Here is a 107,483-nt window from a genome sequence, read left to right as displayed (position 1 = left end):
GTTTGGTATAATAGACTGATTAGGCAGTGGGCCTTTTAACTTCTGAAGAAGTAATTTGGAAGACAGCCTACCTTTGACAAGGCAAAGAAAGGTTTCCTTTATTCAAGCCATATCTGGCTATTGTACTAACAGACATGTTATAATGGAATTACTAGCGACTGCGGCGGACTGATAAAATCAATGGCGAACGAATCATTTTGTATGATTAACAGGTACTGGAGATGAAAAGAGATCTTGGCTAGTGAGAGGGCACTTCAAACAGGATGAATAGGGTGTGGTATATGCATTACACAACCTATATTTAATGTAATTTACTGCATATGGGGAATGGTGGCAGGAGATTTCACTCCCTCAATGTTTATTCAAGGTGACTTCAACACATTTTGACTCGCAGAGTTTTAAGGTAGTTTCTTGGAGCCAATTCTCGCCTCAAAATGTTACATCTTGGCCTGTCTGAGGGTGACCTGTGTTTGGCCTCGGAGAAATTGGAAGCATGGCCTCCTCTGTACAGGTAGCAATGGTCCTTTGTCAAAGATGTTGACAAAAACCTCCATCCACATCCTGAGTCTGAGTTTTCCAAGGACACCCCCTTGTTGTCAAACATATCCCTGCCTGAAACCTTTTCATAATAAAGAACAATGGCAGCTCTTGTGGTCACCGTGCTTGGACTACTTCTGTTTTCGTCTGTCTTTCTCTTCCCTCCTCCATTATCTTTAACCCAAGGAGATACTTGGGAATCTTTGCCACTGTATGAACCAAGCTGCTTGCACACATTTATCTGCATGGCAAATGAAAAGCACATTCAAAAATTACAGAAGTTCTGTGAGGGTAAACCTGACATAGGGTGCCATAGGCTTGAGCTTTCTAATGGGTATCAGAGTGACAACATTGCGTTCGTCCCTGAACATAGCATGGCCAGTCTCTTCTGTTAAAGGCTGTGTTGTGCCACACAGATGAACAGACGAGGTTCTTCCATACCTCTCCACCCGTCAGTCACTGGCTCGAGTTGTGCTTCATGCCTCCTCATTCACCAGCGGCCGCAGATGGAGCACTGGATTGACACTGGGCCAAATAGCCGGGAACAATATCATCTGTCTATTGGTGGCAGACAAGACAAGTGTATTGCTTTCTTTCCTACCCACTTGTCTCCTCTCCTTATACCTCTGCTTCTTCCTCACCTGTTGTTTATTCTAATGCGGCCCCGAATGGAGCAGCTGGTGGTGACATGGGGTTGATTATGCTGTTCCCACAGTGACATATTCAAAGGCGGCCGAGGACGGCACCATTGTTGCCTCTGATCTGTGGATGACAGCCCTGCCTGTTGCACCAGCTCCACACTGGCGAGCTCGTGGTGAGAGGGGAGCAGGGCGTGTGTGCAGGGACGTGTACAGTACATGCCAGGGTTTGACCGATTACCACTGTTTTTGTGCCAATATGTTTCCCCCCATTTACTACCAGTATCAATATAACATAGCACAAAAAGTAAGGAAATTTGTGTTTGGTAGATTATTTCTTTGTTGTAACAATGCTTCTTGGCAATACATCTTCCCTTTTAAATGGTGCCACATTTGTAAGGAACATGCATTTGTGGGATGAGCAGCAGAGCCGAGTATGTGGGTTGCGCCCATGACAAATTTGCCAAATCTTCTCTGCCAATGCCAAACAGCTTATTCTGCTGTTGCTATTGACTCTTGTTTGGTGGATTGGATGATTGAAGTCTGAAGAAACAAGACATATTGGCAATTTAACAATTTATTCATTTAACAAACAGGAGCCTCAGTAGCGTGTGGAAGAACCATACACAGCCACAACAGCCTGGCACCTCCTCCTCATGCTGGTCACCAGCCTGCTCACACTGCTGTGGGATGGCATCCCATTCTTCAAAAAGCATTTGTCGCAAGTCAGCCAATGTGGTTGTGTTGGTCACTCTGGCACGAACAGCACGCCCAAGCTGATCCCACAAGTGTTCAATGGGGTTGAGGTCAGGACTGCTGGCAGGCCATTCCATCCTCTCCTCTCCCAAATTCTGGAGGTAGTCTCTGATAAACCCCCGCTCTGTTAGCATTGGCAGAGAAGATTTGGCAAATTTTTCATGGGCGCAACCCACATATATTTTGTGCTATGTTTATATAGTAGTGAGTCTCGCAGGAGACAGGAGTTCACGTTCTGTTGCAGACTTTCAGTTAATGTTTGCCATTTTATTAATCTTAACCACAATATTCCTTAACTTTTTGAGTTTTAGTTGCCCGACCCTGTTCTTCGTTTGACCTCTCTGGTCGCTCTCCTCCACATGTTCTCAAATAAACTCCCGTCCCCTTGTGTTATCAGACTATTCCTGCTCCATGCAAAGTATTCACACACACACACACACACACACACACACACACACACACACACACACACACACACACACACACACACACACACACACACACACACATATACTCACTCGGCAGCTCTACTCTGTTTAAAAGCATACAGGACAATGCACACAAGCTCAGAAGAATAGTGCAGCTAGTCACTAAGTCAGTCCGGCTACTTCATCGCAAGGCCCAGTTTGGATCATTCGGTCGGTAATTGCTGCCCACAAGTGAGCCACTCCACATGAATGGAAGTGCAGTAAAGCGTCAGCGGCCATGATCAGTGTCTGCTCCCATGTAATAGCCCCCCACCCCCCCTCACCACCCTCGCCCCCCTCCCGCTCCATCCCTGCTTCTCCTGTTGTGTGAGAGGATAAAAGTGGTGAGGGTAAGGCAGAGGGCTTTTGCAGAAAGGGAAGGAGGGGTGGGGGGGATATAGGCAGTCCATAATTACCTGTAATGAGACTTTTGTCTTGGAGCATTATAGGGATGTTCTTGAAGTCATCCCGGAGGTGGTTTTCAGATGGAGGAAGAGCGGCGCACGCCTCAAGTCCTCTCATCGGCCATCTCATCCATATGTGCAGTAATAAGTAATTACTGAAGTCTCATTGAAGTCCATGTAGAGTATTCTCCCTCTCTCTTTTTTTGAGGTGGATGAATACCCGCCACTCGCCTATTACACAAAGTGACACTCCTGGAGATCCAACATGTCATCTCAATCTTCCTCTTCAGCCCTACTCGTTCCTCTCCTCCAAGCCCCCCCTCCCCTCAGTTTGAGAAAACAGCTGGCACCCTTTGATGTCTGACTGGCCTCGCACTAGGTCACCTCCACTGCTGCATCTGACAGGGTATCTATTCATGCTATTCTCAGGACGCTGAAATCATTTTATATGGCACCATACTGTAAATAACCATCGTGGGCTCCCCGCAACACTTCCTGACACCTAAAATTGATAGCCCTCAACTAGAGACCAAAATTACAGCAATACTTTGACTGTTTTGGGCCATTGAACGCCATCTTTCTACAGCCGCGAAAAGGATCCACAGATTACTTTTAGGGATAAAAGAATCCACCAAGATCATCTCTGCGTCTCCAGGTTAATCCTGTATTTGTTTTGCATCTTCTGAAGGACAATTCCTGTTGATGACAACATGAGTTTTATATTTGTAGCTGTGATCATTAATAATATTACTTTTGATACTGGAGATGGCAAGAAACGGGTGGTTACACACAAGGTCACAAACTGGCACCATGCCTCGCTGGCTAACATGCTGCCAGTATATTAATGCTGAATATTAATCCTATTACTTCTTCTGTCCTCATCACCCACATAGCCCTTTGATCTGCGTGTGCTGTGACCCTGTTACTGTAGCAAGCTGGCTACCATTAGTTCAGAACAAAAACACAATGTTGCCTGAGAGAGTTTTGAAGAGGTACAGAAGATGAAAGGTCTAAGATAATTTCTAAACGTTCATCTTAGGGCCTAACCGTTATATCAATATTACAAAGGTCAACGGTAGTTTTTGATCCAACTTTCCTGAGACCTTATGTTGAGAACTTCTCTGAAGGTCAGCGGTGTGAAAAAGGTTACGGACCTCTTTTTCACTTAATCTGGAGGTGACAACAAATGTTAGTTCACCTGAAATGTTCCAGAAAACTGTGTGCAAGCACAAACTACAGGAAGCACAGCGGGTCAGAGTTGAATTGGGAAGTCAGTCTGTAATCTGGGATCAATGTGTACGATAATCTTATCGCTTGACAAATGAGTTTGGCTAGCGTGGAGGTACGCTTGAAGCCTGTCTGATCTTCCCACTGCTTGTGTTTATTGCGCCGTCCGACATATTTTTGCAGTGTCGCTATATGTTTCCAGATTTCACTATTCTCAACTGTTCCTGTTGGCCTTTTGGTGTCTGACAGGTAGTGTGAAGTGGGTTCATCACAGCTTTTTAGAGCTTGCTTCCTTCAATAAAACCAAAACAATGAGCTGAAAATTGTTAAAATTCTCCGTAGATTTCAGGGGAACTGCAGAGTTGGTGATAATTCTCTGTGGGTATAGTAGTTTATTTCATTATTGAGATAAAAAAAAGAAGTGATAAGTGCAGTTTACAGTACTATGAAGAACATCTCAGCTACATTGAGTGTTTCTTTTCTGTCATGGATGGATATTAAATTTCAATATTGCAAATGAAATATCTCTTGAATGGATATCAGAATGTAAATGTGCACAATGAGCCCTGAAGTGCACACGCAAACATAAATGCAGTATGTTTTGGTGTATTTTCAAGAGCTCCTTTCCTCTCCATGTGAACACATGTCCATGCTTTCTCCCTCAGCCCATCAACTTGTTTTCAAGGTCTCCACTTCTTGAACACCGTTAATAAATGAATGCAGCGGAAAAATCTGATAACGTTATGAATGCCATACGAAGAGTGGCATAATTTGACCAGCTTGATAAAGTCACACACTTGATATTTATATGAACTCAACAATGGAGCTGAAAGACTAAATCTTGAGTATTATTTTTTTTATGTATAAAAGATATTTATCTGCCATCTTGAGAGGCATTTGATTTAAAAAAAAATACAAAAGCAATGATCAGTTCACCAGTGGGTACTCCAAACTTAGCTCTTAGGTGGGGTTTTAAAAGGAGGTGTTTTTATTATGTTTCTGTGTGTGTGTGTGTGTGTGTGTGTGTGTGTGTGTGTGTGTGTGGTTTGAGTTCTTGAGACCTCCACAAGACTTTCTGTTGTCATAGTGAAAAAATAACCCTTGGTGGCGGCACGTGCTTAGACTCTCACAAACGCGCGCGCACACATACACACACACACACATGCACACACACACACACACACACACCCACAAACAAAAACAGCTGTGCGGGTGGGCCTTGTCATTTGTCCTGCTTGTTTTTCTTTTGCGGGAAGTTGCGGTGCAAATCTCAATGCACGTTTTGCGAGTGAGTGTGTGTGCCATGTGGATCCGTTCTCAGTGTCCACTCGGCACTGGGACTAATTTGCATTCCTTTGTGAATGAATAAAGGACACCTATTCTGAGGACAGAGTTTACCAGCTGCCATCCAGGACTAGTCCTTATTAGAGCCCTGCTGTTCCTCTGAGAACGCCAGCACATGTTCAACACACGCTGCCGCTCACACACGGGCACACACACTCAAGGACACGTGCACCCCCACAGTCATAATCTATTCATACACAAATGAAAACACACAAACACAGATGCGGAAGGAGAAACAAACACACTTCACATCGAGACACTTGCAGAGGGTTTCGAGCTGTGATTACCAGCACCAGTGGTAATATTCTGGAGATATGAAAGGGCAAAGGTCACTGTCTCACACACACACGTCACAGATTTTTTTCCTCCTTTTTTAGATAAATCATATGCAAAACAACGGCCTTTTGTGCTTACATAAAGGTCATAATGGTCACATAAGTAATACAGGTTTAGATCAGAATAGCCTGTAGATCTTGCAGACTTGTTTTAGTGTTCACTGCCTGCACAAACTCAAACTTAACTCCTTCTCAGGCTGTTTCATGTCCCTTCATTATCTGCCCTAGTCAATGATTTTTAATCTTTGAAATTTGATGATTCTCAGACAAGCTGTGAAGCGTCTTTTTTCCATTCGATTCAATTTGACATTTATTTGCAAACATTGAACATCAATCATAACCTCAGAAAGTGTAAGCTACACTGAATTATATCAATATGTGTTTCATGATGTCTTTCTAACTCTTACCCTAATAAGTCTGCGGTGTCTGTCCAGTCTAAATGACTACCGCCCTGTGGCACTCATCTCGGTTGTGATGAAGTGCTTTGAGAAACCCTCCCCCACATGAAACTAATTGGTAAACATCGTGCTAGGCTTGAGTACCTCACTCTGCAACTGGTTGTTAGACTTCCTCACAAACAGAGCCAAGGAAGTTCTGATTGGCAGCAAAACCTCCTCCCCTCTAGTGTTGAACACCAGAGCCCCCCAGGGCCATGTGCTCAGCCCCCTCATGTCCACGCTGTTCACCCACTACAAAAAGGAGGGGGACACACACACCCATGTCTACATCAATGGAGCTGAGGTGGAGCCATGCTTTTCTTATGTAGCAACGTTGAACAGTTTAAAGTTCCTGGGACTCTCACAGAGATCCTTACATGCTCATCACCAGAGTTTGAAATAGTAGCCTACTAGAATATTGAAATAAAGTAAAAGTGCTGTGTAAAAAATGTACTTAAGTAAAAGCAAGTCAGTTAAAATGTACATTTAAAAAATATATTGATATATTCTACTGTTAAATTTAGAATATCTTTAGGCCTTCTATCCAAACCAACAGATGGGCACTCTGCAGTCTGTTCTGATTATAAATAGAAATATACAACTGCCTTCCTCAGTGTAGCCTCACTAGAATTAACCCGAAAAGATAGAGACAAAACTCTACTTAAATACTTAAACAAATATGATCGACAATAAATAAAACGAGGACACTACGGCCCCTTAAACTTATTTTACAATGAAATGAATAAAACATCACCAAAGCAGACAACGTGGAGATATAAACAATATAAACGCCACAGGGTTGCAGACACTAACACACACATTACAGCAAAGGAGAGGCAGCTCACATTTTACACACAGCGTAGTGCGCACACGCATACTATACGTAGGCAATGAAGTGGTTGTTGTTATACTCACCTGTCTAAACAGCACCGCAAAGTTCTCCACAATCTGCTCCAGGTTCAACGTCTCGACTCGCTCATTTGCAAAGTACAGCTATTAGATCCGGTCCACTAGGCGTCTCTGTCCCGGTACAGCCAGTCCACTCTCTGGTCCCACTGCTCATATTCAAAACACTTTGAGCTGAATGAGGCTCTACTGTCACGTCAGGGATTAAAGTTAGCATCAAAATACAGAAAGTCCTCAGACAGCTCACTGAAGGTACCTTGATGGAGAGGAATCATGTTATCATTTAGCATGTTAGCCAGACCCAGCGTTGCCCCTACTGGAACATTACAGGTCACAAACATGGTGGGTGTGTCACTTAGCTTGTTAATTAAGATGCAACATTTTTTAACTATGCCAGTGTATAATAATGTTAATCAAAAGCACACTTATGTGATCCTTAATTTGATTTATCTTCAAGTACAGGCTTCAATGGCCCCAGCCGGTGAACCTTGGGCATGAACACAAACATTTCTAAAGTATCATTTCTGGGGTGCAGACACACCTGAAGCTTCTTCTCTGCTGCAGCTGCTGATTAATCTACTAAGGGCACTTAGAGTTACTGTGAGGAACTTTTAGCTGATTATGAAACAGTCACAATTAAGTACTGATGCCTCTATATGACCTGCATAAGTAAATGAGACCATCAGCGAGAAGATTGGATATTTCTACTTAGTAATTCTTAATGCTGGTCATCGACAGGGTCGGAAACCGCGTGAAATCAGATGAAATCATGATGCAGTAAGAAGCTTCACATGAGGAAGAGAGCGCAGCGCCAGTCAGCAACATCTCCTTCTTGAACCAGGAGCTGAGTATATCGCCTCAGTGCTCCGCAAACACCGACACTATGCTGGTGGAGGCCCAGTCCGTACAGCTGGGTCCATTTAGAGGGAAGGGAGACATGGGGAGAGCCAGAACCTAGACTGAGCGGGGCACACTGTCAGACCCCTGCTGCAGTAAAATGAAAGGTTTTCTGAAGTGAAGTCAATACCACTTTCATCCACAGGGACTGCCTGCCTCTAAACAAAATGAAAGTTCCGTGTAGTATCTTTAAGTACAAAATAAAATTACAGACTTTTAGAAATTCTCAAAAAAGTAGCCTACATAAAAAAAATGACTTACTAACAGTAAAGAGATTAAATGTTCGTTACTTCCCCAACACATGTACATTCGAGTGAAAAAAGCTACGAAAAAACATCTGTATTTCTTATGGGAAGGAAGCAGGGGTCGTTATTACTTTTACAATTTTCCGTATTAGAAGTAATCTGTTGTTGACCCAAAAGAGAGAAGGATATTCTGATACCTCCTCAGATCGACAAGACGGAATAAAGGCAGCAGCAAAGGTTAGTCTGTCTCTGTAGCTGTTGACAGCAATCCACTAGATTGCCTCCGACTGATACTGTCGCCGTGAAAAGCACCAGAATCTAAAATGAAATACTGAGATGGTAAAGGTAAATAATTCCAACTGGGTTTAATTTCAACCACCATTATAGCTTCACTTCTCACTGAGAACACCTTGACTCTTCCAAAGGGCAGACAAGAGTCACTTTTCTACCATTCAGAATGCAGAGACTTGAAACTTGAATTAAAGTATGATGGAAAAGACAGCTTCCAATGAAGTACAACTATGACAATAACATGTACATCTTGTGCAAGCATTCTTCTTCAGTTCAGAATGGTTTAAATGCTGCGAGGATTTGTGGAGAAATTGTTAAATTGCAAAACTAATTCTTAGCTTTCTGCACATTGTTTCCTTCTGCGTCTGAGCTCACCTTAATCGTCTGTCCTTGGTAGTAAAAGTCGGATACCTCAGTAGTCACACTTCATCAACATCAAAATACTTAAAAAAGTATTGTAAAGATCAGGGACTTGTTGTCAAAACATGATGTAGAGAAACATGTACATGCCTTTATCTGTAGCAGACCGAGCTACTGCAACAGACTGTTTACAGGCCTGTCTAAGACAGCAAACAGACAGCTTCAGCTGAGCCACAATGCTGCTGCCGGGGCTGTAACGAGGGACAAAAGGCTCCGTATATAACTACCAGTTTCTCACAGATCGACTTCAAAATGCTATTGCTTGTCCCTAACCACTGAGAGGTGCTGACCCATTTTGAACATTTTTGAACGCTCAAATGTGGGACAATTGCCAGAGGAGCTAAAACTTGAGACAATGCTGACTACTCTCATATCCAAGCTAAAGAACTACCATTGCTTTTCATTATTGTTTTACTCCGTGTGCTTTTTCCTCTTTGCTTTTGTTGCTTTCATCATTTTGTTTATTGTGCTTTTAAAGCACGTTGGGTAGCTTTTGGGTATGAAATGTGCCATATATATATATAAATGTGCCTGGTCTTGCCTTATATCTTGATGTCTACTAAAACGAGCTATTGCAAACAAAGTGAAAATGTTAAAACATGGATTTATTAAATAAGAATATCCATGGAAGACATTTCGCTTTTTCATTAGGTTTCTGAATATAGAATTGAAAGCAGCATTTCAGATTTGACCGTATGTTGGCACACACCGTGTGTCTTGTCAGCACAATAGTATAATGTAAGTATCTCGCATGCTAAGGATTAGGATTAGTACATAGTGTTTGCTTTATAGTGTTTGTATGAAGAGGAAACAAATTGCAACATACGGCAACAGTTTTTATGGGAAATTTGTCCATAGAAAGCAAACTGCTGCACACGGCACCTTTAACTTTTAATTGTCAGTGGTGATTGTCAGCGGCACAATTCTGATGTGCTTGTGTTATGAAGAGCTGCAGTAGAAGGTCTATCAGTGTCACTTGCGGCCACTCCTCTGAATGTAGATGACTGTTAGATTAGGGGCTGATTTGGGGTATGAAAGAAAAAACAAATTGTTCAATTTGGGCTAATTAGAACAGAAAAATGTAGACGCTGACCAGCTCGGCCTTGGCTTGAATACCTAATTACAGAGAGAAGAAATTATCCAGCTCGCTCTCCAAAATTACAGTCAGGTTTAACAAACAGACTCTGACCCTGACCATCTGAGGGGGCGGGCTCTCAATTTGTATATTTTATGCTGCTGATAAAAAGCATCCGCACTTCACGCCCTTCTGAGCTCATGCGTCTATGTGTGTGTGTGTGTGTGTGTGTGAAGGGGTTGCTGATATTCAGGTTCATATAATGTGTTTCTCAGCCAATATCATCCCACTATTGTTGGAGCTTTCTTTACGCCTTTCTTTTCACCAGTTCTCCTTTATCTATTTTGCATTAATTGCATCTCTCTTAATTGTTCGTCTGTTAAATAGAGAGTTAGTGTGGCGCGCGACAAGCGAGGAACCACAATGGCACTTCAGAAGATGTTGCACACAAGCTAACACTCTAGCACACTTCGGGGCGGTGACAAAGTGCAGCTTTTGGTGCTTCATCAAAAATAATTTGAGAAACAAAAGATAGGCTAAATATGTTTGCTAATACACGCTAAACTATTGATTCAGACATGCAGGTCAGTGAATAAGGGGAGATAGGGTGCGTTTCCACACACGTCATCTAAAGAAATTCAAATTTGAAGGATTTCTCTGATAACTTTGCACAATACTGAAAGCTTTTTTTCATACAATTGGCCTTCTCCGAGGAAAAAAAAAGAAGGGCTCACAGTTCACAGAACAAATGGATACTGGTCATTCAAGGAACATGTCCGGCTGCTTGAAGCGTCCCTTGCATTGTTAAATACAAACCATCACACGGAAGATTCAGAATTTTTCCTGCTACAATGCATCGAGAAAGAGATTATTACCTTGTGGCGACACCAAAGCTGCAAAAGATTAATTAGAATCCCTCAATCCAGATTCATGTAATTAAAGATGATCTATGAACCACCACTGAGAAGAATGCAAATGGGAGGTAGTCATTAGGCTGAACCTTTTCTTCTATTCACAAGCTAAAGGTGGTATGGGACCGCGTGGTAAATAGACTGTTTCCTCGGGCTCTGATTTTTTCTTGATTTTTTCTTTCACCATTACTCCGATTGTGGGATACTCCTAGCTGAGAGAGGGACTATGTGATGGAGTATGACCGCTGTCACAATACAGACAACAGAAAGGCTTGGTGAAAAATGTAATTTCCCCTCCTCTGTGGAGCTGCAGCAATGGGGGAGGAAAAAAATGAACCGGGCAGAATTATTTGCCTGCAACTACTAGAGCTTGTGGTAATTACTATAATGATGTCTCCAAGTCAAGGCACAGCCAGTGCTGCGATCACATAGAAGCTGATCAGAAAATACAAATTTCATGGGGCACATAAGGCAGCTATTGTCATCCCATTAATGCGTGCTAAATGAGGAGAAATGACAGCAGGGCCCTTATCGGCCTTTCTCAAATATGAAGTGTGGTAAACATCTTTGTTTTTATTGCATTCTTATAAATGATACTGAGGCTCGTAGGTCGAACATAATATATTTTTTATGCCCTCTACAAATAAAATCACTTGTATGACTGATATAATAATTACTGTATTTGTTCCATTTCTTATGGGAATTTTGGTGGTTTTAAAGACTTGAGTTTTCAATTGATAATGACACACCTAATCCACATTTCAGGCTTTTATTTCCTGTGGATTCTAACTGTTTTTTAACAGTGTTTTTAGTATTCTCTACCAATATCGCAAATAGGGCAGTGTGGGAAATGTTTTGACACAGCATTTGAGATCAGAAATTAGACTTGAAAAGTTAAATGAATAAATAAAACGTAAACAAATGTGTCTTTGTCTTTAGACTCACGAGACTCTGGAAGTATAGAGAATGTTTTAATGCGCCATTTAGACGATATGATGTTTTGTTTGTCAGGTATCACTGTTGTTTATATAGGCATTTCTCTTGCACTTTAACCTTCTCAGCATGAGCATTTATATAAATATATAACATTAAAAAAAACAGCATAAATGGATGCTCTAGTGTGTTCGTTAGATGGCGGTTAAATGACGGTTAATGGTAACTCTTAGCTAGCTTCAAACTAATTTTAACTGGCATGTGAAAATGTTAAGCAGCCTGCAACGTGAATGTAATTTAAATATATTCCCCAAGCAGCACATAGAATGTACAGAAATGTAGAAACAGCTTCATGAGTATTTCTTTTCTCAGTTTTTATGAAAGGTAACTTATTTCAAGAGTGTAGCCCGGCTAACGTTAATGCTAGCTAACATTAGCTAGAAGCTGGATGCTTTGTCGTTCATCCCTCATTTTACGAACGCTATATAGATATTGGTTGTATCATTCAATGATGTGCAAACAAAGACCTGGCCACATAGCTATTTGTCAGATGTTGTCTCAGTGTGTCTTAGCGCTTGTTTCTCAGATTGGCGGAAGAATAATGTCCTTCAACTACTTCCAATTTCCCAAACGTTTCCCAGCAAAACAATTCAATTACAAACATGCTGTATCTTTCAATCCCATGTACAGGACATCAGCACTACACCTACACTCATTTTTTCACAGCAGGCCAGTCAAGAAGCTGTGAAAAAAGCAGCAAATCTTCACATTGATGAATTATTGATTGATTTTTTTAAAGGTTTGCATTGAATTAGTTGGTTATTGTTATTCTATTCACCTGTGTCTGGGCCATTATTATTATTTCATCAAATTAAGACTTTGTCTGTGATATAAGAGAACCTTTAAATGCCAACCAGAGTTCTACATAAGCATCTATAACACATGCTCACAAAACCGGAGACGTTCTCGGAGTGTAGGAAAAGGGATTTTGGGAGAGCGTAGATATGGAGGACGTAACATGGAGAAACAAGGTTAGTTTTCAGCAAACAGCGCCTTGTGACCGTAAGCAATTTCTTTGTGACTCTGCGACTGGCCCGAGAAGACATGGTGGACATGCAGGGACATGCTGATGTGCACAGATGTTCCCCCTCATATCCACAAGCGTGTGACCACAGTCACTGGTTCGCCCTCGCCCGGCGCCCGCTTACGCAGCTTGCCTCTTGGTCCTTCCGCATTACACACTGCCCTGTTTGATTCTGATGGGCCCTGAAAGCCAGGAGACATACGTGGCTGTAACAACATCAATGCGCTTCGCCAGGTTTTCAAGTCAGGGACATGTCTTATTATAATTACTACCTATGTGTATTATTTATTTTGCTCCAGAGAGACAAAACGTCACGGTGTTCCCCGGACGGTTTTCGTGTTTGCCTCTCCTCCCTCCCATCCTCCATCCGTCCTGTCCTCCTTTCCAGTGCCGGGAGAGGAGGGAAGACCACAGTTTGGGAAGAAGGCGAGGGCGGTGGTGGTGGTGGTGGGGGGGGCAGCAGTGATCTGCAAATCATTTATTTACGTTTGGCATCTGCATAATGAGGCAGGGAGCCAATGGCGGCCCTGGCTGGCTGGAGACAGGGTGGCATGCCTTCAGTTTTAATGGGCACACTGAGGAAACTTCCAATCCTTCTTGACATTTCTCATAGCGAAATAAACGTGCTCTGGGTCAGAGTGTCTATTAGGAAGATAAGAGACGAACAAGTCAATTATACTTCAATGACTGCATAGCCAGGGGACCTCATTAACATGATCAGGGAGGTCCATGCTGCAGCAGCCCTCTCCTGTGCGTAGCTCCTGATTAAGTTGTGGAAGAATGACAGGGCCCTTTTTTTGCCTGCTGTATGTAGAAAAAGACATAAGAAAAACACAAAGACGTAAATATATTCAAACATAAGCAAGTACAAACACGCGCGCACACACACACACACACACACACACACACACACACACACACACACACACACAGGTCCACAGACACACAGTGTCTCACACGCGTGCGACAGACATCGCCAGGACGCCGTGTCTGGCCAGCCAGCCAGAAATTGTTGACACATTCAAAAAAAAAAGTGAGAGGCTTACTCCATCAAGGGGTTGTGGGGAGGTTTTATCTGCTGATGGGGTCACAGAAGTAGATGCTTTGGGGAAAAAAAACATTTGTGGCAGGGGATGTTGCGAGCTGTCATGCACAGCCTGGACGCATGGCCTAGGGTTGCAAGTGTAGGGTGGGTGGATGGGTTCAGGAGGAGGGGGGAGGTGGCAGGCGAGCAGGCAGATTCGGAGGTTTAAAAAAGCAGAGCCTGGGGTTTGGTGGGCGGAGTGGTGCATGTGCTTCACCCCCCCCACACAATCCCCTTTTCCTCTGCGCTGGCTTGTTTTCTCAGTGAAGACACTGCGATCTGTTGACGTTGATGGGATGAGTGGGGACAGGGTACAGGAAGCACTGGCTTGTCTTTTCTAGTGCTTGCATAGTGTGCATCATATCCAGCCACTGAGGCTAAGGCTCTAATTAATTAATTCAAGCGCTTATCTGGACCAGTGGGGATTGATCAGCAGTCGTCTTATCAGTGAGAAAAGTGTTGGCTAAACTACTTTAGGCTGGAAGAAACACATTGTCCCATCCAACAATCCCGGTCCGTGCCTTCTTTTTTCTGTTGTAAATGTATTTGAGGGAGGAAAAACAGTTTGGCCAGAATTTCAGGACAAACTGTTGTGAGTTTATTCATGAGGAACCTTTCTAAATCAGATGTCAATGCTTTACAATAAAAGATAAAAGCCATAAAATCAGGATGGAGAAATTTTTATCCTCCTGTACCACTGCACATACAGAAATTGTCCTCTGCTCAGCTGTACTTGGAAATGGATGTAACGTGGCTCTAAAATGTATCTGATTTACATCAATCGGCCAATTGGCATCCTCATCAGAATCAAGCTTGTCTAACGTCAGTTTTAGATGCTCGCTTGTTTGCATGTTTTTGCGTGTGGCCAACGAAAAAGAGAGGAGACGAGTAACGAGCCTTTGTCCACAGGCACACCAAGCACACAAACACACACACACAAAGGCATCCCAGCAGGAAAGGTCCGGGACATATACTGCTCACATACCTCCATTATTGCTCCCTGAAACATGAATGATTTGATTATTTGATGACAGCTTATTTCTTAAATCTGTTTCGGCACCATATGTGTCTAATATGCAGCTCGCCCGGCATACGAATGCCTTGCCCTGGGGTCTGAGGAAGGCCAGTGCAGTTTTTCAGACCTGGAGGGAGGATTGGCTTGTGAACTCAGACATGCATACTGCGCTGTGCAAAAGCGCATCGGACTGGATTCAAGTGCATGTTCAAGGAAACATCTTCCTATTGCAGGGCATCCCGTCTCTCTCTCTCTCTCTCTCTCTCTCTCTCTCTCTTTTATTATGAATTAATAATGCCGCTTAAGGCTGTTAGTGCTGTTTTTGAATATCTTGGCCTCAGCAAACTAGCCAAATCAAGCAGAATAAAGCTATGGAAAGCCTCTCTTTCATTACTTCCATTGCCCTCCTGAGGAAGTATTCTCGTTATCATAATTGGTTCCCCAGTCTTTGCCCTGGCAGGGATATTAAAACATAACGATGCTTCACGATTCAAACTAACTTTAACCAGCTTTGCAACCTGTGTCTCGTCATTCTTAATGGCTCTTAAGTTGATCTGACTGCATGACAGTGATGGTAAGCCATGGCAGACTGTGCATACTGTTGGCAAAGACATCAAATTAATTGAAATGATTCCTACTTCTTACAGAATGCTTTTTCTATCGGTCTTTGGTGATGAAAATATCATTATTATTATTGATTTTTTTCTACAAAGAAATATATCATTATTATGTTTTTGCGCATTTTAGTGAAACAATTTATATTTACATACAAATAATAATTTTCTTGAATAATTTTTCCGCCACAATGTAATGTATGTATGTGTGTGTATACACACACATACATACATTTATTTGTTTATTTATTTTTCAATTTTTACAAATACCTATAATGTGCACCACATGGAAACAGAATTGCTTTATTTCATCATTTACATTAGATTAGATTACCTTATATTATTATTCATACACCATTTCTGACTGTGAGTACCATCAAAAAGACAAACACTATTAGAATAATGTAATCCATCCATTAATGAATGGTGTTTTTGCGTTAGTGCAGTTTGTATACGGCCTCCGGGCCTTCGGTGCAGCTAGAGGTCACAAAGGTCAGGACATTGAGGCCGCACAGACTTGCTCACTCTAACGAGGTGAGGAGTGTCCGTCTCCGCGTCCCCACTCTCATTCACACCTCGTATGAGGAAGAACCTGGCAGCTCGCCATCAGAAACCACTTGACTGCAGGGCAGGGTTATTATCGCAAACTAGAACTGACACGGAAACAGAAACAAGCATTGAAAATAGTGTCGTAAAGTGAAAGTAAATAAAAAAAGATATCCTATAAGACAAACTGAAACTAAACTGAAACGATATTGCCTGATTAAAAAAACAAACAAAAACAAATACAAATATATCACCACCAAAAATAAGAGACAGGATGAATTTCCGTCAACTCTCATTGACATGAAACCACATTAACTAAACAGACTTGACATTACAGGAGATGTTGCGATTGCCTCACATGATTTAAATATTGTAGTTGATCAAGTGTTATTGAACCAAGCTTTTCCGCTCAGGTCTGATGTGATCCAGCTGGGGTTGGAATGTAATTGCAGGTGATGGTGAAAGAGTATTCTCAAGTTTATTCCCAGATCAAAAGATTTAAGCATTATTTCTACACAGTTCTCCAAACGATTTATTTTGTCTGTGTATGTAGCTACATTCTTCTGAGAGACTTTACCACGGCCCTAACAAAAAACAGACTAAAAATCAAAGCCGAAGACGTTTGCCAGTAACCTGGTAGCACTTGCAAGTTTAGAATGCAGGTGTCATGAAGGTGAGAGGTGCCAGAGATGGACTGCGAGACTGTGTAAACATGCATGTATAGCCAACAGGATTCTTTTCGGCCATTTAGCTCTAATGGCCTCTCTGCCATGCCAAAACCCCCATTCTCTCCAAATATTTAGACCACTAGTCCCAACAGAACAAGCCCTTTAATTGATATGCAGTTCATCCCCAAACCTTTGAATTTGCAGGAAGGAGGAAACTGGTGTAAATAGAAGAACAAAAGGCTACAGCACAGAGGGAAGGATTCGTCTTCCTCTCTGCGTTGCTGGTGTCATGCTGAATGTCCCCTGCTCCCTCAGAGATAACGCTGGCTGTGCCCTAACAAGACGTGCAGCTATGGGTGACTTCATTCCCCTCAGGTCTTCTCGTCAAGGTGGAAGAAGAAGACAGAATTCACACAAAAAAAAACAGCACTTTGTCTGTCCTGCGCGTTCGTTTGACATGTGAGAAATACACATGCAGGCAAAGAAAACTCAGATGTACGAAACACCAAAATCACCAGCAGGAATTAATGCGCAGCCTTTTTATTTATTGACATAGACTTTCCATTTGGATCAGCGGCTTGTCTGTGACTATTCAACGTTGCTTATTACTGCAGGGAACCGAAGCGTTTAACGTTCATCCCTTCAATAACCTCTGAGCCATACGAAGGCTGTTACATCTGGAACAGAGCACGAGTGCCACTGCGCTCTCTCACGGCAGGTTGTTACTCTGACTCCACAGATAACAGAAGAAGACTTTATTAGACTCAACAATGCTGCTAGTTTAGGAGGGCTACGCCTTTTATTTTGATATGAACAGTTAGCTTTTACTGCTCTGTAAAGACACAACTGCAGAACACATTAGCTGCACCTTAACCCTAATAGAACATGTTTCTAAAGATACCAAATGTGTGTAGCTACATTTTGGGAAAAATGTGTCGGACCTGGCTGCAGGATTATTGGGAGAGGGGGGTGTTGCATGGGCTGCTGTTGCATAAACGCTTGTCCATCCCATGAAACCTCCTGAGTAAAAAGTTTGAGCGTGGTCTGCGTACTTGGCATCACCTCCAGTAGCTAGGCACCACGCACTGCATCAACAGCACTGAAGCAAGGAGGGAGCAAAGGTTAACCGGCCCCTAAAATGCCCGCTCATAGCGCCGAATCACAAATTATACACATATTTTCATGATGTTGCAGCCACGATAAATATGTATATTTTTTTCCCAGTATGGCAAAGGCACAACCCTCCCTACTATGTCTCTGATTGGCTTACCCTGATATGCTTACCCTGAATCTAACTAATTGAACTCTTCATGCCTAAACCTCACCAACCCAACCAGCGAAGGCAGCGAGTGCTAGCTGTGTCTGTTATTAGCCATTTGATGAGACACTATTTTCACACTTTTTGGGTCGGCCTATGTTAACATGGACAGCAGCCATCGTCTCTCCAGAGAGCAGATACAATCAAACTGTTGTTTATATTATTGCTCGTCGAGTCAAGCTCGTTAAGTAACCTTGGTATGCTATCTTTGAAAATTATTTAAGGCCAAAAGTAAAAATAAGTTAAAATGCATAAAAATCTGTGTTTTGTAGCAAACACATTAAAGTGTTGGAGAGTCAAAAGTACTTTGAATTATTGCTCTGTGTATGTGTGTGTCTATTGTGAGATGATTTGATGCTCCGCTCCCAAAAATCCATTTGGCCCCTGAAGGCTAAAACAGGTCACAGTGTCAAAATGCTCATTTGAAGATCAGGGCCTGCTAGAATTTTCACACTTCCCCACGTGCTGGCTAATTGACCATAATTGCCTAATTAACTGGTCAGTGATTTCTCTTTAATTATTCAGGTTTTTATGTTTCCTCCCACTCCTTCACCTCCCTCCATATTGTTAGTTGTAAAGACAGGGCCTGTTTGGAGTGTCATGTTCAATAAAGTGGGCTGACATGGGACCCAATTAATATCATGAGCTGAACCCTCATGCAGACCTAAACGGGGACATTTCCCCAGGACATTATTAAATCTGATTACATCAGATTTCATTTGAGCAATGGTGCCTGCAGGGTATACATTTGTCCTAAAGGTATACATGTGAAATTATCAAGCCGCCTCTAATCCTAAATTTCTCACCTGTAAATGTTCTCGTGTGAGCTGGACTTTTTTTAAAAGCCAATTTTGATACAACATCCCATTCGTCTTTATCGTATTGGTGTGAAATCTGAAGTCTCACTATGGACATTTCAAAACCAAGGCAAATAAAATAAAAACTAGATACCACCAAAGATACCCGATAAAGAAAATAATATGAACCTATACTTACCTAAATACTGGTACTTTGCCGAGCATGTTTAAAAAAATCGGGACATAACGCGATTTGCAAAATTGATAAAAACATAAATAAAAAATATACGGTTGGAACTTATCCCATCATGCACTTGTTTGAAGGCTGGCAAACGCCATCAATGGATCTCTGTCACGTGACAAAAAACACATTGACAAATCCACACTCCGGAGTTGTTTATTACCGGGCACTAGTTATTTGAGCCATTCGTACTTCACTTGTAAATCTCCATGCCACTCTGCACTAACACGACAACTCAGAGGGAAACATTGTGCTCTTTACTCAGCAGCTATAGTTTCTACTTACTTTACAAATTATGATTCTATAGAAAAAAAACACATCTTCAAAAATGATACGCTGTTATAGATAAAGCTAACAGTATATATAAAACAGTTAAAATGACCTCCATGTCGTCTAAGTAGTAAACTGCAACTTAAACACTGATGCATCAGCAATTTGTTCTTAATGACTTGCCTGGTTAAATAAAAGTTTAACAAATAAAGGTAAATCAATAATAATCTAATGAGTTTATAAATGATAGTATAACACCAACAGAGTGGTGACATACTTTGGTATATTTAGCTGGAAATACACTACTTAAGTAACATTTTGAATGGAGGACTTTTACTTTGAACTCGTATTTTCACTGTGGTATTGCAACGTTTACTAAAGTAAAGGATTGCAACGCTTCTCTCACCACTGACAATCACAATGGAGAACATAAACCCCGCATACAATGGACAAAAGGCCAAGACTCAAACACAGGACCTTGTTAACATAATGCATTACCTAAAACCTTGCACATGCATAAGCATACACGCTGAAAGGTCTCTCTCTTAAACCCACAGCGTTTCAGTCAATGATCAGTCTAGAAGTGTGAGGTTTGTATCACTGCTTTATTGCTGTATTTCCAGGTCTGAAGAATCCTCTGATCTCTTCACCCCCCCACCTCTCTCTCTCTCTCTCTGTCTGTCACTCTGATAGTCTAATAGCTCTTCTCTTCCTTGGTAGTCCTACGAGAATCTCTGCGCCGTGGACCTTCGGATCATATTACCCGAGGCTAGTCCAGACTCTTGAAATTGTAACCTTATGGTCCTCCAGGCCAAACTTAATGGGACACCAGAGTCTCAACCCGCCCCAACCAGCCCAGTGGATTAGTGCTACTCGGATCCGATCACATCCTGGCCCGTCACAGAGGCACTTCAGACCAACTAACTGCAAATCTGAGGCGGCACCTCTGGGCCCAAGACCTGCCCGAGTTTACCCATAGCCCCAGGTCGCGTGGCCTCGCTGACCAGCCTCTGTGCCCTCGGGGAACTGAAACAGCAGCAACAGAGAGGGGGAGAGAGAGAGAGGCCGACCGACACAGAAAGACCAGCACGGTCAGACCAGCACGGTCAGACACATGATGGGCCCTCCCCGTTTTCTGCGGACAAAGATCTGAACTAAAGAACATCTGGAGGGCATCGCTGCAGGCAGCAAGAGGCTGAAGTGAGGCTGGTCCGCAGAGGAAGGGGAACGAATGACAGAGAATGAAAGAGAGAGAGAGAGAGAGAGAGAGGGGGGGGGGGGGGGGAGGCAGAAATAGACAGAGATGAAAAATGTAAAAAATTGATATCAAAGTACAAGTACTCACATTTGGAAACCTCTGATTTATTCAACAAACACTGCTGTTTACCTTTCAATTGACCATTTGACCAGCTCCATCCTCAGTTACTGTCGCAAGGCCTGTCAGGCTTTTGCACAGTTTACAATGATCAGGTGCCAGATAACGTTCCACACGAAGGCAGACATAAGCAGGGTTCTCAATTCTGGACAGGGACCGTTGCTTTTGACCGTCATATGGTTGAAAAGTCTGTCCAGCTGACTTATTTGAGATGAGAACCCAGTGAAATGACCTTTATATGTGTTTGATGGCTAGGCCTCGTACTATTCAGTATGACATGGACAGATTTAAGATCAGGCTGATTCCAGTTTGTAGTCCGAGTGGTATTGACCAATCGCGTCTGAGCGGGCTTCGGTTGCATGCAGGTATCAGACAGTGGACAGCAAAAGAGGCGGAACGTTTTATTTGTATGATTTTATTTTATCTTGTTTTGTTTTGTTTGTTTTCAGTCCAGTCAATGGTTTCAATGTGGGAGTAATTTGTTTGAGTGCATCCCAAACCATCAGTAACTATTCATGAATTCTTTGTGGGCTGAAAGAGTCAACAGCATTTCATTTAGTGTTGTTTTTCCCGTCCATCCAAAGACGCACTTTATATTTCCCTCTCTAGATCAGCCTTGACTAAATATCTTGTAAACAAGTTTAGTAATAGTGTTGATGTCAATTCAAACCAGATTGCCTTTTTAGTTTGGAGGGTATGATTACATTATTTTTTCATATTTATTCTTGTTATTATCTACCCAAGTTCTTCCTCGTTGCCAGTGTTTTGCTGGTCGTTATACGTCATCTCTCAACTCCAATCCAATCGGATTGTCGCATTTTTACGTCATCTAAAGGTAGGGATGCGTAACGAAACTCGGTATTAAACGGGCCCCGGAGTTAAATTATCAAAGATCGTGGTATTGATAAGCCCCAACGTTGCTAGTGTTTTCTATATTGTACCTTTTAATGTTTTGGTGTCATTTATCATCACACCTGCTCAACTGTCTCCGTCAGGAGAGGAGAAGTGTCTTCAGGCATATTTCATACTAACTTCTTCAGCAGAGTGACTCTTTAATGAGAACATGAAGCCTTTTTTTGTATTTAAAAATAAGGTGTGTTTCAGGTGTGTGCAATTTCTGTAGCCTAACTCCAGTTTTTCTTTACAATATAGCAAAAATATATGTATATATGGCATTCAGAATGTTAACAGTCATCTCACCGTGCGGAACCCACCACTGCCAGATACTCAACGCTACACGCTACACTAAGCGCTACAAAATGAGGGGGTAGATCGTTGCAGCTTTGACCTTGATTATTTTCACCTTTGTCTCACCCAACCGTCTGTTAATCCAGCTCGCTGACCTTCAAGACAACCTGTCTGTGAAGCTCAACAGCTGATCCAGGAGACACTACCGTGCTACAATAACCAGCCTATGGCTTTGAATACAGGCTCAGCGTACAAGCAAGGACAGATCGGAACGAGCATAGCAACCACTTGGTTGGAGAAAACAAAAGATACATTAACAGAGTGTGTGGGGACAGAGAGGGAGAGATATGGCTGAGGCTCTTTATTGCGCATAAGAGGAAACAGAGGCGGATATCTGAGCCTAATCGCAAAACCCACTTAAAGAACAGTGTCAAAAGAATTAGGTCCACAACGTCAGAGCTCAGCATAACGGAAGCCAACAAGTTGACAGGGAACTAGTGAATTTGTGGTGGGCATGCAGCGGCTGAGATATCCGGCAAAACTTGTATGTTGACTAGTCTTTTATCTGATTGGATTACTGTTACTTAGACCACATGCAGTCAAGCATGAGTAACACAAGGCTCTGTTTTTAGATTCTCTCTCTCTCTCTCTCTCTCTCGCTCTCTCTCTCTCTCTCTCTCTCTCTCTCTCTCTCTCTCTCTCTCTCTCTCTCTCTCTCTCTCTGTGTGTTTAAGATCCTGGTGGGTGGAGGTGATGGATGAATGTAGACTCACTGACCTACATGAACGACGTTTCCACACTCGTGTCTGTCATTTAAAGGACGTACAGGCCTCATTTGGAACATACAGGGCGATTATATCTCTGATTTCAGTGCCTTGAGGCTCATGGGAGGGACACATTCGTACTAATCAACATGAGGGTTAAATGCATTAGTGAGCCCATGCATAACATTTTAAAAGCTAGCAAATCAATGCTGTGCGTCATCTACTTCTGTGATTGATGTTAGCTAACGTGTCTAATCATGAAAGTACTTATCTAAAGTTAGTGGGGGTCAATATATATATATTTTTTTTTAATTTTTGTGCATCCAAACAACATCCAACTGTGAAAATAGTATTGATAAGAGCACCTGCAGTTTGAGAACCAGTCAAAAATAAAAAAATAAAAAAATACATTTTTTTGAGGTTACACTCAATACTTTCACTGCTGCGATCCTTTCATTTGGAATACACTCCCACCGTTCAACAGATTTTTTATTTTTTTTTGAAAGCCTATTCATCAGCTTTGTCATTGTGGGGGAAAAAGGTGATGCTACACTGTTTTCAATTAGGTTGCTCGCTGTTTACAGGTATTGTGCCAGCGTAGTGCCAGCGTAGCCTGGCCTCCAGGCCATTGTGCCCGCCGACAATAGATAATGAGCTATCCACCCATATGCAGCCAGCATAAGATGGACACACTTATACACACACAGGATTTTATTAAGACAGGGCCACAAACACTCAGCCAGTGTTTGTGGCCAGTTTGCATTGATTTATTCCGCTTGCATTTTTCTTTTTTTTTCATGAAATAATCTGACCTGAACTACTGAGCGTTTGCGGGGAGGTTTGGGTTTGTAGTGGAGGAAAGATCAGGGAGCATTCAACACAAGGTCAAGAGCCTGATCAGGTGCTCTTTACAGGCCTGTGAGACGTTCAATGACCAGCACAACAGATGACTATTTTAAAATAACCTTTGAGGTATAAAAGTGTTTACCTCAGGCTCTATGTTTGCAGAATATATTGTAGAGAAATGAAAGTTGCATCACAAATATCATAGCAATCCTGTAGGAGCCACTGGAGAGTTTGTCTTTGTGATTGTTTTGATCTGGTTTGTATTTCTGGTCTACGCGCCAAAGCAGTCTGAATTATAAAGTAAACCTATATTAACTTTTTTTGGGGCCACTTAGGAGCCGAACGTAGAACATGTTAGCAAACAATTGCTAACATACAGATCCAGCAGATATTTGTATTAGCGTTCATTTGGAGTCATGTTTCTCTCCATCATTTACTCTTTTAATCCTTTTAGCCCTGGTTTGGTTTCCACTAACTGCTGAGGGAAATGTCTGGTCTTTTTACAGCTAAATGCTCCACTTTGTTCACCAGCTAGTTGCTAACTTTGTCTCTCTGCCATTCGGTAAAGTAGCTTATGGTGGATATTTAAGGCTTTTTGTAACACCTGCCTGTTGCATCTGAAAATGACACAGGTGAGAACCAAAACAGTCAAATCATGGGCCATAAAACCAATACAATGAGCTAAAAGAGGCTAAAACGGCAGAGGGTGATAATTCTGTGGGTTTGTTGATACTAGCCACCCCTTTCACATTTTACACAGTCATCTTGCTGTTGATTATAGCAGCTTTAAAAGAAACAAACTAGTTTTTACTTGTCACTTATTTTAACACATTGAGTTCAGTTACTTGCCACAACGGTTGTACAATGTCTTCTGTGGCTCTGGAGGGGCCCAGTGTGTCATGGTAGCGCGGTACACTGCGACATATTGATCAAAAAGCAAAAATACAGGTTCTCTAATTCTTCTGTCGGGTGGGCAAACTCAGGTGGACCCTTGAGCAGGTAAGGAGATAACACAGCAGGCGGATTTACATGCCGCAACTGATGCAAAAAAGAAGAAAAAAAGGGGGGCCACTAGCTCGTCGTGGCCACATCAAAGGGAACCTGGTTATTAACAGGCAGGGAGAGCACCGAAGGCCGCATTACCATCACACACATCTCGCTGTCCTCATTTATAATCAGCAACACACACACACACACACACACACACACACACACTGAGCAAACGCACAGGCAGGACGCACCACAACCGACACAAGCTGAGAGGGACAAAATACTTTCCACGCGCACAACAACCAGACGCTGTTGTTGCCTCTCATAATTAATTAGGCAACTTATTGAGCTCAAGATGCAATATGCATGTTAACTTGATGGCTCATGTCTGGTTGCAGAAAAAAAGGGGAAAGGCTTTGATGTTTACAGAACTTGGCAGTAAATCACTGGCAGCAAACAATTACAGAATTAATGAAGATCCGGAAACAATGAGCATGGCTATTGTTGCAAACGCATGCATGGTAATATCTGAAAATGTATGCATGTTAAACGTGATTCCAGACAATGGTGCGCCTCAGAGTGTATGCTTATTACTGGTCTTGGGTGCCTCAAGTGTGACGGTGGGCTCACCTTTCTTCGTCAATCAATCAGTTCAATTTATTTTGGAGCATGGACTATACTTGTTGAAGATTAAATTCAAACTGTAAGAGCATCCATTCATCACGCACAATACGAATTATATAAAAGACACATACAAGCGTGTACGCACATTACATAAAACAATACGATTATAGAGTGCATTAATTATAGGCCTATTATTCTTCACCATGAGCAGTACCTCTTATTTCTCATGAACATATGAGTAGCAGTATACAACTTTTACACATACAACAACAAACATAATGTACCATGAGAGATTAAAAACTACACAGGTGGCTTTAACTACCAAATAATATATGTATTAATAAAGTGGGCAGATCATTTATACTTGTTTTGAGTGTACACACAACATGCCTTTTGCTAATTCTAATACCCAGTGTGGGAAAATATAGCGTGGTGTGCAAATGTCCCGGTCCAGGCTCATTAAATAATGTCTTTGGACTGACTTGTTTGCATGGTGGAGCAGAAGTGAGGGATTTAGGTCACATGCAAATGTCTTGCTTGTAATATTTTCAGCATGTGTTGATCCATCTGGAGCTCGCAGCAGAATAATAAGCACAAGCCTGGCTAGCATGTGCCGACATTCAAAAGGCGGCAAAAACATGCTCAACAGCTAAAGGCGACATGCTGTGTAGCTTCACTAAACTAAGCTAAAACATGTTAAATTCCCCTACTCTTGAATTATTAAATGGATGAACAGGATCCCTGTCCTAAACATCAAATATCTGGACCTGTCACTTGTTGAATTTTGCCTGATTCATCTCAACCTACTTGCTCAAAAATGCTACAAAATGGCCTATCTTAGCATAACGTTGTTCTTTTTTTTTTTTTTTCAGTGACGAGCGCTGCAGGGAATGATGTCTGCGCGCCTCCGTGCTGAAACAAAAATTAATTAAACACGACTTTGGGTTGTGATCACACATGTCAGGTTAGATTTCAGCGCAAGAACGGCTCCGCTGAGCGCAAGGCTCCGTCTAATCATGGAAAAGTTGTCATGGCGTTGGCGCCCCTGCTTGGTATCTGCGCGTGGTACCCGCCCAGGAAACAACAGGCTGTCTGAAACCTGCGCCCACCACTGCCTCTCGGGCTCAAACCTGTGCGACGCGCAGGCCTCACGAGCCTGTCTGCGAAACGGAGGCGTCTCTTTAAATTACTCACAGACTCATTCATGGGAACAGCAGAATGGAATGAAGCTGCCGAGCAGAGGTGGTTTCTTGATAATTGTCCCATATTCAGTCCAGCACCAGCCAGGCAGGGCGCTGAATTTGCTGAGAAAATAAAGGTCCCTTGGTGTAACAACTTGTCTCGCACCACAAATAGTTGAGTTATTTTATACACAGTACAGCCAGTGCTGTCCCTCTACAACAGACAAATATGCTGCATGACATAAAAAAAAATTAAAGAAAAAAAAGTAATTCAATTAGACATTAAATAAGTGTATATCATTTTGGTGTTACGGATCCTGCCTTTGGTCACAGACTGGTGTCCATGGAGAGGTCAGAGGTCAGGGTTGAAGCTCATAATATGCTGCTCAGGCACACTTCAACCCTTGCTATCCTAAATGAGCACTCGATCTTTGAGTTAAGCCTCTAGATGTTAAAAAAAAAAAACTGAACATGAAAGATTTATACATCGATTAACAAATGTCACTTTTAAAATAACAGTGTTATTATTATTATTTTCTTTAGAAGATTCAACTTTGTGTCAAAGACCTTGGATTTGGAACCTATATTTAAAGATAATAAAACATCACAAATCTACAATCCAGTGGGGGTCGGGGGGGCTTAGCAAATTGGAGGAAAGATGAGGGAAAATGTCAAAAAATGTGCATAAAAAACGAAAATAAAATGTAAATACTACGACTATTTCAGAATATGATTTATAATAATATACAACATAGAATCTCATTTGCCTGCCAGTCACAACAACATTCATCACGTCATAAGCTGTGAGTGTTGACCTGTAACGCTCTGCGCCTGCCACAAAGATGCTCTGCTCCTGACATTTAGCTAGCCAGCGCTAACTCACAAAAATGGACAGGTTTTTGAAAAGACAAAGACCTGACGAGCACACACACTCACACACACACACACACACACACACACACACACACACACACACACACACACACATACACACACACACACACACACACACACACACAAATGTTGTTTTTAAAGACATCTGGTAAAAGGCTGGGTGAGAAGTGATGACTGTAAACATGTTGCTGTTGTTAGTAACATCTTGGTTTAGTAAAAATGTCTGAATACATAAGTATATAATGACATGAAGTGTATCCTTCACTTGATCAGATCTTTGTTCTGAACATGAAGTCTGGATTTCTCTGTGACAGCCGCATACATTAATAAGAAATGGCCTTTTTAGCAGTGAACAGACCAGCAGTAAGTAATGTCACCTTATTAATGAAATTCATTTAATTTCGCAAATTATAGACGGTTATAATGTCCACATAGGTTTTGTCCAATTTACCCATCATGATCCTTCTCATCTCAGGCTATAATGTCCATTCACTGGCTGAGTCACACAAAGACCAGGAACAATACAGGAGTCTGAACTATTATATGTATATGAAGATGTAGCTGGTGAAAATAGCCGGCAGTGAATGCCGTGATTTAGTTTTGCCGCATTATTGCGTTTATAATAATTATCTTGTGTCGTTATATGAATTCATTAGCAACACAGGCTGCAGCAGACTCACAGGAGAAGGTGATGAGAGGAGAGAATGTGCTGGCGAGGACAGATGATGACAGACAAATGTGTGCATTCAAATCATTATTTTCACAAATGTTACATTGAAGTGCCTTTTTAAGGCCTTTTACTGACCTCTGCTCTAACAATATGTTAGAGTGCCCTCTGCTGGTGTTTTAGGGGAGGATGCTCTTCTTCTCTGAGCTGCACATTTAAGCCACTACAAGTTAAGAGTATCAAGCAAGATCTGCAATGTTCCTTCAAGGTCAAGTGGCAAATTAAAGTAAATCATGCATTGTGAAAGGATAAAACAAACAATGGGCCCTGAGAGGAAAATTAAATCATGCTGTCTGAGCTGTGGTTACACAAGAATCCAAGCAGGACATGCTGAGAGTGCGTTGGTGGCCGTGCAGATGGGAAAGGTTTTTTTTTCTTCTTTCGGGCTCAAAGCCAGACAGGCGACAGGGAGGATGGGTAGACAGGCGACACTCCCTCAGGGGCCGTACTGATTGGCACCGATCACAAGGTCTCCGCAAGGTGCCATTTCATGTGAGACTGTAAACAAGGTCAAAACGATGTCGGGTTACAGCTGCTAATCACCCGGCCTGTCTGTGACCAGCAAGGTGCCACAGAGGGCTGCAGGGTGAGGGGGTAAGCAGAGAGAGAGAGAGAGGGGAGGTAAGGTAGTCATATACAGAGGGGGGGGGGTGTTAATGGAAGTCAGCTTTAGATAAACAGTTCAGCTTAAAGCGAAGGAGAAATGGTCAAGTTAAGTTAACTAGTTGTAAAGGATAAGCAAAAAGTATTTGATAAACGGTGAAATATCTAAAAGGTAACAGATGGAAGCAGTTAGCTCAACAATGATAGAGATATATTGCTCAATCAGCAGTTCACATAGATGCCTAAAAGTAACAGTTAATGGTTGAAATAGTTAAACCAAGCTCAAAGTGATGGGGTTTGGTTAGAATGCAACTTTGACCAAAGATATGTTCAAACAGCATCATGACATACGAGCTGTTTATGTGTGTGTTGCTACACCATGTATGGTCGTGGGCAGCTGACCACTGGATGGTGTTGACATTGAGACATATCGATCACCGTGTCAGAGTGGTGGTCGCCCAGGGCTGAATTAAAAGGGAGGGCGAGGGCAAGGAGGGAAAGCTAATGTTTGTCTCTCCAAATTCATGCCCGGGGCCAGACGCTCAACGCTGAACGCTGACTGGTCCGGTTGCTTCTCTATTGATTTCAGACCGGGTTGGGCAGCAGGCCAGCCAAGGCCTCTGGTACTGACTGTCTGGCCAGTGATTGATTTGTTAATGTCAAATCATCTCCACTTTAAATCAGAGTGGACAGACACAAAATGCGCCGATGCACCATAAACCAGTTTGATTCCCCTGCCGCTTTTATTGGGTCTCGCATGTACACACCGATTGAGTGTGCGGCTCCGTTTGTGTCAATTAACGCATGTTCCCTTAGTAGTTGCATGAAAATGAATTGTATTACGGCACATCCTGATTAAGTCTCAATAAGGGTATTTAGTTTCCTGTCAAAATCAATCTAAAAAAACAAACATTTGCACATAAAGTTGATAATGGGGTCATACAAAGATACTCTGCCAATTGTATTGCAATGACAGAAATGGGCCTCTAGAGGGAGACGGAGCACCTTAAGACGCATTTCAGAAACACCTTGGAGCATTTTCAAGTTGGCGGTGATGTATGACGGTTATAAGGCTAAAGACTAAATGAACAGTTCGTACATTCTGTCTCGCCTGATGATAAAGCTACAGAAAGATACCGAAGTCAGCGTCAGAAGAGAATAACTTTTGTTTACAGCATTTCTCCATGAAGGCTATTTTAAAAAAAATTCTAATATCTTTACCAGAAGTCCCTTTTATATCCAAGTCTAACTCTCAAACACACTCGTCTTTTTCCAGTAAGAATGCATCAGTCAGACATTAATCAAAACCATTTTTATTTGACAAAGAGTTTTCGGATAACTGTGTTAACACAGTCATCAAGTAGCTGGCAATTACAGCTCAACTAAAAGTAACCTGCGAAGGACTTCCCTTGAATATATTATCATAAAATGTAATGTGATAACAACCATTAGTGCAATATTTCAGAACGTCTGTAAACTGCTTCCTGTTTCTCATTTCATCGGCGTCCTTCCCTCTTGGTGATCCATAAATTTGCATTTTCTTAAACTGGCATTTTAAACTACTGTGCTACAATAAATACACAAAGCCCAATACCTCTGCATGTGTTGCTACCACTGATTTCACAATCACAAATAAATGAGAAAACTCCTACACACAGCCACTTTCTTAACCCAACGTCACTGCCCGTCAGCTAGCGTACCCCTCCAGGGCTCGTTGGGTCTCTCTGTGCAGTGCATTACAGTTTGCATGTCTGCACAGTCATGCTGTCCTCTGGCCAGCAGTACGAGTCCACAGCAAACTCGTCATAGTCAGTGCTATAGGTGAGGGAGTGCAGGTAGGCTTCTTTGTCGGACGGCTCCGGGCGAAGTGTCGCCATGTTGTGCTCATAGGCATACTCCGTGATCTGTAATGCACAGGGTTTGAGAAGTTTTTTTTTAAGCTTCACAAGCGCTCATACAACTCGACTCAAAGAGACATGACAACAAAGGTAAAAGTGGGCTGGATATTTAGCAGGGGTCTGGGGGTCCTCCCCCGGGATATTTTCAGCGTCCAACAGTTCCCTGCATTATGCACCAACTTATGGGAATGTTGTTCTTTTTATGTTAAGGAAAACATAAAATTCAGGTGACTCACGGCTTCCGCTCAGCCCTTTTGTTCTGAGCATTTAGAAGCAACAGTTTTCATTATTTATCAATGCATTTTCATCATATTTAATGTTTATCATACTATAATGAATTTTCAACAAAGGCTCAGTTGGACAGGCATTGCCATGCTGCCAGCTCCAAAACCACAGATGAATGATACGTCTACAACGATGCACAGTGTCGACTGTAAAGCCCTTTAAGGTGCATCTGCCCTTCATTGTGTGCGCACTGAGCTCTGACCTTGACAGCCAGTTTGAGAGAGACGTCCCTGATGGAGCTGAGAGGAGGATACAGCCTTCCCTCTGCCAGGTCTTTCTCTGTCACCAGGCGAGCGAGAGCCTGTTGAAAGGTGACACACACAGCTCATGTTACTAGAGAAGGAAATCATCAAAACATACCTCCTTGTGTTGCACGAGTGTGATCACTCTCAGCAACAGTGGTCTGAAACGTTGAGAAATACGACATCAGGCATAAGTGCTCCAGTAAATTGAATCTGTCGCCTTCATAAACCCAAGAAAAATCACACATGAAGTATTAGTTTTATGGATGAATGTGTGAAGAGGTTAAATTAGACTATTGGGTAAATTCAGCAGTATAATTAGTATATAGTGTTGGTGGCATTACTTTTGATATTTGTGGATATTTCAGTATGCACCATAGTTTTTGTACAACCATTTTAAAGTTACAGTATGACATTGCTTCATTTTCCAACACCAAACCGTATATCAATAATGTAAAAGTTGTGAAAAGGGTGTGTGTACACTGTACATGTGGGTGTGCTACCTCTGCTGCAGTGAGGAAGATTTCCTCAGTGATATGTCGGATGGCGCAAGCGGTGACAGCCAGGCCCACTCCGGGGAAGATGTAGGCGTTGTTTCCCTGACCAGGGAAGAACGTCCTCCCGTCAGACAGGGTGACCGGGTCAAACGGGCTGCCACTGGCAAAGATGCCCCGCCCCTGCAGCACAATGAGGTATAACAATAGTCTCATTGTTACCTCCGCCAAGAAGGTTGTTTTCATTTCAATTCGTCGGTTGGTTTGTTTGTCTGTCAGCAGAATTACGATAAAAACTACCGGCCCAATTTTCATGAAACTTGTTGTGCAGGTGTTGACCTGACAGATGGTTTTGTTGCACAGAACTGTCGAAGAAGCCGTCATTGGAAGTGCCCTTCTAGTGACTATTATTACCAACTTTATTCACCCATTCATTAGAGATGACCAAGGAAATCATTCATAGCTATGTATGTGAGTATTATTGTGATGAATAAGGGCCCTCAGCGAGTACCCCTGTGAGTGTGTAGCACTGCTCGGCAGTGCATTCTGCTTTGCTGGTCGGGTTGCTGAGGGCAAAGATGATTGGCTGTTCATTGAAGGAAGCCATGTCTGTGATGATCTGCTGGGTGAAGGCCCCGGCAATGGCCGCCACACCTGAGACAGAAAGCAATCAATGTGCAACATGATATTTCATTTTCAGTCTTCCAACTTTAAACACATCTTCATTTTCCATATGACCCTAAACTCTCACTCAAGTCTACAATGTTAGGCTACTATCAGTCCTTTCTTTCTATGATCCCTTGCATCTAATCCATCAGCGTCACCTATCTGACACCACGCAGTCTGACAATCTGTTCAACACGTGGCGTCAAAATGGCTAACCGGCTGCCTCGTGAAAACATCAAGTGCTTGTTGTTTTACCAATGATAGCTGTAGGTTTCAGTTCCCGAACCACATCCTCCAGTTTCTTCATCTGTGGGTGCTGATGAGCAAACTTCTCCTTCTCGTGAGTCAGCTGGTCTCGACCCTGAGGATTTGGAGAAGAGGAGGACAATTAAAGACACAAAACCATCTGTGGAAAAATAGTACCAAAACACAGTTTGATACTTGGAGTCATTGACATTGCTCCCTAACACTTGAAGGAATGAGGGGTTTCTGGTAAGAGAGAGAAAAGCAGAGGTGAAGAGATGGGAGGTGGGATGGAGGAGAGTGGAAGAAGCAGTGAGAAAGCTGGGAGTTGAGGACAGTGAAGAGGAGGAGGAGGAATGAGGGATGAATCACATGGATATGGTGGACAAAACAGATGTGTAACAGATGTTGATGTTTTGCAGTGAATCCAAGGACAAACCTGTCACGTAAATTAACAAACCATAGGAAATGTTTATTCTTGATTGTGGAAGTAACTGCTTAGGAAAATCCACCCTTGTCATCTTTTCCAGGATTTATTTTTCTAACTGGACCGTTTATTCTGGTCAGATTTCATTGGATTATTGCACATGTGCATGTGCAGCACTTTATCAACACACTTTGACAACGAGACCCTTGGAATCGACCATCCAGATCTTTTTCAAGCACTCGTCCTTAGCGAGTCCCTCCTTCTCCATGGCCATGGCGACCAGCTCAGCAATCCCCATCGCTGCCTGGGAGCAAGACAAAAGAGGAGGGGGAGAGGAGCTGCATCATGACATCTCCATGATGCCAGCAATAGTCAGAAAAAATGTCCCATTAGACCGAACGACCCATTTTCCTGCAGTCCGTTCCCCCGAGCCCTGAGCAAACATGTATGTATCGATAGAAAAACACAGCAAAAGCAACAAAATGATCGTTCAAGACACAAGTGACTATCGCTTAGCTGTTGTTTCAGAGCAACCATGCTGTTTGTAATGTGTAGGTGCAAAGTGGTCTCATGGGAAGGTGAGTCATGAATGAGCATTCAAAGCTTAAAAGCATTTCAACAACAGTGACGCCAGGCAACAAAACTACTTAGTTAGGTTTAGGAAAAACATCAGGGTTAGGCCTAAAATAAGTACACAAACTAAATACATACCTAAACAAGTATAAGTACAGAAAACACGTCACAAACGTCACTTCAAGTCAACAAGACTTTTGTTTTCACACTGAACACGAACGCCGGTCTCCTGGGTATATTTTCTGATTTTTAACAACTGTATTATTAATGGGCTGATATTTAAATGAAAATATGGAATATATTGTGATTTATTGGAAGAAACCATCTGTGTAAAATGATGGAATGGAACAATGGAATGATCTTTTGTTTCATAGCCACATTTTCCTGCCACTGCGCAATTCACCTGTGAGACCGGCAGTCGAATCGGGCTCCTGAGATTGAATCGTCGTATAATCGACTATTCGGGGTCACTCCTACTACAGGTAGTTGGCTTCAATGAGCAAACTTTAGATAAATATTGCTGTTGTGTAACTGACATTACTTTTTTTAATGGTTTTATGTAAAAAATAAAATGAAATCAAACATGCTGTACTTCACTTTAAGATATTTATTTACAGTCTGTCTCGCTTCAAGTGTGCTGCACATACCTCTCCTGCACCTTGGAACACGATGGTATGGTCGCACATTTTGCTCTTGGTGACGCGGAGAGCGGCCAGGAGTCCGGCTACTGCCACTGCAGCGGTACCTACGGAGTTTTATAGTGCAACATCAACACTTTTTAGTTTAATATAGTCCTACTGATATTCTTCACAGAATGTGTGACATTCATGTTACTGCTGTACCTCCGAGAGTGACAAAGGAAACAAAACAGTTCAAATGAGGAATCAGATGTTTTCTTGCTTTATGGCAGATAATGAGCATAAATAAGAATATGGGGAAATCATTCATTCATTTATAACAACTGTGGAGTTAGAAAAGACTTAGAAAAGACTAAGAAAAGCAAATTGCAAATTGCTGAATCATTACTGCACGAGCACATGAGTGATTCCAACACATATTATTCATATTTTACACTGATCATAAGGTTTTATGAAAGAGAAATAAATGATTGGGTTAGCTGGACAGAGAAGGACGTCCATTTGTGTGTGTGTGTGTGTGTGTGTGTGTGTGTGTGTGTGTGTGTGTGTGTGTCGTTGAGTTACCTTGGATGTCATCGTTGAATGTGCAGTACTTGTTGCGGTACTTGCTCAGCAGCCTGAAAGCATTAACATTTGCAAAGTCCTCGAATTGAATCAGACAGTCCATTCCATACCTGAAGAAAAGGAGAAATAAAAGGAGATAACCTTTATTGAATGGTCATTTAATAGGCTTTTGCACACACACACGCACGCACGCACGCACACACGCACACACACACACACACACACACACACACACACACACACACACACACACGTATATAAAGAGAGCAGCCTCCACTTTCACAGACTTTGTTTCAGTCCTGAGGGGGGCGCTCTCCCACCACACTACACCACACAGGGCCAGAAACGAAGAGGGTTGATGTTAGCCTTTCAGAGCAGTATTTCAGTGGAGTGGAGTCTTTCAGTTTTCTGACTATGCACAGTTATATATAAAATATTTCAATAAATAGAGAGGAATACTTTTGTGTTATGTCTAAAGTCAAAATGAAAGATAGAACTTTGCACACTGTTTTGTTTCGTTGACGTTCGACAAGCTGACACCTGTTTTCCCCGACTTCACAATGAGAGGAGGTCAAACCTCCACAAAGGGGTAGAAGCACAAACCCACCCAATTTGGGGGGGAAATAACACAGAGCCCACCCAGTCTCCCAGTAAAGCAGCCGTGTTCAATTTTTACAAGAAGCTGCTCAGACATACAGTCAATACAGGAGCACAGGAGCCTCTGCGTGTGTGAGCTCCCACAGAAAACATCATACAATGAAAATAAGCCATAAGGCCGGCGTTATAAGTCTGTAAATTAGATTTAGCAGCGACAAAGAGGAATCCCGAGTCCTCGTGCCTTTCAACAGATGCAGCTTTTGTTCAGGGAATTTTACTGGATGTTTGCAGACATGCTGTTGCTGCTCTACAAGATGAAAGACAGGCCTTCAGCTGTAGGGGGGAAAAAAGGTGACCTGGTGATGGTGTGCAGGATAACATTAGGCCTATGTCTGAAAAGCTCATGGCAGATAGATGTAATACTATGCTCAATACTCTATATCAATAAAGATGTTCTGACATTGGCTATAACTGTAAAAAAAGTCAAGTCTTAATCATTTTATAATGTCCATGTATGAACTAAACTTTTGCCGCCTGAAATGATAACTGTCGCTAGCAGATTGGATCAGCTCGAGCTACCAAGCTAACTAAGCTAAGGTTAGCTTCATTAGTTGAGAAAAGGCTGTTAGGAGGAGGATTGATCAGCGTGTAGGCAAGTGTAACAACATCTTGGATAGCGAGTTTTGCTGCAGTGCTAACTTCCTCGAATCCAAAAAAGACCCAATTTAATAACCTGAAACTACTCTATGCTTTTTAGAAAATAATGCTAGGCTACTGCAGTAAGCTAGTTAGCCGGACAATCACGTCAGAGCAGATGGCTATATAGTTTCGTGAAGGCTAAAAGCTCTTGCAATACTTAGCAGGCTATCGCTCTCAATACAGCTTTCAAGCTGTGATTGGACAATCACTGTTTGGAAAATTCTCGCACAAAGTGAAACTGCAATTAAATGTAAGATTAAAAAAAAGACTCGGTGATGGACAAAACAAATGAGAACTGTTTGCAATTACAATTACAAAAGCAGGAGATATTTGGGATAACTAATGCTGTTTGAGTGACTGTCTGAAAGTATAGCCTGTAACTTTTATTACGTCTATTCCTCAGCTAGAAACAATGGGAGGAAAGGGTGAGGTTGTCTGAAACCTGTATTAAAAACACCAGGGATGTCTCAGTGAGTGGCGGAGGAAATTGGGGACAGGCCAAGCAAACAGGCCGAGCCGCCCCGGACCCCTCCCCCAAAGCCTGCAGGCCTGTCAGTCAACTGAACAACAGGGGGGAGGTGAAATCCTTCCTTGTCACATATGTTTTTCACAGTTAAGATACTGTTTTACTCCCTGTTCTCCGTTCGGTCTTTAAACTTTCTTTCTTTTCATGGAACCCCACCTCAGAAGGAAAGGAAGGTTATTGTCAAATTCACTCAAGCTGTTTCCCACTTGTTTCTGTGGCTGCTAAACGGCTTAAACTTTCAGCAGGAGGAGGATGAAGCTGAGCGGAAGCGAGGCAAGAAAGAAGTCCAACTGCAATAAAACCTAATGTCCCGATGAGAGAGAGCGCCATCGCCGGGTCACTCTTTATCCTCCCCGCTGCCACACTGCGAGACACCGATTCCTGATGCCGAGACTGACAGCCCGGCTGACTTACTGCCAACACGGCAGTAGCGCCGAGGAGAGAAATGTGTTTTCTATCAAGCAGAGAGCAGCACTAAAGCACGGAGAGCCTGTGAGAAGAGGAGGAGTAATGAGGCCAAGAAGGGAGCTGTAAACTTTTTCATTGTGTTGGGGCTTTTGGAAGACGGAGACAGGCGCCCTCTGGTATGGTTTGGTGCAACTCGCGCGCTGGAGAGGTCACACCAGTTCACGCAGAACCAACCTGTCTAAACAGAGAGCCCAAAGAGATGGACGTGTGAGTGTAGCGCTCTGCAGAAGCTGATACTCATGCTGCAACTATTCTCAGTAAAGACTGAGAGGATTAGAATCTAAGTTTACATATAAGAGTGAAAAACTATTTATTTCAAAATGCCAGTCAAGAAAGACCAGAGACTCCTGACAAAGACCTGACAACAACTGAGCTGTGAACACATGCATATGTATGGGCGTCCACTGACCATAAACTACAGAGTGACTATCTGTGGTTGTGGTACTGCGGAAAAGAAAGGAACATCTTCCCGATGCAGAAAGCTCTTTGGTCCTTGGCCTGAGCCATAAAGATAGAGGGAGTGTTTTTGACAACGTGTGTGTGTGTGTGTGCGTGTGTGTGCTTTGCCTACAACAGAACTCCTCTTTGGCCATTTGTGTTCGTCGTCCCTATTGTGCCTGAAAGTCTGTTGTCCGTCCTTGACGACCCTCCGAATGGAACGCCAACATCTGACAATGTACCTATTTGCCATCTGAATAGTGGGATTATTGTTGCTGGGTAACAACACAGGGAAACTGGAAATAAATGTGGTAAAGGTGCCCAAAGTGCCATAAAACGTTATGGTATCATTAATTATGCTGCAAAATTACAATTCTTACTTAAACATTACTTCAGGGAAATACACTGTAAAAGATTTTAGATATGAATTACTTATTAGTATAGTGTGCATGAATATTTTTAGCTTGGAAACTAAACATTGGGCCCCGGGAAAAGGGTTGATGTTAAAAAAATGTTATTTCTAGGTCGCTTCTCAAAGCAATTTTGGTCGCCCTTAGGCTTTTATCTCGTTTATCTTATCATTCATTTAATTGTTACTATTCAAATTCCTTTTGTATTTAAATGTATAAAATAACATTACATTTGGTGATGAGTGACTTTGAACTCAAAACAAAGTTCAGGACTTGTCTGCTGCCAAAGCAATGACTTTGTTCTCCCTCGAATGGCTGTTATGAAAAACAATAAAGAGAAGGTGTATCCCTGCTTTTGAGATTTGGCAGTGAGATCACTTTCCGTCTCTTCGTCTGGTGCTTTGACAACAACAGTGTCTGTTCAGTGACTTCTGAGACCAAAAAGGGCCTGCTGGGAAAGCACTCACATCCGTCACTATATGAGAAAACAGGCATGATCACCGGCTTCCCCTCCCATCTATAGGTTTATTCATGACAAATGGTTTTAATCAACAGTAACAGTGGATGATCACATGACTACTACGTGGGAAACAGGTTGTTCTTAGTGACTCCTGCAGCTCCCCTCAGCTTTACAGAGTATTTTAGCATCTTTCAGCTCATTGTTTTGGTTCCCTGGCTCACAACTTTACTGCATTGGTTCACTCTTGCTGCTCTCAGGGTATTTTTTTAGCTGCAGCAGGTAGCTGTTTTCAACAAGCTCTAAAAACCCCCGTAGACTACCTGCTCAGCACCAAACTGCTGATCGACAAAGTGAAGTGACTGAATCTAGCAGCTAAAGAACCACCATGTCAGTGGTGAGCAGCCAAACAGATGTAAAAATAGAGTAAATATTGGACTTTGGACATTCATCAGACGGACACCAACACATAATAATGCTCTGAATATGTAAAGAAGCAACTGTTTTCTACCCAATTTGGACATATAGTTTGTTTGAGATAGCCCAAAGTGGCCAACAAATCAGTTATTGCAGGTTGAAGCCCTGAGGTTAGAGCGTCTTGTGACGTATTCTTCAGTGAAACAGAATATTTCAGCGGTGTACAGTTACAAGAGGGATTTAAAACAAATCCTTTGGGTTTGATTGTACCGCTAAAAAAGTGGGCGGGCTTAGAATGTAGAGTAATAGGGAGCTACAGATTGATTGACGCATGGATGTCATTCTGTTACTGGTGGAAATTAGTCCGCACTAGCTTATGTAAGCACACTTCACATTTTGTTTTACAGGACAAAAAGATTATTGGATTTTGATATAATATATATAAAATACGAAATATGAATTATTATTTTTTGCATATATTGTTTAATAGGTGCACAGTATGACCTGGGATGTGATCTAAAAGGGATAAAAAGCCTTTATCATTTCATTCTGACTCTTGACATGAACTCTTAAATACTTCATACTTCATCAGCTCCATCAGGACCTTGTGGGCATGCCTCGATCAGATTTGATTGACAGTTGCCTGGTAAACAACCCCACACCTGTTATCAGATATTTTGACGGAGATACTGCCAAATCCTGATTGGTGCTCAGACATCACCTTCTTCCAACTAAGCCCCGCCCACTTCAAACCAGTCAAAACCTCACGTGTTTTTGCTTATTGCAAGAAGCCGAATGAGTAAAATGTAGGGCCTTTGAATTTACATTCGTCATTCTTTTGCATTGCACAAACTATATGAAGGCAGGTGTTTTGACTTATTGGATTTTCCCGCTGGAGACATCTGGAAACGGAAAAACAGCCAGACAGGCAGACAAGACACCTGCAGACGAGATGCTAAACCTTTCAAGCCACTGGGCCGCTTAAGCTATCTGCGAAATGCTAGCAGAACAACACAAAGCTCCTTTGTGCTTAAAACTTTTATACTGCAGCGATTTATGACGTGCCGCTATAATACGGGTCGAAGTATGAAAGAAAAATAGCTGGACTCATTGTTTTCTGGAGGAGCACTTTCACGGTGTCTTAATACTGCCAAACCAGTCCAATGTATTGAGAATAACTGCTTGTGACTTTATCATTAATGTCTGACAGTATGAAAAAGAGTGCGAGACATGAGACGCGCTCCCATGTGGCGAATCACTCAGACTTTTGCGTTATGTCTGGGCCGATCTGTAGAACAGGGAAGTTAACGAGTGACCCAGATCCTTCAGGAAACACGATCCGGCTTCACCTGAGACTTGATGAAATCTGAACCTCCAGCTAACAGGAAGTAGGTGGATGTCGTATGTACTCGTGGGCGGGGAGGGAAAAGTGATTCTCTTAGTCGGAGCTCTGCAAAGAAGGTCACACACAAGGGTGCTCTGTCCAAACACAGCTGTCGAACCTGTGTGCATATATGTGTGTACACACACATATACACACACACTGTCTGTTACCGCGGTCCCTACAGGGCTTCATGGCTGAACCTTAATAAATCCCCAGCCCCCTCTCGCTCTCCTGAGAGCCAGCATCTCTCAGCACACGTTATTTCTCAAATCCCTGAGCCGTCATTGAAGACAAAGACGCATTCTGCATTCTTTCTCCTCTCCTCTCCTCTCCTCATCAGTCTTTTCTCTGTGTTCTTTATTCTCTCGGTGCCAAGAGTTTACAATAGTTGATGCCATTCATGTGGTTATTGCTTGCTTTTCAGATATGTATGGAGCACAACTCGGCACCTGTTGTGTCAAACACTGTACAATCATTTCTGACATAGAAATATACTTTTCCTTTTATCAACCCGAGGTCTAAAAATACTTGAACTTATATTTTAGAGTTAAATAGCTTGGTAAAATAGCTTCGCACCGACACATGAAACCACGTTTCATTGTTTACACTCACTGTAGCTTTTTGCGGAATAGTTGCATTTAGCAGAAGAAAAGCTAACGTGTTATTGCCGTGTGACTAAAAGCGCTTTTCAACTCCAGCACATCCCTCCAGTTCCATCTCATCAGCTTTATAGAGCGGGATTCTCCCAGAGAAATCTGCACAGACCAACAAAAATACAATAGGGATTAAGGGGCGATGAAAACAGTTATTGTTTCCCTGACAGAAAATACAGAGAAACCTGGCCTTGAATCAAACACTCAGTTGCATCATTCTCCTTTAACTGAGCAGCATTCTTTAAATGATGGATTAAAAAAAAAACTCCCTCCCTCTGCTTATTGATGATGAGTCAATCTGGACTATTTTAGTTCTCGTTCACATTTCTTAGAAAACTAAATCGGAATATTACTTAAAAGACTGCAGAGCTGTAATCATTCATTCAATCTCTGAGCCCATAATTACTCATTTTCCGCCAATCTGGCTCCTTTGGGGAAAAAGCTCCGCTGTTCCCTGTAGTTGAGAAGCCACCCGGTTATTAGAGTCATGGATTCCTGTTGCCAGCTGGAGGGGGCCCAGACTTCTCCTACTGGACTCTCATGTGTGCCTCTCTGTGTGTGTGTGTGTGTGTGTGTGTGTGTGTGTGTGTGTGTGTGTGTGTGTGTGTGTGTGTGTGTGTGTGTGTGTGTGTGTGATCGCTTCATGGTGCACAGGGACGCAGAGATACGCAGATGTGTCGGCATGCATACAAGCCCCAAAGTATACAAAAGTCTCATTAAGGGTAGCACTGCAATAAAAACATCAGCATGACTGCACCTAGTTTTAGCTCAAGAGAGGAGGGAAAAGATACGATCAATGTGCGTGCAAACCAAATGAATAACAATATGGAACACTTAACACTTCAGTCTCCCTGTGCCTCTAAGCCAAAGCTAACCCCTCACAGTGAACCACTGCTAAATCAAACTATGACACGACACCACAAGTCTAAATCATGCCTCCTCTGTGCTTGGGGAAGATACGGTGATATACGTTTCCTGGTCTGCCACCACTGGAGTCAACACGGAGATTCCTGTAAACCTCGCTGTTCACATGCTCAATCATTCTGCATTCAGGATAATCATGCATTTCACTTCTGAATAGGCTGTTCACAACAAGCAGAGAAGTTCTCCTATCACCACTGAAAAAGTCCAATTGGCTGAGTTTCTGTGGACTAACGAGCAAGACAGATCATTATGGGCAGGTTCAAAATACATTATGTTACGCTGCCAAGAGTCAAAAACATACAGTGTTCAGCTCAACTGCTGGAGGCTCAACCGGTTTCTGAATCGTTGGTTAGCTGTGCTGTCAGAATTCTGTCGGGAGAAGATCATGCCACCGAAATCAATAGCACTAATGGTAACCACGGCTCTCTGATCACTTCTCAATAAGCGGATGTTTCCATTCAGCCAGTGGGCAGAGTTTTGATTGGCGCTGCTAAGCAGCAATATAAACTTAGTTCAAAGAAAGTAAAACCGAATCATCTGCGACCGAAGTTCCAGACCGTTGAATCCCAAAAGGTCTGGCTCCATCACACTGGAGGTACCGACTGTGCTGAACTGCTGGAGATATTTCTTTTAACAGCACCATGTGCTGTTTGTATTAAAAAAAAACGACAATAGCAGACTGCAAGAGGCCAATAGGATCATACCTGTCTGACACAGCCTTCATAAATTCATCCAGCAGGTCATCGTAGGCCTGGCCCCGCACTCTCTTATGTCTCAGCCCAATGTAGAGAGGGTCCTTCAGCAGCGCCTGCAAAAACACATGGAGGCAGAGGACAGAATAGAAGGTGAGAGGAGGGAATGTGAAACTGATGGGAAGACTGAAGGAGAAGAGGGGGGAAAGGAGGACACTTTTTAGTTTTTGATGTTCCATCTCAACTTAATATTTCTGTCTTTAAAGCTGCACTAGGGAATTGTACAAGTTAGTAACTCCACAACTAACTAACTTTGGTTGAGTGATTTAGGTGTGTTTTACAGGTAGCTGCTAGCCACAGGCAGAGATGAGGAGGCTACTAAACTCACTTCTTTCTAACTCCACATCCCAAGATTTCTTTTATTTTCAAACTTGTAGTTTTCTACCCGGACAGATTTCAACCTTTTTTCAGATGCAGTAAAACTCCCAAAACATGGAAAATCAAACTGTAAGCATTTAGATTGAATTGGTTTGTTCCTATTTCAACTACAGTACCAAAGTGCATAACTCTCTTCAGCAAAGTAACTACAAAATCATTAGGAAATTAAAGACCTGTAAATAAAAAAGCTTTACCAACGTGTGTAACTAGACTGTGCTCCAGTTATAAGGGATCACATTTCCATAAAGTTGGGGGGCTTTTAATAGACTAATGAAAACCTGAGTATCTGAAGTGAAAATATCCACTTATTCCCAAGTGTGTGCCAAGACCCAAACAGAGAGGATCCTACACCTCCCAAAATGCACATTTATAGTGTCTCGTAAACGCCCACCTGTCTATCAAACATGATGGCCAAAGCTTGTCACACAAGCTTTGTGTTAAAAATGTTCAATGTCCAAGTCCAAATAACCCTGATGATGTAATCTTTATTTATTCAGACTATTAAATAGCACCTTCCAGAGCCAAAGAAGCCTTTTTACAACTGTTCTCACAGGCTGAGCAAACTTCTCTGCGTGGTTTCTGTGCAGTCTTGACATTTGACCATGTTCACCGTTATAGTTCAGTGTATTAGCATGATAACGATATAAATCAGCACAAAACACAAATCACAGCGGAGGCTGATGGGAATGCCATTCGTTTTCCAGGTACAAAGAGGTACAATTTTCTTCATATAGCGTACGCTTAAACTGGTATAGATGTTTTTAGGTGTCAAAAATATGTTTTACTGCTGCTACACCAGTACATTGCTTTGCAAATGTCACCTAGCAGTGCTGATAGATCGCTTACAGACTTTGCTTTGCGGTATCGGCACATAGTCCATCAGATCTTTGACTCGCTGCACCCGCCTGATACAACATGGCTGTGTCCAAACATACAACGAGCTGTAGATTTGTACCAAGACAGATTTTGGAGGATAGACTCGTAACCTAAATCTGCTACACTCCATAAACTTTGACGTTCGGCCCCAAAGGCCGGGGAAGTCATCCAGAGCGTTGTCGAGCCTCATTGGGACAGGCGACCTTTACTTCAGGAGATGGATAATTAGAGGGTGCCACTTAGATGAGCGCGACAGCCGCCTTTCCATGACAGGGTCAAGAGCTGCCACATCCAAGAACAGCTCAAAAGGTTTATATAAAGGCAAGATTTATTTGAAGTCGACAACTCATTTCCTGGCAAGCTTTTAATGGACAGTAATAGGTCAGAGTTGGCCGAGTTCAACAGTAACCAAAACAAGCAAAACATTTTCATGTGATCCCGGTGAGAGGCGGATTGATATCAGAGGGCGCTGTTGGTGGGAATTTCACAAGATGATGCAAGAGCATGCAAGGAGAGAGATACAAATGACCACCTTCTATTGAGTTTATATGATGGTGATTTTTTTGTTTCATTACTCTGTCCATTTACACGCTGGGACAAAACTGGTATTAAAAGCTGGAATAGAGGAAGCTGCGTTATAAGCGACTCGGATAGTCCTGAGTGGGTTTCAAGTGGGCTGACCTCGTTGACACTGCGCTGAACTGTTGACACGAGTCGTCTTTCTGTCCCCGATTATCTACCGTTGATTGGCTAAGCTGTCCTTTGTGTCGTACAGACCCTTCTCTCTCTCAGAAGGGATTAGTCCTCGTGTATGGCTTTACAGTTCATGCTAGCTAGAGACACAGAAGCTCCACTTTCACTGTTGCAAACTGTTTCCAAACTGATGAGTGCTGGACTTTTAACGAGGGAGTTTAAGTCGTTCGACATGCAACCTTTAGTGTATTCGAAATGTGACTGCAGCATCTTCGATAAGTTTGTTTTGAAGAAGCAGTGGAACGAGACCAGGAATGAAGAATAGCCCGGACCTGTCTGAGGGAAAAGACACCCGGCATTGGACATGTGAAAGCCCACCCGGCACCGATGCACAAACAGCATATTGTCCTGGATGACATCATTGACTCTGATTTCAGCATGAGTGTATGTGTGTGTGTGTATGTGTGTGTGTGTGTGTGTGTGTGTGTGTGTGTGTGTGTGTTGAGGTTACTCCAGGTGACATCAGGCACTGACGGATAGAGTCCAGGGAGATAGCAGGATGATGCAGTAAAAACTGGACTCATTCTTGTGCGTACTGTATGTAAGACAGAGATAAGAGCGGTCCAGTGAGACTTCATTGCTGGTTTTCACATGAGATTACACAGCTACCACATTCCTCCGCAGAAAGAATAACAATTACACAGTGGCACAATTTCTAAAGGTCTAAAAGAGACATTTCACAGGCTCCGAGCCTCCTCGTTCCACTTTTGGGGAAATATGCTAATTCATTTTCTTGCCAAAAGTTAGATGAGAGGAAGTGAGTTTGTTTCCCAAAATGTTCAAAAATTATTTGTCTAAAGAAAAAAGAAAAGTCTTGGTCAGGGGGTCTGCCTGCTCGACTGTTTGGATGTCTGCCCGCTTGCCTCTCTCTCTCGCTCTACTCCCATATCCACTCAAGGACAAATATAATCCTATAATAACAGTCATTTTAATAATTAGCTGGAGCTACCACTACCTCATAGCCTCCCACCTCCATCTGCTCCCATCATGCCTTCACAGTCAGGATGGCAGATTGAGGCGGGGTACCGAGGGAGGACACACACACACACACACACACACACACACACACACACACACTCACACTCACATAGCCTATTTATCCCATTACAACTCATTTAGCCTGTCATCTCTTTAGAATAAGAGAAAAATGGAAAAGTTGGCCAGGGCCAGGCAGACTATAGTAAAATCTCTTTTAACGGTATTTCTTTTAAAGCTGCACACACACAACAATACGGTGTGTGTGTGTGTGTGTGTGTGTGTGTGTGTGTGTGTGTGTGAACGTATATGCGCTTGCAGACAAGGTTTGTCCCTGTGCATGTACAGTACACTTTCTGTTAGGTGCTGATGGATCACTAGTAATGCCCGATAGTTAATGGTAAATAATGTCTTTCTTTCCAAGAGGTCTATACAGTAAGTCTCATGTCCAGTGGAATAAATCTAAAAAGTACACAAAAGTAATTTGCTACATTACTCATTATATTATTTTCATATGTCATATGCCTTTAAACAACTCCAAACCCAAGGTTACAGCTTCTGAAAAAGCAAGACAATGTTTTATAAGTATGTACTTATCATTAACAGCTAGCCTGACGTTAGCCCTGGGCGACCGCACACAGCGGCTCAGTAAAAGTCCATTTCACACAACCTCCAACTTTAAAGAATCCAGGTGATGCTAAATAGGCTTAACAGCAGCAAGCCCGCTAAGAATTGTTTTTTTTTATGTTGTTTTTTTACAATTTTTGAGTTGCATTTCTTCCTTTTTAATAGGAGCTAACTGCCTCACACACCTTCAGTCCCGCCTCTCACAAGCGTAAGGCATAGCTACTCGTTACTGAAAGAAAGTAATCACATTACTTGTTACTGCCCCAAACTATAAATATGTGCATTAAGCGTAGAGCTGGAGCCGAGTAAAAGTTGTTCTTAACAAACAACACTTTATCCACCCACCCAGTATCTCCAGCTATTTTGCAAATTGCATGACTCAGCCAGTGACTAACAAATTGATTTACAATGTGTTCATTAGTGAGCTTATTGAGGTGTTAGGAACCGTAATTTTAAATTTGGACTGAACCAAGCTGGCTGTTTACACTATGCCATTAGCTGTATAGCTACATTGTACGTTTAACTGTTCCTATAACCTCTCTACCTACACTATTTTAAGTTGTCATGGTTGAAGTCCAACAGCGCTGCCTCAACTGCAACAGACTGACACACATATCTGCTGCCAAAATAGGAAGAGAAACAAAACAAGTGTTTCTCCTCTCCCTATTTTGGCAGCAGATATAAAGCAGATTGAGGAATTGGAACAAATCAAGCTGTGAGACAGATTGTTAAAGTTGTGCTGTGTTGCCCATAAATGTCTAAAACTGGTGCCGTGCACCCAAGAATCTAATCTGCAGATGGTGTTATCACGCTTAACCAGAATCGCTCAAGCTCAATGTGGAAACTTAGAACGCACAGATATGCCAGTACTGTAGGTCTATAAAGATAAAGACAGGGTGGAATGAGAGAGGATTTATCTCACTTAATCCAGTTCCAATGGCATGAAGACGGCTAACGTAGCAATGTAATATATTGCAAAGGCATTCTGGGAAGACAGCAGTGTTTCTGTTGTTATAATGCAAGAGATGTCTGCATGAAATCAGTGGGCTTCTCCTATTCTTGGTCTCTTTCCAGTCTAACAAATATTGCATATACTTTTTTGCCAATTACATTTGAAGTTTTATTTTATTTGCAAACTCATCCGTCCTCAGCAACAACTCTCATCCTTAATCCACTTAGGACATTTGCTTGGATAGAAACTGAACTCCGGGGACTGAGTCATGTGAAGACAGTCTTGCACGATGCAGGACAGCTACTGACAGGCTGAGCTCGACAGTGTCGAGGACACATGCATCTGAGACTGCTAACGCCCTTGGCTGAGAGTTGTGCATATTTAGATGTGCACACAGACTATTCTTAGTCTGTTTAAGGCTGCAGACGCACGTGCTGCCCTGCCCAGAGTTTGAATCATCTTTTAAGAGACGCTGCTGTAGAGAACAGGGACCCTGGATGGGTAAGCCTAGCTCTGTTGGCTGCTACCATTGCAGGCTGGCAGATGGGAGAGGTGTTTTCCCATCTGGCATCCATCAGTGGAGCTGCTTACCTCACTTATATTAAGGGTGTTTCCTGGTTGTTAAGTGTGAGATTAGTTTTCTTTTTCTTGGCAGATTTCTGAGGCAAGGCCTACCTGGCTACGGGGGATAAGGAACATTTCCCTTCTGGCATCAACCATCATGTACTCATGGATTGTTTATGTGTTGGAGCAATATTTTTGAGTTTAAGGGTCGGGGGCAGCAGAGTTGAAAGGTGAGCAAGAAGACCAAGCACACTTGATATTTACTTCCTTGGGCTATAATGACCTAATTTCTCCACAGGGACGATTAGAGTTTTATCTAATTAAATGTAATCCACTTTGAATTCAGCCCCTGCTGCTCTGAAGCTAACCTTTATCTCTGGCCTCTGTGTGGGAGATAAACCACTTTCCCTGCGCAGTCTTAGCCCCACTGTACTTCAATAAAAAAAATGTAAATCTGTAAATGTTTCAAAGTCGAAGTAGCAACACCACACTAGAAATACTCCACTACAGGCGATAGTCCTACACTTCAAATTCTACTTAAATTGAGTTTGACGGTTGGGAAATATACTTGTTCACATATTTGTCAAGGTTTAGACAAGAAGATTGATATCACTCTCATGTTTGTACGGTAAATATGAAGCTACAGCCAGGAGCTGGGTAGCTTAGCTTAGCATAAAGACTGGAAACTCTGCAAGTGATAACAAAATCTGCCTGCCAGCACCTTAAAAGCTCCCTAATTAACATGTTGCATCTTTTGTTTGTTTAATCCGTACTTTGTGCTAGTGCTAATTAGCCAATGTTAGCACGCTAACGTGCTAAAGTAAGAACACGGTCTACATTAAACCTGCTAAATATCAGCAAGTTAGCGTTGTCTTTGAGAGCATGTTCGCATTCTCACGTTAGCATTTAGATAAAGTGTGTGCTAACTGCAGCCTCACAGAGTGGCTAGCATGACTGTAGACTAGTTATTTATTCTGTGACAGAATGAAAAAACAGGTAGATGCATTAAAACTATACTTGTGTACTGTACAGTTCATGAATAAATACTGCTTTCCATCTCTGATAGACGCAAAATAAAGATAACTCAATATAAGAAGTTGCTTATAGTTCTGTGAATGGTCCGTCACTTATATTTAGACCACAGCTCTCACCTCATTGTCCGTGCCCACATCCAGCATGATAGGCAGGCACTGGTGGGGCGGCACACCTCCACAGGCTGTGTAGAGTGCCAGCTTACCCACGGGGATGCCCATGCCACAGCAGCCCAGGTCTCCCAGCCCCAGGATCCTCTCTCCGTCCGTCACACACACCGCCTGTCAATCAAAAGAAATGTAAGCTTTGAACAACCATCGCATCAATTACAATCTGTGTATAATGCTGTTCCATGTAGGGTAGTCTAAAATTAGATCTGACATCACATTTACACACATTTTTATGAGAACATAAATGAAGCAGCAGTTCTGCCTCCTTGCCTCATGAATTCAAATCGTTTTGAGCACAACAAGTCCACCCTGCTACCCAGTAACATGTTTATTTTCCCTCAGTGTAAGCCAGGCCCTCATACAGATCACCCTCCTGGCTTTCCACTCACTAGTCCTTTTACTGATTAAGCAGTAAATGAGGTTGATTCCACAGCATGAATCAAATCAATTGTGTTAATATCCCCAGCAAAATAGTTTAATTTGAAATGTTCCTAATTGTCAAGTGCTTGTCTTTTTCCACCATCTGTGTGACGCAGATAACACTGGCACAACAGCCTGGTTCCTCCCACAATCTGACAAAGAGTGTCATTAGTTTTCCCATTTGAATGTTTAAAATCTATAATGACCATAAATTATACCATTAACAGCTTTTTTTCTCCCCCCAACACTTGTTATTAAGTGAGTCAGTGGATGACTACCCTGGCTCCTGTGTGCCCTCCCTCTATGGAAATGTTAAAAGTAGGCCGTATTAGGTGAGTTTACGATAAGACCACCCTGACAATGAGAGGCGGCATGTCAGCGCTGAGCTAAATGCCCTGCTGTTGACAGCCGTGAACAGGTGGCTGAGCTGCAGGTTTATTTGACGTGCCAGGAATGTCCACTTGTTTCGTCATTCTGAATATGACTAGATCGTGACTTAGCACATAGTTGCTCTATAGAGAAGATTAAAAGGAATATTTCAGGCTTTTGGGAAATTGGCCAATACAGCAGGTCAAGAGGACCAACACAATGTTGTTACCAGGGAACAACATTGTGTTGCTTTATCAGAATGAAACATCATAGACACCATAATCTATGTCGAAACAATGACTCTAAAGTTTGTTGGTTGTATTCTGTTGTTTTTCAATGTATGTATACTGTAATGTCCTACAATAAAATGTTGTCTGCTAAATGCATATAAATCTAAGGATAAGGCAGATCACATTCTATAATTTAGAATTGTCAGCAAATTCCTTGAAACCAATACAAAAGCCACAAATTATTTTTGTATCATCACTCATTTTTTATTGGCTACTGAGCCAATCGACCAAACCTTTCTGGTGTTTCCATTTTTGCACTCGAACATTGTTATTCTGTGCTTTACTGATGCAGTCAGACAGAACAACACTTTTTTTGTAATCTGACAGTGCTGGAACAACATGAGCATTATTAAATAAGACTTCATGCCACCGTTTGAGCGGTATCATTTACCCTGATGTCCTTTTCTGGCCAGTTCTGGAGCAGCGTAGAAATGTGGCCCCGGTCATGTATAGAGATGAACAGCCCCCTGGAACATAGAAAATCAAATGGAAGAACGCAATTTAGCAGAAGGAAGAGAAAGAGACCACACTTCTTGCAAGTTCAAAAGGCATCACTAATGCAAAAATGTCACTAAAATGTTGGTAATACTGTAATGGCAACACAAAAACACATCCAAGATTTGAGGGAAAAGCTTCGAGCTGTTCTTAGGAGACTGTTTGAAGTTTCTTTTCTGCCTTTCTTTCCTTTGACCACGGCTTTATTGAATACCGATGGCACCTGGGACTTTAATGTTGAGCCCAGAGCCCAGGGCCTCTGCAGGGAGTTTGCTTTGGACCCTTGAGACTCCACAAATATTCATTCATCTTAGTATCACCCCCTCCCGCCAACCCTCCCTCTTCTCTCTCCTCTGCTCGCTGGAATGAGGGTCCTTTCCTCCGGGACAATCCCAGGATAAAGAGATCATCTCTGTGCGTGGGGTCCAGCTGCGGCGTCTTTTCTACCCAACACACCCATCTGGTTATAGAATAGGGGGGCGGCAACACCTCCTCCATGCGGCAGTGACAGTAAAAACATTACTATTTGTAAGAATCTGCTCATAAAGTAAAGACCCATCTCAGGTCAATGCTTGAGGAAGACAGACAGCGGAGAAATGTCAAACACAAAACAGCATGACACATTGTTAAAAGCAATAATAAAATCTAGTGAGATGAAGAGAAGGACATAAACTTGTCACATAGAATTGCTTTGATAGGAAGGGGAGACTGTCAGCATAGGTTTCCACTTAACACCAGTAACCATGGTAGATAAAACAGTCTACAGCCATGCAGGCAGCTCTGTGAGGCTGGACACAAATGGTGTTTTGGGCTCAATAGTGACATTGTATGCTAAAAGTCTCACAACGACAATGCTAACATGCTAATATTTAGCAGGTAGGTTTAGTGTTTTATCATGCTATCATGTAGCTAGCACTAAACACAAAGTACAACTGATGGGAATGTCATTAGTTTTTCAGGTATTTGGTCTTGAACCAAATTCCAATGTTGACCTGAAGTTGGCGCCAAAGGGAACGTTGAGGGATCAACACAGTTATTTAAAGTCTTCTTGAAAGGGACAAATATGTGCGCACCAAATTTCATGGCAGTCCATCCAAAGGTTGATGAGATATTTCCCTACAAGAAAAGCCTCATGGACTTTCCTCCAGAGGAAAGTCTGGGGCTCATCATCTGGTTACCATGAATGTCTGCGCAAAATGTCACGGCAATCCATTGAACAGTTGTTGAGACATTTCAGTCTGGACTAAAGTGGTTGACCGACTGAGTGACATTGCCATCCCTGGAGCCCAAAACAGCAATTCACAGGTGGAAATCCCAGAGTAGGCTATACATCAGGCAGCCCCTTTAAATACACTTTTGATGTAACTCATGTTGTTTTAACATTGTTTTATTACACCAAAGGTTTTTTCCAAATTAATTCCATAACCTGAGACAACTGAATATTTTGAAAAAGAATTGAGCAAAGGTGGTTAGGATTCTTATAAGTAAGTTAAGCACATGGATCATCTATACATAATTAAAGCTTATATTTATATTTACCCTTACAAACACCCGTAATCATTGGTCTAGTTCTTTCTACAAGTCGCCCATTTGTAATACAAGACAAGACAATTGTCTCGTACTTCTTGCCAAAATTATATTTTTCTTATTAGTAGTATGATAATAACTTTTCTCCACACATTCTCTGCTTCCAACTTCTCCAATGCCATGATTTTCTGCTTTTCTTTGTTATATTGTAAAACTGAATATCTTTGGGGTCTGCCGGTCCAACAAAAACGGACATTTGATACTAGCTCATTGCACTTATTGTTTTTATATTAGCTTGTGGCACTTATTGCATTCCTTTGTTTCTGCACTGTACGTTGGCTCTGGTTTATGCTCTTAGATGCTTGTTTGAGGTAGGGACATGCACTTATTACTTCTGGTGACTAGTTGTTCTCTCGAAAACCGATGTTGAATACACTTATTGTAAGTCGCTTTGGATAAAAGCGTCTGCTAAATGACTGTAATGTAAATGTAATGTAATTTGACAACGTCACCTTGGCCACTGGAATGGACATTTTCTGACATTCAATCGACTAAATGGCTAATCGAATAATTGAAAAAAAAAATAATCACCAGATTAATCCATAATGAAAATAATCATTGGTTGCAGCGCTGCATTAGACAAAAAGCAGAGAAAAGAGAGAAGAAGACATGGAGGCTGACTGGCTGCATGGTCCTCCCTCTGCAAAGAGCTCTCTGCAGGTCACATAAAGGTCACAGACATCTGGCATTTTAAACATCTTCAAACGTTTCTGGCAATAACACGACGCACATCTGCATACAGCTACACATCTGTGCACGGAAATGCACATGCACCGGATGTGTGTGTAGCCCGCTGTGTGTGTTTACCTGAGGACAAGAGGACCACGAGCCACTGCCAGCAACAGGAATATGAGTCATTTTGGGAGAAAGAGAAGCCATGGGGCTGAAAGGTTGACCCGGCAATACGACTGTTGGAAAACAACTCCATGAGATGGATCAAAGCAGACAGGCAGACTGGCAGTAATGCCTAATCTCCGTCAACATGAAGGTTATGAAAAACATTTCAGGTTCAGCTTGCCATTATTCCTCTCCTCCTCCAAACCCTAATTTTCTGCCATTCTGTGTTTGCAGAGGAGCTGTCGACCTCATGACCTTTGACCCTGACAAGTATAACGAAGTAGAGCTGCCGGAGTGGTGGTTATGCCTTTTTAACAGTCAGAAAAGCGCACACACATACACACATACACACACACACACACACACACACACACACACACACACACACACACACACACACACACACACACACACACACACACACACACACACACACACACACACACAAACTCCTCTAAGAAATTCCATCACATATCTACAGAACCCAGAGCAGGAACAAGCTAATCTACATTATCTCATGTCTGGAGCCGTGCTGTTTTAAATCTATCATCACTGTCTGTATTTTTGAAAAGGTGAAAAAATTGGCTTGATGGGTCATTGAGAGTATACAGCAGATGAGTTGAAGTACTCCGTAATTTTCCACGTACCTCCAAAGAAAAAGTCGACTCCTGGGATAAGTCCCTGGTTGGGAATGCTATATTTCTCCTCATATCGATGCTTATAGAGTTGATATTTGTGTGTGCGCGCATGTGTGTAAGCCTACTGCTGCTGAAATACCACAACGAATAGCACTCGCCTTATTTTCTAGATGAGAGGAGGGCCACAAAGCATTGAGCTGCCATGTCTGTCTTTTCCAGTAAGAGTGTGTGGCGAGAACAGAGAGGGTAAAGAAAACAACCTGATGGCCTGAAACAGCAGCGCCGCTGACCTGCGGCCCAACACAAAACACACCCCAGGGAGTGTGGAAAGGCTGCCGGGGGCCGGCAGGAGGACAGGCTGCTTTCCGCACCATGACCCCAAAACATGGCCTAAGCCCCACGGGGAAGCCGGCTTCCGATCGTTGACCCGTGTCCACACAAAACACCACCGGTCACCATTCTTCACCCCCAGCGCATAACTTTGATCTGCACTGTGCTGGACGCCCCCTGTTAGCAAAGCCACATGCGGTTCGACTGACACAGTGAACACAAATCATTGAGAAAAGACTGTAAAAAATAGTACGAGAGGTCAAAGTCACACTATGAGACGTCTCCAACTAATTAAGCTCCAAATCTGTCCCCTGAGAAAATTCAACACAGAGGATTTTTCCCCACACGATTTTCTAAATTAGTTTGAAAGGGCCTAATTGGAGCTGAATGGCGCCGACATCTTGGAGTGTGACTCTGGCCAGAGGGAAGGGGTAAATGTCAACTGAGTGAGAAAAACAATTTTTTGTTAATGTGTGTAATTTCAACTTCAACAAATTTCTTTCCAATTAAAAATATAACAAATGTCTAAGATTTTGTAAAAGCATCTGTAATGTCACTTTGACAGAGAGCAAATGTGATTGTTGAGAGGTGAAGCTAAAGTTCCAAACAGCATACGTCTTCCCTTGCCAGAATTTATAGTATCCTTCTTGGTCAAGAAGATAAAACACTATTCCTCTCAGTTCTAGTATACAGTGTGCTGTGTCAGGGTTTTCTTTCGGCATGGAGCAATATCTACCTGTGACTCTTCACCACAGGTTATGGCCTTAAGGTGCATTTATTGTGCGTTAAAAGCTTACGCAGCACCTTTGGAGCCAACGCACACATCCATTGGGTCTATAATCTAATAAATCAAACTACAGTGTTTAGTTCACATTCTACCAAGACCAGTTTAATTACATACAATCTTGAATTGTATACGAATCGTCTGATGTTAAAAATGAACTGTTCACCTGCACTGGATGGAAATGGGACTTAAAAGTAAGACTTAGAGTTTATCCATCTCTTCCATCAGCCTGCTGGAGCTGCCACTGACCCCAGAAATCTGTATCTGGTAGACTAACTACTTTCTTATTCACCCAGAGCTTTCTGACATGCTGGACACACTGTCTAAAGATTGTGCAACAAGAAAGGTCATGTAAACCATGTAAAGCCAAAAAGCAAGGCACTGTATCTTCTAGCACAGTGTGGAACTCATTGTATATAAAAGCAGAGGGATGTCCAAGGTACAGTCTGTCTGCTGGAAAAGGAAACACATCTATAGGGTGGGAGAACTCCCTCGTGGAGATCCATGGCTTTTCAAAACAGGCTCAAACAGGAGCATCACTCCAAAATTAACACACTGGATCCCTCTGCCAGACCAGCTGCTGGGATATGTGACATATCATTTTATGAAGGCTGGGAACTTCAACAGGCTTTCACTGAAACAAAGCCAGGCAGTTGCCAATAACAACAGGTTAACATTCATGATTTTATTATAATAGGTGAATCAACTCGCCACTTGGTCAGGGTTCAAATGGTCACTCAAGAAAAAGGTATTACTGTACATATTCTACATTTACATAATGTGAGTTGCCTCAGCCGTAAGGGGTTACGTCCCCTCCGGCCTGCACCCTTTAAGTTCAAGAAAGACTCAGTAGGCTTTGTATTTTTCAGTGAAACACATCTAGCAAAGCAATCACCATGACCTCCGCTCTACAGGGAATTAAAGACCAGACAAGGTGATTGTAGTCTCCTATTCAGTGATGAGACAAGGCACTAATAAAAGTTACCCGGATTTTACTCCAATTGTGTGTTGTAACCCTCAATGTCTCTATTTCACAAAGTAAATGAAGGATGTGAAGACAATTACTTTAGGGAATGCAATAAAGGCAGGACACGGCTTGATCATGTACAACACATCCGTCTAGTGTTTCAGTGGTTTCACAGGCAAACCATAGACAGCATATCAGAAGTGGACTTAGTCATCGTGACGTCACCCATTGGTTTGTGGACTATGGTTTATATGCCTCGAGTTTTGGCATTTTGGCCGTCGCCATCTTGGTTTTTTAGAACCAGAAGTAACACGAGAGGGTGGGGCTCAATACAACCGAATGCTGAAAAATACATTTTTCCGGCGACCAAAATGTTACAATTAACTTTCATGAAATGAAAGCACACTGTGAAAGGGTTAAAGTTGTAAGACAACAAAAACAACATACAACTCCCAGACCGGACAGCACCGTGGTAGCGACCTGTCAATCACAAGGTAGCCACGCCCTGAAGCATACCATTCTTTTTTGCTCTAAATGGGACCATAGTTTACTAAATGAACATCATGACGTATTGAAGAAGACTTGAAACTAGGGCTGGGCGGTATACCGGTTTTAATTTCCCGTACGATATGAATTTTTCATATACCGTCATACACACAGCCGAAAACAACTTCTGTCCCTTTTCAACAGGCAGCAAAATATATCGTAGCTTGGGGCGCTACGATCGGAGCTAGTTGTCTTAACTGTATTGAGAGGGAACCCTAGTCATGGTCATAACTTTATTACAACAATTAAAAACCCACAACTAATGCTCTTTAACAGGGCAAAACACCACGACACAACAGTTTGTGACAGATAAACAATTTGTAGCACTAATAATTGTACATTTATCAAATTTATATTTTTACATTTATATATATATATATATATATATAAATAACTAAAGAAATAAACCTAAACAACACCTACTAACAACTAAATCCTACGGTCTAATCACGTTTCTTTCCATGGAGGGGCTTAAGGAAACAGGAAGTGACGGAACGGAAGACACGCCACACAAACAGCTGTTCACCGCTCCCTGGCCGGCCGTTTCTTTTCGGCGTTAATTAATTAATGCTTTAACGCGAATAAAAAATACCGTGATATACCGTGAAACCACCAGAATCTTACAAAATACCGTGATATGCATTTTTGGTCATACCGCCCAGCCCTACTTGAAACTAGAGATTGAGACCATAAACTCATGTTTACAATGTTTACTGAGGTAATAAATCAAGAGAGAAAAACGCACACCATATATTTTGTTTCTTAAACTTTACTTGATAATTGTGTAAATGAATACTGTGCCATTCATTTATCAGTAAAGTGTACCAAACTGACCAACAGACTGGACTAATTACTTAATAAAGTAATAAATTGCACAACAAAATAGTGAATTGATTTGTTTCTTACAATTCTTAATTATATTACTGAACAGTAGATGATTCTTGCTGTCGAATAGATGCTTTTCCTGAGTAGCTTGTAATGTAGCTTGGTTCTTTCTACAACACTGCAGTGTCTCTAACTGTTCTCAGTGAGGGGTACGTGGTAAGGTAAGGTAAACCCAACAATTCATCCCAGGATAAACAGTATCTTGTGTTTGGCTCCATGTTTTCATTTGCAATGAATGTCAATAGTCAATTTGTTAATACATTACAGTCCAATACATTGGTCTGGGTCTACCACACATCTGTCCGTCATCATATCAGGTGAGTGGAGTATCCTCTGAGGACCAGCACAGCATCAAGTGAACCAGCCCAGCACACGCACACAGACATGCAGCCCACTCAGAAGGAGACAGAGTAATTTCTATGACTGGATGTGGTATCTGACCACACGCTGTAGAAAAGAACAGACAGCACAATACTCAAGCAATGAGACCGCTGGTTTCAATTTTCTTGCTTCCTACGCTGAGTGGTATTTAATAAGTTAATGGCTTTCCATGAGAAGGGAAGACTGTTTTTCCTGTCAAGTAGTATCGCAGATAGAGATAATCATTTTTCACAGTACAGACTTGATCACATTCACAACCAAATGAGAGGTTTCTTCAGTTTAGGCACAAACTAAGTTACCTACACGTATCCTTATAACAGTAGAGCAAGTCAGTTTTATTACTTAGTTCATACCCTTGATTTTGTTCATACGGATCATTTCCAAGGCAATTGAGTCAGTGAAGCCAAAGGAGTGAAGCTGTTGGCATCACAAATAACACACTCATGCTGCAGCGCACCAAGCAGCCAAGCATCTGACCAAACCAATAGAGGAGAAGAAGAACAACTGTCAGGAGAACTGGAAGTCTGGCAGTGCCAATCAATACCCATGTTCATGGTGCAGCCTGAGCTGACGCAAACTCTGCCTATTTTAAAAATAACTAAATGCAATGGAAACGATGATCGTCAAAGAAACTAAATATGCAACAGACCTCTGGGAAAAATACTCTGTAAACACAAAAAGAACAAAATAAATAGAAACGACAAAGGGACGCTGACGGTGGGTGAATAATTCAGCTCAACAAACAGTCATCCAACCCATAATCCACCTCTCTCAGTCAATGTCTAAGCACACATAGCCTTCAGTTCACTGTGTTTGTTCAATGTCTTAGCAGCAAGACGCAACTATACCCAGTAATTTTTGTTCAACACACAGCTCTCATCACTTTGAAATGAAAGGTGATGGGCAGGAATTCTCTTTCCAGTGCTTCTCTTTCCTCTCTCCATCCAGTGCGACCCTCCCAAGACAATGCACTCTTCTTCCACTGCCTCCCACCCTCCATGGCACGCTCAGACTTTGACAGGATTCCATCACATTACAAGTATTCAACACGTTGCCTGAATCACAATCAAGAACCAGTTCCAGTCCTTGGCCTCGGAAAATCATAACCCACCCCCACTTCATTCCACTGCAGCCCGCTGAAATCATCCCGGCCTACTACACAGCTACTAATATTCCCTCGTGAAGCTTTTCCAGACTTGGAAGGACAGGGGAAACTCTAGAGAATTTGCGGCCAAAATGAACACAGTTTAACCAATCTGATCGGCCTTTCATTACTTCGGGTAACACGCTGAGGAGAAACATAAAAAGGCACGGAATCTTTTACACAGGATAACCTGGAGGTGATGAAAATAGCAACCAGACAGCGTGAGGCACTGGGGTTTCAAAACCTGTCGTCTACTGTAGCTGTGCGGGTGAAGGAGAGACATTCGAGTGTCCAGACGATTGCTGTGGACATCAAGCTTCTCTTTCAGCCAGACTTGCATAACTCGAGGGTTCGAGAAGCAGCAGAAATGGGCCCGTTCCAGCGCAACCGCCCTGCTAAAGGAATCAGAGACACAGACCTGATGAACCCAGCTGGCTATTAGAGGAGTTCCAGCCCTCTTGCAAGCAGGTTTTCCATTCATTCCCCTACGTCCGGTCATTTGGGGCATGCCAATGAAGTTTTGTGTGGGTTGCAAAGTCACATTCAAAAGCAATTGGGTTTTGCCTCTGCCAGCATCTGAGCATTTGCAACTGCTGCTTTGTGTTAGCAACAATGGTCAGGACCGGATTGCACAATGCATATACAAGAAAACTTTATAAATCCAAAGGGTCATCCTTTTAATGAAAAACAGACATTAAGAACATTGACGAAAGGAGACGGGTTAAGAGAATGTTGTAAAATCATCGAGCCCTGTATGGATGACAATAATGTATGGCCCATTGTATTCTCTTTGACACTTACAGAAGAATGTCTATTCAATTTCAGGCATGTCTGGGTTGGTGTCAGGCGAGCCGCTAGTGTCCACTGGAGAACAGATGGAGAAATGCTTTAAGAGTTTCAAATTCTTCGGGGCTTAGCTGAGGAGAAAATTCATGTACTATGTGACACCAAGTGAGAGGCTAAAACCATCACAGTTTACAATGGAATATCAATACAATTGTATTTCACTGTCCAGTTCGGGCTCTCAGGACCATTTAATTATGTCGCAAAACGATCAAGCAGATGTGAATTGATATTTTGTTATTTTCTGGAAAAATAATCCATTAACCTGGATGAATGTCTTGTTTTGGAGAACCTGAATAAGATCTGTGATATTTGGTACCAGCTCACCTTGGAGAGTAGGGTTCATTTAGTGGTTAGTTATTGATTAAGGTTTGGTTAGATTTAGGAAAAGATCATATTTTGGGTTCCAACAAAGACTTTGTCAAAATCAGAAACATCGGAAACATCATGGTTGGAGTTAAAATGACTATTCTTTTCAAGTTTAAGGATCTTCATAATCATGGTTACAATTGGCACGTTTCAACCAAGCAGTCCAGTTCAGTTCAGTTCGTTACGCATTAGAACGGTTATTTTTGTGTTTTCATGAGTAAAAGTTGTGTATAGTACTAATAGAACTGCTCCATTATTGGTACCAACTCTGTCTAGGTTCAGAAAGAGCAGATCCAATACTAGAAGGTGGAGTTAAAACTCAGAGTGTGTGAGTTTAGAAAATGGCAGCTCGCAAAACTACACCTACACTAACCTGGACACACTATCTGCACTACTAGGATCTGAGTCACATCTGGTAACTAAACACTGGTCATACATTTGTTTGAAGAAAGCCAAATTCATTCTACATTCATTTTGTACACATAATCCATCTCTTCTTTACTCTACCACCTGTCATACAAGAGGAATGTGTTGATATGCAAAAAGAGCCCGTAGGCGATAGTTAGCTCTCACTGATGTAACGCTGACGCAGAAATCAAAGCGAATGTTCAGGATGCCAGGTGAGAGGTCGAGTCTCACGTAACGAACACGGATCAAAGAGATTCAAAAAGGAGAGTCACCTGGGGTCAGATCCCATTCCTGTGGAGAGGTCAGAGGTCAGACAGAGTCAGTCTACAACACCACCAAAACCAATCATCTCGCAGTGAGATCATCCATAATATCCAGAAGGTCAACTATTGTGTTCATTGATGGCCATGTCCCTGACACCATGTATACTCTCTGTGGAATTAAGAGCTAAAATGTACATCCAGACAACCTCCAGGCATTCCTAATGTGTGTGACATACACATTTTATACGACATAAAAGTGCAGACAGTGCCTCATACAAGGGGAAATATGAATGCTGTGAAACAGCAGGATGGTCGCAGAGATCCGCCATAAAATCCAGCATGCTCTGCCAAAATATGCTCCACTGTATATAAATGTAATTTGTCACATTCATATATAATGTTATTACAATTCATTGGCTGGGATCAAATAGGCTTTTGCAAGACCAATGAAGTTATTCTTTTATTGTTCGAATGTATAAAATTCCTATCAGCTAACAGGCCTTGCTAATCTGCAGATGGAACAAAGTGTGCAGCAGATTTGCTGGAGCGCCTTCACATATTAAACGTTGAGAAATAAGCACGAAACCATAGACGTCTGTTGTACAGTGCAATTTGTTTTCTCACTCATTATCACAATTACAAAGCCTACAGAAATCTTAATGGATTAGCAATAAATATTCTGAAACTTTTAACTATTAAAAATAAAAAATGGCCTAAGTCTATCAGGCACATGTTAAAGAATAGACTTTGACAAAATAATTGCCGAAACCAAAATCAAACTAAATATGATTTTAGTGTATTGCCTTGTGTTTTATGTCAAAAATAACAGTCAAATCAGAATCCTATGTCCTAAATAGCTCTGACATGATGTAGATGGCATGCTTTGTGTGTGTGTGTGTGTATGAAGCAAACATATTGCTTATAGTAATGTTTTTTTATTAGATCAATCGACATTGTTAGCATACTGTGGTTGTAATCTGTTTCCTTTTGAAATTATTTCATGTCTGAAAGACTAACATAGGTATTACTCCCCAAATAAAGCCACCGAATAATCTCTCTGATTGTGTTTCTTTCCTTGCAGAAGGTTGTGTTGAAATTGAATTAAATGATGTTTGTAGTTAAAGGTTACAGTTTGGAAGCCTTTTGATTGATTCCACAGCTCACACGGCCCTTTAGCGCAGATGGATACCTTCAAGTTTTCAGTTTCTAAGTTCGGGCCAAATGCGTGACAGGTCTACAAGTGTTCACAGCCAAAGCTGAGCCGAGAGCTGATGGAGCTGTCAAAACAAAGAAAAGTTAGCTTTTAGTGCTTTCTTACCACATACATGAACTATAGTGGGAGTTTTGAACTGACTAATAAGAAGCAGAGACGTTAGGAGATTTTAGTGTCAGATACTGTATGGGCCTCATACCATTCTCAGAAGTATGGTCTTATCTAAGTGCAGATATTAAAAGCGGTGCCGTTGGCTGGTGATTCATGTGTGATCTGTTGATTTAGCTCTTTTAGTCAGAGGGGAGTGTCCCCCGTCAACATGAGGCTGACCCAGTTTCACTGGTCTGCTCAGCTAAGATTGGAAACCATCATGCCTCCATATAAATATACTTTCTTAAAATTGCCTTTGAATTTTTCAGAAAGACGAAAATTCCCACATATAAGTGATTTCTAATATGTGACAACTTTGAATGAGGCTTGGTCACATGTCAGCAAAATGAAAAGATCATAGTTTGGGTTTAAATATACTAGCTGTTAAAGGTTAGGGAACCTTTGTTGTCATGTTTAAAAGATGGATTTCTTTACTTCGAAATAGTTGACATTTTATGAAATATGCATTTTGTCTCGCTACGGTTACGTTTTTCTCCACTGTGTCCGCCATTTTCGTAGCTTCCTCTTGGTCGATCTGGCAACTGGTCGCTAAGTCTTTATAGAGGTTGATACCCAGAAACGTAACACAATGGGTCTCTTTAGATATAGGCACCACCTTACACTTCTAGTGGGTCAGAAGTGATGATTGACGGGGATTATTTTTGTATGACTTTAGGAAAATCTCATCATTCTGCCTTCAACCAAGTTTTTTTCAAAACAGGTTAGGGAAAGGTTGCAGTGTAGTTTTTTCCAACAAGGACTGTATCTAAACTGTTTTTTGTTATGGCCAGCGCTGTGGCAGACAGGAAAAACACCAAAACTGCTTTTTCATGATGTGAACATAGTGTATAGAATAAAAAAATGCAAAAACAAAATGCAATGAATAAATAAATCAGGACATAGACGTGATTTTGGGCCTGTAGTATTTCATCGCTTGCTTTATGGCGATTACGAACTGGTGGTCACAGTTCAACCATATCATAAGTTACCACGGCATTAGAGGGACACGACATACTCCAGAAGTTGATGCAATGTGTGAAGTCTCCCTGCACGGCCAAAATTGTATCAGAGTTGAAATGCCACACCTGGAAAAATTTACACTTTACAGTAGTAAATCAGATGGTTAGTTGTACTCAGCGACAACAAACTGTCAAACTCCATCATCTCCACTAATCCACACAGTCTTAAAAAAAAAGCTTCAGGCCAGCACTGAGCTCCATCAGACTTTCAAGTTGTGACAGCAGTTTGGATCCGATGTTGTTATATTTTTTCTAATTTGTGCATCATTCCAGTCGGCCATAATGTGAGCTTTACACCCGACTCGAAACGGAAAACCAGGGATTGTAGATTGCAACGTGCCAAGACGGTTGGACTGTGACTCGGGGAAATTTTGGTTTCGGAGTTTCCACTCAATCCAGGGGGAAACAAAGCTGGATTCAAACTACTGAGGCATTGTTCCAATGCGTGGTGCGAGTGGTTTGTATGTGTATGATTACAAAGAGATGGAACAGGGATCTTTTACCCATTTGACACTTAAATGTTAACTCTATGTCAGGGGTCTTCAATTAAAATTCCAAAAGGTCCAGATTGAGAAAATCTCCTCGGACAAAGGTCCGGAACATTACAATAATATCTAACTTGCGCTATTTAGTGCCATATATATATATATTGAAGTAGCCTAGTAGTAGTAACATCTCTGTGTAGTCAACAACTGTCAAATCAAATAAAGAAAGTACACATCAATTATATTTTAACAATTATTATTCTCAGTTTTCAAATTTAACTGGATGGATTATAAATAATACATCGAAATACATAAATACATGTTCTTCTCATTTCAAGTAAAATAAGGGCTGGATTAAAGAATAACTGACATAACAGAAAGCTTTTCAAAAATGTGCATCTTTAAAATAAAGTACTTCATTTTAGAAAAATCTATTTCACTGAATTGCCCTGCAGCTTTAAATTCAGTTCATTCAGGGTGAAGTGATGTCAATAAAAAAGCCACAATATTATATTTTTCTCATCTTCTAACAAGAGAAATCAGTGAGCATGGACTTTATCTGTGGTTATTAAACCACTTGTTTCAGCTCTATTCTCTCTGTTAACATCATTGTTGGTCAGTGAATTAACGTGTTAGATTCTGATCATATTGGGCTCTGAGGTTTATTTTCTGTGTCTTCATTTAGATGTGAGAGGATATGTTTGTTCAAAAGAGTTGTGCTTTGCCTCGTAGTGGCGCTTCATATTACCGCTTTTAATAATCGTCACGGTCTCTGAACATATGAGACACACTGGTTTTAAACTGTCCGTGTGAAGAATTAACCTATAAGAGTCTGTTCATTCTTGGTTAAAGACTCTGGTCTCTCTGGTCTCTTTGACCACTTTTCTCTTTTTGGAGAACGTCATGTGAAATAACTTCTCTGACTCACGTATTATTCTCCTGCTCTTCCTTCTCTTTCCTCGTCTCTCCCCCGTGTGTGTACATCTCACTCGAATCAGGAAACGTGTCAGAATACCCATATTTGATTGGCTGAGCTGTATCACGTGATGTGATTTACGCTGCATTGGTCGGTGCGTTTCCTGCACCGCTGAACAAGTGCCGTAAAGGATGAAAAAGCTGCGCCGGTTAAAATAGAAGCGCTCTGTCGATTTTAGGTCCTGGGTCCGGATACAACGGCGTCTGGGTCCGGATCCGGACCGCGGTCCGCCAATTGGCGACCCCTGCTCTATATCCTTTAGCCCTATTTTTTAACTCTTGAGTGTAAGGGAATACCACTGTTTTGTTTTTTACTATTGGATCCGTTGTGGAAGGAAAACAGGTCAGTTGCTCCACTGCTCTCCTCACACCGTGTGTCTGTGTGCAGCTGGGGCTGCTGGGAAGCACATCAATAATGGAAACGACAATGTCATTGTTGGCGATATCCAACTCGGGGCCACAAATCTGTCCACACATGTTCAAAATCCCACCTCTGACAGCATGTGTGACACTCCATTCACCCCGCATACATACATAGACGCATTACAAACACACTTGTGCTGCATTACATCGCACGTATTCCTTTCTGGCTGCAGGAGTGAGGCCAGCAGGAGCTGGCAACCCTCCTAGACGAGCTCATGACAAGCCACCTCCAACATGTGCTTTGGCATCCAAGCAGTCTGCACACATTTCAGCCTTGACAGTTGTAATAAAGACATGATATAGTTTTATCTTCAATTTTCACTCTCTTTGAGGATTTAAAGGGTCCCCGCAGCAGCAGTTGCGAAGAAAAGATAACATCGTTAAAACGTACAGAGCGTGTACGTACAAAGTGGTGGAAGTGGCCAACGTTTTCAAACATATGGTTAATCCATAAGGCATCGTATTTAACTCAGCAACCTCTACCTTCTTCTGGATCTTATGGTTCTGTGACAGGGAGATGAAGGCTACAGCCATACTAGTTCAGGTCATTACTGTCGAAGACGCTTTGGCAATGATTCACTTTAAGTCCTTATGTACTCAACCCTTTGGTCATTCTACACTCGTTTCTCTCACTTATTCTAAATTCACACTAAAGCCATGAGAGAGGATCTAAGCTTGCTGCTGTTAGGGTTAGATGTTTTCAGGGGAGACCCAGACCGCTGGACTTTCCAGTCGCACCAAAAATGAACTGGATCCGGTTAACAATCAAAAAGTATTTAATAAACAAGAGAAGCTAGAACAGTTGCAAACTGAATTACTCTATCGATATCAATATGTCCCCAGGGCAGAGTTCTCATAAGGCCCACTAAATAGCCCAGCCCAGCTGGTAAACTACCCAGAGTGGTAACGGCGCGACCTCTGGCAAAAACCCTCTGGAACTAAGCCTATATTTAAAAGTCTCTGTCCGAAAGTTTAAATGTCCAGTATCAGCCTCTGTGATTGGCCGAAATTCAATAGCCCCTCCTGGCTTGGGGCAGTTATCATCTCAGTGTTTGGTTGAAGTCGTCCGGACTCCTCCTCAGGTCCTGGTGGTCAGGTGTCCATCCCTCTGTCCTCTGCTGCACCTCTGTAAAGACTCACTCAAAATGATCTCTTTCTGACCCTCAAAACTATTCATACAGTGTTTTAATACCTTTAGTGACTATACTTCTATGGTTTAATACATTCAATGAGTAAAATACTGGAACATAATATCCTCTACAAGTAAGACTATTGTAAACATAATACATTCCATAAGTAAATATATTGTGACTTTTTAACCTATTTTGACATTCTTATTATTGTGACGCTTCTACTCACCACTAGGGGTGTTATTTAATCCTACTTATAATATTTCTAATACTGAAATCCTTAACACTGCCAACTTTTGTGACATGTGCTGGATGGATTTTCCACTGCATGCTGCTCAGACACCTTAGAGTTGAACTTCAGGCTGAGTGTGATTCACTCACAGCATCAGATAAGCTTCAGCAAGTCGATATTTCCAGTGTGGGCTGGTGAAATATTACTACTGCGCACCAAAATGTGACGGGTGGAGATGGTGTGGGGATAGCAGCCAAACAGAACTGTGCTCTATGATTTAGTCGGGGAAGGGGAATCTTGTATTAATGTATCATTTAGCAGTTCCAATGAAGTCAAACTGAAATCATTTAATAGGAAGAGAGAAAAAAAGATCCTATGGGGATTATTAGAAATGTTCTTTTTCGTGTCATCCTCCAGAGGGGCGTGTCAGTGTATGTGTTTGATTGACAGCTCGCAGCCTGAGTCTCTTCACTGACCGCTATGACCTGCAAGGCAAGGGCCACGTAACTGACCAATTGCAAACGTTTTCAAACGTAAAACCAATTATAATAGGGGAAATGAATGTGTGGCAAGGCAACCTCCTTCCAAAATATAATATTATAACTTAATGAATATTCATGAGAACATAACCTTAGTAAGAAACATTTTGGTTACTACATTTTATGATAATTTCAACAGGCTTTCACTTACTTACCGATATCTGTGTTACAGTCAGGCGGTAACCTCTAGGTCTGAAGAGTGAAGCCAATGCGGAAGTGCCTTAAACTTGCATTCTTTCTAAATGCTATCAGGGGGCGACTCCTCTGGTCTGCAGAAGTCTGATTGTGTGGAGGTCAATGATGCAATGACTCTACTTCTCACTCTATTTATTACCTCAGTAAACATTGTAAACATGAGTTTATGGTCTTAATCGCTAGTTTCAATTCGTAGGGTATGTTTTAGGGCGTGACTACCTGGTGATTGACATGTGGCTAACACGGCGCTGTCCGTTCAGTGAGTTCGTATCCATTTACATTATTACATTACAGTCATTTAGCAGACGCTTTTATCCAAAGCAACTTACAATAAGTGTATTCAACATAGGTATTCAAGAGAACCACCAGAAGTGCATCTCCTTTTTTTAAACAAGCATCTAAGTCAGAGCATAAACCAGAGCAAAAGCACAGTGCTGGACCAGCTCCCGGACTCAGAGAGTCCGAGTCCGGCCCGCCTGAGCACCCGTGTCAGAAGCAAGTTCGGCAGTCCGGCCGTCCGCCGGAGCACCCGTGTCCGCAGCCCTTCTGCCCATCCGGCCGTCCGCCGGAGCACCCGTGTCCGCAGCCCTTCTGCCCGTCCGGCCGTCCGCCAGAGCACCTGTGCCCGAAGCCTTCTGCGGCCCGTGGCCGGTCAGATCCAGTTTGCAATAGGTGGCAGTAGCGAGTTTTGGTTTGACTGGCGCTGTAATTCTTGTCTAAGATAAGTGAGCTAGACCAGAAAGGACAGTCGAGATCGCAGAAGCAGATATTCATCTGAAACTGTGTTGTTGTTGTATTCACAGGTGAGAGAAGTACACAGGCTCCATATACATTTATATTAAGTTTGCTCGCTTTTGCAGTGCCATGTTTTGATGTTTATAAAGTGTTTAATACTGAAACGTAGGGCGGCTAACTAAGGCTAGCATCATTAGCTATATGAGGCTATTCGCGCGCGCTAGCGGTTTAGCGCCATTGTAACGTCAGTAACCTGGCCTGATAATTGTATTGTTCCCATGTAAGGTTATATACAGATAAATGGTGTGTCCTGTGACAGATATAAGCAGTAGTTTGTTAGGCTGTATATTTCAAGTTGTGTGTTCACAATTCATGTAATTCTTGTCTAAGATAAGCGAGCTAGACCAGAAAGGACAGTCGAGATCGCAGAAGCAGATATTCATCTGAGACTGTCTTGTTGTATTCACAGCACAATACATTAATCTGGAAAACTGAATGGACATCATCATCATTCAGTGTGTAACATTTGCACCAAACCAACGCAAGATAAACTGTTTGTAAAAACTCTTTCAGAACGTTGACGTAAATTGACATTACCTATATCGTGGATCCGGCGATCCGAAGAAAAATTATGGTGGGACCTGATTTTAAAAGGGAGCACAGTTTGAAGACCACGAGATGACCAGCTTTGTAAAGTCAGGTAGGTCCAAAGTCACCTACCTTCACTCACCTCATCTGAGGATTAGTAGTCATGCACATACAACCACCTGAACCTGTGTAAAGTTAGTATGTGTTTGTTTGTATGGAGGCGTGAGTTCAAATTTCACTTCTGACTGCCAGTGATTTTCTGTATACTGCCTCTGAACAGCAGATCAACTATACTAATTGATTCACAATTTTATGTATATATATATACACAGTATATGATACCTAAGTTTTTTAATGTACATATTTAAACACATAAATGTATAAATAAACACAGTAATAAATATATACATGAAATATACAAATAAATATATACAGATACAAGGATCTGACTTTTTCCGTCCCTATACCGATAATGAAACCTGGGTTTTGTGTATCGGACGGTACCGAGTACCGATCTGATACCAGTGTTATTAATTAACTGTATGCCTCACTGTGTGGAGGTTCCTATGATCATTATTTTATTTCTAAGGCAAAATCAGGCTTGACTTAAACATTGCTTTCCTAGCTTTGAAAAACAAAATGAGACAAATAAATACATAGATAAAAATGTACTGAATTGTTATTAATTTAAATATTGGTATCCAATACCGGATCTGCATGTCGTCACCGATAGCTGATTCAGCTATTTGAGTCAGTTTTGGACTGATATCAGAAATATGTTTTGGTATCGATGCATCTGGATAAATAAATAATATTAACGATAATTAATAGGGGGGGGGGGGGGGGGGGGTAAATAACCCCATGACATTCTTTTGTATCTGAATTGGTTCTTGTGGAGTTGGCGGATCACAGTTGTATGCTACCATCGACCATCAAATCATAGGCAGCATTTGGATAAGAATAGGTATCCTTGTGATCTTCCATGTGAGCCATTGTAACAAAACAATGGTTTAAGGCTTCACTGGGGGTGATTCTTGTTGCAGCATTTGGATCGAGCAACCGTTTTAGGAGATTTAAAAATGCCATTATGTCTTCATGTTCAACACAAGTATTTGCATTTGAGTTGTACTCTACTACTTCATCCAAATTTCCGACAGTGTCGAAAATCCAATTTGAAATTGTCTGGATACCGGTTGCCTCCTTGAACTCTTTTGATGTCTTTAGTCTCCATCTTGAATTGGGAGAGCAGTAATCCCTGTTGAAATAGAGGTTGGTGTACTTTCCAGCATTCAGCAGGTGGTCTTCTGGCTGGCCGAGTAGATGGCAAACAGTTTTCATTGCGTTGTATGTTGAGTCGTCATTGAAGAGGTTCCCGCCAAAAAACAGTTCTGCCAGGAGACAGCCCAGTGCCCACATGTCGATGGCTTCAGATATGGGGAGGCCCAAGGTCACCTCTGGAGCTCTGTATGCACAAGGTTGCATAATCATTCCTTCCGTTACTTCTGAGGCTGGAATGGCCAAACCAAAGTCAATTCATTTCACCCTGAAGGGATCATCCTGGTGGTTGACGAGCATAACATTGTCAGTTTTCAGGTCTGTGTGAAGGAGGTCGATACCCTTCAGGGCTTTAAATGCTACAAGTAGCTGACGTGCAATGGGGCGGATTTCATTAAGGGTCAGTGGTGCCTGTCTCTCATACATCAAATCCCAAAGGCTCCTGTCCAGCATCTGGAAGGCGATGCAAGACATGCCTTTGAATATGAAACTGTCTTCGAATCTCACCAAGTTGTTTTCCTCTGGGTCAAGGGTCCTGAGTTGTTGCAGCATTTTCACTTCTGCGACGTGATCTATCAACTCTTTGTTGATCTTGATGGCCACAACCTCGGATGTATTTAAATTGATACACTTGGCAACTTTGCCAAAACTTCCTTCTCCAATGAAGTCTAAAACACGGTATTGTACAGACTTGTTGCAGAGTATGTCATGCTTTTTTAGCTGAAACTCCTTGTTCATTTCGTTTTGAGACATTTTTCCTATCAAGTGTTTCCAAATAGTATCCAAGTTGAGTATATTTGTATATATATATGTGTATATATATGTGTATATATGTGTATATATATATGTGTGTATATATACAGTATGTGTATATATATATGTGTGTATATATATATATATATATATATATATATATATGTGTATATTTTGTGTATATTTTCAACACAGCTCCATGTCCTTGGTGATGGTGGCCACAGCACTTAAAAGAATAAACTTGATAATTCTCAAAATTCTGACCCTTTGCTTTTTTATTAACAGCATTTACTTGTACTTTTACTTTCATATCAGAAAATTACTTTTGATACTTAAGTACAGAAAATATCAGATACTTTAAGACTTTTACTCAAGTAGTATTCTAATAGGTGACTTTTACTTTTACTGGAGTAATTTTCCAGTAAGGTATCTTTACTTTTACTCAAGTATGGCTTTTGGGTACTTTATACACCACTGGCGACTGCCAACATACAGAAATCGAGCCTTGAAATCCCTGTGACCCTTGCCTTAGCATCCTGCAAGAGTCTCCCAAGTCCTGTAGCTTACAGCACCATGGGCAGACTATGTTTTATTATCTGTGGTATAGAACAGATAGGACCACATCAGCATCTAAAGAAACCAGAGTAACAATCGCAGGTACGTTTACATTCTGTTGAATGTGCTCCACTTAATCAGTTAATTATCTAATCTACAAGCTGCATTTAGCAGTAAACTTCTTCCCGATGAATGTTTGTTTGGTTGCTGTTTCAACAAGCTGAGATGCAGGACAAGACGGTGTTAGTGACGGTGCCCGGTACTACATGTCACAGACAATTCAGCCAGGTAGTCTTAGTCGTGTAGACAGTTATTCAAAACATTTATTTAGGTTGATTACTTTCCATCTTTACACAGTCAACTGCTGTGGATTTTAGCCGCTTATACCAAGGGATACTGCAGGAAAACTTTAGTTACAGTCTACATGCCCTGAAGTCTCTTTGCTTTCACTGGCTCTAAAACGTCTTCTGACATGAGCTCTATAATGTTGCACAGGGTACTTAAAGTCCAGGTGGAATTAATCCACAACGTTTGCCACGTTTCTCATGAGGTCAGTGTAACTCCAGACCATTTCTCTCCCTCCTACTTCTCCAATGCTTATGTAGTTCAACACAGACTATTCTGAGCTTCTCTCATGGTCTACCAAAGAGCAAAATTGCGGTAAAAAAAATACACCAGCAAAAGCCATACAATCAGTCATTATGAGGAAACAAATTCTCTCTGGACTCGAGTTATGTGGAATAAGTAGTTGTTTCTCATCCATGATTTGAAGTAAATCATTACGGTTCAATATCATCTTCGGAGTAATGATCCAGAAGGCGAGGCTATTTTCTACTCGCCCTGGATGCTCATCAATCCAAAGAAAATAGTTTCTCTCACACACTTGCAGTGTAACGTCGTGTGTGGGCCTGAATGGGGTGAAATCCCAGCTCCGAAGCCCCTAATCTGTGAAGGCTGGAACACTTCATCATCCGCCATGTGCCACTTCAGAGGTGGCCCAGGCAGCTTCGGCTGATGCCTTTCATTAGGCCTTCATAACCTCCTGCAGCTCACCCTCGTTTTAATCAAAGTCCAGCCTTAAAAGACTCATGGCTGTACTCAGGTCACATTACAGTACATCTTTTATGTAGTGGATAATGAATGAAACAGCACTTTAATTCTTTCATACATTATTACCCTCACACAGATACATTACAGCCTGTTCTGGGAATGCCGTCAATTTTCCCTCATTGTGTCCACTGGGCTAAAAGTTTTGTAGAAATTGGAGGTGAGAAATTGGCTGGAAGTTGCAACGTCGTGCTTTATGTCAGACCTACAATTACTAGTTTAAAGACAGGGCTGGCTATATTGTACTTATACTTATATTTATTGTTAGCTAATCCCAGACATTTTTAGTTACGGACCCTTTGCAAAATGAAATTAGCAGTTAATTTCAAATAGATGTATATATTTTATCTCCAGCTTTACAAGCAGTAATACCCATGGCTTGTATACAGTAAGAGTGGCAGAAGATAAAGAGAACATCTAGTCTTCATCTCTAACTATCAATTATATTTTCCAGCTCCTGACAGGCAGCTGTAGTAGTAGAGTGGCTGACCCTTGACCCTTAACCAGGACTCCACTAATGGGCTACTGATGATCATCCATCTCCATCAGTAAGATGGATTGATTTGTGTCACTTACCTCGAGAGCTCCTTGAACAAGCGGAGTGTTACTTTAAAAGGGCCTATTAAAAGTGTATTTAGACACTCGGTAGCAGTGCACCCCAGAGGGCACGGGGACACTGGACATGATTGAAGTACACCCAACTACTCTCATGCAATACTTGGGATAATGTTTCCGCTACAAAACATTATCATTTATCACAACTGACACTTTCAGCTGTCAAACAAAGTACAACTCACATTTATGGCAAAAAACAGAAACAAACTTTGTGTGATGAAGACAGACCAACTTTCTCTGCTAAACACTGCATCCGCTCATGAGCTTACAAACCAATATGTCCGCTAATCTCCTGATGATGTGAATGTGTTCTTTTTTACAGCTCCGCTTCCTGCCTCTGCCCCATCGAAAGATCAATGAATGAGCCGTGTTTTAACACTTAATGGGGATTGACCTTTGGCCTCCGGTACAGAGCCTGGTGTCGGAGTGTTTAGTCTTCAAGAAGCAGATTAGCCGGTAAAGTCAGGCAAGACAAGGAGACGCTGCTGCTTCCACACAGAAACTCTTTATACCTGAGAGCCAGTAAGTAGACACCTAATCTGCTGCTATGGTGGTCTGACTGGAAGACACGCACACACACACACAGTAGCATCAGTAATCCATTACAGTCATTACTAGAGGATACTGGTAAGTAAAATTCCCTATGCATTGGGCTTAGATAGAAACTGAATAATATTTTGAATTCAGTCATACCTAGCAGAGATTAGAAACAAGATATTTTACGTCAAGACCGGTCTGAAGAATGAAGCCAATGTGGAAGTGCCTTAAACTCGCATTCTTTCTAATGGCCATAAGGGAGTGACTCGTCCGGTTGCAAAAAGAAGTCTAATTGTATAGAAGGCAATGAGTAAATGACTCTACTTCTCTCTTGATTTATTACTTCAGTTAACATCTAAACACAAGTTTATGGTCTCAATTGCTAGTTTCAAGTCTTCTTCAGTGCAGCATGATGTTCATTTAGTAAACTATGGTGCCACTGAGACTAAAATAGACCAGAAAGCAGGGTATACGTTAGGGCTAGGCTACCTAGTTGGTGACAGGACGCTACTACGGCGTTGTCCGGTCTGGGAGTCGTCCGCGTTTTCAGAGCGTGTTTTCAGTTCATGAAAGTTAACATTTGATCGCCTGAAAATGTCTTATTCAGGTTTCGGTTGTTCGTATCTCCACCCTCTTGTGTCACTTCTGGTTGCCAAAAGCTAAGATGACAACGGCTAAAAACCAAGATGGTGACAGCCAAAAACGAAGGCGGCAAAGGTCAAAACGCTGAACTTGAGACCTGAAAACAGCATTCTACAAACCACACAGTCTATGGTCAAGATCATATCAAACAAAACAGACTCTACAGCCATGCCAGCTGCTCTGTGAGGATGTACTTGGACACAGTCTTTAGATAAATGCAAATGTCCGCATGCTAACATGCTCACAATGACAATGCATATAAACTGATGTTTAGCAGGTATTATGTTCACTTTATTAGGCAGCTTAGTTTAGCATGTTAACATTTGCTAATTAGCACTAAAAACAAAAGGCATTTGGTTTATTATACAAGAGTTAATCAAATTGAAATTTTGATCTGATGATGGCCCTTGACCAAAAGTTAGGGGATCCCCAAAGTTAATAAAATTAATTCTGAGGGGGGCATTGATATACTGGCAATCCCTTCAATATAGTAATAATGATGCATCCATGAATGTCTGTACACAATGTTTAGCTGAGATATTTTACAGGACTCACAGGATTCAAATGTTGACTTGCTGGCGGTAAATGGACTTGTACTTGTATAGCGCTTCTTCCAACTAGAAATGTGTTTCTGCTTTAACACTACATGTCATCATTCACCCATTCCCACCCATTCATACACTGATGGCAGGGGCTATCATGTCCATCAGGACTCTAACTAATCATTCATACCCATTCATACTCCGCATAACAGTATTGTGTATTACGTGCGACTAGCGGAGCCGGGAATCGAACCACCGATCCTCTGATTGAAGGACGATCGATTCTGTGGGTGCCGATCCACTCATCCACAGTTACCCTCTGGCGCTGAATGAAAAGTCAGGGTATCACTTCATTTGTTAGGACTAATCCTCTGGCCACCATGGGCATCTGTAGAAGATTTCAGTGGATTACATCTAATAGCTATGGGGGCATTTCGATAAAAAAAAAACAATTATGCAACCTCATGGTGGCAGTAAGAAGAGTCAGGGGATCACCAAAGTTGGTGAACTTTATCCTCTGGGGACCATGGATCTGGATCTGTAAATCTTATGGCAATCCTTCAAATAGTTGTTGAGATATTACAGATGCAATAAATGCCGACTTATACGTATCAAGGTCTCAGCTTGTTCCCTTTTCTCATTGGTGAGCAGAGAGAAAAGGCTACATCTGTCAAACATGGTCGGCTGTGTCCCCGGTGTATTCTGCTAAGTGACTCCCCTGATGCACGTTTCCTAGAGGCCAAACTTCCAACCCCGGGGCCTCTGGCAGCAGGCCGTGGCTCGCTATGCTGCGACCTTTGAGGGAGTGAATAAAATGACTCCTCCAGTCAGCTCAGTGTGAGAGGACGGGAGCATGCTCGGAATATTTTCCACATAGTTCTGCAGGGATGGGAAACAGGGAGCTGGTGGAAAACAAAGCTATGTGCATGGGAGAACTTGGGTTATTTGAAATGCACCCACGGTAGGCATTTGTAATAAAACTGCTTGGACAAAATGAGGACAACTGGGGTTTCACAGTTATCAAAAGCATTTGTGGAGCAAAGTAAACAAAGCCATTGTTGAATAAAGTGTTTAGAAAAACTACTGAAGAGTGGATGCACGCTAGGGGAAAATACTGGGACTGACATATTTCCGATACCATCTTAAGAAGTTACCAGTGTTATTTTAGTATGGGTTTTATCATGCTAAATTATGCCCAATTGTCAAAATATAGCTAGTTTGTTAAATGTTCAGACAATATTCATCGCTTCTAGTTAAATGCCTGCTGGCCACAAACAATAGCTAACCACTGGAGGTTGCTGTGGAGATTGTCGGCTTATATGTATCCTTTTAGGTACTTAAAGGTGTCAAGGATAATAGCAAACGGCAGTAAGTGAGCGTGAGAGCATTTAACCGACCGTTGACTAGGGTGGTCTTTCTCCTATCAGTATTATTAGAGTCAAAAAAAACACTTGTAACCACCTGAATATAAGGTTAAACGCAGGGAGGCAGGGCCAAGTTAAACAGATCGATTAGCAAGTGTCGCTGCCAGATAGTGGGAGACTTGGACCTGATGAACCTATTTGAAGGAAAACAGATACTAGCAGGAAGGTGTGTGTGAGACAGAGAGTGAAAGTGTGTTTGCAGTCGAAGAGGAAAATAAACCAATGAATTCCTGTCTGCTAGGAGCAGAGCCAGATCCATTCAAGGTGAACCCTAAACTGATTTCTACAGCTTACAGCGGTTTGCCGAGAGTTGAGCTGTTTAACCAAACTCCAGCTGAGAGGGTTACCGCAACAAATTCATAGACCAATTCCAACATAACGTACAGCGTCCTTGAGCTTCAGGTTTCAATGCAATACATCAAATAATTTGACAATTTGCTGTATCTTTAGTAGATATGCTTGTAAACCTACAAGCTTTTAATTGGCCAATCAGATAGAGACTCTGGCAAAAATAATGCCCCATAAAGTTTATAGAATTAATTTTATAACCAAATCTGCCGTCTGATTTATCAGTTATTCATCAGGTGGTTGGCTGTGGTGAACAAGTCGAACTAAATGCATGTAGTCTTTGACAGTGAAAGGTTTGGGTAAAGAGTTGGTTCAGATTCACGCCCCATCAAAAAGATTTTAGCTCGTGTAAATGTGGACGTTTTTCAGACTCAAAACACGGCTTGCAGTTTCGACAGCTCTGGGGAAAAAAACATTACGGTTTTAGTCCGACCTCCACAGTCTGGATGTTAATGTTCTGTGTAGTAACTAAACCCAACTAACATTACTTTTTGCAGATCTCCGTCAGGTGTGTCTGCAACTACCACTGCTGTATTGTGCGATTGAATGAATACAACCCAGAAATGGCCAACCCCCATACCGGCCGTGGCCGGTTAAGAGTGCTGAATTAGGAGTAGGCAGGCCATCAACGGCAGTATAAAACAGCCAATAAAAGGTGTTTAGAGAAAGTGTGAGTCACCGCAACCACGAGAGGTCCTCGAGCGTGCAGTCATAGCGGAACACCCAAAATATTGGGCAGTTTGCTGCAGCAGAACGTGAGATTAGCCGTGCCACGACAGTCCAGAACTTCTTCATTTCTTCATGTCCAAATATTTAGATATGTGGGCTGTGATTGGTGCAAAAGCCAGAAGCAGTGAAACATTGAAACCACACAGCCAGCAGAATATGCTGACAATGACAATGCTGGCTGATACCAAGTGCCACAACAAAAAACAATTAAACGGACCCAAATCCTAAACCTTAATAACTGAGTGGTTGAAGATTGACTGGTTTGGTAAATCACAGAGGTAAAAGAGTATCACCAGCTTCCTTTTGGCCTTCTGCCTGTTCACAGCAGTGGGGAATGAGAGGATGTATTTTGCACTGCAGCTGGAAAATGTTCTTTTTATAAGTCAGTGTTGTGAGTGTGTCTTACCTCGGCCTTCTGAATATCAGTCCGTATTGCTGGCACGCCAGGCCCACGATGGGGGTGTAAATGATGGGCATGAATCTGTCGATGTCTGACGACAGCACCCGGTAGAACAGTTTCTCGTTGCGGTCCTGGAGCCCCATCACAAACACATATCTGGGAGTGACCGGGAGGAGCAGGGAGGAAAACACAGCATGTTAATCTTTAACATCTTGAGGACTCAAACCTGCTGGAACTGTGGAGGGGTTTATTAAAGTCAGATGGTCATATCTGTGTGTTTGTGTGACGTGTACCAGGCAGGATTGGAACTGCAAGGAAACACTTCGTCAGAGAAAAGAGAGAGGCAACAGTTAATTCTTTCTGTATGAGAGTATGTTTATACGGAGACTATATTAGATGGATACAACCCTGTAAAAACCCAGCCAAAGTAAAAGCAGTGAGGTTACGAAAAATCGAGAAAAAAGGAAATGGAAGAAAGCCAAATGATTGGAAAAATACACGGAATAGAAATCGGCCCTTCAGATAGCCTACACAAGCTCTTTGTTGTGTAGATTGCCCGGGAACTGAGGGTTTTGCATACAACCCAAATCAAGCGGAGCACGCCAGAAAGGGCTCTACTCCTAATCAGAGAAGTTTCCATAAAGCCAAGAGCACAAGGTGCCTCTTGTTGAGGGGATACAAAGCATGCACGCTCCCTCCCTGCTATAGGTTAGGCCGCCGCAGCTGCACAATACACGGTGGTGACAGTTGTTCTTGAGGAGCACTGTTTTCATATCGGTGAACTGAATTAGCTTCTGCCACGTGCAATTTATCACATGAAGGGTTTCCGTATGCCTTGCAGTATGGAGTTGTAAGAAATTCAGCCATAGAGTGATTACTCTTTGTGGAATCAAGTAGCTTCTACTGTATATGTTCCTAAAATGTTTGAAAATGTTTTTGTTTTTTTATATGAAAGTCATTTTTTTAGTCCATTAACTTGAACTTTCAACGTCATGTCAAACTCCTGGGCTGAAAGAAAAATGCCAAACGTCTTCAAATCTAAAATGCTATTTTTCCTTTTCTTACATTAAAGTATTTTGAGGTTTGAAGAAGTCAGCTTGGACTTCAGGAATGTGAAGGGGCTACAGTGTTGACTTTACATCAAAGACGTCTTTGTGTTGTGTTGCAGAGATATCTACTGAAATGAGCATGCTAACCAGCTAGCCCCGGCCCGTTCTGTCTTGTAATACCACTTGTACCTCTAGAGGCCGACAGTGAGTCACTGCAGCGTCCGGTTTGTCCTCAGTCCAACATGAGAGGACGGAGAAGTTGAGCTGCTCAGAGGGCTTCTCCATCACGTTGAAGGTACAGGGTTCCTGTGTGTTTAGATAGTTTACTTGTTGGATTATGTCTGTGGTGTCAGAGTTTTTTTGTTTCGTCCTTCTAGCCCCTGGGGGGCTGCTTAGCCGGAAGGAGAGCGGGTGGGGCTCCTTAGCTTGCCGGCTGTGGCGACTCAAATATACACGGATGGCAGGAGATTATAAGATAGCAGTGATATTGTGACCTCGGCTCTCAGAGTTTCAGCGGTTTGGTTGAATTTAGCGTATTCTTGCTGTTAGGTAGTAGTGTGCTGTTTTTTGTTAAATAACTGCTGACTGTACATTTAGACTCTATGGACCTGGTAGTAGAAGTGAAAAGGTGACTCTGTTTGTTTGGAGCATGTAGCCAGATATCACACAATGTATCTTCAAGAAAGAAAAGTCACAAAGACAAAAGTTTGAACTGTGATCACAACTAGCTTGAGCTGCAACATTTAGATAACTTCACCCGTCACAGTCAGTCAGTTGCTATCCTCTGCTATGACTCAGCAAACAAAACTATAATTAAATCCCCCACATCGAACCCTAACATAGTACTGCTGTGTGCTATTGCTTGATATCATGCTGGCAGATCATTAAGGAAGATTCCTTTCTCCATTCTTAACCTTAAAAGGCGTGAGCACTGCTCGCACCCAGGAAACAGGAATATTTACAGTACACTGCTTTATAAAGCAGCATCCGTGTTGACTTACTGAGTGCAGTGTTTCCTTTAAAGTCAACCCAGTGAAGCAGCCAGGACATCATCTATCTCTACCTTAATCTATTTCAGCACCAGTGATCAACTGGCTCATTTTCTTTAAGCTTCTTCCTGCTTTCTAACAACTTCACTGGATACGAGCTTTCCCCTCAGCTGTAGCATTGTACATGCTGCACTGTTTCGGTTGGCAAAGCCTCCGATTATCCATTTCCTCTGTTGACGACGGTCATATTAGGTACTTAAGTCACTCCATCATCTCAGATCATAAACGTATGTGCTTGCAGCGCTCTTCTCTTTGCCATAATGTGTCAGAATAATTCAAGATTCGAGATATTTGATTAAAATAGAACGAGTTATGGCGGTAGAAAATAAATGCCGGCGTCCAGCAGTGAGCACCAAAGAAGGATTCAGCGTGGGAGAACAGGCTTGTAAGTAAACACAGCAGGCTTGAGCAATGGCAGGCAAATAGCAGCCCTTAAGCCGCGGGACCAAAGCCCGACGCTGGAACGCACTGGAGACGGATCGTCAGTGACATTGATAGGGCATGGGAACGGCAGTGACAAGCTCATAACGACTAGAAGTTGATGCTGTGATGTTGCCACGGTTGGAAAATGAAGGGGGCCTTTAAAAAGACGTGTAGTTACTGTTGACCCTAAAGTCCTGTCTCGCAAACAGCTCGCTCGTCCCAGACATTGGGAGCGACAGCTGATGGAACGGTTGACTGAGAGCGAGCTGAGCAGACTGGAATAAGAGGGCCATTTAATATTCAGCACTCTGCATATGATTCAAAGCAGTAAAACCGGCCCGTTCTTGTTGATCAAAGAGCCCGGGCTGAAATGTTAGCATGAGGCGGATTCATTACATAACGCTAGCAGCACTTCTAAGCGTCTAATGACACGTGCAAAACTGAGCTGAAGTTTTCATTTGGTCACTGTGGAGGTTAGAAAAACACTCGTGAAGGAATACAGGGAGGAGATGGAGGAATGGGGGTGAGAGAGATCTGTTCAGTAAGATATACGGTGTTAAGAGATGGGCGTAGACCTCTGAGGGCTGATGGCTAATCTGCCGCTCGTGTTTTTGAAGGCTTCCAGATGTAGGGGCTCCCAGCGTGCACAGGGGGAATCCTCTGGGGAATCCATCGAAAATCAACTCTGATTAAAAGATACGTCGCGGCAGTAAGTAGAGGTTTCTGTCGCTGCGTTTGTGTAAGCCTCACCTGTCCAGGTCGTCCGTCTTCATGTCGTAGTTCTTGAGCACCCGCTGCAGCTGGACGTCCTGGCTGATGAAGCAGGGAGGCAGCAGGCCGTGGATCCCCAGCTGGAGGCGCTCCTCCAGGGAGAAAGCCATGCCCTGAAGACACACACAAACCGCCGCCATTTTGTTTAACGAATAAAAATCCCTCATGGATCAATAAGAGTAACCGCCTCGAGGTTGCATGCCACCACCAACCACTCATGTTGCAGTTTACAACCATGTCTGTGCAAAATGTATTCACTTCATAACTTTATCCTTTTAGACATTTGTGTGAAATTGTCATAATTAGCATAATGATTCTTGAGTTATGGCTATAAATGTGTTTTGGAAGGTCAAAGTGACTTTTGACCACCAAACTATGCAGAAATATTGCCAAAATATTGAACTATTGCTTTAAATGTTGGATCTGGACTGTCCCGTGTAAAAGTGTAAAATACTTACCTGAACTATTCATAGAAGTGTACTTTGCTCAAAGAAGTAGATTGTTCCAACCGTGATGAAATACACCTTCTAAAGATTAAACTATGCATTATTTCTTATTTAACAGATATTTCCTGCTTACAAAGGCATCATGGTGGATCTTGTTGCACTCTTGGTATTTACCCCCCCCTCCTCTGAAAACTCGGTTTGAACTTTGAACATTTGCAAATTGGGGGAAAATATTCACCAATCGTTTCTGTTCAAACATTCCTGAGTGATGAGAGAGGTGGCGTGTCAAACCTCTCCTCTGCTTGGCCGTGGTGTTTGCTCTCAGAGGGGCCGGCGGCGGCTCGCATTCTGGTGCGATGTCCGCTTTCACCAGTGCACATCCTCAAAAACACACACAACGAGGTCAAGACCAGGACCCTGCTTCACTTTGACCTCTACTCTGGCTTTCATCTCTCTCCCCCCCCCAGACCCCCGAACGGGACTATTGAAAAACATGCACACGTTTAGTGTCAAGCCTGTTAAACCCTGTCGACTCTGACCTCTGACCTTTGAGGCTCTTAAGCAGAGGAGACAATGTCGTATGTTGATGTGACATCGGGAAGCGGTGACAGCGTGAGACTGAGGTACTTCAGCTGCAGATATAAAAAAAAAAGAAAGAAGAGGAGGAGATTTGTCCCCAAATCACCCAGAACAAGTATTGAGTCCATATTTAAAATGGGAACAGCATTCTCTACTATTCTCTGCAAGTGATGCATGGTTGGCATTTCCATCTCCTCTAAGCCCATGAAAGTGCAGCGACCCGGTGAAACCTCAGCCACAACATGCCAGCTACTGTTGCTGACTGGTGAGACAGAAGCGAAGCTGCGCCGTAAACCTCTTATGAATTGGATCACGGCCACGGATGCTTAGCTCAGCCCGTTGGCCACTGCAATTTACAGCGTTTCCAAGCCACCGGCACTCTCTGTGTATCTGGTTTTAAAAAAACAAAAAGAATGTGCTTGATCACGTGAGAAGCACTGTTAGGAGGGAAGTAGAAAAATGTCAGAAGAAGCATCAGCGCTGACCACAGGCACACTACCGAATCTTATTAGTCTTACATTTAGTTAAAGAAAAAAGCAGACCTCTTTCTAGCTGGTGGTTTGTAGATTTAATCTCAGTAATTCTTGAGAGCAATGATGCAAAAATAAAAGGAGGGAATAAGGAGAAAAAAAGAATTCCATTTCCTTTCTTGGCAGAGCATCTAAAGAAGCTGATGTTGTGTTTGCTTAATGTCTACAAGCTATCAGTAATGACATGAGTTTACACAGAACACGCACACGTCAATTCAAACAAACAATGTCAGCTCCTTGACAGCGGTAAATCATGTGAGCATGACTAAGAACGAGGGCATCGGTTATTTCGGCAAAAGTACGCGTCCCGATCCGTCTGCCGTTCGCCCCGACGCAGTCTGTACTTAACGGACCTCAAATAGGCAGAAGCAGCTCAGAATTACAACCTTCCCCGATAATCAAAAAAGATTTTCTATTTTCCAGAGAGCCAGCTGCTGTCTCCAGGAGCCCGCCTCGTGCATTTGGAGCAGCAACCGGCCCCCCCCACCTCCATCGATGCACCGCCGCTCTGCTTGGTCTGCTGCTCTGCCACGGTGAGGGACACGTGGGAGAGAGAAGAGTCTTAAAATACTGAAACGAGATTCATTCCTCACCCGGGCTCACGCTGCTCTTTCATTAGCTGAGAAACATTATTTTTGTTGGACGCTTTTCTGAGGGACAGTTGGAGCCTGAACGCGCTGAAAAAAAAAGGCCCACAAAACACAAACAAACAGGCGTGTACTAGTCTACCATTACCAGACGGTATTATCAGCAAAATGTATTCAAAGTACTAAAGTAAAAGTATTCCTTGTGTGTCTTGTATATCATATTAATCACATTAAAACCAGGTTCACTCTGAAATATGGTGACGTCTCAGCATAAAATGGAAATAATGGAAGTACAAGTACTACTTGCAGATTCACACACACACACACATGGAGCTCTGTAATTAGCAGACAGGTTTTCTACTTTTAGTCTAAAATATGTTTTCACTCTTGCTTGCTTGTGTCCAGAAACTTATCCTCTCTTTGTCTCACATTCAGTGTCTGCTTGGGCGGTGTCTATTTGTTATTACCTTCGTATCTTCCGAATATGACGGCACTGAGCGGAATAAAAACAACCTCAAAATAGATCTTTTTAAATCATTTCTGGGTTTGGAGGGGAAACCCTGAGTGACTTCATGATTGAAGATACGGCCGGTTGAGTCAGCTGGTGACGGAAGGGAGAAAAGAGCAGGGGGCGGAGGTTTCACGGCAAGAAAGATCAGCGCTGCACGGTTCGCAGGCTTTGGCCGGGGAAAGCGTGGGAACGGTTGACGCCAGTCTTGACATCCCTTTTGACTTGATTGTTGGCTTCGCGACGCCCTTGACCTCAGCGTGTAAATAGAGCTGCCAATCTCTTCAATCCCAAGGTCCTCTCAACGGGTCCGTCAGTCAGCCTTCTTAGGCAACAAGGACTTTGTCTCAACATGGGCCGGGGACAACACACTGCAGGAGTGGTGAGCTTTCCCTCTTACTGTTGAAATGTTACGACAGCTTCACACCAACAATATTGGAAGCAGTGCATTTTTTTCTCCTTTAGTTTGGCAGAAAATGACCCTGAAATTTAGTGCGACGGTTCAGCTCCCCATAGCAGCAAAGATCTCTACGGTCTCGGGTCGGCTTGCAATTGTCAAGTGTGAACCAAAAACGAGCCAAACATGCAAACAGAAGATTGAGAGATTGATCAATCACGAATAGTGGCAACAATTTCCCCGACTGTACTTTTTGGTTTACATTCTTACAAAAACCAAAGTGCGGTGACAAACATACACACCCCCTCCCCCCCACACACACATACAAACTTGAAAGCTAACAGAAATGCACACACCCACACACACACAGCACCCCTGTGTTTGTTTGTCTGAATACAGGTTTTCGATGTTTGACGGCTGTAATGCCTGCCCTCTCTCCCCTCAGGAGCCCTAAACTGGGCCGGGCAGGATAAACCCTAGAGAGCTTCCACATGTCCCCGACCACATCTGAAGTGCCCGCACCCAGTGCCAACACATGTGACGCCCGCAGCTCCATGTCCCAGAAGCCACGGTAACGACCCGAACCTGTAATCTGCCCCGCCGGCCGGTGCCACCCCTTAACCTCGGACTGCTGCCGTGCCCACCCCAAAACGCTCAGCGGAGAGGAAAGAGATAATTAGTCCACCAGATGCCCAAACAAGAAAGATGAAAGCGCAAGTTTCTTTGAATCTGATAAATACTGCATCGCTTCGCTTCCAAGGGAGTTCAAAGGGTGGGTTCAACGCAACTCTCCAGCGTAAAAGGTTTATAGATTTCTGCCACCTCGGACCTTTTCATTTCAATCTGCCACAACCGCACAGAGCTCGGTCTACAGAGCCACTCCCTTCATTACAGCAGGACTTGTCCTTGATCTGGACAGAGTTAAATTCCTTAATGCCACTGCGTGGTTTAAGTTCGCCCACAAGAGAAGGCTCCTTATCACAACATCAACACTGCTCTGAAACATTTCTCACACACTTCTCTACTCCGAAATGTTTTCTCAGATTTCACTTTCTGTGGGGAAAGAGTAGTAAAGGAATCTGATGCGACTTCAAACACTGTGCAGTGACATACATTTACATCACGCAGAGCCTTGGTAATGTGCATGTGGGTGACAGGTTTTCAATTAGGTTTCAGGCAATAGGGGAAGTGTTGGGGGAGATATTTGGAAAACGTGCTATAGAGCTGAACTAAATCAAAAAAGTACTTGCGTTACTTTTCAAATCATTCAGCTTATATTTCTCTCTTTGCATGTTATGTTTCTCAGCTCTGCGTCCTCACCCACGAAATCCGACCTATAACGCCGACCTATTCATTCATTTGCAACAAATGGTCTGATGCATGCAGAGATACAAGAGCTACTATGGACTGCAGCCTTGCCTCAATTCAATTTTGAGAATCTTTGCAGTAGGAATATGGCAGATTATATCAAAAGTGTGGCAAAGCACCGAACATTACTTCAAATGTGTTTTTACACAGTGGAAGAAAATGAAATCATCTCCTCTTCTCGCGGTGACTCCATGAGACTAAATAACTGGTTTAGATGGACAATTTAGTCAATGTGCTGATGAGGAAAAAAAACTCAAAACCAAAATGTTAAACCCTCAAAAGCCTTCTCCACTTTCTGGGTAAAACTTTTTTTAAATGATGTAATTCCACACAAAGCCGTGATTGATTCAGCTTGTGAGATTCCCAGATCAGAGACGAGGAGGGGATCCTCCTGCTCACAGTCCTCTCCCCTTCCGACACACAACTCCCACTTCCAAATAACAATTTTTTATTTTTTTTTAAACGCCTCACTCTTTTCCCAGTGTTTACCCGGCTGCGGCTTCAATGGAAATGCCCCCTTCTCCAGGAGAAACAACCCCTATTGAGAGAGACCTGAGCCTAACACGACGGGGAGGCCTTTTCCCATTGAGCCCCTCTGGACCGCAGTGGCAGATCAGACGCGGGGACAAAAGCCCACAGGCCTACAACAGGGAGAGGGCTCAAATGTTTGGCACCGCGATCCGGCCTGGCAGAGACGTGTGTGGCCATAGAGCACTTCTCTATTCAACGCTGTGTGGGAGAGGGGGGGGGTTTCTCTTTTCATAGCGAGGCAGAGCCCAAGCACTACAAGAGATGGCCTTCTTGTATGACTTGTTTATCGGCAAAAACCACTTGCTGAAAGTGATGTATAGTGATAGCCATCTTTACCCTCGTTTATCCGTCTCCTATTCATGCCGCGTCATCGCCTCCACGGCATTTCTTTTCAAATGTTCAACTCAATGATTTCAGGGCAACAATATTTATGGAGGCATCTAAATGTGTTTCATGAGGGTAGAACAGAACAAAGAGGAAGCTAATGGGTGAGCCCATTATAGTAGAAGCAGGTGAACCACATCAGTCACACTGTAAAGCAATAAAGAGGTTTAAAAGGTGTTAACACTTCAATCAACATTTTGAATACAGGAGATGAATTCTGCGAGGCACATACTTTTGGGTTGAGTCCAAGTAAAGTAAAATAAAGCAAAATTGAGCAAGGAAACGTCGGAATTTAACAGTGTAGCTCTTCAGGAGATGCAGGGGGGCCGCCACTAAACAAAAACACCGCGGGAAGTCTTTATTCGGATGTAATGATCCAGTATCAAATGTTTAATGGCCGACACTGCCAAACACACCTTCCCCACATGCTCGTGCAACGGGATTGGCTTCTGATGTGAGGAAAAGATTGGATGCACAGGTCTTTAATCTTCGGTCTTTGGGAGCGTATCATTCCAAGTCAAAAGGCGAAAGTCCAAGAGAAGTCCCAAGTCGATGGTGATAAACTCAGAGTGGAGCTGACACCTCTGCTACAATCACTTTCAGTTACAGGCAAGATAATGGAAAAGCCTAGATTAAAATTGCATTGTGGGTGTTTTAAGGACACACAAAGTTGTTAAGGAAGGTCATATCACTGACATAAAGCCACTAAGACATGCCAACAGCTGCAGGTTGAACAAATCAAAATACACAAAATGAAATGACCCCTTTATTAAATGGCAACTGTATATTCTGTGATGTGTCACCACTTGGCAGTTAAATGTAGAACGTCCTCTGCGGTTGCCAATATAAAAGTAGATTTCGAAATGAAAACCTGTAGGGGGGGGGGGGGGCTGACGTTTGCGCAACGTTCAGCAGGACTGTGAGAAAGTGGTCTGCAGCGGTTGAGCTCGCCCACGCTGCTGTTACACCATAGACCGGCGTGTCTGGATTCACTTGTGCTGGTGATGTCAGAGCTCCTCCGACCGGCGACCTCTCTGCAGCTGACCAAACTGCTGAGGTTGTTCCCATCCACTCTACCCCCACTATCATCGCCACGTGTTCTCCCTCGCACTGCTCCAGGACTCCTGCTGAACACTGTTTTGTTACAGTTTGGAGGTGTGCAGCGTACGGCGCAGTAGCTTCTCAGTTGACCAGCCGCTGCAATCAGCAGAAAAGAACGTTATCTTTGCAAGAAAAAGGGAACGAGATGGAGATTTGGACGCGGCCTGAAAGTTAAAGAAGGTTTTTGTGCTCTGAGGGTTCAGGCATGCCCACGTAAACATCTTTGTTCTCAGAGCTTCAAAGCTCAGGCAGGACAGACTGCTGAAAGCAGAGAGTCAGCAGAAGCTGAATTAAAAGCTCGCTATCGCAGGAAGCCGCCTGATGAGTTCAGGACCCTCACTGGCAAACAGCTGGAGGAAAGACTGAGTCACAGCCCCGGCTCCAGTGTTTATACACACACACATGCACATGCAAACACACGCGTATACATGCCGTGCTAAAAGCAGGATGTTAATGCTGATTCAAGCCCAATTTCTTCATAAACACACAAAGAGCGTACACACAGGTAGACAATCTGCTTCATTAACACACACACACACACACACACACAACCAAAGAGTCTACTTCATCCTGCCGCAGGAGAAGACCCACACTCCACGACGTCCTCATTTGTCCGGCAGCGCACCACGGCGTCCTCTTGTTTGATCAATATCGGCATGTGTGTCTAGACTCTGTGAAAACAGCTGGTGGGGGAAAGAGAGCGGCTGGCCCAGAGGAATGACAGATTCATCCCGGAGTTATCATAGCAAGGGATTAGAGGATAGAATCCAAAGATGAGCAAAACAGCAGGGACGAGGAGTGACCAAAAAATGAACACAAAGAAAAGAGCGGGAAAGAAAGAGACGGGGCCACTCTCGATGAAAAGGTCAAAGACAAACGGATGGGGCCGCCAGCGCCTGGCTGGTGGGGTGACTGGACGTAAGCGGACCGTCCAGACCGGGACCAGCATTCGCAGCCCTTTTGGGCTTGAGATCAGCCAGCCAACCAGGCCAGTTACATAACAGCAAAACCACCAAGACCAGGCACCACCGGCACGCTCAGCTCAGCGCCTCTCTGGTGCTGCCACGTAGAGAGAGACAGATGCTGTGGCGAGGTTTGCGCTGTAGGCAGAGGAATCATTTAAAGCTGCACTAGGCAACGTTGTTTGGTACAATCACACTTCTTCCAGTTGCCCATGAGAACTTTCCTACAGCGGGACACGTGTTCAATCCACGTCCACCGCGATGAGTGGTAATATGAAGCTGAGCACATCAAAATCATGTCATCAGATAGGCTAGTCTGTATCATGCAAGCTGTGTCAAATGCATCCAACGACAACCAATCACGACCAGTTAGATACGCATCAATCCGATCAAGTGAAAAATTATGAGAAATTTAAATTTGAAACATTGACACCCCAGTGGAGTTGAGTGGTGTTCATGTTGATGTCTGGTTAAAGATCTTTTTCAGGGGCCTTTAAATAGGTCATGAAACATCCACCCTGAATAACACACACGACAGTCTGCCCGTGTATAAGGAAAGTGTAAACACCCCTAAAGTTAAAGTATCTCACAATGCAAAAGTAAACTTTAAGTTGAAGTTAGTGAAAACAATGCATAAATATAGAACAGGTAACCAGACTGACTGGCAACAAGTCAGCAATCCATACATTTTTTAATTTCTTGCATGAAAATGTTAAAAGTGTTTCGGAAATTAGTAATGTAATTAGCGGCTTCATTGAAAACGCCTTCTGGCAAAGCAGGTGTTTAACCTCTTTGATGGTTTCCAGTGCACAGCGGCAGACCTGGTTTAGTGACGTACGATATGTTTTCTTACATTAGAGAGTGTGGAAGTGTGCGCTGGAGGAGTGATGAAAGGGAAGAAAGACGGAGGGAGGGGCAAAATGAGTGCATATATTTATGCCAGTATGCTCCTGCACGTGTGTGTGCGTGTGTGTGTGTGTGTCCATGCTCACTCTATGCGTTTGATCTGCAAAACACACAGCAGCCATGAATCTGAATGGAGGCGTACAGACATCTCTCATACAAATGGGGGGTCTCGGGATCAGTGTCAGTGCCGATCAATCAGGTTATTACATATGGAGTCGGTCCAAAGGTGTAAACTAAAACCCCATCTTTTTTGATTGGGCCCACGCTGCACAGGAATGCATTTCCTGATTTTGAGGAAGCAAGTCTAACGGCATCACTGCACTCATTGTTCCGAATGGCCGTGGCAGTCATCCTACACTGTATAACTCCTACAGGCATCGGCGATCAGGTGGAAACGGAAGCAACATAAGAAGGCCGTCCATCCTGGGACAGTCATCCTGCTGTGGCTATACGGACCAGCTCATACATGGCCTCACAGACATGTGACCTGTAGCAAACCACATACTCATTCTAACCAGACTCTGGATATATAGCACATTCACAAAATAGCTCTACGTGATGACCTTTCCATCATCACATACATTAGAGTGGAGAACATGTCACTCTCAAAGATGTTTATTGGATAAGAATGGCTTTGTTCTATCTTGTTTACAATATTTTTACTATATATTGACAACAAATATATTGTCAACAAATCTCATAAAACTTTTTCTGAAGACAAACTGGGGTGAACGGGTTTTGTTGAGGGCTGTTTTCAGTGCCGGATTAATCCACATTTGGTGCTCTAGTGAGTATTCATAGCACCAGGCTGATGTATGTAAGATTAATTTAAAATAAACTAAATTGACCACGTTCAAGGCAATCAAGACACATGTCATCCAAAGCAACGGTTCGGCTAATTGATGTATTTTTATTAATTTAAGGACAATAGAGGAGCTTTATGGGACAGAGATAAATCCGACCTTATCTACACAGACAACACTTGTCAGTAAGATCAATTCATTACAGGCCTTAGTCTGGTATTTGTGGACGATAATAAAAACATGAAATATCACAACTCATCCTTGCATGTTGATTAACAGATGGACGCTGTTGTTCCCACACTGCCATGGACAATGATGGTGGAGGAGATGGTGAAGCGTGGTAACGGCAAAACAATACCGTAAGTTAATAGATAAATACTTAATAAACACAAGAAGGTAATAAATCTGTGGAAGGGGGAATATTTCGGTTTCTCTTTGTTTAATTGACATCTGTCGGCAGACGTTCTGCATAGTACACAACCCATACAGCTTTCAATCGAATTGAGCATCTTCTCAAATATACAGAAATACCAGAAACTTGTGTCACCAGAGAGAAAGAGATGACTTGTCATATTTTACTGTAGAATAAACTATAAAGATGTCTTTCATCATACCAGAGACAAGATTCCAAACTGTATGAAATCCTTCACTGCAACAACATCAAAGGCCTCTGTGCATTCTGTGGACACTTCAACATCAGTTGTGTGTACAAAATGTATAAACTGACTAAATGAGTTACATCGTTGAACCCGATACTATTGTCCTCGTACAGCTATAACAACCTTGTAAAGCCTTTTCCCCAAAGAAGAATTCACATGTCGGCGGTGCAGCAGCAGCCAGGTTGTAGAGCCCCTGGAGTGAGTGGAGGTTAAGTCATTTCCTGAGGTTACTTTAGCGGAACAGTAACACGAGCCCTGCAGCTTGTGACCTGACCTCACTAACCAATTCTGCTGTCAATATATACTTGTCAACCAGCTTTAGATCCATACGCATCGCCTCCCCCATCCAGCTGCTCACAGCCACGGCCGGTCTTATACCGGCTCATGTTTAAGATGGGGGACAAGCATGACAAACAGAATCCTCTCCGCGGCTTTGCTTTGGAAACAGCTCAATCAGGGATTCCTCTGAAAGCAGAGCCAGGGGAAGCACATCCAGACACATGGTTGGCACATGTCCACACGGAAGTCAAAAAGAACGAAAAAAAGCTTGTAAATTCCAGAAAAATGTTCAGAGTGCGTCTTAAGAGTCGGAAAAGCAAATCTGAACTGTCCAACTTCTCAACATTCAGAAGACATTGAGAGAAGCAGTTAGAAAGTCTGGAGCAGCGATGTGACAATGGAGGTCAGGGATGTCTGTGCTCGTTTCCAGAGGAGATAAAAACAAACAAAGAGGCCTTCAAATGACCCTTTTACTCTCTGACACACATGCCAGAGAATCATACGCTACGTGGCCTCTGCCCTCTGATGCATACGACTGCTTTCTGGATCAACACATGACAGGTGCGACAGTGTTTCCCTAAAAAAAAAACTCTCCTCTGACAGATACACCCATTTTCCATTTGTCCTCAAGACGATGCAGCACTTAAACTAACAAAACTACACGGCAACGAGCTCGGTAAAGACCGTTTCATAAGAGCCAACTTTAAGTGTTTTTCTGTCATTGAGAAGTAAGAGTGGAGATTTTCTTAAAGGATCCTAATTGCACACAGAGAGAGTGAATGGGAGGTTTATTTATGGACTCTGCCTGCAGGTGAAGCACGGAAGAATGGAAAACCCTGCGCAGCCTGGTGTACATTAGCGTGTGTGCATGACTGCATGTGCGCGTATTTGTGTGTGTGTGTCAGAGACAGTGAAGGAGAGAGAGTTGGTTCCCTTGCCGTACTGAGGGGAACCTTGAGACTCTCCAGAGCTACCTCGAGGTCGGCCTACGCTGTATTAAAAAAGGGAAGTTCCCTCTCCAGAGGAAATTCCATTACAAATAGCCACAATGAATCTCCTGTAACAACTTCATGGTAACGCAAAGAAAAGCGCAATAAAGACCAGCACATGAAAGGGGAGAGGTGACATTTCTGTTGCTGCCATTCATTCAGCATCTTCAAATTATAGTGTAAAAGCTTTTTGTATGGAAGGCCAAGAAAGCTATTAACTACTCAAAAAGACATGCACAATCAGCCATTAACCTATGATTATGTGACTTTATCACATGTGGTAATCAATACACTAACAAGTTTTATTGTGTTTTTGACTCATCAAATCTGCAGTACTGTAATGTCGCTTGTGTTGGACCAGTGAAATAGATATAAAAAGGGCAATAAAATGAGTAACTCAATGAGCGCAACTTCACGGCAATACTGGATTTTAGGGACGGCAATGACGGTCTGTCTGTCGGTCGGTCCACACTTAAGTTAACGGTTGGGATTGGACTGCCATGACTTTTTTTACAATGAGCAATATCATTCATGGTTCATATACAACGTATTCCAATGACTAAAGGCCAGACTTGTCCTCTAATGCCACCAGCAGGTCCAAGATGTATCCACTGAAACATATTCAACATCTAACAGAGATTCTGGCTCAACCAATGACGATGAAGCTAAAAGGACTTTTTGTGATTCTCTGACTTTTCCTCTAGATCCTTTTGAGGGGCTTGTTGGTCTGGGGTCATCATTCTAGCGATGGGAGTGAGAGGTCCCGGGCTCAAATCCCAGACTGGCCCTTTTCCATTTGTCATAGTGGGAAAAGCCCTACGACATTAAAGATGGCTCTACTCAAGTGTCCCAGTAAGTCATGACTCATTACAGCGTGATGGTGAGCCAGCATGCACAATACCAGCACCCTGAAACTGAAGCAGCTAAATTGTATTCAGGCATTATTAATTTCATTTCAAAAAGGTTTATTGTTTTCATTTTGCTGCAGGGAAAGACCATTACAGTGTTTCACCAATTTCATTCAATGTCCTGCACAACAAAGATGACCCGTCATTGACAGCCAAGCTGCTAAATCAGGCTCCTGAAAAAGCACACAACTTTCTTTTTGAATGGCTTGTTAGTCTTGCGGTGCGATTCTCGGGTCAGACCGCATGAGGTCCCAGGTTCAAATCCTCGAACGAGCCCAGAGAATAGAACATTCAGCATGTACTTTGATGTCGCGGTTGAAGTCAGTGCTTAGCAATTGTGAAACGGTGGACTCTGACTCCAGAGATCCAACTGAAGTTTGAGTCTCAGTAGAACCGTCAAGTGTGAAATTCCCCAAAGATCTCTGCAGTGATCGTAGGTAACTTATCAGATAAGCTGATGCATTTAATTCCATCTCTTCCATAATGACGTACTGTACTGCCCTGTATCCTGTAGGGACTTACAGCCAATCAAAGACAGCTCATTATCTCCTGTCTCACTCCTCCGGCAGTGTTCAGTGACAGACGGGACTGCACACTGAGCCCAATAAACCTGCCAGAGGGGGGAAACACCAGAGCACCTGTATGAAGCACCAGACAAGAGGGTCATTCAGTGCTAGACGTGAGACAACAGCCCTGAGGCTGATCTTTACCAGAGAAGACTGAAACTATAATGTAAAGAAGTTACAGGTTGAAGTGGATCTTTAAAAACATACCATACATCTACAGTAAATCATATGTCTACGACTAGAGCCTGTTGGATGGTATTGGAAGGTTCAAATTTATGGTCCTTGTCTAATCTTTACATTTGCTATTGGTCCATCTTTCATAAAATGGAAACAGGAAGAAGTTGAGGAATGTATAGGTCACATGAAACACACAAAGAGACTGTTAATAATTTGTAAAGCAGAGCGGACACGACCCCTCAAACATAGGCCAATGAGTTCAACCAATATTTGTCTCCAGGTTAGTATGGTTATCATTTTGTACTTATTATTTACTAAACTTGTACTTTGATACGGTCGATATCTCGCAATGGCTACGCTCAATCTACGTGTGTAGAAAAGATAAAGGTAAAGTTCAGCAAAAGGTCACATGCCACTAAATGTTTGAAAACGAACGACTTGGAGTAAGAGTCATGACAACAAACTGCCTTATTGTGACTTGTTAAGGATGAATATGAAGCCTGGCCACTGTCATTTTTTTGTCCATGTGAGCTCTCACTTCTGCCTATGTTTGTATTCAAACAGTATTGAGTACCAGGTTGCCCTATTGTGTCCAAACCTCGTAGGTTTCCTCACTAACAAGGCCAGATGACCCCCGCCCCCATCTGTTCCCTGCAAAAATGGCAGCCGTTGCAGGATTCAAGAGGATCGCCCTGTGAGTAAAGCCCTTTAAATCCATGCCTTCCTCTCAGGAGGGAGAGAAAGTGCACACATCAGCTCTGACCCGTCTCCTCCCAGGATCTTACTGCCTGACTAAGCTTTTCCCAATGAATGCCTCCCAACAAATGTGCCGTGTAAGGCCCGCATGTGCACTCTCATTCCTAAACAAATTTTGGTCATTAGCAGCCCCCGGGACTATGGCGCTTCGAAAAATTTGTTCGCAGGGCCAAACGCATTAATCAGAGAGATAACTAGTATTTTCTCTATCAACATTGCTGCACTGTGCTAATAATGCTGTTAGACAGGAGCACTGAGAAAAAGCAAAACGAGGAGCAGTCGAGGCAGAAAGGGAGCTCTGTGTGCCGGCTTTTTAAGATTAATTTCATATGTTTGGTTTAGAGAGAAAGAGCTTGACCTATGTTACTGTTTGTTTGATTGCAGGTCTTGATAAAACACTGCAGTCTGTGTGTTTCTGGTTTAAAAAAAACGAAGAAAAAAAAACATCATTACACCCTAAATTTGCTTCAGATTATATCAGGTAAGTGCTGCTGCCTCTAAGTAAACAAACTTAGTTTTTTGGCTTATTTGGGACTCCACACCATATGATGAGCTGAGCTCTAACAGCAATAGGCAGTTCCTCCTGTTGCTGACGGTGAGATAAGTAGATTGTTACACTCAAGACTGCCAATGCAGATGGAGTGAAACCCCCCTCTGTGTAGGTCATGGTGGGAAATTTGCCATATTTCCACTGTACTGTAATTATATTTTAAACATGGAATTTGTGATTTTATTTTTGAAGATATTTTTATTTTATTTTGCTGAACAAGGCAAAAAATGCTGGTGAAAATAACTTGAGAGGTAAAGTTGGCATAACCAGAAGTAAAGAGCCCAGAAACTCTATCATAAAGCTTTCAAGATGGACTACAACAGCGCATCTCTTGTCCTGATCTTCCATCAGTGAGCAGACAGTCACTCTAATTTACCTCTCGCTTTAATGAGTCATGATCCCCGCCTAGCAACACTGAGCTCTGAGGCCGACCAAAAAGAGCGTCTTAAATTCCTCATCCTGAGCAAATATGAAAGAGCAGCGGCTCCTTAAATCAGGAGGTGTCAACTTGTGAATGCACAGACACGCTTGTTGGTCAAACAGCCTTGGAAACCGAGCCGCTGTTGACTTAGGGAGGGCGGCCTTGAGTGGGTGGAGGTAGCGGACATGCGGGGCTCTTCAAACGCAGGCCAATCCCCTTGAGGCAGCCCTTTCATGCTCCACAGTCCAGGTCCCTTAGGAGCCTGAGTGTTGCCGGAAAAACGTCCAAGCCTTCCAAGCCAATTCACTTTGGGCTTCAGCATTCATTGGCCGTGTCCAAATGACAGTATTGGCCTCGACAGCCATGTGTAACTTCATACAGGTGTTTCACACTACCTCCTCATCGGAAGCAAAATCCTTGTGACTTGTGTTACAAGGTCACGAAGTGTCCACTGGATGAACTGTTTTATTAGCACAGGAATTCTCAAATGTATTTCCAATTTCAGAGTTTGTCGCAAAAATAACAGCAAGCGGGTGAATTACAGCTATCTTTGCATCGGTAGAGTCGCAGCCGCCTTCAGCATTGGTGTAAAACAGCAGTGAGCCAGTCTCACCTCTCACCTCTGGTACTCCACTAATGGAGCTCCACCATAATGTGTGTTCCTGTTGTCACTGCTAGTTTCTGTGACGACAGAAATGTCTTCTGGACAAATGATCACCTACTTGGCAGCCGCCTCTCTAAATGCACCCAGACGGTAAAAATATAGAAGAAACAAACTTGTGTCTTTGTAAAGAAAACATCACTACTGTTAAAATACAGGAAACGGGCCGTAACACTGCCACCAGTAAAGGCTGTAGCTTACGGTTAATGGTAAAGGGCACAGCTCTTTACTCAAGAGGGAAACAGCTAAGTACACTTAGAGTTTGCTGTTTTTTTTAACACACTTCTTTGTGTTAGATCTGCTAGTGATGGGAGCATTTGGAGTCAGGGGAGGGGTGATGCTAGCAAAATGCATCCACCCACGTTCACAAGATGATTGGTTCGGATTTTGGACTCTCCAGCTCTCAGTTCCCTCAAAGGTCAGCTTTGGTCAAGATGGTTTACTATCAGTCAACGGGAAAAATTAGCATGTCAAAGTTGAGCGAAACATTTGCAATGGTTTATTTTTAAACGGGGCTGCAACCACCACGAAACCTGTCAATCAACACAGCATCAGTCTCAGTGATAGCCATCTCTCTGTGCTTGGGGAAACCATTTGTACATCATGTCCATATATACACTAAGTCGCAGGACGCTGAAACCAAATACTACCTTTAAATTCTTGCTGCTGGGTCTTTGTAAAGACACGACGAGACCTCTGCCACTCTGACTCTCAAATAAGAGACAAAAGCAGCATTGAAGAGAAGAGGGGGGGGGGGGGGGGATAGAAGGGGATGCTTGAGATGAGCTTCATAGGGAGGCGATGAGGCTCAGACTGTCTCCTACTCTCTCTGTCTGTCTGGGACAAGCTAATGGCTCCTCTGTTGTCCTCTCATGAATAAGGACCACCTGACAAAAGAAACACACAAAAGTGAGCTGAGGAGGTCGAGCTATTTAGAGGGACCTGCTGCTGACTAAACACAGCATCACACTTTTGTGTGTGTGTGTGTGTGTGTGTGTGCACGCAGAGACAGGTGAATTGACAGTGTGATCATATTACACTTTATTTGAGCCTGCCCTGAAGAAAACACTGATAAAAGCACTTATGGGGCCGCAGGTTAAGCTATTTAAACTGGTTTATGAAGATGTTAAGAGTATGTGTTTGTGCCTACAGGTGCCTGTGTGTGTGTGTGTGCGCGTGTGTGTGTGTGTGTGTGTGTGTGTGTGTGTGTGTAAGGCTCAAGTTGGGGTTGGTTACTGGAGGGGAACGAAGGTGCACTTTCTTTCTGTCTGGCCGATCCACTCCAGTCCATCAGAGGAATGTCTGGTCACCGACAATGCGTGCGGTCAAACTGGAACACCTGGCCACACCTGGGACAACCCACCCACACACACTCACACACTCACATCATCCACGGAGCTCTGGCGGTCCACCTAGTGAGGGGGATCGACAAGTGCAGCTGCTCTGCGTAAAGTCTGAACAGAGAAAGGTTTGTTCCATTTTCACCGCTCAGTTAAACGAAGGCTTGTAATCTCGCTGCCAACATCATCGAGTTCAACCTCACATAACCGCTGTCGTAATACACACACACACACGCACACACACACTCACACACTCACGTTCCCACTTCATTTGTGCCCCACCAGACAGTGCAGTGATGTCAGAATCCCCTCTGCAATGGCCTTTGGAAAAGTTACTCTTACTCTATATTCCATTTACCCCGAAAATTGGGATTAGGAGCTGGGAATGACTCCGACGCTGTGAGGCTGTGCTAAATGCTAACATCAGCATGCTAACATGCTCACAGCGACAATGTTAACGTGCCGATATTTACCTGAACTCATGTTTGCCACGTTCACCGTCTTAAATTTAGCATGCTAACATTTGCAAATTAGCACTAACACAAGCTGTCATTGGAATTTGGTCATAAAACAATGTATTGGACATATTCACATTTTTGGCCCGATGATGTTGCTTGATGAAAAGTCAGATCGTGAAAGTTATAACTTTCATTTTGTTCGGAATGGGGGAATACAATCTATCAAATATTCGATAGCTGAAGGACAAGTCAGTCTTTTGGTACATCTGTACAAACCCTCATGGCAATCCATCCAATACTTAGATATAGTCTGGAAAAAGTGGTTGACGACCGCTAGTATGGCTAAAAACTCTTCCGACCTGCCACTCTTCATCTCACTAATTAACATGTGATATCTCTAAAATCCAAAGTACAACTTGCTGTTTTACAAGGAGTTATGTGCAATCACTCCTGGAGTCTTGAGGTGTCACTGCTTTAAGTCAGATTTTCTTGCAACGTTTATGAAAACAAGAGCACAGAGTTCTTGATCTAGTCTCTTCATTTTGCACCAGTTTGATGCAGTTTGATGCATTTAGCTTAACTTAAACTGTACAAAATGTTCTTTCTTGATGCATGATGTTTCCAAAGTTTGTGCCATAATTGAACAGCCCTGAATTGTATTTTCCAAAATGTGAAACTATTTAAGGGCTCATGGGGTAAAACTTGACATCTGCCAGAATAAACATCATTAGGGACTTATTGTTTACTCTCCTTATCTTATCGAGTCAAGAAATACCAGTCAAATTATTGCATTTCAAAAAGAAATATAGTCACAAATATCCATCAGAGGATTTTCCTTCAGTTGTGAAATGTTGATCGTAGGAAGGATAGGGTCCAGAAAGCTGACAAGACTGATAAATGTAGAAAGAGTACCGAGGTCCATGGGAACCTCGGCTAGCAGCACAAACAGAGCACTGCTGTAATGCTTCACCAGCACAAATGGTCAGCATCAAGCTTTTATAAGTCTTGACTGGGCAGAAAACAAACGTCGTCCTTGTGCCACGCTGACACAGTGACTCAGTGACTCAGTGGGAGATCAAAGCTCCAGACTGCATCGGCTGAAGTCAGCGTCGGGTCATCCAGCTGTTGTCTCACCGGCACCTTTTACCAATTGTGACATAATTCTATTAGAGTGCATGCGCGGTTATAAAACCCTTATCAGTCCTTGCTAGAAACGCAGGCCGGCTGGAGCGCATTACGATCCACATGGAAAACTCAGCGTGTCAGACACCGTGCAGCGACCAACAAAGCATGACACATAACCAAAGGAAAGAGGATTCAAAGAGCCACGAAGAAACAGAAATATTTCCATTTCAGAATTAAAATCTGGGCATATTTGTTGCCATTTGTTTGTTTGTTGCTAAATCTGTTGATGGCGGTCTTGGGTAAGAAGAAAATGCAAACCTGGTGAGGGGGGGAAAGAAAAGTCGATGAGTGTAGCAGTCAAACCAGAATAAATCTAACATGAGAGCCTAATTACTTCCAGTTGCTGCAGAAGGTTATCAGGACCATCAGCGCTATCCCCGATGCCCAATCAGATACACTGTTGTTCGGCACTCGCCAACAACAGAGACTCTTACTTGAAGCCTTTCATCTGTGGATGCAAATGGGGCGTTAAATTGCAGCGCCGCCGTGGCACCGGGCTCTCCGTTTTATTCAGCGTTCGCGGGCTCGAGCGATGCATCGTGTTAGTGATTTTTAAAAACCTCAATAAACGAAAGATCGCTGCTTAATCGGGGGGGATCAATGTGAGTTATTGTGATTTAGCGCTGAAAGCATTCACCGTTTCATTACTCACGACTGTATTTTATCAGGTTTGATGTTATTTTGTTTAAACAAGTAGAACGTGCCCGACAGACAATTTCTGTGAGGCAGACAGGAGCTTCAGTTCTCATTCTCCTAAACCTTTATGACTGACTGCACTTGTTACAGTCCCCTTCACCCACAGTAGAGAGCCTGTGAATGGGCATCTGTTGGCCCGCCGACACACCGGCAGCTCGGTGCCGAGCGCTTGAGGTGAAACAGCATCCCTGATTGGGCGCTAAGAGCATTTTTTAAGGAGCCGGTTGTTGTTGTTGTTTTCCAAGGTCCCGGCAGGCGGAACCAGCGTCAGAGCTGAGGGGGCCGGGATCCACACAGATGCCTCATTAACGTGTGATCAAGCTGGGGGACAGAGGTCGTCTGTGGAGCGCGGCCAGCGCTCTCTTCCTCGCCACAGAGCACCCTTTCTACGCACTTCGCACCCCACTTCGTCTCTTTATTGCGCAGCGAGCGCACACAAAACACACCTATAATATCCGGTTCCACCTCCAGAGAGGGAGGAGGGAGCGTTGGTGCCGCAGAGCAAGGTGAGGCCTTGTGCGTGCGTGTGTGCGTGCGTGCGTGCATGGTAGGCTGGTTGTGTGTGCATGCATCAGCCCCACACATATAAGCGTGGGACTCGGGGGATTAAAAGGAAATCCATGCCTGCAGATGTGAGGACAGGCTGCTTTCAGCGCCGCATCCCTGAGCATCAATTAGCAGGTTGTGCTGTGACTGGCTCCTGTTAGGGGTGAAGTGGGCCGGCCCAGGGAGGTAAACATGCCTCGGCCCCGCGGGGCTCGCTGAAATCAGAGGGAGGGGCAATAATGTGCCACAGAGGCCTGCCTGTGCCTGGCCACTAAACTCTCTTTAGCAGTCATTTCCTAGCTTCTCCTCCAATTTCCTCAGCCCCGGTTCATGCACGGGGCCGACAGTGGACGGTTCACCTGGCTGCATAACAAACCTGTTTTTTTTTTTCCTGCTATGACTCTGACCTGTGTGTGTGTTTGAGCGAGCCTGTGTTTTGGGGTCAATTTAACCGAGTGAGGAGAGGCTGATCGGATACAACCACCAACCCAGATGAGCTAAATGCCTGCTTTCCTTCTAAGTGTAGGAATGGTTGTGTTCTTTGTACCTCCTCTGACTAAAATAAGGTGATTTTATTGTCACTTAAAATTGTGGCGTACGTTATAAAGGTTATAGCAAGATATCTGAGCTTGTCATAATAAATAAAATAAAATAAAACATAAAAAAACATACTGGCTCCTCATATCCTGGTAGCTTCAAGGCCAGTTTAATCTCATTATACCACATTTGTTTTACAAAACAATGTAACAAAATTAAATGTGAGCTCATTTAAGATGGCCAACTTTAAAAGGGGGTTCTCCTCCCTTTTAAAGTTGGCCATACTCAGCCTTCTTGTAAACAGAGGAACAAAGAACTGTGGCTCTCATAACATTTACTCACAGAAAAACGAAGGAAATTAAGAGAAAGAGGAATGAGCTAGAAAGAGGACAGTGAGTACAACAGATGAGGGAGTGTGACTCTTAAAACTGTGAGTAAAATGATATTTCTGTGTCTCTATTTTATGCTTCAAACACATCTTTACTGTTCTAGTAAAGGCTCCAAATTTGAATGTCTGAGGCCTGGTTCTCAACAGACCTTTAATAAAACACACAAAATACAGCCAAACATCCTGAGTGCCATGAATTTAGGTCAACCTATCTCGCCCTCTTTAAGAGCCCTCTTGTACACTGGGTCCATTCAGGGCCCCGAGGTGTAAATTGAGACGTAAACAAACAGTTTAGGGCCAAGATTAGGCGCTGAAGCTATAGGTCCCGGTTTGACCTCCATATCAAACAGCCATCACCTCAGTCTGACGAGATTTTAAGAAGAATGAAGCAATGAACTCTTCCCTACTTCCTACCCCTTTGCAGATACCACACCCATCCTCAACCTCGGCCTTCATTGTGATCTCAACTACACACCTGTGAAGTTTAGGAACTACATTTTGCATTGCTGTGACAAAAGCTTTCCACAGACATACAGACATCAGCTCGCCACCAGCTCGCCACTCCTCGCTCCACAGACACTGGCCTGTTTGAACTCCACTGTCTCACTTATCGGGGCTCCCTGTTTACACCGACCAACTGTGGAAAACTGACTGCGGCCTTTATCAGAGCGCAGCAGCTTTGAAACTAAACATGTATAGCAATTAGACTATTGTAGCTGCAAACGCATAGAGAAACAAACCAGAACAGAGTAAAGATTAGACGTGGACAGGCCTACAGTTCTCCTGTAGCTTCCGAGAGAAGTGCCGAGAGAAACAACTCGGAGGGAAGAAATAGAAAGTTCAAGTGTTCTAAAATTAGTCTGACTTTGACAAAGAGCGGTCAGGCCAGGCTCTGCTTATAGGTCACATTTGACATAAGAGTGGCCCTGAATTCAGCCAGTTGTTCAGATGGTCAGTCAGCACCATGGACAGAGACGCTGTCACCACAGCTTGACCTCTGGGGCCCCGTGCTGCCACACAAACCAAGAGAAAACACTGGAAAGGCTCAGACGCTGCCAGAGGCTTTTATTGTTTAGCATGGTTAAAAAAAATGACATCAGGCTAAGTCAACAGCAAAGGACCGGTCAGATGAATCATGTTGGAAATCTCAGCAGCCCACAGTCTTCCGCTTATCTCCCGCTCCACGAGGAAGCTGCTCAGCAAAATTTGTTCCATGATTAAGCAACTTTAAACTCTGTTCCTCATTTTACAACCAGAAGAGAAAATGAAAACAACTTTAAATCTAAAAACATTTGGCTTACACTTGACATGATATGCGCTTCCACAGTGAGCTTGTCATTATATGCTGAATCACATATTGTAATGTTCACTGTTGGAGGACAGGCCTGATGCTCCATTCATTATGTTAAGCTCCTGACACACCGCAAGAGTCTCTGTAAAGCAATACGTGACAGGGCAATACTAATAAAAAGCCCCTCTCTGTGTGACTACGCCGTTTGGTCTCTTTAAATCTAAATATAAACGCATCCAAAGCTGATACCTAAACCTCCTGGATAATGTTGCGTTCACTTGCTTCTCGAGTTTTCTGAACGCGGTCCAGAAATATAAACAAGAGGACTTATACAGCTTAATAAACTGTTAAATACATGTGCCATACATCAAACAGTATTGATGGTTGCTGCTTGTGTGGTGAAGATGATAATGAGCGTCACAAATTACGTGGGAAATGGAATCTTAGTAAGCTAGTTGTCAATCTTTGGCATTAGCACTGTAGTAACTTATTAGCAAAAACGTTGTTGTGGGCCTATAACTCATCACTGGTTGAGCATCTCCACTCCCTGAAAGTTAGCTAAACCTCGTGACCTAGCTATGATATTACAGACCATTGCATTAAGGCTGGTCGTCGCCGCCTCTAATATTTCCTACAGCGCCTGAAGGCAGCAGCAGTTTGCTTGTCAACCTAGCCGGTCACGGAAACAAGCCGACAACTCACACAACTATCTCCACACTGACCTTGTTCAAGGCGGGGTTCCGGGTAACATCGTAGCCCCTCTTCTTGGTGTAAACGAAGGTTTTTATTTTATCTTCGGACTTGTGCATCTCGGTTTCCACCGACTCCCGTCTGACCAGACCGGCGCGTGCCATGTTGTTGCCGTTTTAAATAGAGCGACGGCGAACTGTTGTGAACTCAACAAGTGGATGCGTAAGTCCGACTACTGAGCTCTGCTCGCACCCCCTATGTAGTCACTTACGGTAATATAAGGAGAACCGGAGTCTCCTTATCAATGAGGGCGTTTGTATTGTTCCCAATAATTCCCTGAAGGTCTTGATACGTGCAAAGTCCCTCCGTAGTATCATCCTGCAACAGGTGCAAGGCATATATATATATATATATACATATATATATATATATATATATATATATATATACATACAGGAACACATGAAATGTACAAACGAACTAAAGTTCACTTTTTTCTCTATGCATTAACTTTTCTATTAAATAAAGATTAAATACGAAATAATAACGACATAGTTTCAAACAGTATTGTAGCAGGAGTTTTATTGGGTTAATTAATGTCATCTGTACTAGTTATTAAGAGACTTAAGACTTCAGTGTATTGATCAGGCTACAGGGTTATTCATATGAGCGTCTTTCATATAAAAAAAAATTAATAAACTGAATTTGAATTCACTTATACTATTATCTTTATAAACATATGAGTTCATATAAGTTCATTCATATTGATTGTTATTTTCTTGGTGAACTGCCTACAAAACAACTTTTAACCAGCACGAAGTTCCATGAAGTAACTAAAGTAATAGTAGCACCAGGACATATAGCTGTAGCAGTTATAATAATGATACGTCTAGTGCAGTAACTAAGTCACACTGTGCGAGCAACATTCCCAGGAATTTGTTCGGTCTTAAATAAACAGTTCACATGTTCTACCATGTAACATTTGGACTATCCACCCAGTTTTTTGATGAGTCATGACATTTGTTACGAACACGCCACTGAGATGATTTTACGACTTGGTGTGTCTGAGGGCTGTGACAGGAATGATGATGTTTGAAGCCAAGGTCAACCTTCAGCCTTCACACTGTTTCAGGTTGTGCAACATTTGGCAGCAGAAACTTGGACAGTGAGATATACCTTGTATGGCATTCTGGGAGGGGAAGAAAGGTTATTCAACCCTCAGTCCATATACCTCATGTTGATGAGGTGACTGCTCCAAACTCACTACCGCCTTGCCTCGAAACAGGCCGATTTGCACATTATTGTCCCTGCAGAATCACAGGCATCCACAGGAACACACTAGTTTCAGTTTTTCAAATTGACTTGATTATATATTCGTCTTTATTATCAACGATTTACTGCCAGTGTGCGTCACTGAGATAAAGGGAGTCTGAACCCTGAAGTTTTTGTCAAGGTTGGGCTCGTGCCAAGTGTGTAAAGGCGTTGGGACTGATAAAGTCAGTGTCTGCAGAACGGAGAGGATAAGAGCCTATAGAGGATGTGGAGGGCAGTTGAACCACTGCGTCCTCATGTAGTGCTAAATAGTATATCAGACTTTCATGGTTTTCAGGACTTTTATGTGGATCAAGTTACCTTTTTGTGTCTTTGCCCTCATTGTTACCTCTAAAGCCGGCCTACTTTCTAACAGAAAGAGTGGAGGATATGTCTGAACCTGCTGCATTCAGACATCACGTCTCCCATTAGTCATGCCATATTGTGGCTGTGTCTCAATTTGGTCCAGTCACACTACTACTATTAGAGGATCATTTGATATTGTCTCCTCGCTGATAGACTCATCCGTTCACTGTTGAACATACAAAACAGCAGGTACAGCATAATAAGAACCCTTGGGCGCTTCTCCTATTCAACTTCATTTCAGCTGTACTAAATACAATACTATCTCCATTGCATTTGGGCAGCTGTCTGCAGGAGTAAGAAACATAGGCCACCAACCAATACATATCAACAGGCTGCTGAGGTTCACATGGGGCCACGTGGGGTCTGTGTTGGCTCTTTTTGGCAACAAACTCAGTGACAAGCTACTTTGTCCTCAAGGTTCAGAGTCAACACCAGACGGCTGCTGCTGCTGCTGCCAAACGCACCGACCAGACCGAGTTTTGTGAACCCAAGACCTGAGCTGATATGCCTCATCCGGTTTGATTGATTAGTGGAACGCAACTACAGTTGTGTGAAAAAGTGTTTGCCCCCTTCCTGATTTCTTATTTTTTTTGCATGTTTGTCACACTTAAATGTTTCAGATCATCAAACAAATTTAAATATTAGACAAAGATAACACAAGTAAACACAAAATGCAGTTTTTAAATGAAGGTTTTTATTATTAAGGGGGAAAGAAAATCCAAACCTACATGGCCCTGTGTGAAAAAGTGATTGCCCCCCCCTGTTAAAACATAAATTAACTGTGGTTTATCACATCTTTGGAAAGCTGAGTTAAATTTCTCTAGCCACACCCAGGTCTGATTACTGCCACACCTGTTCTCAATCAAGAAATCACTTAAATAGGACCTGCCTGACAAAGTGAGGTAGACCAAAAGATCCTCAAAAGCTAGACATCATGCTGTGATCCAAAGAAATTCAGGAACAAATGAGAAACAAAGTAATTGAGATCTATCAGTCTGGAAAAGGTTACAAAGCCATTTCTAAAGCTTTGGGACTCCAGCGAACCACAGTGAGAGCCATTATCCACAAATGGCGAAAACATGGAACAGTGGTGAACCTTCCCAGGAGTGGCCGGCCGACCAAAATTACCACAAGAGCGCAGCGACGACTCATCCAAGAGGTCACAAAAGACCCCAGAACAACATCCAAAGAACTGCAGGCCTCACTTGCCTCAATTAAGGTCAGTGTTCATGACTCCACCATAAGAAAGAGACTGGGCAAAAATGGCCTGCATGGCAGAGTTCCAAGACGAAAACCACTGCTGAGCAAAAAGAACATAAAGGCTCGTCTCAGTTTTGCCAGAAAACATCTTGATGATCCCCAAGACTTTTGGGAAAATACTCTGTGGACTGACGAGACAAAAGTTGAACTTTTTGGAAGGTGTATGTCCCATTACATCTGGCGTAAAAGTAACACGGCATTTCAGAAAAGGAACATCATACCAACAGTAAAATATGGTGGTGGTAGTGTGATGGTCTGGGGCTGTTTTGCTGCTTCAGGACCTGGAAGACTTGCTGTGGTAAATGGAACCATGAATTCTGCTGTCTACCAAAAAATCCTGAAGGAGAATGTCCGGCCATCTGTTCGTGACCTCAAGCTGAAGCGCACTTGGGTTCTGCAGCAGGACAATGATCCAAAACGCTTGATTGCAGTTGTTGCTGCTAAGGGTGGCCCAACCAGTTATTAGGTTTAGGGGGCAATCACTTTTTCACACAGGGCCATGTAGGTTTGGATTTTATTTTTCCCTTAATAATAAAAACCTTCATTTAAAAACTGCATTTTGTGTTTACTTGTGTTATCTTTGTCTAATATTTAAATTTGTTTGATGATCTGAAACATTTAAGTGTGACAAACATGCAAAAAAATAAGAAATCAGGAAGGGGGCAAACACTTTTTCACACAACTGTATAAGCAACCCACCAAAACATTTTGATTAAAATGTTGCAACCTGGTAAATGGTAAAATTTAAAAAAGGTGTCACTGGCTGGATGAGGAAGGGAACGTTGAAAGACTTGGTTTCGAAGTTGCATTCTGTGTGTCAAGGTTTGATATCGATCAATGACTTCGGCCAAAGCGTTTCCTTACACAGCGGACCAAAGATGAACCCTTCCTCATCACCTTGTTTATCAGGCTTTCAGTCTGTTTGAATGACTAATCTGGAAGACAAACGTCTGCCATTTGTTTCTGTACCAGGAAGTTATTTTTTCGAGGGTTGAGGTAGGACGCCAGTTGGCAGTGGGAAGGCATGAGGAATGCTGGGAGAGTTTGGGAAGCACAATCAGCCCACCCATTGAAGGCTAATCATAGTACTGGAACAGCTGGATGTTGTCATTGATCAGATTTTAAAAATGTTTTCTCATCCAACGGCAAAAAAACTTGGCTAAAACCCTCCAGTTGTGATATGTCTCGTTCAAAATCTGTTAATACCTAGCAGTGGCAGCACTGGGCACAGCCTGTACTGGAGCACTGCCTGTGCTCCCACTACAGTACAACAGGTGGTTAGAAAACCAAGTGTATATTAAAGGCTTTCATGAACCAGGTATAGGCCCCATTTTGCAAAATACAGCACTACAGGCAGAGATGGGCAAAAATACATCAAAATGTATTTTGATACAAAATACAAAATACCCCTCAAATAAATGTATCAAAATAAAATACAATACTGGTGCCAGAAAATGTAACAAAATACAATACATGTATTTTGTATTTAAAATATAGGAAATACTTTTTTCTGGATTTTCCATTTTCTCACAATTTGGTATAGCAGAGCATTCAGGTTTGGGCTATATAATGTACACAAAGCTCTGGTGAACCCCACAAAAAGGAAGAACAGTCACAGAATGTCAGTGTAACTAAGCACATCTGTGCTTGCTGATGGTCCTTCTTGAACATCATCTTGCTGAGACATGTTTATGAAGGCAAATCACTGTCAAAATCCGAGAGCGCAAATGAGATCCATGCGCGCGCGAAAATCAAACAGCCGCGCACCTATTTTACTTTGACGAGCGCTTTTACATCACTCCGCGAGCAGAATTCACTCTCGCGCGAGCAAAAGTCGCTCGCGAAGCATAAACCCGTAGCAGGTTAAAGTTTCGCGAGCGAGCAGGTTTAAGCTTCGCGAGCAGGTTTAAGCTTCGCGAGCGACTTTTGCTCGCACGAGAGTGAATTCTGCTCGCGCGGGATGGAATTTTGCTCGCGGAGTGATATAAAAGCGCTCGTCAAAGTAAAATAGGTGCGCGGCTGCTTGATTTTCGCGCGCACATGGATCTCATTTGCGCTCTCGGATTTTGACAGTGATTTGCCTTCATACATGTTGTCCACCTGGCCAACTGTAAAATGTATGAAATAATAAAACTAAGAATACTTTCATAATAT

The 107,483-nt window shown here is 42.7% G+C and overlaps 1 protein-coding gene and 1 long non-coding RNA gene across 2 annotated transcripts; both read right to left on the bottom strand.

The window, feature by feature from the left end:
- Positions 1–29,949: 29,949 nt before the first annotated feature.
- me1 (malic enzyme 1, NADP(+)-dependent, cytosolic) lies at positions 29,950–102,556 on the bottom strand. Its single transcript, XM_076096490.1, has 14 exons — positions 102,425–102,556; positions 80,173–80,306; positions 76,908–77,057; positions 50,205–50,280; positions 48,684–48,845; positions 42,360–42,463; positions 34,683–34,792; positions 34,128–34,225; positions 33,098–33,211; positions 32,493–32,598; positions 32,083–32,225; positions 31,581–31,754; positions 31,038–31,136; positions 29,950–30,556 (listed from the first exon to the last, which is right to left on the bottom strand). Exons 1-14 carry the CDS (start codon positions 102,554–102,556, stop codon positions 30,389–30,391), a joined length of 1,770 nt encoding a protein of 589 aa, XP_075952605.1. The 3' UTR covers positions 29,950–30,388.
- LOC142955186 (uncharacterized) lies at positions 65,314–66,677 on the bottom strand. Its single transcript, XR_012955808.1, has 2 exons — positions 66,612–66,677; positions 65,314–65,681 (listed from the first exon to the last, which is right to left on the bottom strand). It is a non-coding gene; the product is annotated as an uncharacterized LOC142955186 (long non-coding RNA).
- Positions 102,557–107,483: the final 4,927 nt, after the last annotated feature.

Source organism: Anarhichas minor, unplaced genomic scaffold, assembly GCF_050575085.1.
Source record: "Anarhichas minor isolate MPS153535 unplaced genomic scaffold, ASM5057508v1 ptg000022l, whole genome shotgun sequence".
NCBI classification, from domain to species: Eukaryota; Metazoa; Chordata; class Actinopteri; order Perciformes; family Anarhichadidae; genus Anarhichas; species Anarhichas minor.
The sequence above is the reverse complement of the archived record's forward strand: the minus strand, read 5'-3'. Positions and strand labels throughout refer to the sequence as shown.

Bases quoted from the DNA above. Each gene is read 5' to 3' on its own strand.
- me1 (XM_076096490.1), bottom strand. From the start codon at position 102,556: ATGGCACGCGCCGGTCTGGTCAGACGGGAGTCGGTGGAAACCGAGATG. The intron at 77,058-80,172 runs GTGAGGCTTACA...GGTCACTCCCAG, and splicing joins AAGACGGACGACCTGGACAG to ATATGTGTTTGTGATGGGGC. The intron at 34,226-34,682 runs GTAACTCAACGA...AAAACTCCGTAG, and splicing joins ATTCAACGATGACATCCAAG to GTACCGCTGCAGTGGCAGTA.